Consider the following 144,179-nt stretch of genomic DNA (forward strand, 5'->3'; position numbering starts at 1 on the left):
CCTGCTGCAGATGCAGAATAACGCGAAGCACGTTTTCCCAATCGGGTGTGGTTTAAATAGTGTTGGAGTGATTGGGTGTCTTCTTCCTCAGCCTCGCCCAGGTAAAAGAGTTCCTGTGTTCCAGAGCTAAGGAGTGGCACCAGCCCTACCCAGGTAAGAAAGTAGTCCCAGTTCAGGGAATAGTTCCTCCCAGCAGAAGGCTGGGGACTTCATCCTGCCAGCATTTGCAAAGGTGAGTATGCAGCATGGTCTGCTACAGGTAGGTCCACCCAAGCACCTTTGCAAGAATTATGAGCCCGGCGCCCCTGGCGCCGGGACTGAGGTTCCTTATGAGCCTGGCGCCAGAGGCGCCAGGACATGGTCCAAAGGGCCCCAATAGGGGTTTGCTGGAGCCGGGGACGAGGGTCGTGAGCCTGCGTCCGGGGATGCTGGGCTTGACTTGGCTTCTCGGGAGCAGTGCTCGTGACAGCACCCCCCCCTCAAGGCCCCTCCCAAACTTGTCTTCCCGGAGGTTTTGGCCTATTGGGAAAAGTTTGGTGGAATTTTCTGACTAGACGAGGAGCATGGACGTGGTCAGAGGGTTCCCATGATCGTTCTTGAGGTCCGCAACCCTTCCAGTCGATCAGATAGTATAATTTTGACTTGATGATCTTGGAGTCCAGGATGTTTTTAACCTCAAATTCAGGTTCTCCATTTACTTGAATAGGCTCTGGAGGTTTATTCAGTCTGGTTCCAGGTTGCATAGGGTTTAGTAGAGATACGTGAAGCACCGGATGTATTTTCATGTGGGATGGCAAACCCAATTTGACAGCCACTGGGTTTATTATGGCTGTAATTGGATATGGTCCCAGATATTTTGAGTTGAAGGTGTGAGGTCCTTTAAGTGATAAATGTTTGGTGGATAACCAAACTTGATCTCCAACCTGGTATTGAGGGGCGTCTCTTCGGTGTTGGTCTACTCCCCTTTTGTACCGTTCTTTAGCCTGTTGTAGGTGGATTGTCGCTTCTTTGAAAGCTTGAGTGATAGCATTGTGAAGTTGATCCACGGCAGGCGTTCCAAGATCTTGGGGCGGGTCGAGATTGGAGGTTCGAGGATGAATCCCATATAAAATGTAAAAGGGACTTTTTCCGGTTCCTGAATGGATCGAGTTGTTGTAAGCATATTCGGCTATCCAAAGGATATCTTTCCAATTACTTTCCGACTGCTGTAGCATACAACGTAAATATTGTTCCAGAGTTTGGTTTGTCCTCTCAGTTTGTCCGTCGGTCTGGGGATGATGGCTAGTTGAAAGTCTCACATCGATTTGAGCTAAACGACAGCAACTTCGCCAAAAGTGAGAGATAAACTGGCTCCCCCTATCTGAGATCAAAACCGAAGGGAAGCCGTGCAATACAGGGTTTTACCCCAGGGGAAGAGGATTTAGGGGAAGAGGATGGCAGAGCAATCAGGGAGGTTTCTAAAATAATCAAGGAGGTTTTCAAAATATGCAAAATGGTAATCAAGATATGTCAAAAGGGCAAATGATCCGACCACCGCCAGTATATTGGTTGTGTGGTTGGTTGTGTGGAATGACAGGGCACTTAGCTCGCACATGCAGAAACCTAGGCATGATGCAGAACGGCCAAGGAACAGGAGCAGACATGGCAAATCCACCTGCAGTTTTACAGCAGGGTATTGCACAGAATCACACGGTGCAACAACAAGCGCCAGGAGCGCAACAAGACGTGCAACCTCAGAGCATGGGGAATTTTCCATAAGGACAATCCCAACAGGCACCGTTGTAACTATCGCAGACGATGAGCACAGGGCAGACCACGAACCCTGGAATGGGAAGTAACAATGGGAATGGGGGAAATCCACCAGCACACAGTGGCCCAAAATTGTATATGGACTAGGACAGCTCACTGGGAACCCTGATGTGTTCTATCCTATCCAAACTCCAGACCCTCACAGGGAAACTAGGGTGGATGTCGTTATAGGGGATAAAGAATATTCCTTCCTAGTTGACACGGGTGCAACACGCTCAAGCATACGTGAAGGCAAGTTTTCCTTGTCCGGCAAGGCCATAAATACTCAGAGTTTTACAGGAGCTACAAGTCGTGTTCCCTTCACAAATGCACTTCCAGTCTCTATAGGAGAATGTGAAATGAATGTGCCTTTACTATATTCGCATCAGATCCCAGTAAACATTTTGGGTCGAGATTTAATGACAAAGTTAAACATGACAATCTCGTTCACGGAGAAGGGCATAGTATGTTCAACTCCAGGAATCCACTATTTAAATGTATGCGAGATAATCAGAGCATACGCGGGACATAAAACCATGAGGGCTATACCATTAGAGCCAGAAATATTCGCCTATGGTATGCGTGTGCTTATGGGAGGATTGCCAAGCCTTGCAGACAGAATCACAGAATCATGAGAACCCCTGAAGATCGTCTTCATTGACGGGTCTTCGAGGATCGACCTGATGAGTTCCTATTCAGACCAAGAATAACGATGCACGAGGAAAAGGGACAAGTATTTCCCTTGATGATACACACAGCTGCAGTACGAGGGAGAATGGCCTTGATTGACGGTTATGATGACAAGGGCCGACAATGGTGCGCAGTGATTGCCATTGAAGAAGGATATCGATTGACTGACGTCACCGATGACGATCTGTTTGAAGAACAAGCAGATATGGGAGAGACAATGGTGGAAGTGAACCTCACCTTTTGGGTGAAAATGATTAAAAGAGAAGTACCTCAAAGAATGATTTTGGCACAACACCGTCCTGAATATTTTTATGATGACATGGCCCAGGTGCCTGTCTCAGTATGGACTACGGGACCCTATGACGTAGGCCTTTTGAAGGGGGTTGGAGAAGTGAAGATTAAATTGAACCAGGAGCAAGTCTACCAAAAGCCCGACAATATCACATGTCCAGAGAGGCAGATGAGAGGATTTTTAAGACAATTTCCACAATAATAGAACAGGGCATCTTAGTGACGTCAGAGTCATTATTCAATACTTCGGTTTATCCGATCAAGAAATCAAAGGGGGGGGTCTTGGAGGCTAAACCATGTTTTACGCCCAATAAATGATATTGTTGAGGTTGAGTTCCCTTTAGTCCCTAACCCGCCTACAATTATATGTAATATACCTGTTGAGGCAAAATATTTCATGGTGATTAACTTGAAAAATGCATTTTTCTCAATCCCGTTGCACCGTGACTCACAAGATCTGACGTCATTCACATTCAGACAGATGCGTCTGAAAAGCACGAGACTACCCCAGGGCTATTGTGAGTCTCCATCTATTTTCAACAGAGTCCTGCAGATGGACCTAAGCAATATTGCACTAAAAAGTTTTGTCCTGACATCTTAATTTGCAGCACAACAGAAGAGCAATGCAGGTACGATTCTGTTCAGCTATTGACTATACTGGCTAAGAAAGGTTATAAGGTTGACAAGGAAAAGTTACAATATTGTCAACAAGACGTGCTGTACATAGGCCAGCTAATCTCACATGAAGGAAAGAGAGTGACCCCAGAAAGGGCTGAAGCCATACTGAACACGGCTAAGCCACACACGATAAAACAGATGCAGAGCTTTCTAGGTCTATGCAACTACGTTAGGGCATGTGTCTTCGACTACAGCTCTTACACTAAGCCTTTACTTCAGGCCCTAAAGAAGCCCCAATTGGCAAAAGAAAGGATTGAATGGTCTGAGACCATGGAGAAAGGATTTGCTGAACTCAAAAAAGCCATTTGCACAGAACCAGTTCTAGGGATCCCCAATTATGCAGAGGAATTTTACCTGTTGTCACACACAAATGGCAGCGTTATGACGGCAGTGCTCACACAGAGAACCACACTGGGGTGCAAGCCCATGGCATACTACAGTGGGAATTTGGACCCAGTAATGAGAGGTCATTTTCCTTGCGAACAAAGTTTAGCTGTCGCAGCGTTCGCCATAGAGAAGGCTACAACCATTGTGATGGGATGTTCCATGATGTTGTACGTCGAGCACTCACTATTTGCCATTCTAGAGAAACCAAGGGGCACATTGACATCTCAGAGAGCTTCTGCCTATGAAGTGATCATATCAAATCCATTGATTAAGATAGTCTGATGCAAGATAGTGAACCCAGCTATGTTCATAGTCACTGAGGGAGAGCCAACGCATGACTGTGCAAACTATGAAGAATTCTATGATGAAATCCCCAGGGTGAAATAAAATACCTTGGCAGAAGGAGAGATCGTCTTCATTGACGGGTCTTCGAGGATCGATCAAAGTGACGGCCAAAGATATACTGGCGTTGCTGTGGTGAAACACACAGCAAATGGAGAATTTCAAGTACTTATTAGTGCGCGAATACCATCTCATTATTCAGCACAGGCTGCAGAATTATTGGCATTGATACTCGCCATTGAGAATCACGCAGACCAGGAAGTAACGGTGTACAGTGACTCTGCCTATATGACATCAACAGTGCACGCAGGTCTAGCACGCTGGAAAAGGAGGGGCTACCTCCGAGCAGATGGCATGCCAGTGCAGCACGCAGCCTCATTGGACAGGCTGATCAAGACAGTACAGCTGCCAGTGGGTATAGCGGTCGTGAAATGCTCCACCCACACGAAGGGGACAGATTTTATCTCACTAGAAAATCAAGCAGCAGACACGGATGCCAAGCGTATGGCATCCAAAAGTGAAACGATCATGGAAGTGGAAATTATCCATGCCAACGAGTGAATGATGGTTGCATGAACTGCACCTGAAAGTTACAGTAGTTTGGGACAAACACAGCTAATGGAACTCCAAGGGGAGGCACCACAGGAAGAAAAAAACCTTTGGAAATGTCAAGGGTGTTCTTTAAACCCCTCTGACAGCTTGTAGTGACAAGACAGTACTGGTAAAACAGTAATGCCTGTAGCCCTATTAAAAATAGCACTAGAGCAGTTATATTATCTGGTGCACATGACAAAAGAAAATTCTGCAGCAACACTCGCAGAAGACTGGTTCATACCGAATTTAACTGAGCACGTTGCATTCTTTATAGTGAACTGTACAATCTGCCAGCAATTCATGGCTGGACACACATTAAAAGTAATGAGAGGATTCATCCCAAGGCCAAATTGGCCTTTTCAGCACTTGCATGTCGATTACGTCGACATGATTCAAGTATGTAATGGGTACAGCTACTTAATTGTTGTGGTGTTTTCATTCTCTAGATGGATTGAGGCAGGTCCATGTACACACCCAGACTCTACCTGTGCGGCCAAATTTTTTGTGAGAGAGGTGTTCCTCCGGTGGTGGGTTTGCGAGGTCATGAGATCAGATAATGGCCCTCACTTTGTTAATGCGACATTTGAACAGATTAGCTTGCTGCTTGGTATAAGACACAAGTTCTCATCGGCGTATCATCCGCAAGGTAACGTGTATGTGAGAAGCTCAACGGCTTGTTAAAGGAAAGGATAGCCAAGTTGAAGCTGACTCTAAGAAAGGGATGGTTGTACTGTCTTCCTTTGGCACTTTATGGACTTCGGAACCAACCCGGTTCTGATCATCATCTTACGCCACACGAGATAGCCACAGGAAGAAGAATGAGAACTCCCTTGATACCCCAAGATAGAGCTAGGTGTGATGCCCAGTCAACAAGAGATATTTTAGGATCTGAAATTCAAAACTATCTAAACTGCATGACATCTTTCCTTACTGAGATTTCAGACCAGCTGCAGCAACGATGAAAAGGGTGCAGGGCAGCACGGAACACAGAGGGAGATACTACTACAGACACAGCTCATGGACTTTGTGTTCCATCCGTCCTCCATGGAGACACCGTCCTTGTGAGGAATCATACAAGGAAAAAGTGGGACGAGCCAAGATTTAACAGTCCCTTCGCGGTGGAGGACTGTACCCCATCCGCAGTGAAACTACAAGGCAGGAGAGCTTGGATTTTTCCCGGCGATATCAAACCATACATCGGAGAAGGCCCCCTGGCAGCACCCCAAAGAGAGGAGTCGACGAGCGATGGGGAAGAACCACAGCACGTGCAGACGAGATCCATGACGAGGAAAAAGGACGCATGACCATCCAAACAAAGACAAAGAACTTGTAACGCTCACCTGATTCCCACGGAGGCGCTGGTCCCGTCTGAACTGTTATAGTCTCTTCAATTGAGAAGCGTAGAGCTCGGATGACTCTCTGGACTGGGCTTCCTCTTATTGACTGTCTGGCTTGCAGGGTAAGGTTTCTGCAGCCGGAAGAAAAAAGGGTTAATGACCGTTTGGCTGGACTTCCTCCTCACTAATCGCCAACTCTCCGAAAGTCCAATGTCCTGGTGAGCTCTCACCTTAGGCGTATAAATGCTGGGCTCTCCATCCTGCGACTTATGCATGGGTGCGTGGGTTCCAGTTACGTCACTGGAGGTCCTCAAAGTCTTTTGTGGCCTTAGGAGTGGCACAGGTGCTGAGATGCCAAAAGGTGATGCCGCCGTTCCTGCACGAGCGGATGCCAGTAGGTATAAAGAGTTTATAGTCTTGAAGAGATGGGCACCTTTAATGAAGTCTTTGCATTGTCTTTTTCAGGTGCCTGGATGCTGAGGGCGTGGTCACTGAGAGCGCGACACGTGCGGTAGTACGTAGGTATGGGAATTTCAATGACACCTCAATAATGTCCCTTGTTTTCTGTTTTCAGGTCTTGAGATGTTGCGGGCGTTGTTCGTCCGTTGCCGTTGCATGTGCGAAGTACGTGAGTATAATGATCTGTGACCTTATTATAGGACCTCTAACAATGTTCTTTTCTTATTTGCAGGTGTCGGGACCTTGCGGGTGTTTTCCCAGTCGCGGATGCACGTGGGGAAACACGTAAGTGTTAGGCTTTCTTGCAGTCTTTAATGGCACTTAAATAATGTCTTTTCTTGTTTTCAGGTGCCGGGCTGCTGCGGTTGAAGAGATCGTAATACGCGCACAAAAGCAGGTAAGAAAAGTAAATGCGGCCGCCTTCACCCGATTCCTACTTAACAATGTTCTTTGTCTTTACAGGTGCCGTTAGGCTGCTGAAGAGAAGGCCGCGAAGAAAACGTGAAAGCACAGATGGATCAGGTAAGTGAGCGCGGCTGCGAACGTGTTGCAACTTGCTAACCTTATGTTTCTTTTGCTTGCAGGTTCTGCCGGTGTCTGGATTCCTGGATGGTAAGTATAGTTCTTGTGTCTTTCTTCCACAGGTTGCTGAGCTGAAGCTGGAGATATCACTGGAATGCTGGAGCAGACTCGGTGAGCGTCCTGCTGCAGATGCAGAATAACGCGAAGCACGTTTTCCCAATCGGGTGTGGTTTAAATAGTGTTGGAGTGATTGGGTGTCTTCTTCCTCAGCCTCGCCCAGGTAAAAGAGTTCCTGTGTTCCAGAGCTAAGGAGTGACACCAGACCCACCTAGGTAAGAAAGTAGTCCCAGTTCAGGGAATAGTTCCTCCCAGCAGAAGGCTGGGGACTTCATCCTGCCAGCATTTGCAAAGGTGAGTATGCAGCATGGTCTGCTACAGGTAGGTCCACCCAAGTACCTTTGCAAGAATTATGAGCCCGGCGCCCCTGGCGCCGGGACTGAGGTTCCTTATGAGCCTGGCGCCAGAGGCGCCACGACATGGTCCAAAGGGCCCCAATAGGGGTTTGCTGGAGCCGGGGACGAGGGTCGTGAGCCTGCTTCCGGGGATGCTGGGCTTGACTTGGCTTCTCGGGAGCAGTGCTCATGACAGAACTTTTTGCAAATTGCGCCTTAAATTGGACACTTCCTCTAAGAAAAAAAAGGGGATAAGGACATAAAAAACTAACACTCTGTGCATCCTAGTTGCAGGGTGAAGAAGAAAATTTCACGCATAAGCCACAACATAGCCTGTGAACTTTGAACTTTAGACTGAGGCACACTTGAGCCTTGACGAGAAAAGAATATGCCAAATTTTGAGCGAGGACACTTACATTGGAAGCAACTACAATATCCCGACTCATTTCACACCAAGACCCTATTCGGAATCACTTATGGTATCTCGCAGTAGCGACATCGCCAAGGATGTGATCACCTATTTTGATCTAGTGCTAAGGTCATACCCGTCATTGGTAGAGATGGTCACCAATGTCACTGACTTTCTTCAAGATCCTGAGAACGATAAGACAATAAGAAGACTGCTTACTGTCATTGCCGAACAATTTCTCTTACTTCCTGTGTACAGTGAGAAAAAACCAAATGTCCCAAACACAGATGGAAATAAATGAGCTTTTCAACACATTGTTCTTTCGTATAATCGAAGACTGTCCAACTCTTGTCGGAAGAACAACAGACACACTCACGTTTCTTCAAGACCCAGCAAATACAGAACATTTAAGCCAACCTCTAAATAAAATTGTGATCCTAGTCGCACTCTATGCGACCGGGCAGTGCAGACATTGTTTACATCAAGGAAAGAACCTATAATCCTGAACCTCAGCAAGACAGAACGGATGTCCCTGTCACCAGAGGACAGCAGGTTGGCTCACAACGTCCTATTTCGCCTAGTCACTGACTTTCCAGAACTAGTGGGAGACCGATCGATGTTGACGTCCTCATATTCATCAGAGAACCAGCTAATGTTGCACGGAACGGCATGCTCTCCATTGGAATTGTGCTCCATGTAGAACTCTCTAACCATCAGCAGAACTATCTGAGGAGATTCTAAAAGCCTTCCACCGAGGGACAGATCTTGGAAACAGTGTAAAGGACTTCACCTATTGCATTTGTTGTTATTTTTTCCTTATTTCTTCATACTGATCAGCATATAATATATTATCAGGACGAAGCAGATCCGAGGAGTGGACTGGGAGCTTACTTACTTTAAACATGCACAGTAAAAGGACTTACTGAAGTGTTAGTTGATTTGATGTTCCCCATAGTCTAGCAAAGGAACTGTGTCCTGAAATAAGAGACTATTCGTCACCCGCAAGAGGGGGGGACACTCGTGGAACACCTGAGACCCTTAACCACAGAGTCCTAAAGACAATATTGTGTAAAGGAATACAATAAAACATTTATATTTGGCGAATGATCGAGATGGGGGACCGGAGCAGCAATCTGGTCCTACCACAGGAGGAGAGACAACCACGCTTCTCTGGAAGTAAATGCTGCCGCCTGACATACAGGGGCATAATGTATTTATGTATCATATTTGCTGTCATTAACGATCAGAACTGCATTTTTTATTGGTGCACAAAGCGTTCCAATTCCAGTGCACCCACCTAATGATGCACGCATGAAACCCACAAAAGCACACAGAGATTACATAATCATTCCAGTCCCTAGAAAATCTTATGGTGGAGTGAATTAACTTGAAATGGATGTGATTAGCAATGATACACACACACTTGTGGTAACAAACAAACAGAAAAGCCGGAGACAGGGTCGGCAAAGAATGAATGAAGAAAGGTTACTGACAACCAAACGCATGCAAACACTGAGTGGACACAAAACAGGCCTAGTGTCAATGACTGCAGAACCACAAGCCAAAACAGTAGAAAAGAAGAGACGCTTGCCACAAGAAACTCCACAACAGACATTGTATATAGACAAGAGGAATCAGAAAAGAAACCAACAGAAATGATAATGATAAACACCCCTGAGACAACACTGAAGGAGACAAAGACAAACTCAAAGAACATCTCACAAGCACAACTAATAGTAGACGCAGTATGCCTGTCATTAGCCAGAGAAAGGAAAAGACTAGAGGAATTGAAGAATAAAAACCCAGAGACAGAAGTATCAAACATATATATTCCAACACAAGGGACAAGTACAAGTTCTACAACACAACCATACACCGGACCAGCGTCAGGGTGGTTGGAATGGGCATTTGTAATCAGCAGGAGAAGGATGTATGAAGAGAGGGAATGTGCTGCCAGATGTTTGTCCACTCAAATGGCGCAGATGAGGAAGCCTGCACCATGGACCAGGATACCTGAGAATCCTCCAGCAAGAAAGAGCCATACAGATGCATTTAGGGATGTAGTTATAGCAAACTACAGGAGAACACTAAGAATCAAGAGAAGCATGCATGGAGATGACAATGAACTAAACGATAACCTGGACAGCACAGCACATTTTGGGAAACAACATTTGGTACCAGCATATGAAAGAAGTTGGAAGACAAAGTTCAGAAGGGGAATGCTTTGTTTGTGCACTCCTACCATACAGCATGGAGAAATCCAAGATTTTCGTAGCTATAGAAATCGATGTCCAGACAGCACATTGTCTGTCACACGTAGCAATGTGCAAGACCAGAGGCCAGTTCATGGGTAGTGATGCCTCATTTATATGGGCAACTGAAACAGCCTATCCCGACGAAGATGATTATGTTCAAGACATTAAGACAAGAAACAGAGCTCATACTTGGAATCATGTGATCAGGTACGAGAAGCATGGAGTTACAGGAGCAGGAATAAGATGGGAAGTGAACCCGAGACTAAATGTCTAAGGAAAAACTCCAGAGGAAGCTCGAAAGTGGAAAAATAGAGCCCGATTGCAGATTTGGGGAACAGTGCTTTCACCAGATGGGTGGGAAAAGGGAGTGGTGATTTGCAGAGCCTGGGTGATCACTGGACTCTACAAAGAAACTGTTGACATCATGCAGAATGGCTGTAAGTCATTATGGCCAAAACTTGCAAAACTATTGACATGGGTCGAAGACAGAGAAGGACCCTTGCAGATAGTGCCACTAGATAGTCCCAAATTCTGCTTCAGGAATAATGGCACTAGAAAGATGGGAGAGAATAAGAACAGTGGATGAGTTTTTGACTGTCCAGGAATGGTGCATGGAATTGCAGTAATTATGGATCATTATTGGGCATGCAGATTCCAAGGCATACATCAGACTGCCAAGAGACTGGAGAGGTATATGCACAATAGTGAATGTCCACGTTCCAGCACTGGTGATCCCGAAAAGTGACCAGAATATTGACAGTTTCCCGAAAGCAGATGCTCACCTGAGGAAGAAGAGATCTGTTGAACGGATAACTCGGATGAAGAGAGAGAATTACTTCTCTGCTAAATCAGAAGAAGCTTTTCATGCAATCCCAAATGAACACAGGCTGTTCAGCCTCACCTCATCAGTGTTCACAACGATTTTTATGCCAAGTATCCAAATTGGAGTAAATTCTAAATGGTTACAGATAACCAGATGGGAGTTACTGCAGGCGATCAACATGACCATAAAAGGATGCAATGCGATCAAGGAAGAGCTGAGAGCCATCCAACTGATGACTCTTCAGAACAGATATGTCCTTGACATGATCACAGCCATGGATGGAGGAGTTTGTGCAAAAATCAGAGAATCGTGTTACACATTTATACCATCTCATGATGAGGAGAATGGAACCTTAACAGAGGCCATAGGTATGCTGACAACCCTGCAGAACCAGATGATCTATGAAACTGATGAAGTTGATGATGACAGCTGGTTTGGATTGCTGTTGTCATGGGTTCCACAATGGATGGCAGACACATTCCAGTTCTTGGGAGCCCTTTTAATGATGATATTGCTAGGATTTTGTGTCATCAAGATAATAAACTCGAAAAGCCAGAAGACTGCGTAGAAAGCCATTGGGATGAAGATCATGATTGATGTCAAGCCAGGATGGAAGCCCAAAGACCTGACTGATGAAGAAATAAGAGACATTGTGAAGACCAGTATTCACGCACCAGAAGGAACAAAGTTTCTCTATGCCAGTAAGCACAGAAATTATGTGGGAAGATGGGTTTACTGTAGCTCAAATGGACAATGTCAACTAATGACATGGAATAAAGACGAACATGTAAGGACAGCAGGAAGCTACTTCTTCAAACCATCATGTACAGACCCTGAAGATGAAGAAGGAATGAACCCAGGCGATGGAGTGAAACAAAATACAGAAGAATCGAGTAAGTTGAATCCAAAGATGGAGGTGAAAGTGCTTGATGAATTGCCCAGAGAGGGTAGTGTAGACGAGGCTCCAAATAAAACCTGCACTGCAGTCGCCCATTTTGAAGTACCAGGAACGTTCACACCAAAATATGTGACATATGATGAGCAGATAAATCAGCAGAGAGCCGCAGTATGGCTCTGCGCAGTAACTATCAGAAGAGCAACACCTATTGAAGTACCGATACCAAGAAAACCATGGACAGTAAGGTATCCATTAAGGAAACCTTACCAGCAAATGAGACGAAATGAAGATTTCCTAAGTACAGTTCCGGAAGAAACCAAAAAGGTCTTAATGGAAGACGAATGGTGACGTTACAAGGACCCAGACTGACGTACAAGTAGTAGAAATGACAACCCGAGAATGACACCCAGAGACAAAACGCCATGAATTAGATTATTGTGAACTTAAAAGGGGAGAATGATGTTGAAATACAAAGAAGCTTAAGCTGTAAACAGGATGAATATATTCAACCAGCTAACACCTGTACATATGCTTGGAAACACAGGAAGGCTAAGAAAACAATGCGGCTTGCAATGCTAAGTAGATGACTAGTGCAGCAAGCACCATTATACATAATCTGCCTCAAAACGATGCACAGTATTATAAGTGTAATTCCACTTTGCAAGCGAAATAGAATCAACCCAGGTTACTATAGGCCGAAGGAGCAGAGATTCAAATTCTAGCAAAATGAGAAGAGACGGCTGAATCGAAACTCGGCAGATGCAACTCGTGCAAGGAGAGCCAAGGTCATACTGATAAAAGGAACGAACAGTAGCTACATATAATTGAAATTTAAGAACAGAATATCCTGTCTCTGAAAGGTCAGGATAAGGAGGCGTAGGACAGTGGCAAGCTGAATAAAAATCAAATGCACAAATTAAGAGAAGCTAGACACATTCACAGTGTGGGAAACATGTGACCATCCGAGCGAGGAGAAGCACGAGTTCACACCTACGCTTGGCATCCGCCCAGGCAGAGATATCGGAACTTTCCCAGACAGAAGGTGCAGTTTCGAGGCCAACCACAGTAACATAGTTAACACATAGTTGTTGAAGTGATGACTGACTGTAGCCTTAATTGGAGAAAGGCCGGGTAACTATGGGGCACCCTGATCCTGGCTGACCATTCTGCGTGTTGCTAAGCAAAGTAGAAATGTATGCATGGGGTTAGTGCCAACCCAATCACAATGGATCAAATGATCTAGGGCCCTATAGTTAGTAGAGCCAATGGGACGTCGTACTTTTAGTGATGTCTACAGTAGTCATCTTTGAAGGAAGGGCTTAGACGCCCACCTGACAGTGTTGTCCCAATCCCCTCACTCCGTTACCATATACAGATATAGTACCTATATTAAAGTTACCTTTTCCTAACCAATAGAATTGCATATTAACTTTTGGTTGTTATACTTCAATTATGATGAGTTTTGAGTATAAATGCTATGATTTTGATGAAGTTCATTGGAGTTGCAGTGAGAAGTACGATCGCATCACTGCTGATTTCCATGACTCCCCGTTTTTTGTACTTGTCATTAAACGGACTGCCTTTGCCAAACCATTGAGTTGTACTTAATGATTGATGTTGGAGTGATAAATCTGCACCCCCATCCATCACAAGGGTGCAGCTATCTCGTCTTAAAGTACTTTCGGAGCAAACCTCGGCCGGCCGGGGGTCTCCGGAGTGCAAACCTACTACACAAGGACGTTGCAATTTTATCGTACACACTAGGAAATAGTTAAAGAAAGGGCGTAGCTCTGCTGCGGATGAAAGACGTATCCATGTGTCTAATTAACGGAGCATTGAAACATATACTGAAGACGATTGTTTTTTTTGGACAAATGTAAAAGTGTCCATGGAGTGTCAGTGAGGTCTGCAAGTCGGTACTGTTCCAGCGTTTCAGGTACTTATAAAATATAAGAAATTGGGCCTCATTACGAGTATGCCGGTAAAACCGTGTTCATTACCGGCATGCCGGAATGAGCGGGTCCATGCACGTATGAACCCGCTAATAGCGGGTCATTACGAGTGCGCAAGCACGCGCGTTCCCCCATGCCGGTAGTGGCAACACCGCCATGCCGGTAAAGGGCCTCCAAGCCCCCTATACCGGCATCGCGGGGCCCGCCCATTGCGATACCACCTCACACTAACCCGTAAATACCGGCACGGTAATACCACCATGGTATTACCGTGTTTGCAAAAAACAGACCCGGAAATTACGTCATCGCGCAGGAACGGGAAATGGGCCGGCGGCCATCTTTAAAAACACAATCTATTGCCATCCTCCATTACTACCACTACACCCGTGTTGTTGAGTGCCAAAACAGAACCAGGATGTCAAAGGCCACCGGAAAAAGCAAACAAAGCAAACAAAGGAAGAGGAAGCAGCGCTTCTCAGATGCAGAATTGACAATGCTAGCGGACACCCTACAACAGCATGCTGACATTATCCGAAGCACGGACCTGAAGCATGCGGCCCAAACGCATAAAAAACAGGTGTGGCAGGAGGTTGCGCAGAGGGTAACAGCAGTGGGGGTTACCCCAAGGAGTGTCCGGGATTGCAGAAAGCGCTGGGACGACCTCCGCCTCCGTGTGCGGAAGATCCTTGCGGAGAACCGGAGGGCCGCAATGGCGACAGGCGGTGGCACACACTCCCCTGTTAAGCTCACCACATGGGAGGAGATTGCAAGTGGATTCATCGATCCAGAATCCATCGAGGGGATTGGAGAGCAGGAGTACGGGGCAGCTACTACAACAGAGGAAGGTGAGTGAACCATCACATCCACCTATAACAAAACATGATGTGACACAAGTGAGGTGGGAGTCAGAATAGGCAAGGCAATTCCCATACCCAAGGCAACATCAACTCACCAACAGAATATTGATTGCCACCCCCTGCCCCACACGCATGCTGCGTGAAATCTGTAAACCCATCCATGCCCATGTCCCCCCCACACCTAGACAATCCATTGCCACCAGCCATGCAATCATTGCCAACATGTCCCCTCAGTACACCAAATGCCACACAACAGAAATGAAATCATGCCTGAATGTATCAAGATATAACACTGCCACAAATCACAGCTGCCATTTGGCAATCTCACTGATGACCTGCATCTCTTCTATCCCCCAGGCACCGATGAGGAAGGTGGAACCCAGGACAGGGGGCCAGGCACATCCAGTGCAAGCAAGGGGACCAGGGACACCGCAACCCCCTCCTCCAAAAAATTTCCTCTGACCACTCCCAGTGTGCCACGCAAGGCATCATCTCTGCAGGGGGCACCTGCTGCGACAGTGCCAGCTGTACCGCTGGCCACCACGGACGTCCTGTCCACAGAGGTGGTTGAAGAGGCCGAAGAATTTTCGGGATCGCCCAGCCCAACACCCATTGGCCCCGCCTTCCCCCCTGCGGAGACAGAGAGCCTGGATGACCCATGTCTCCATGACTCCGACCTAGGGGACTCGGACATCGGCATATTTGAGGACGACAGTGCCCAGGACGAGGGCCCCACGCAGGTGCCTGCCACCACCCAGCCCTCCGCCACCCAGCCCTCCACCACCCAGCCCTCCACCACCCAGCCCTCCACCACCCAGCCCTCCACCGGTACACCTGCGACAGAAACCCCCTTTGAGGTCCGTCTGGCAAGGGTGGAGGCCCGTCAAGACGAGATGCTGCAGATAATGCGGCAACAGGTCCTTGCCGGTAATGAGGCCATGAAGGCCATAGCCACGGCCATTGCCGCAAATACAGCAGCCGTGGAGGCGTCCACGTCTGCATTCAGGCAGTGCATGGGGTCACTGACCGAGGCCCTACTAGCCAACATCAGGCAAGTGCAGCAGCCACACCATGGGTCTGACAGAGGATTGACAATTGACACCTCGACCACGTCAACACCTTCCACCTCTGTCCAATCAAGCCCCGTGCACTTAACGCGCAGGAGTGCACGGTGCATGGCCATGGCACCCCCAGACCTGAAAGTCGCCAAAAAGTGACTTTTTGAAAAATGGAAGAAATGTGAGGAGTAGGATTGTTGAAGGCAACACTGTTTGTTGCACACATGGGGACATCTGGGGTCTGTGGGGTGGGTGAGGGAGTTTGTTGGGCTGTTCACTGGGGTCTGTGGGGTGGGTGAGGGAGTTTGTTGGGCTGTTCACTGGGGTCTGTGGGGTGGGTGAGGGAGTTTGTTGGGCTGTTCACTGGGGTCTGTGGGGTGGGTGAGGGAGTTTGTTGGGCTGTTCACTGGGGTCTGTGGGGTGGGTGAGGGAGTTTGTTGGGCTGTTCACTGGGGTCTGTGGGGTGGGTGAGGGAGTTTGTTGTGGGATCGTGGGAGGGGGGAGTGGGCACAGTTTTGCACTTTCATATAATACACAAGTTTTCTGGAGAACAATCCATGGCTGGACATTGTCATTTTTGGTGTGCATCCATTTAATGTGTTACGGTGTTCAGTCTCAAAATTACAACATTCCCTTTGTGCATTTTCACATTGGCCCAGTGTCTGACTGACAAAAGTCATTCATGGTCCCTGTGTTTTAAAAGTATTCGTCAATTAGTGCTTGGCGTACAGCATGGCCATCCCGTACATCACGTACTGGCAGGGGGGCTCCTTCGCCTCCTGTCTCCATCCCCTTCATCCTCACCCGGGCCATGCATGTCAATGTCAGGTGGCAGTGGTACATTCCTTCGGACGCACATGTTGTGCAGCATGACACAGGCCATGGTGATCTTTGCCACCTTCTCAGGCCTATATAGGAGTGCCCCACCAGACCTGCTTAGGCAGCGGAACCGCGCCTTCAACAGGCCAAAGGTCTGCTCAATCACGACACGGGTACGAGTGTGCACACAATTGTACTCCTCTTCATGGCTGTTCTGCGGGTTCCGCACAGGGGTAAGTAGCCACGGCCTCAAGGGATATCCTCCATCACCTGCAAGCAGATACAAATAGGTGTGTGTCACTCTGAACTGACACCTTCAGGGAGCACGGTCATGGCAGCAGCTATTAGGTGTGAGCATGCAAATGTCCCTGTACGTGTACCAAATAGTCACCTATATGGGATGTATACTGGAAAGAGGTGTGGAACACTGGATGGGGTTGAATAGATGATGCAGGGTGTAATCATGCATGCTGAGGCAGATGTGCTGTGGCAGTGCAACAATGTTTAGCCTCCAATTCATGCTCTGTACTCTTTACTTTGCATGGTCACACTGGCTGCATTGGCACAGTTGCCATCCTATTCAGTCATGCATTGCTTGCCATCACCATGGTGCCCCGGTTGTGCCTCTTACTTGTTGTCATCCATTTGCATTATTTGTGTTATGTGGCCCAGTGATGTGTCATTTTCCGTTTGGCTGTGTCAGGTGAGGAGTGTTTAGCTCTGCATTCATTCTCCACTCACTGGCTATTGCCACCCAGGTGTACTTTTAACCCCCCTTTCCCACCCTGGTAAACTACCCCCCCTTTCCCACCCTGGTGAACTACCCCCCCTTTCCCACCCAGGTGTATTATCCCCCCCTTCTGCATCCGCACACATGAGTACCCCACAGCATGGCCATGGGCCTGTTGTGCAACTCACCGAGCAGCCAGGCACGTGGTCCAGCATGTCGCTCCATGTGACGGGGTAGCGTGGAGTTGCGCAGTACCATGGCATCGTGTGTGGATCCAGGAAATCTGGCGCAGCAATGGGTGATGATTTTGCTGGAGTCACATACCATTTGCACATTGATGGAGTGGTATTGCTTGCGATTGCGGTACACCGCCTCTATGGCATGGGGGACTACCAATTCCACATGGGTGCAGTCGATGGCACCAACACAATTGGGCATGCCGGCCAGTGCATGGAAGCCTACTTTGGTTTCGGCTATCTCCTGGCCAGTCCGTGGTAGGGATATGTGGGTGCTTGTGTGCTTCAGGAGGGCATTCGAACACTTGGTTCAGCATGCGTGAGAATAGTGGTTGTGAAATGCCGTGCAGCTGGCCCACTGTGTGTTGGTAGGTGCCTGTGGCCAGGAAGTGTAGCACAGACACCACTTTCAGTAGTGGGGGGATGGCAGTGCGTATTTGTATGTGGCTGGCAATGTCGTTGTGTATCATGTCCACTATGGTGGTGATGGTGTCACGGTCCAACCGGTACAGGGTGTGGATCTGCTCAGGGGTTAGGTTGAATGGGCTGGGTCTGGTGCGAGGGATTGGTGGCTGCCTACGAGGCGCTGGTGGCTGCGCTGGTGGTAATTGCTGGGCCTGTCTCACCCTCCTTCTCCTCCTGCGTCTCCTCTGTGCTGCCTGTTCTTGCTGCTGTAGTTGTTGTTGTTGTTGCTGTTGTTGCTGTAGTTGTAGCAGTATAGGCATGTCCTCCTGCGCCATGATTGCAAATGCTAGTGGTAGCATTTTGGTGTAGGAAGGGGTGTGGTGTGTAGGTGTGCTCCTTTTGTACTGGGCCACTCTGCATTGCCTACACCTGTGGGGAGGGTTGTGGTGTGTGGGTGTGCTCAGTTCATACTGGCACAGCCTCCTTTGACTGCACCTGTGGGGATTGTGTGCACCTGTGGCAGCTGCCTTGTATCTTGGTTGCTGTTTGCGGGTGGTCCGCGATGCCTGTTTTTCCGGCATCATGCAGCCCATTATTACCGTGTTCGCGATGCCGGTATTTGCATGTTTGCGTGGGTTGTGATTGCCCCCTATTACCGGCATGCCGGTATTTACTACCTGAGGAGGCGCATGTACGCGCCTATGCCGCTATTAGCGGCACCGTAAATAACGATGCCGTTAATACCGGGTTTGTGGGTCATAATGCTACGGAACGTTAAATGATGCCGGTATTTACATACCAGCATCATTTTTCCCTTACCGGCATAACTCGTAATGAGGCCCATTGTGTTCCTCGTGAATGGATTACGCGATGAGAAAACCGGAGTTCAGCCATCACGTAGTGAGACTTGTGAACTTAAAGTGGTGGTTTTGAAAGGGACATAAGGAATTACAGATAATGTACACAATGCTACATTGGTGACTGACGGTTTATATATGAAAGTTTAGTAATGAGGAAACTGATTCGGTGCACATTGTGGTGAATAAATAATGATGGATATTGGCACAAAAGCATTTGCAATGTTGTTTAATAATATTTTTGATACCGGTATTGTACTGATGTTTTCTTACTTTAGGAGGACGTGGGGCTGCTTTTGGATGTTACATTTATTTATGGTACGCTGGCTCTGATCAAGCTGGCATGCATATGGAAAGAATTTTTTTTTTTGTGAATTGTGAATGCAGCGCTCTTAGTAACAATACGAACGAATCAAGTATTAATGTGAAAATATGGAAACTGAATAAGTTTGATTCAAAGATGGAATGTTTAAAACATAGGCATCATTTTTTATGTGAGTGGTTTTGTGATTAATCGGGTTTTCATTCGAGAATATATGTTAAAAGGCTACGTTAAAATTGGGAAATGCTTATGAATTTTGGTGCTGTATTAGGGTTATGGTAATACCCTATGTTCAAATGTATTGGTAAATGGACACTATTTGATACCCTGCAAGAGTGTGGGGCCATTCCGAGTATGGAGGTAGCCATGCCGCTTTTAGCGGCATGGCTACCGCCATACTGGGTACCGGGTCCGGGTTCCCTGAATGGGGAAATACTAGGCCATTCCGACCTTGGAGGGCCAGGTGTTTCCCCATTCAGGGAACCCAGACCCGGTACATCCCCATTCCCATGGGAATGGGGAGCATGCTAACAACGGGCCCGTTAATGACGGGCCCATTGTTAGCATGCTGGACCGTTCACGGGACCCGCTAAGGACGCCTGGTTTTACCAAGGTTAACGGGGCCGGCAGCTCTACCGGCACAGTTAACCCCCTACCGCCAGGGTTGTAATGACCCCATTGTCTTGTGATGTTTGTGGAGTGTTGTGGCCCTAAATGTTAATTGTGTCAGCCTGATCAGGACTCATGTGTTGATGTTCATGGTCGAAGTGCAGGGTGATCTAATATGTGATATATTTATGATGAGGAATCAGTTTTCGAGGTATTTGGAATAGGGATAAGGAATTCCAATTTACTGAAGGTGCCAATATGAATGTGGCGGAATGTACGCTCATTTATGAGGTACATATGTGATATGTACGCTCACACTTGAGGTACAGGGGTGGCCAACTGGAAGAAGGATTCCGCCAGACAGGAATAAATAAATATTAAATTTGGAGGAATTTTAGATAAAGTATATGGTCAACCATAAAAAAAAGTTACTATGGTGTGAGGTATAATGCATTTTCTTCTTAGGTGAAACTTTGGAAGTCAAGTTATTTCAACCAAAGAGGGTTGAGTTGGCCAATGGATGTTTAAAATGTAATTATAGCGCTCTCTAGTTAGTAGGTTTATAAGTTATAAATTTAGCTATGGATCCACAAGGTTTAGTTTATAGTTCATTCAATGTATTTAGTGCTACCAGGAGCACATTATTTGTTATATGTTGTTATATGTGCATGATTGCAGTAGTGTCTGGGTTGTATTGATATTGATATTGATATTTTATTTCTATTGCGCTCGCACATAAGTTTTTCAGAGCGCGACAAGGCAAGGGAGGTGAACAGGGGAGAACAAAACAGCGATCTTACTAGGCCACATTGACATTGAGAATACGCAAGTGCATGGGAAAGGGGGAGGGGAAAAGTGCATGGAAGAGGGGAGAAGTGGAAAGTGCGAAGCAGAGGAGAAACAGATAAATAACAATAAATAAATAATAAAGGCAACAAACAGTGGTTGTGCAGCCAGCAATTTGCAAGTGCTAGGTTTAAGGCAGCAGACAGGGTAAGTCTGATAAGTGCAGGAAGAAAAAGGGGGGCTGTATGGGCATAGATACAGACCCCAGTGCAAGGGGTGGCCTGGAGGCAGTGCGGGAGGGTGGCAGGATGAGCAGGTACCTGGGCCCGGAATACAAAGGGTGGCCAGGTGCACGGTGCCAAGAGAGAACAATTCAGCTGGGGAGAGGGGGAGCGAAGGCAGAAGAAAAGAGAAAGGTCTTGAGGTGCTTCCGGAACCGGAGATGGTTCTCCTCAAGTTTTAGAGTGGAAGGGAGGCTGTTTCACAGGGAGGCCCCAGCCGAACACAGAGATCTACCCCTCTCTTGTTTCTTTGAAAAACGACGGACCCTGAGGGAGTTGGAGGTAGAGGAGCGAAGAGCTCAAGAGGGGAGGTATTTGCGGAGGGATAGCTGAAGGTATTTTGGACCCAGGCCCCAGAAAGCCTTGTGGACAATGCAGAGGGTTTTGAATTTAATCCTTGAATCCACTAGGACCCAATGGAGAGATTTCAGAGCCGAGAGATACGATCCCAGGGCTTGATGCCAAGGACAAGTCCCACAGTCCTGTTCTGGATTAGTTGCAAAGGGCGGAGAGTAGAGGCAGGTAGATTTAGAAAGAGGCTGTTACAATAGTCCAACCTAGAGAGAACCAGAGCTTGGGATACCATGAGCTTCTGGGGGAAGGAGAGGAAAGGCAGAGTACCTCTGAGGAGGTGCAGTAGGAAGTTTTACTTTTTAGAGACCTCAGAGATATGGGCGGACAAGGAAAGGGTGGTGTCAAAGATGACCCTGAGGTTCTTAGCCTCACAGGTGGGGGTAGGAGGAGGGCCAAGGGAGGTCGGCCAGAGAGTGAGGGGAAAGGATGGTGAAGGTGTGCCGATGAGGAGGATCTCCGTCTTGCTGGCATTCAGACAAAGATCATTGGCGGCACACCAATCTTGAATGGCAGTTAGGCAATCAGAGATGAGACAGGCAGAGGAGATGGCAGGGGACAGCCTGAAAATGAGTTGAGTGTTGTCAGCGTAGCACTCAAACACAGCTGGTCTGTGTTTGAGTGCTGAGCTTACTTCAATGACAACAGTGAGACTTTAAAACAGTGTTTGCATTTCTCATATGTTGAGTTGGTCTGATAGAAACGGATCTCACCTACGTTTAATTATTTTAAAGATTAGAGATTTGCCAGCAGATCTGTTCGTTCAGTCCATGTATATTCGATTTTAATCTGAAGATCCACTGTTGTTCTGTACATTTGTACATTTGTAGCAATACAGAGTGTTTGACTTCAAAAACATTTGATTAAGAAATAAATCAGATTATGCACATGTCGTTAATCCGACTGAATTCAAGTCCTTGCTTAAGTATTTCGAAAACACGTTACAAGTAGTTCAATTTGTTTGGTGACGTGAATATACAACACCAAAGATTTTAAGGAGATAAGTGTTTCTATTCCAGAGGACAGGATTCAAAACCAAATAATCACATCCCTGCACGTCAGATGTTCTGAATTAAAGCCACCGCTGAGGGAGTCATCCAGGGCCCCACTGCCCTTAGGGCGGGAGGTATTACCTCTCACCCTTATATCAGACCGAAATATACCCATAAGTAAGGGGCATCAGAAGTGATTGCTGCTTTGACTAGGTAATCATCAGAATCTCCCCCCTCTGTGTCCTCATTTCAAGTATTCACTCCTCGATCATTGCCAGGTTTCTCAGATGAGAGGCAAGGTGCTACTCTCATCTGGCACTGGGAAGTTCAACTGGCAAGCTAGAGCTTCACTCGTGGTCAGAGCTGGTAAATCCCTTCCCCCACTCCCACCACCAGCATCAGGGTTCTCTCCTGCCACCAGATTTTCAATCTCCAGACCATTTTCAGCTTTAAAGGTTTCCTGGTGTTCTTTAGGTGGATTATGTAACCTCATAGCCCAGGCATCTATGCTCCCCTCACACCTCATCAATCACAGGGGCATCGCCCTGAGCTGTGATCTCTACCTGAGGACAAAGGTCTCCAAGTGTAGTACACTCGGTTTGCATGCACAAGACATCCTTCTCATCAACATAGCGCGTACAAGCATATCCACTCTTTCAGATGCTAGGCCTCATGTGCCGGCTCAAAGTCTGCTCCTGCTGCAGATGGCAACAGGTACAGGTCCAACCTGTCCAATATTCGCTTGCATATTGAACACAAGGCTCCCAGTCTTAGGGTCTTTACACTCAGGCTTAGCTTGAGCAATGACTGTGGACCAAGTCACCAGAGCACAGCTTTCTGAATCTGTCTGAAACATGTGAAATATGACTGATGACTCATGGCTGATGTTGCCAAACGTCAGCCTGGTTAGTCTCTCCTGCTGACTCTGGGATGTATGTAGTGCAGGCCTTGCCGCCAGGCCAGAAGATGAACCCTTGTGTGACAGCCTATGCTAGAAGGTGATCTTGATTTAACTGCGAGAAGCAACTCAGCTGCAAGCTTGCTCTGACCCTGCCTTCTGAACTCACCATTGTCCTGACAGCCAGGCCTCTCTTTTCGGGAGGGCCTCTCCAGCTTTGCTCTGGGCAGCTGTCTGTGATCCAGGCGTCACTGCTACAAACTCAGGGTCAGTCAAATCATTGCCTTGTAGGGATTCCATACAGTTGAATGTCTCAGGTTCGCAACGTTGAATGCCCCAAGCAACACTCTCATGCCTTAAGTCCCTGTCTATTCTATGATATAGTGATACCCAGTCATTTTACTGGAAGTAAGAAAGAGTGGTAAGTTTCATTGAAAGCCAAAATACCAAAAATAACAAAAATTGTAATTAAATACATATTTAAATAGTAGTGGCGTAAGGGCTTAACATGGGTGGGGATGGGGTTGCGGTTAAAGGGTAGAAAAAATGGAGGCTTGGGGTGGACCCCCCAATTTTAAAAAAACAGCTATTCAGTATTTTCGGTATTTTGGCCCCTCTGAAATGTGTCACTCTGATTTTACTTTCACCGATATAGTCTGACAAGGGATAAGCTACTGCTTACACCACCGCTGATATAAGAGGCGTGCCTGATAAGATACAGATCATGCTTCACTATCCAGGCATCTACAATGGTTCCACCTGCAGCATTGGCCACTGAGGGGCAACATAGGTGCTCGGTGGACCTCTACTTCTGACGGTACTAGGGACACCAGAGCTAACTCTGTAGCTCTCTGCCCACTGAGTCCACCTGCAGTGACACGCTCTCCAGCTCCCTACACTTGGGACAGGGTTCAGGTCCTTATGGGCCCCCTTAGTTCTAGCCCAGGAAATTGGCATCCAAACAAACATATCCATTGGGGTCTCTGAAATTTGGCCTGACAACAATTCCATTGTGAACTCTAACTGGAAACAGTAGACATCTCTGAAGGAACTCTACTGGGTCTCCTCGTTAGGGTTGTCATGCTGGCCAGTTGGTGTGGACTCTTCTTTTTGTGGGCCCGGTGCAGTATTTTTCTGAACCCTAGCATACCTACCAGCTGATGCAAGCATCTCCCTCGGGCATGTGAACTTTAAACCCCCCCCCCAATTAGGAGGGGGGGAAGGTGAGGGGAGCACTTACCTTGTTCTCCGCCGGGGAAGATGGTGGCCTTCAGCCCTGAGGAGGCTCAGGGCGGCAGAGTTACCATCCGGTAATGCCCCCGTTCTGTGCTGCCACCCTCTACTCCCCAACCGGGCACTAATAAATTCCTGATGAGAGCCTTGATCATGTGTATGTACTCTGGTAGTGCCATTTGTCGAGAATGGCATCTTTTCCCAGTGATGAATACCTCCTCATAAGTACTGCAGCGCCAATGCCACATGCATTGTATAGCTGAGTTCTAGAGCAAGGAGACTTTAAAGCTGCCTTACTATTTAGGAAAACAAAAGAGGAGATGGATGGAAGGTTTAGAAGTAGTGTTAAACCTCTGGCATTGCTCTGGGCAACCCTCCAGACCATTGTTCTTCGCATGCCATAAAAGAAGCGGAAAGACCACATGCAATTCAAGCTTGGTCCCACTCCACATGGGCAGTCCAGCCGGAACTGCTTGGCTACATCCTTTCTGCACAAGACCACAAGCATCCCCAGACATGTTTCGGCCTCGTTGGGCCTCATCAGTGAGGAGTAGCTTATGTCCCTAGGCGCAGCAGGCACGGGGCCCACGTCTGAGCATCCTCATCCCACTCAGTATGACTACAGCAAAACAGTAGAGGTGGCGGCTGGAAGGTTTACAATCAATCTTAACCTCTGGTATTGCTCTGGAAACCCTCCAGACTATCGTTCTTCACCTGCCAAGCCATCACAGAAGGGGAAAGACCATATGCAAATCAGGCTTGGTTCCACTTCAAAAGGGGTTAAGATTAATTCTAAACTTTCTAGCCATCACCTCTTTTGTTTTTTTTAACCTTTATATTTAGGGACAGCTCAGGATCTTATTAGACTGGCACATGCCAGGCAGCTGCCAGTCAAACAGATTCTACTATCCACTGGGACTTGGGTGCAAATCAACTTACCTGGTATGATAAGTCAGTTTGTTAAGCTATTGCCTCAGAGATCGGTGTGTAAATTGATGTGAGTAAAAACATGTATTAGGTGCAGAACATGGAATGTGGATGTCAATCCTAGGAAGACCTTTTGAAGTCAATGAATTCAGAATGATTAAGCAGAGCACAATAATTCCTAACATTGGAGAGCATAGAAGGGGTGGAATCTTGCATGAACCGCTACATTGAAATTACATATTATTGTTATTGTTACCTTCCTGAAACCAATGCATGTTTTCGCCTGGGGATGCATGTTTGATTGGTGCACTATTATTGTTGTCGTGGAAACATTGTTATTGTGGTCTTCTGTTTTGAAGGAATAGCACTACCGCGGAGTCGAGAAGTCTCTGGCCCGTCCTAGGTGATCCATCAGTCCTATGTCTGATCATATGTGCCTGACACGCAGGAGGTGATCCAGTGGACAGGAACAGAATAAATGAAGGAGCATGACCTTAGTATGGGGATGGGCAGATATTTATTTTGGGGTTGATATTGTTAACGGTGTCTGGCAGTTTTAGGCAGATGATGCATCTTCTCAGATATTCCAGGTGAAGTCATGGTCCCTTCTCACATTGGAAAGGTGTGGAGGGGTTTCCTGCTAGATGAACAAGTGGGTTTGGATTTGTGTATATATCCTGGGCCTGATTCATGGAACATTTTCCTATGGGATTGCGCCATTATAAAACACTTCCATGAATCCCTATGTGTGGATGAGAGCGTGCGCACACGCGCCTGCGTGCATCTTGAGATACGTGACACCTCTCACAATAGTGCCAACAGCACCCTGCAGGTTCCCTACCATCAGTGCCATTTGATGGTTGGTCAAAGCTTTTACTTATAGAATCCTATGGAGTAGCACAGCTATGTAATAAGCTAAACCGCAATATTATATACTGTCCTATAGATCTTAAGGGCTTGTCACCTATAGCTGGCTGGTGGGGACAAGAGCAGGCTTTCCTGCTGCTGCGCTGCATTTTGTGAACGCCCTCTCAACCGCAGGGTAGGCGAGCCCCCTCATCATCCAGGATTCCCACTGAGGTTCATGCACTATGCATGTAAGCATGCAAGCATCTGCGCAAGAATTGCTGTAGGCCATTCTATTTTAAAAAGGCTTTCTTGTCATTCCAGTTAATCATAGGAGTTAATGTAATAAGGACCGGAAACAACGAGCGCCCGCTGTGAATGATTCTCAGAAGCGACTGGAGTGTTTTAGAAGAAAGCCCCTTTAAGTGGCACGTGCCGCAGTAATCTCATTGGAGACAGAAAAAAACATGAAAATGATACTCCTGGAAGGAAAGGAAGCTGTGGCGGGGGTTGCATGGCGGAGGGGGCTAATTGAACAAAGGGCACTCGGGAGTAGAATCACCCAGGACGATGCTGGAGAGTGGAGAAGAGTTGGAATTACATGGAAGTCGTATACATTTGCTTGGCCTTTGTGAAATCGACAAAGAAAGGCGGACTGCGCGCTCATCAGATCCGGCGGAAGTTCTGAGTGCCTGTGTTATCTTGCAAATGGGCCCTTGAGCAAGTCAAACACTAAAACCTTCAAACCTCAGGCTTGCTAGGACTGGCCTACAAGGCAATAAGGCCGTACCTGAAGGACAGGCCCAACCTGCTAGTTTGGCCTGAAAAAAATTCAAAGTGTAAACGTTTTGGGCCAAATTTGGCCACATTAATGACATAATTATAGTAGGTTTGACCAGTGTTACTGAACAATTATTCTTTAAAATGCAAAACGCGTGGAACATTTGGCCGAACAACTCCCCCTGGGTTAATACTCAGTCTTATCACAAAAAGAGCAAATGTCCATTTGTGAGTGCGGCTACTTTTTAATTGGTGCCTGAGGCAATTTGATGGCCCATTCCGACCCTGACCTCAGGTGCATCCCATATTTGGACGCACCAGTTTCACCATGGGCAGTGCCAAATTCAAGTTAGAATGAACTTTATTGAAATGACAAAGTTAATAGAGGACAAATAAGCAATGAACAAAACAGCCGGATGTGCACACTAGACCTCTCAGCTGGGTAGAGATGCTTGGAATTGCATTTTGTGTCTAGCCTGATGACAAGGTGTAACATATCTGACAGTTGCTTCTGCCGTCTCTCTGCCTTTTGTTACAGTTTTCTTCTTTATTGTATCATGGTGTAGGCAGAGCACATTCGGTGGGCAGCTTTATAAAATGGTTTCACACAACACTTCACACACGGCGACAAATCATAAGCAGTTTGTGGCATGCCTGCTTCCATATTAGAGCACCGTTCGAGTCCCTCTTTGCCTCAACCCCTATCCAGTTTTATGGTCATTTTAGAAGCAAAAGACATTTTAACACAAACACAGCCTACCAAATGCCAACACTGTAGGACGTTATGCATAGGGAACTGACCGGTTACATTTCCCTTCAAGGCCTGCCTTGTTATTTTCAGGGCCCTATGCGACAAATGACAGCCAGATCCCGTGACTTGGATATGTATTGGCATCATCAGAAGTGACTTTATGGAAAATTACATTATAAGGCGTGTTATCAGTCTTTGATACTCGAGGCCCAAGGTCGTCAAAGAGTAGATTGCAAGCCGCTGGTAACTCGCCTGAGGCTTCCCAGTATCTCTTTACATCAGACATAAAATGGACCAGAGTATTTTGGTGTCTGACATCCCTGGACCTCTTCCTCTGCCACTTCCTCTCCTCTTTCGGCAAAGCAAACAGTCAAAAGTTGTGTTAATGGTGAGAAGAAGGGCCCAGGGCAGTGTCCCAACAAAGGGATAACTATCAATAACAAAGGTAAATGGGAAATGTGTGTTGTGGCCATTGTATTTTAGTAGTCATTCATATAATTCCTTTCCCCATTTGTATCACCCTCAAAGTTCTTTCCGGTAGAAACGCCCCTGGGGACCCAAGTCCAGGTATGGGGAAAGTTCTAAGAAGAGGCTTAAGATGCGTGTGTGCATTTGGAAAAGATTAGTACTTAGGAGGGCTGGCTAGGCTCCAGTAAGCAGCCCAAGAGGTCAAGCACGTGGGCAGGTGCCGAGGGAAGTCACGACAGAGCGCTTGTGGAGGAGACGCGATATGTACCCAGCTTGACTGAAATTTGTCGTAGGCTGTCGCTGTATTCAAATGGCAGAGGTGTTGAGGCAAGACTGGTGTTTCAGTGTGAAGTGGTTATGTGACCAGCTAGACTGAATTTGTCATAGTCGTAGCTGCATGCCAGAGTGCGTGGATGGATAGCGGTGCCTGCGGCAGATGTCCACCGACGTGGTGCGTTTATACATAGCTTAAGATCAGATGGACCTTATTGTTGATATTGCTATGCGATGCAGCCGATCTTATTTTTAAATATTTGTACCTAGAGATACAAATGATGGCTGAATGGCTGAAACAAGAGTATCCATGAAGTAATTGGGTGGGAAAAGTGAGCAGTGGTTTGTATGTATATTTTTTTATATGTATTGGATTAATATATCTTAAGCCTAGTTACTAAGTAACAGAGCACTGTATAAAACAGGGTGGTGAATACAGGGAGAGAACATTGAGGACAGCCATGTGGTGGGAGAACAATCTATATGGTTGATCCCCTTTGGCTATGTGCACAAACCAGAAAACTGCAAAGATCTGTGGATAACCTGTAAGCATATGTTCAAATTCTGGCAAGGGGTTTCCAGCCTTTCAATGCTGGGTTGAAATAGTGCAATTTATGAGTCTGCTTTAGCTAAATATTGGGCAAAACACCATGCAATTTACAAGTAGTTCTCTAACGCATGGAACATTCCAAAATGTCTGAGAGAGCAGTACATGCAAGCCAGGCATGGTCGACTAGTCATGCAGCAGAATGTCCTTCATGATTCGTGCAGAGGCAGCGATCCAGTGAGCTGTTCTCTGCGGTACTAGCTCCTTCATAAATGGGAGATTGGTGACTGGTTACCACCCATTATGAATAACTGACCCCTCACTAAAACCATATTCTTGTTGCTCAAAATGTGAACATAACTGATCATGTATTGTCTGGTTGGTTTGTCATATGATTTGTGCACGTTTCAAGTCATCACTATAAAACTGGATGTTATTTTAGCCCTGTGATTTACACTTTTTTTTACATACAACTTGATCACATGGTTTCCACATGTTCATTTTTTCAATCTTACTAATTATTTTTACATAAAAACATTTAAGGCTAGTCAACAAAGTAGGCTTTGGCTTATTTTCCATTGCCTGAATTCTACGGTCTGGCACATGCTAAACTTGTAGTAGGTTTTATTTTTTGACAAAGCAGAACATAGTATATGCTAAATTATTTTTTAAACTGTATAGTACATTGATTGAAATACTTCTCAGATTGATTTGGCACATGAAGCTCCAAAAGCAATAAACTATCCTTGTTCAAATACTGGATTCCAGCGCAGACACATGCAACAAAAAGCATTTCCATATAGAGTGGGAAATCAATGTGTTTTCTTCCAGCATAAAATGAAAATATGCATCTTTAATCTACAGTGCTCAAGATACATGGGAAAAAATAGCAACCTTGATAGGCATTTTGCAATAATACACACAAATGATCAAATTAATGTTCCCAATGGAAGCAGTCTGCGATCCTAAAAAGTAGGTAAACTAAATGCTGCAGTCAATGATGTTACAGGGCATTCAAAGTTGCTGACTATCTGACGAAAAACAAATGTCCTTTTACAGATGGTGCAATTGTAACGGCTGAGTCAGTTGTAAGAGATTTATGCCTGCCATGTTAAGGTGCAGTTAGGTGCATGCACGATGGCAAGGGGGGTATCTGCACTATCAGCCAATCTGGTTGCTTATCCCTGCGAATCTGCCCTTTTCAGACGAACCTTCTGAAATCAGAACTTTGATCCTGTCAGACAGCATCTGAGTGCTCGCGGTTGCTGTTTCATGTTACACAGCAGGTTACAGAGCACTGGTGGATAGCAAGTAGCGTCAGCCTTCTCATTGAATGTCCTGAATGGTTTCCTACATTCTGACATGCTTGACAATTTTTAAGATCCAGCTACTAATAGGACATAATGACATAAAGCTGTTTTTGAAGTTATCATTATGGTCAATTCATATGTTATTCCTTTTTATATAAAGAGCACACAAAGCACCCAAAGTAATCTTGGTACAAATTCTCATAATCATGGACATCACTGCCCCAGCCGCTCCAGCCAGTAGATCCCGCCTGTTGGCCATTCACTACAAGTAGCTCTTGCCAACATAAAGGTTGGAGACCCCTGCTCTAGGGCATCATTGAACATGACATCATTTGATGTGTAAGCCAAGAGACACATATTTTTGTGTTGTGCACTATATGGATGCCGACTATTAAAGATTTTTAAGAACTCTATTGTAAACCAGCCGGGAGGATTTTTTCATATGGAAAACTGCATACTGATTTGTTTCTAGGGATTTCCATTTTGACAGATCAGGCACAGTGAGATGATATTAGTTGCCCAGGATCACACATGTTGCTTAAGTGATGAAACCAGCATTTATGCCCAGTCTGCAATTTCAGTACCACATATCTTCTCAGTTATAGTTCTTTTAAGTATTTGTTCAGGTTTGGGTTTCAAAAGATTAAATAATAAATAGGTTTTATAGCAATGCCTTGGCAAGCACACATTCACATAAGAAACTAAACTGAGCTGCTGATGCATAGTTATAGAAACATGGCCAGCAGAAATAATGATTATAGCTTTATTTCTTCTATCCTGAATGCATGATTACAGTAACAGCCTGTAAAGGTGTGCAAGCTTAAATAAATCTCATTTGGGTTTTCAAACTGTGTTTGCAGTGAAAGAGCAGGCCCAGCAATATGGAGTCACCAGCCTGAGTCATTATTTCAAGCAAAATGCAGTGTTATGCTCCCCTCAAATATGTATTCACCCACCATGCACACCTTTAAGGCGACAACACATCTTCCCCATGCGCCCCTGTACCATGAACCTTTTATCTCTCTTAATGTGGTGCAAGCACCTCAGGGGAAGTACATCGGGACAGTCCCGCAAGATACAGGATGGTTGGCCCCCCTAGCTACACAGGAAGTTACTGAAGTGCATGTCTGAACAACAGTTGGAGAATGCATTTAAAATGACTGTGATTTTACCAGAGTTCGAAGTGGGCAGGAACTAAAGGGTACGATGTTCCTCTACTTTTCCGTAGAATTTGACCATTGTTCCCTTCTTTTGTCTTTAGTACTGTTCTGAGATGGCAGACGAAGGATATCAGATTTTTTTGAAGCCCCCCCCCCTCCTATCCCTTAGGAATTTACCTCGTCCCTGGGAGGCGAAGTACCGGTGACATAGCTCTCTGAGCTATCTTGCAGGCACAGCATTTCTTCCATTTGTTTCACTTTCCTGCTTGGGACGTAGTGTAAATCCCATTCCTGAGCAGTCGCACACTGCACTCTTAGTCTCCAGGTGCCCCCAAGCTGGAAGATGAACTTCCCAGCTCAGAGGTGCTCTTCTCCGGTTTGACAATTGCTAAACGATGTGTGACCAATGGGGATGGTTTGCTCGTTTGCTTGTCTCTTCAGTGGTGGAAATGGTGGGTGATTGGAAAAGGGATGGGGCAAATAAAACGGCATGCTATGGGGAACAATGACTGGTAATGGTGCTCTCAAGATGCATTTTCTTTCAGTTCTGGCAGTACAGCTGTAAAAAGGAGTCAGAGGTGAAGTCTAAGAGTGGAAGGACACGCGGTAGTGGGGAGTTTATTCTGAGGAAGGGGTGGGTGGATTGGATGACAGTTGTGGGTGGAGTGCAGGAGGGCCATAGTTCCAATACTTTTTTACACACTTGGACTGTTGGGTTTTACCTGCTCCTTGGGTTCTGGCTTCCCCTAGGGAGGTTACAGTCGCCTGACACTGATGTAGGACCTCCCACATGATCATCATCATTTGTCATTTGTAAGCGCATTTCACCATTGGTATGGTCCCAATGCGCTGTAAGTTGAACACCCTCGGGGGACCGATGTCCAGGTACGGGAGATTCGTCAGAAGAGTTTAGAATGCGTGTGAGCATTTTAGCTGATTCGAAAGTCATTTGGGGGGACCAAGTCCCTGCTAGCGACCCATGTGGACCTTGCATGTGGATGGCTGCTGAGAGGTAGTATGGAGCGTATGCGAGAGCTGGAGAATCATTGTGTGTGCAGCTAGACCACATTTATATCATGGGGGATAGCTGCATTCTTATGGAAGAGGTGTTGTGTAAAGTGTCTTACAGTATTTTATGATAGTAGTGCAAGTGGGTGGCTGCCCGGGAAAGGCTACCCTGGGACTCACTACTGAGACTTCTACCTGGGTGATGGACCAATCATGGCTGGGGTGGGCGGAAGTGGGAAGGGCAGTTGGGCAGGGGAAGGGAAGTGGGAGAGGGAGGCCAAGAGAACAAGCGTGGAACATAGATCCAACACTTTTTTTGTACACTTTGACTTGTAGGTTTTACCCGTTCCTTGGGTTCTGGTTTCCCATAGGGTGGTTACAGTCGACCAACACCTATGTATCCCCCACCACATGTAAACGTACAAAGTCATAATACACATATGAAATGTAGACATGCTTTCATAAAACGTGTTCACTTCCCCCTTGCTCAGGACTATATTGATTAAAGTGCAGATTGATGCAATCCAGCAAAAGCTGGTTAAAGACCAGGAAACCTATGTGGGACTGCAATATGCCTCTTCTGGTCTGGCCAATGGGATCAAAGGAGATTGCTGCTGGGTTCTCGCTTTCGTGACTGTACCTGCTTTTAGAGAAAATGATGCAGATGTGGGGGAGAGACACTTGCCCGAGTCCCAGCGGTACCAGCCCTCTGCCACAAAGCATATCCATGGAACCTTATGCCAGATCCCTGTTGCAGGGACTGTCAGGCACTGGGGATGGAGATAATGGGGTCCAGGAGGAGACAGCCAGGCAGAGATTCTGCATGTACAGAGAGTTTGAGAAGCCGAGCTGCTGCTCTACTGACTGTCAGGGGAAAAGCATGCCTGTGTGTTGAGAAGGACGAAGAGAACGGAGGAAAACAAGTTATAAAGAAATGGCTTTTGACTGCCTGCCGGTTGAAGCTGTTCAAGTACTGAAGTACTGAAGTCAAATAGTGGGAAAATCAAGGCGCCATAAACAAACTAAACTTTATGGAGGAATGTAGTACGCCTGTCCTTCCCTCGCTACATTTTTCTCTGCCAACTGGTGGTTAACAAATCGCTCACAAACTGTTGGAGTGAAGTGCTCCACGGCTTCATTCTTGGCTCTCGTGGTTGGGTGCTTGGCTTTTGTAGAGGTTGTCAGGGTGTTGTCCTCTATGGATGTGGAGCCGGAACTGCCAGCCCTCACCATCTCTCATGCTCTAGGACTTCTGGACGTTGGGCAGACTTTGTAAACCGTTAGATCTTAGGTTGTGCTGGACACAGGGCTTTTCATTCTTATTAGTGCTAGGAGTAGACTGCCGCTGGGTCTTTCACCACCTAGGTCTCAATCACCCTGGTAGTTCCTTGCCCCTTGACACCTCCTCCTTCTGTCCTGATGAAGAAATCACCCTCTTGCAAATGGGCCCTTGAGCAAGTCAAACACTAAAACCTTCAAACCTCAGGCTTGCTAGGACTGGCCTACAAGGCAATAGGACAGGCCCAACGTGCTAGCTTGGCCTGAAAAAAATTCAAAGTGTAAACGTTTTGGGCCAAATTGGGCCACATTAATGACATAATAGTAGGTTTGACCAGTGTTACTGAACAATTATTCTTTAAAATGCAAAACGCGTGGAACATTTGACCGAACAACTCCCCCTGGGTTAATACTCAGTCTTATCACAAAAAGAGCAAATGTCCATTTGTGAGTGCAGCTACTTTTTAATTGGTGCCTGAGCCAATTTGATGGCCCATTCCGACCCTGACCTCAGGTGCATCCCATATTTGGACGCACCAGTTTCACCATGGGCAGTGCCAAATTCAAGTTAGAATGAACTTTATTGAAATGACAAAGTTAATAGAGGACAAATAAGCAATGAACAAAACAGCCGGATGTGCACACTAGACCTCTCAGCTGGGTAGAGATGCTTGGAATTGCATTTTGTGTCTAGCCTGATGACAAGGTGTAACATATCTGACAGTTGCTTCTGCCGTCTCTCTGCCTTTTGTTACAGTTTTCTTCTTTATTGTATCATGGTGTAGGCAGAGCACATTCGGTGGGCAGCTTTATAAAATGGTTTCACACAACACTTCACACACGGCGACAAATCATAAGCAGTTTGTGGCATGCCTGCTTCCATATTAGAGCACCGTTCGAGTCCCTCTTTGCCTCAACCCCTATCCAGTTTTATGGTCATTTTAGAAGCAAAAGACATTTTAACACAAACACAGCCTACCAAATGCCAACACTGTAGGACGTTATGCATAGGGAACTGACCGGTTGCATTTCCCTTCAAGGCCTGCCTTGTTATTTTCAGGGCCCTATGCGACAAATGACAGCCAGATCCCCTGACTTGGATATGTATTGGCATCATCAGAAGTGACTTTATGGAAAATTACATTATAAGGCGTGTTATCAGTCTTTGATACTCGAGGCCCAAGGTCGTCAAAGAGTAGATTGCGAGCCGCTGGTAACTCGCCTGAGGCTTCCCAGTATCTCTTTACATCAGACATAAAATGGACCAGAGTATTTTGGTGTCTGACATCCCTGGACCTCTTCCTCTGCCACTTCCTCTCCTCTTTCGGCAAAGCAAACAGTCAAAAGTTGTGTCAACGGTGAGAAGAAGGGCCCAGGGCAGTGTCCCAACAAAGGGATAACTATCAATAACAAAGGTAAATGGGAAATGTGTGTTGTGGCCATTGTATTTTAGTAGTCATTCATATAATTCCTTTCCCCATTTGTATCACCCTCAAAGTTCTTTCCGGTAGGAACGCCCCTGGGGACCCAAGTCCAGGTATGGGGAAAGTTCTAAGAAGAGGCTTAAGATGCGCGTGTGCATTTGGCAAAGATTAGTACTTAGGAGGGCTGGCTAGGCTCCAGTAAGCAGCCCAAGAGGTCAAGCACGTGGGCGGGTGCCGAGGGAAATCACGACAGAGCGCTAGTGGAGGAGACGCGATATGTACCCAGCTTGACTGAAATTTGTCGTAGGCTGTCGCTGTATTCAAATGGCAGAGGTGTTGAGGCAAGACTGGTGTTTCAGTGTGAAGTGGTTATGTGACCAGCTAGACTGAATTTGTCATAGTCATAGCTGCATGCTAGAGTGCGTGGATGGATAGCGGTGCCTGCGGCAGATGTCCACCGACGTGGTGCGTTTATACATAGCTTAAGATCAGATGGACCTTATTGTTGATATTGCTATGCGATGCAGCCGATCTTATTTTTAAATATTTGTACCTAGAGATACAAATGATGGCTGAATGGCTGAAACAAGAGTATCCATGAAGTAATTGGGTGGGAAAAAGTGGTTTGTATGTATATTTTTTTATATGTATTGGATTAATATATCTTAAGCCTAGTTACTAAGTAACAGAGCACTGTATAAAACAGGGTGGTGAATACAGGGAGAGAACATTGAGGACAGCCATGTGGTGGGAGAACAATCTATATGGTTGATCCCCTTTGGCTATGTGCACAAACCAGAAAACTGCAAAGATCTGTGGATAACCTGTAAGCATATGTTCAAATTCTGGCAAGGGGTTTCCAGCCTTTCAATGCTGGGTTGAAATAGTGCAATTTATGAGTCTGCTTTAGCTAAATATTGGGCAAAACACCATGCAATTTACAAGTAGTTCTCTAACGCATGGAACATTCCAAAATGTCTGAGAGAGCAGTACATGCAAGCCAGGCATGGTCGACTAGTCATGCAGCAGAATGTCCTTCATGATTCGTGCAGAGGCAGCGATCCAGTGAGCTGTTCTCTGCGGTACTAGCTCCTTCATAATTGGGAGATTGGTGACTGGTTACCACCCATTATGAATAACTGACCCCTCATGAAAACCATATTCTTGTTGCTCAAAATGTGAACATAACTAATCATATATTGTCTGGTTGGTTTGTCATATGATTTGTGCACGTTTCAAGTCATCACTATAAAACTGGATGTTATTTTAGCCCTGTGATTTACACTTTTTTTTACATACAACTTGATCACATGGTTTCCACATGTTCATTTTTTCAATCTTACTAATTATTTTTACATAAAAACATTTAAGGCTAGTCAACAAAGTAGGCTTTGGCTTATTTTCCATTGCCTGAATTCTACGGTCTGGCACATGCTAAACTTGTAGTAGGTTTTATTTTTTGACAAAGCAGAACATAGTATATGCTAAATTATTTTTTAAACTGTATAGTACATTGATTGAAATACTTCTCAGATTGATTTGGCACATGAAGCTCCAAAAGCAATAAACTATCCTTGTTGAAATACTGGATTCCAGCGCAGACACATGCAACAAAAAGCATTTCCATATAGAGTGGGAAATCAATGTGTTTTCTTCCAGCATAAAATGAAAATATGCATCTTTAATCTACAGTGCTCAAGATACATGGGAAAAAATAGCAACCTTGATAGGCATTTTGCAATAATACACACAAATTATCAAATTAATGTTCCCAATGGAAGCAGTCTGCGATCCTAAAAAGTAGGTAAACTAAATGCTGCAGTCAATGATGTTACAGGGCATTCAAAGTTGCTGACTATCTGACGAAAAACAAATGTCCTTTTACAGATGGTGCAATTGTAACGGCTGAGTCAGTTGTAAGAGATTTATGCCTGCCATGTTAAGGTGCAGTTAGGTGCATGCACGATGGCAAGGGGGGTATCTGCACTATCAGCCAATCTGGTTGCTTATCCCTGCGAATCTGCCCTTTTCAGACGAACCTTCTGAAATCAGAACTTTGATCCTGTCAGACAGCATCTGAGTGCTCGCGGTTGCTGTTTCATGTTACACACCAGGTTACAGAGCACTGGTGGATAGCAAGTAGCGTCAGCCTTCTCATTGAATGTCCTGAATGGTTTCCTACATTCTGACATGCTTGACAATTTTTAAGATCCAGCTATGATTATATTATTTTGATGAAATAATCCAATATACCCATTCCCCCCCATCCTCTTCCCTCCTTATCCTTATATGTCTCTAGTCTGTCTCCCTGTACGTCTCCCCCCAAATCTCTATTTTCACTACATATAAATCACTCGTTGCAGACCTGTGATATAATTAATTCTAAACTACATGTTATATTAATGCGGTTTATATCTATTATAGTTCATATTACATTCGCAAGTGAATTTAACAAATGACTTAGCCTTATAGAAATACTATTACAAAGGATCAAAATCACTTACTATGTCATTTCTCTGTGGTTCTTGTTTTATTCAAAGTCTGTAACCTGTTGATATCTGTATCAAAATCAATATTTTAACAATAAAAATCATTAAAATAAAAAAAAAAAGATCCAGCTACTAATAGAACATAATGACATAAAGCTGTTTTTGAAGTTATCATTATGGTCAATTCATATGTTATTCCTTTTTATATAAAGAGCACACAAAGCACCCAAAGTAATCTTGGTACAAATTCTCATAATAATGGACATCACTGCCCCAGCAGCTCCAGCCAGTAGATCCCGCCTGTTGGCCATTCACTACAAGTAGCTCTTGCCAACATAAAGGTTGGAGACCCCTGCTCTAGGGCATCATTGAACATGACATCATTTGATGTGTAAGCCAAGAGACACATATTTTTGTGGTGTGCACTATATGGATGCCGACTATTAAAGATATTTAAGAACTCTATTGTAAACCAGCCGGGAGGATTTTTTCATATGGAAAACTGCATACTGATTTGTTTCTAGGGATTTCCATTTTGACAGATCAGGCACAGTGAGATGATATTATTTGCCCAGGATCACACATGTTGCTTAAGTGATGAAACCAGCATTTATGCCCAGTCTGCAATTTCAGTACCACATATCTTCTCAGTTATAGTTCTTTTAAGTATTTGTTCAGGTTTGGGTTTCAAAAGATTAAATAATAAATAGGTTTTATAGCAATGCCTTGGCAAGCACACATTCACATAAGAAACTAAACTGAGCTGCTGATGCATAGTTATAGAAACATGGCCAGCAGAAATAATGATTATAGCTTTATTTCTTCTATCCTGAATGCATGATTACAGTAACAGCCTGTAAAGGTGTGCAAGCTTAAATAAATCTCATTTGGGTTTTCAAACTGTGTTTGCAAGAGCAGGCCCAGCAATATGGAGTCACCAGCCTGAGTCATTATTTCAAGCAAAATGCAGTGTTATGCTCCCCTCAAATATGTATTCACCCACCATGCACACCATTAAGGCGACAACACATCTTCCCCATGCGCCCCTGTACCATGAACCTTTTATCTCTCTTAATGTGGTGCAAGCACCTCAGGGGAAGTACATCGGGACAGTCCCGCAAGATACAGGATGGTTGGCCCCCCTAGCTACACAGGAAGTTACTGAAGTGCATGTCTGAACAACAGTTGGAGAATGCATTTAAAATGACTGTGATTTTACCAGAGTTCGAAGTGGGCAGGAACTAAAGGGTACGATGTTCCTCTACTTTTCCGTATAATTTGACCATTGTTCCCTTCTTTTGTCTTTAGTACTGTTCTGAGATGGCAGACGAAGGATATCAGATTTTTTTGAAGCCCCCCCCCCTCCTATCCCTTAGGAATTTACCTCGTCCCTGGGAGGCGAAGTACCGGTGACATAGCTCTCTGAGCTATCTTGCAGGCACAGCATTTCTTCCATTTGTTTCACTTTCCTGCTTGGGACGTAGTGTAAATCCCATTCCTGAGCAGTCGCACACTGCACTCTTAGTCTCCAGGTGCCCCCAAGCTGGAAGATGAACTTCCCAGCTCAGAGGTGCTCTTCTCCGGTTTGACAATTGCTAAACGATGTGTGACCAATGGGGATGGTTTGCTCGTTTGCTTGTCTCTTCAGTGGTGGAAATGGTGGGTGATTGGAAAAGGGATGGGGCAAATAAAACGGCATGCTATGGGGAACAATGACTGGTAATGGTGCTCTCAAGATGCATTTTCTTTCAGTTCTGGCAGTACAGCTGTAAAAAGGAGTCAGAGGTGAAGTCTAAGAGTGGAAGGACACGCGGTAGTGGGGAGTTTATTCTGAGGAAGGGGTGGGTGGATTGGATGACAGTTGTGGGTGGAGTGCAGGAAGCCATAGTTCCAATACTTTTTTACACACTTGGACTGTTGGGTTTTACCTGCTCCTTGGGTTCTGGCTTCCCCTAGGGAGGTTACAGTCGCCTGACACTGATGTAGGACCTCCCACATGATCATCATCATTTGTCATTTGTAAGCGCATTTCACCATTGGTATGGTCCCAATGCGCTGTAAGTTGAACACCCTCGGGGGACCGATGTCCAGGTACGGGAGATTCGTCAGAAGAGTTTAGAATGCGTGTGTGCATTTTAGCTGATTCGAAAGTCATTTGGGGGGACCAAGTCCCTGCTAGCGACCCATGTGGACCTTGCATGTGGATGGCTGCTGAGAGGTAGTATGGAGCGTATGCGAGAGCTGGAGAATCATTGTGTGTGCAGCTAGACCACATTTATATCATGGGGGATAGCTGCATTCTTATGGAAGAGGTGTTGTGTAAAGTGTCTTACAGTATTTTATGATAGTAGTGCAAGTGGGTGGCTGCCCGGGAAAGGCTACCCTGGGACTCACTACTGAGACTTCTACCTGGGTGATGGACCAATCATGGCTGGGGTGGGCGGAAGTGGGGAGGGCAGTTGGGCAGGGGAAGGGAAGTGGGAGAGGGAGGCCAAGAGAACAAGCGTGGAACATAGATCCAACACTTTTTTTGTACACTTTGACTTCTAGGTTTTACCCGTTCCTTGGGTTCTGGTTTCCCATATGGAGGTTACAGTCGACCAACACCTATGTAGCCCCCACCACATGTAAATGTACAAAGTCATAATATACATATGAAATGTAGACATGCTTTCATAAAACGTGTTCACTTCCCCCTTGCTCAGGACTATATTGATTAAAGTGCAGGTTGATGCAATCCAGCAAAAGCTGGTTAAAGACCAGGAAACCTATGTGGGACTGCAATATGCCTCTGCTGGTCTGGCCAATGGGATCAAAGGAGATTGCTGCTGGGTTCTCGCTTTCGTGACTGTACCTGCTTTTAGAGAAAATGATGCAGATGTGGGGGAGAGACACTTGCCCGAGTCCCAGCGGTACCAGCCCTCTGCCACAAAGCATATCCATGGAACCTTATGCCAGATCCCTGTTGCAGGGACTGTCAGGCACTGGGGATGGAGATAATGGGGTCCAGGAGGAGACAACCAGCCAGATATTTGCATGTACAGAGAGTTTGAGAAGCCGAGCTGCTGCTCTACTGACTGTCAGGGGAAAAGCATGCCTGTGTGTTGAGAAGGACGAAGAGAACGGAGGAAAACAAGTTATAAAGAAATGGCTTTTGACTGCCTGCCGGTTGAAGCTGTTCAAGTACTGAAGTACTGAAGTCAAATAGTGGGAAAATCAAGGCGCCATAAACAAACGAAACTTTATGGAGGAATGTAGTACGCCTGTCCTTCCCTCGCTACATTTTTCTCTGCCAACTGGTGGTTAACAAATCACTCACAAACTGTTGGAGTGAAGTGCTCCACGTCTTCATTCTTGGCTATCGTGGTTGGGTGCTTGGCTTTTGTAGAGGTTGTCAGGATGTTGTCCTCTATGGATGTGGAGCCGGAACTGCCAGCCCTCATCATCTCTCATGCTCTAGGACTTCTGGACGTTGGGCAGACATTGTATACCGTTAGTTCTTAGGTTGTGCTGGACACAGGGCTTTTCATTCTTATTAGTGCTAGGAGCAGACTGCCGCTGGGTCTTTCACCACCTAGGTCTCAATCACCCTGGTAGTTCCTTGCCCCTTGACACCTCCTCCTTCTGTCCTGATGAAGAAATCACCTCTCATTATACTAGCTTTCTTGTGTTTGGGGAGCAGTCAGTTGCGATGATCGATTCCTGGGAGAAAGACACATTGTACACCTCCTGGTTTCTATATAAAGGCTTTATTGGGTACAAAGTAAGATACGTCTTATCAAGCAGCGAACCGCAGCTCATACCCATACCAACTGAAACTGTATAGAATCTGGAACCCACCTAAACTGTGAGCAGGCTGGTTCCAGGTTCCTTGTAACTCCTAAACCAGTATGTAAGTTGAACGCTCCAAAGTGAATGGAGCACTCCTAACACCTCGCTTCCTTGTACTAACCAACCAACACCTTCCCCTTGAGTATGATAGCCACCCTCTCCTTATTCTATATCCCCCACCTCTGACCAAGATGGACACTTCTGCCACTGCGAGGTGCCCCATCCCTCCTCATCTCCACGTTGGCTTCAGGAGAAGCACAACCTATCCACACGCATCCACCTTACTGTGTGTAAGCGCATACTCATCTGATCCTGCACCCCGAATCCAGTGCTTTGCTTCTCTGATTGAAAGGGGCTGTGTTTACTGCACCTCCCGTTTGGCGATCGGAGCTTTGCAATCCTTTCACCCGATCCTGTTTATGAGTCAGAACACGAGCTGACCATCTCAAAATGGCCGCAACATCCTTGTGTGCACGTTGCTAAGCAATGTCTCGTCATTCGTTCTGCGCACCATGATAGGCCGCCTCCGCCTACTTTACTGAACAAGCGTGACCGGAAGGCGCTAGCCGGCCCCACACAAGAAGGCCACCATAAAAAGACCAGAAACCTGTCTGTGCCTTTCTTCTGCCACTGCAATGCTGGGAGGGCAGGAGCCCCATCACTCCTCATCTCCACATTGGCTTCAGGAGAAGCACAACCTACCAGCATGCACCCAACTCATTGCAGCTAAACACGTGCCTCATCCGAACCTGCACTCCGAATCCAGTGCTTTGCTTCTCTGATTGAACGGGGCTGTGTTTACAGCACCTCCTGTTTGGCGATCAAAGCTTAGCAATCCTTTCACCTGATCCTGTTTGTGAGTCAGAACACGAGCTGACCAGATCCTGTTTGTGAGTCAGAACACGAGCTGACCATCTCAAAATGGCTGCAACAGCCTTGTGTACACGTTGCTATGCAACGCCTCGTCATTCGTTCTGCGCGCCATGATAGGCTGCATGACCGGAAGGCGCTCCCACACTAGAAGGCCAATATAAAAAGGCCAGAAACCTGTCTGTGCCTTTCTTCTGCCACTGCGACGCTGGGAGGGCAGGAGCCCCATCCCTCCTCATCTCCATGTTGGCTTCAGGAGAATCACAACCTACCAGCACGCTCCCACCTCACTGCGGTTAAGCGCGTGCCTCATCCGATCCTACACCCTGAATCCAGTGCTTTCCTTCTCTGATTGAACGTGGCTGTGTTTACAGCACCACCCGTTTGGCGATCGGAGCTTTGCAATTCTTTCACCCAACCCTGTTTGTGAGTCTGAACACGAGCTGACCATCTCAAAATGGCTCCAACAGCCTTGTGTACAGGTTGCTAAGCAACGCCTCGTCATTCGTTCTGTGCGCCACGATAGGCCGCCTCCGCATACTTTACCGAACAAGCATGGCCGGAAGGTGCTAGCTGCCCCACACAAGAAGACCACCATAAAAAGGCCAGAAACCTGTCTTTGCCTTTCTTCTGCCACTGCGATGCCAGGAGGGCAGGAGCCCCATCCCTCCTCATCGCCATGTTGGCTTTAGGAGAATCACAACCTACCAGCACGCACCCACCTCACTACGGGTAAGCGCGTGCCTCATCTGATCCTGCACCCTGAATCCAGTGCTTTGCTTCTCTGATTGAATGGGGCTGTTTTTACAGCACCTCCCATTTGGTGATCAGAGCTTTGCAATCCTTTCACCCGATCCTGATTGTGAGTCAGAACACAAGCTGACCATGTCAAAATGGCTGCAACAGCATTGTGTACACATTACTAAGCAATGCCTCGTCATTCGTTCTGCGCGCCACGATAGGCCGCCTCCGCCTACTTTATCAAATGAGCATGACCGGAAGGCGCTAGCCAGCCCCACACAAGAAGGCCACCATAAAAAGGCCAGAAACTTGTCTGTGCCTGTCCGTGCCGCAGGGACGCGGGACCCATTACTCTACCCAACAGACCATTTCCTCATCATAAGTGTAACAGCCTGAGCGGCGTAAGACTGATTCCAAATCATTCACTGATCCCCTGCTAACCATGACCACACTCCAGAACTTGATGCCGCTTGGACTTCCTCTTCCAGTGGTAAGAACAGCCTACGGCACTGTCCTAGGCACTGATCGCTACACTCCTTAATCTGTCCTCTACATCTGATGAACACACTCCGCCCTTACTGCATGCGAGACAATTGTGCGCCCACATATACTCTGTGTGCACGCTAGTCCACCGTGCACCTGCAATGGCGCTTACGGTATGTTAGCCAATTGTGAAACCTTTTGCCACACCTCTTTGTATGCTAGCTTAGTGCTCAATCACAACATCGCCTCATCTGCACATTAGCCATCTGCGCACTCATAATCTCGCCTATTAGCCAATTGTGTACTTACAACCTCGCTTGTTAGCTATCTGTGTACTCATAATTTAGCTTGCTAGCCATTTATGCACTCATAATTTCGCCTTTTAGCCAACTGTGTACTTACAACCTCGCTTGTTAACTAACTATGTAATCAGAATCTCGCAACTAAGGACGCCACAACTACACATCAGTCTTATCACACTTAGCACCCTCAAATATACTGCTAGAGACCGTCAGTAGCAACAGCATTTCAATCTGATGCCAGTCACATACTCTGACACTACAACCTACCCTGCATAGCCATGAACTTGCAGGCCCTAACTCACACGACCATCCTCAATATTTTCAGCCATCTCCTACTACTAGTATTGGCACTAAACGCCTGTCTCACCATGACTAATTGCAATACTACTCATACTAAGACACCGACAATCGGCCTTCAGTCCCTATGCAGCATTCGCCATTTCTCATTATCTATGGCCTCAAGACTACCATCATCTGACAGTATGACCCCTACATCATTCCTATCACCACTCCTCCAAGAGGAATTAAGGCCCAAAACCCAATTAGCTCAAAATACCTCTGAAATGGTCTCCTGCCTAATGGATCAAACATTTTGCCACCAGACCTCCTCCCAACCAGCCGTGCCCTACCAAAATAAGGAACATCAGACTATGGTCCATATTCCCACAAACTAGCCACTCATCCAACATCTGTAAAAGCAAACATCTCAACAAACTTGTGCCCATTATCTTGAATTAAACGGTCTGCAGTAAAGCCGCTAATCCACCTTCTCCACCAGTTATTGCCCCTACTAAAGCTGACAGCAACACACGGCTCATTAAGGGAGCACTCATTAACGCCAGGTCCCTGCCTGCCCATGCCCTTGATATTTCAGACCTTGTAACCAACAATGACCTTGACTTTCTAGCCATTACGGAGTCCTGGCTGCATACAGCTGCAGTGCCTCTACTCTCTCTTGCCATACCAGATAAATACACGATCTTCAGACATGATAGACAATCCTCCAAAGGTGACGGCATTGCCTTTATTGATAAACATCATTAAATCTCAGATCCCTTCCTAACCTGACATTCCCGTCATGTGAACTTCTGACAATCAAGCTAGCTAGCACTCCATCTCGAACCACAACCATCCATCTTATATACAGACCACCAGGTCCTATATCTTCCTTTGAGGAAGACATCTCCCTACTTCTCACAACTAATACTAACCCTGGGTCGCAAATTATCCTGCTATGTGACCTCAACCAAGGACTGCACGACCTGAACGATGCTAATGCATCTACCATCTCCAATACCATCTCAGAATTAGGTTTCACACAACATATCCCTCAACCTACCCACAACAAAAAGGGATAACCTTAGATTGGATCCTGGACCTCAACTGCGACATCAGTATACTCTCTAACACACTCATCATATTCAATATTCAGGACAGCAGCAACCTTAACCATTCCAACCCTATTGCACCTCCTTCATTCTCTAGGAATAACCGCAATATAACAGTGGCAAAACTACTCCCTTTGCTACAACACATTAATTACCACCCCCACAACAACGCTGACCCATCTACTCTAGTCGATATTTACAATGTCACCCTCCTTAATGCTATTAACACAAAAGCACCCCTGAAGTTGCAAAAACCTAAAGCATGCTCTCATATAAATTCCTGGTTTACCCCCCACCTTAGAACTCTGCGTAAAAGCAAAAGAAACGCTGAAACGCTGTGGAAAAGTCTCCCGTCAGCACCCACCAAAGACAACTTCCTAAAAACCTCCCTCAGCTACAAAGCAGCAATCCATCAAGCCAAAAACGATTCTTACAACGAAAGAATTACCAAGGCTGACTCAAGCTCGAAAATAATTATTCAGTATCCTTAGAGAGTTGGAATCCCTCATTCCACCACCAGAGACTGCCATTAAAGACAAAGCTTGGTGCACCAAAATACAGAAAGCCCTCTCAGACAAAATTGAACTCCTCCAAGCAAAAATGTAGTCTAACAACTCACTACTGACCCCACTGAACCCCTGCCCCCACTTTCCTCACCTAACCCACTCAATGTATTCAATTTTCTCCCATCTCTACCAAGGATGTTGAGAATATGATTTCGAACCTAAAACCCTCAAGATGGCAGATGGATATCTGCCCGGCAAATATCATTAAGGAGGCAGCTAGTGAGCTAGCACCCTTTATCACCTCACTAATTAATTGCTCATTTGAAACAGGCACAGTCCTCACCAGTCTCAAAGTTGCTTGGGTTTTTCCATTATTAAAAAAAAAAAAAAACACTCGACCACAACATCCCCACTAACTTCAGACCAACTACTACAGTACCGTTCCTCTTAAAAATTCTTGACAGGGCAGCATACCTCCAGATTCAGGAACAGCTAGAAATCAATAACCTATTAGGCCTTAGACAATCAGGCTTCAGACCCAGACACGGTACAGAAACTGCCCTACTACACCTAAAGACACAAATGGGTAACATAAAAGACAATGGCAACCTTGCCCTACTACTGCTATTAGACCTAGTAAATCACAAAGTCTTATGCAACCACCTCCTATCTGCAGCTCACTTCTCTGACAAAGCGACCGCCTGGATCCAGTCATTCCTGGACAATAGAATGACAAGAGTATTTGCACCCACAGCGTCAGCTGACCCTGCTCCATTGACCTGCAGAGTCCCCCAGGGATCTTGCATCTCCCAGCGCTTTATAACATTTTTACAAAGCCCCTCTTTGATGACTTGGACCATTTGGGTGTCTCCTATACCAATTATGCGGATGACACCCAAATACTTACCCCCATCACAGGCGACTACTTTATCGACTCTAAACTTCTTAACAACATATACGCATTGATACAAGCCTGGATGGCTAAATATGGACTCTGCCACAACGACGAGAAGACAGAGTTACTCCTTGAAGGGTCACCAACCAGACTCAATGGGCTAGACAAACAATTCAACTAATTTAACTTTGATGGCAACAAGATCAATATCTTCAAGGAAGTCAAAACATTATACATTTATCTCGACCCAGCACTAACATTGACCAGACAAATCAAAGCCCTAGCCTCAGCCACTGCAAACACGTGCAAACTCATCACTGCTTGCAGACCTTTTTTGTCTACAACTTACTGCATAACAATAACCAGGGCTCTCATCCTATCTAAGCTAGATTATTGTAGCGCACTATACCTAGGAACCTCACAAGCCAATACAAAAAGCTCAAAATCCTTCAAAACAACACGCTCAGAGCTGCAATGAACATTCCCAGATCGCACCATATCTCTGAGATGTGACGCAAGGTTTATAGTGACATTTGCGAACGTCACATATTCGAAATGCCATTTTTTCGTCAACAAAACAATGTTTTTTTTTATTTCACCTCAACCCTGTTCTTTTTTTATTGACACTTTTTTTTACTAACAAAACAAAAATAAAACATAAAATAAAGAAAAATCCAAATTTAACTGGATACCACGACACAATGTGCACTGGCTTTCAATCAGTCAGAGAATAACATTCAAACCTTTATTGCTCACCCATAAATGCCTGGCCAACCTAGCAACTAAATACCGGAGTGACAAATTATCCTTACACACTTCAGTCCGGCTAACAAGATCATCTCAACGTCAATGCCTAAAGATTCCCAGAAATAAGCTACAGAGAGCAAGGGGCAGTAGCTTCCCTGTCCTTGCAGCTAAAACCTGGAACACACTACCATCAGCTTTTAGAACAGGACCATTCTCTAGCAACTTAAGGAAAAACACCAAAAACTGGATCATCGCTCAGGAAACACAATAACCTACTCTACTATCAACAATTGGAACTCGCCCCTTTTCTCCTGCACTATATCAAACTTATATTCTGCGATGTAAACTGTATGTAAATATGTAACTATGTTACTCCAAGAAATGCGCCCAGATACCCGAAGGTTTGGTGTGTTATATAAATAAAAATAAATAAAAAAATACAAAATACAAAACCAGATCTTTGACAACCTCATTGAGCTCAGAGAATACTGATTTTCCCTTTCTCACCTTCAAAGGTATCTTCACTTTAATGACATGGCCTGGGACTACCGAAAAACTTCTGCAGCAATTCTTCTCATCAAACATCCTCTTGGACTTGTATCCCCTAACCAACAGTTTCTCTCTTACACCTTCCACATCCACACTCTCATACCTTCACCTCCCCATCAACCAGGACACAAATGGGTGTTGGGGTTCCTTCTGTGCAACAACTCAATCGGGGCAACTCTGTACTGAAATATCCTCTACATGACAGCTCTTACCCAGTCCCCTCCAGTGGTTACAGCAACACTAATGACCTCCATTAAGGTGTGGTTGAATCTCTACACACAACCGTTCCCCTGGGGATGATAAAGTGCTGTCGTAATATGTTCAATGCCATATATTACCAAACATGACCTGAATTCCCTTGATACCATCTGAGTCTCATTGTCGGATAAACATCGGCGGGAAAAACCCTCCCTCCAAAACACTGGCTCCAAAAATCATATCAAACTGCTACTAGATACATCCTTCAACACACAGATTTCTGGGCACTTTGATAAGAGATCCATCACCATTGATTGATTGATTGATTGATTGATTGATTTATAGAGCGTTTTACACCAAAGTGGCAGGTAGGTATCTTTGGATCCTCTAATATTATATTAAAAGGTGCCAACAAGTCTTGGGCATTTCATCCCATGGTTCTCTGGGGCTATCCCATACCTGCATTGGAGGCTTGTGTACCCTGAGACTTTATCTCCATCTACACAATCAGGACATTCTCTAAACATCTTTGTCAAGTCCAGTCCACCAGAAATTACAACTCATCAAACCTCCAGTCCTAACTTAGCCTAAATGACCACAATATCCTAGTTCCATCACCGCCTAACTGATCTTCTCGGGTACCACCAGTTTGCGCCCCCTGCATAAGTAATTCTCCCTCACACAGAGTTTATCCCTCACCTTCCTGCAATCTTTACCTGGCTCTTCCCCGGTATCACTGGAATTAATGCTTACCAAGTGAAGCACCAACTGATAAACGTTATCCTCAGTACAGGCTGCATCCCAATCCACTGCCTTGATGCACTCCTGTACTCAAAAAATGTCAGCAACTTCCTCCTCATCTTTCTCAACAGGCTCCTCTCCCGCAAGGTCAATAAATGCAGACCTAGACAGGACATCTGCCACAACATTGCTCTTCCCTTGGATATGTTCCATTTGATACTGTAACCCCTTGTAAGCTACTGACCCACTTAATTATCCTCCTGGATACCCCTTCCATACCAGCGCTTGTAAAAATACTGACCAAAGGCTGGTGATCCACACTTATTGTAAACTCACAACCCCACAAGCACATGGAAGCAAACGCCATGGTCAAAAGCTCCTCACCACACTCTTGCATCACCACGGCACCGAGACAATAGTTACTGGCATCAACATAGATTATGGTCCTTTGACCTTCTACAAAGCTGGACAGGATAGGAGCAGCTATAATGGCCCGTTTGATAGCCCCAAATTCTTTGGAACATACTCTATCCCAGTAAAACAGAACTCCCTTCTTCGTAAGCTTCCTCATATTCCTCATCTTATCTGATCTTTTCTCAATGAATTCACTGTAGAATTCCACCAACACAAGAAATGAGGCCACATCATTCTTACTCTTGGGACATTCCATCCTTCTGATGGCTTCAACAGTGTCATGTTTCAGTCAAACATCCTCTGCTGAGATTTCATGCCCCAAATAGTTCACCTTCCGTGCCCTGAAAGTGCACTTCTCTTTTGTAATTTTCAGCCTAGCCTCATGCAGAATCACTAACACTCTCCTCAAACATATGTCATGCTCTTTCTACATTCACACCACAAATTAACACATCATCTTGATAAAACAAAACCCCTCTCTCGCTACCCAACAAGCAATGTATAACATTGTGGATCACACTGTCTGCCAACACCAACCTAAAAGGCATCCTTCGACATCTGAACAAGCCAATGGGTGTTATAAAGTCAGTCAAATCCATTGAGTCTTGATGGAGTACAATTTGGTGTTAGGCTGCTCTAAGGTCCAATATGGAAAATATTTGAGCACCTGCAATCCCTGTTAGCAGATTATCAATTCTTGGTAATGGGAACTTTTCTGCCACCACTTCGCCGTTCAAGTTTCTCAGGTCTATGCAGAGCCTTACATATCCATTAGGTTTTCTCACTACCACAATGGGACTGATCTACTCTGAGGTTTCAATTTTCTCAATGATGTCTTCTCTCTCCATTCTGGTAATCTCCACCTCAACCTCTTTGCGCAATGCCAACAGTACCATCCGCAACTTGAAAAGGATGGGTACAGCTCCTTATTTAAGCCTGATGTGATGCACAAAACTCTTGAGACACCCTAGTCTTTTCTCAAATACACCTGAACACTCTTCTACCATGACAGTCGATTTGATTTCTTGTTCAGTCCTTTGCTTTGCACATACTTGTTCAGGATGTCATGAAAGACAGCAACTCTCCTCCTCTTCTTGCCGCCTACACCATCTCTTTGGCAATCCTCCCTTTGAATTTGAATTCTCAGCGGAACTAACTCACTATATCAATGGGTATGTTGCCATAAGCATTGGCTTTTATCTCAGGTTCCTGCAAAGTGCAGCAATCAAATGTGTAGTCTGCACCACTATTTATTAACATGGATATGGACACATGGAATAGGGTTTGCTTCTTCTCACCCTTCCTGATACGGCTTGTATAGAACTGATCACTTCCTTACCTACATTTCCATACTCATCCACTTCATCATTGTCGGTCACTTCCCTCACTTCACCAAAAGACCTGAAGTTCTTGCAGCAGTGAGCTACATGACATTTGTGTCTGCACTCTTGACAAATTATGTGAATGGCCATACACTCCTTGTCACTGGCCAGATGCAAACTGTTGCCACACCTGTAGCATCCTCTTCACAAAGTGAATCTAGACTCCTTCAAAGGATCCCACAAACGTGTTGCATTTCTGCTGTTGTGAAACACTATGTCACTTTGTCTTCTCATCTGCTTTCCTTCTGGCATTTTACCATTGTTTCTGTGAGGGTTTTGAGTTCCTGTTCACATATCCTTCATCTAACGTCACTTTGTGACTTTCAGTATTCTTCTCAGATTAGTGAGCTTTGATGTAATTGTCTGTATGTGTTATACATTTTGCGATTTCAATTGCTGTTCCCAATGTAGGGTTCCGCTTTTTCCACATTTCTTCTTGTATTTTATCAGTGTTGCACTTGATCATCAGTTGATCTCGTAGATGTTCTTCCGGACAGTGTGTAAATTGCACTTGACTGCTAGTCCTCTAAAAGCCGTAGTGAATTCCTTCATGCTCTCCTCCACTTTCTGTTTCCTGACGGAAAAGTGATAACGAGCCAGTATGATATTCTCTTGAACTTCATAGTGCTTGTCAAGTTTTGCTATAGTTCTCTTATATAGGGCTACACCCCCTCGACCAACCAACCCTGGCAACTATTTTAGAATGTCCTGGCCTGCGGAACCAAGACAATGAAATAATGTATTTATTTATTTATTTGTATTGATTCATTATGAACCTTTACGAAACATATAAAACATATAGATCTATAAGACATTTAAAACATATCAAAAAGGTGAGACTTATAAAACATACCCTTTCTAAAACATACATTTTCTAAAAACACATCTATCAACGCCTAAAAATCTCTAAAATGTCTTGGTATCAGAACAATTAAACTATTAAAATGATTACATTTTCAAGAACTTATAAAAAATGACATGACATGCTCATGGACATGGCGTCTGGTCATATACGTTTTGAATTTTAACGTATGATATTTCAGTGCCCAAACTAACATGCCTTTAGCCGAAGGACACAGCCATTTAGTATGACATTTTATAAAGTCGTATTGCATAGTGGCCTCAACTCTTTTCTTTTACATGTCACATCAATAAGACATCAGCCTTTTAAAAATCGTCTCAAGAGCGCTTAAAACAACATAATTGGTTTAAAATATCTTACATTACATTTAATTCCATCTAGTAATACTCTTAGGTATAACCAAACCTATAATATAGCAGCATTGTTCAACTGTGTGAGCTTGCAGCAGACAAGTGTTTTAATATTTCGCTCCAAATCTTATAAAGCGCTATATGTCCGATTGGAGATGAGAATTTAAGCAAAGGTCCCAGCATCGGAATTGCTCACAAAACGGCCCAGAGTAGTCATGTAGAGTGTTCCCATTTTAGGGCATAGTGTCAAGACCTGTCTTGGAGACTCTATGTTAGCCTGTCAATTACAACTCGACACATTCTTTGATCAAGTGGAATGTTGATGTGACTACCATGCAATGAAAGTACTGGGAGTTGATTCACTCGAAAATCTCATCACAAAGTTTCAAACAGCTGGGCAAGGACATTTCAATAAGTATTGTTGTGTTTTGTGATATTGATGATTGATAGTAGATATGTATTTAAAATTATTCAATGTTTGTAGATATGATTAGTTATTAATCCAGTCCCACTGTTCGTTTGTGTTTAAAGATGGCTTTCAATATTACAAAATTTGTACCATGTGTATAGTCAGGACCTGGGACGTCATTTCACCAACAGGCCAGGGGTAGCGAAAGTGACATCACACGACCCTTGACCTATGATGACATCACAGGAAGGTATGTCATTTGACCCCACCGTGAAATCATATCACAGGAAGCGATGGAACATGACCTTTCACCCCTTGACAAAACAGGAATTGGCATCACATAGCATTTTTCCAAAGTACACTACGAAAAATATGTTTACGATATAACTATAATGTGATAAGCATTTCATACAAGAATGGATCACCATATGTATCATTAATATCAGTGTGCATAGGCCCATATTATCAAATTACTGGGAATGCAAGCAGACGTCCATGGCCAAATGATAATGATGTGCTATTATATAGCACTTACGCCCAGCACTTTATATAGAACAAGTACAATATTACCCAACCTGTGTTGGTACTCATTTATCGACCTCAGAAGGATAAAAAGCTGAGTTGAGGTGTTTAAGAACAGACTAAATCAGTGACTCACCCCCTGAAATGTGCCTGAAATAAACCTTTAATGAGTCTAGCAATTATTGTATAGAATTCCAAAAAGACCAATTATTTGGTATTCCTATTCTTTCTTATTTAGGGTCACTGCTGAAAGTGTTACGCTTGTGGAACCCCTGTTCCAGCCACTCCAGCAGCAAAGAGCAACTTGGCGCTGGCCACAGCCCAGGAGCCTGCATAAAAAAAAGACATCTTTTTTTTTTTAGGGGTAGCGAAGGATACCCCTAATTGACGTCCCTGGTCAGGACTCCAGCATATGTCCTTGAAACATTCGTCATTTTGCTTTACAAAGTTAATAAACGGGTTTGAAAAATAATTTATGCCCATAAACTGTAACAGTGGGCATTGGCAAGAGCAGCGCGATTTAATTTAAAGAGATCCTCTGCAAATCAAGGCCTGACTTTGCAATGAGACCAGTCCCAACTCCAGGCGGAGATAGGCCACTGAAGTAGAGAGGGACAGATGCAACAGCTTTCTCCAAAAGGTACCTTCTACTACATTAAGCCGTGCAAGATCTTTTATGGCCGAGGCTTCAAGACCATCTAATATAGCAGGTGTGAAACATTGCTTGTATAATTTAATAATGCCCTCAATCGAATACAGAGCAGTTTGATTTGCAAATTTGCTGATCAGGCACGTTAACTGTCTAGTTTTCCTTTTTATGTTCTCTTGAATTAATTTATAGTCACCAGCCACACTCAACTCAATTCTCAAATAGGGATAGCTATCATCATACTTGACAGTGTGGGAATTGATCTGAAACTCTACTCTGGCAGGCTTAATACCTGCTATCAACATGATTTCTGTCTTCTTCATGTTGATCGTCAGATCATTTTGTGCTTCAAATTCAATGAGGACCTTGAATTTATTTTTAGCGTGTTTTATTGTCCGATCTACCAATAGAAGCTCATCAGCATATAGTAGGCTCACAATATATCTAGGGCCGAGCTTGACAGTACATCCCTCTACATATAGCAATTTAGCTGGTAAATCAACCAGATACAGACTGAACAAAAGTGCGGCTAAAATACAGCCTTGTCTAACCCCTCTGTTCACATCTATACAAGGTGTTACTGTACCAGTGATGTTGAGCCGGACTCCTACGTTATTACCAGTGTATAAATGTATAATAATACACAATAGACTCTCTGGTCAGCCCCATGATGTTCAAGGCATAATCTATTGCCTTTTTTGTACATAGATAAAGTTTGGCTGACTTCCACGATGGTGGAATAACCTTTTCAGAGCAGACCTTAGGGAACATGGCTTGTAACGCCCTTGCCCATGCCTCTGGGTCAGATTTAAGAACAACGTTAGATAATCCATTCGGTCCAGGTGCTTGCTTTATTATTGATGTATACATTTCACTAATACTAGGGGCTAATAGTCAAGTTCATTTATAATTGTTTTCAAAACCAGACTCTTGTGTGGACACAAAGTTAAACAAGACATATTCTTTCCACTTGTATTCTGGTATTGGGTTGACAATTGTACCTCAGGAGTATCCCTGGGCTTTGGCTAGTGTTTGCCATATAGATCTAATGTTCCCACTGCAAAGTAACGAGAACATAGATTGCCATTGTCCATTAAGGTCAGAGTATCGTCGCCTTTTTAGCCAGTTTTTAAACACTTTTTTTATACACTTAATGTTTACTTCAGACTGCCAGTTATGATCGAATTTTGCTTTGACACTTCATTAGGCGTTTTGCATCATATACTTCGATGTCAAAAGCATATTTGTGTTGTTTATCACTAATTGCAAATTGTTGGACGCTAACCTTCCCTGTTTCTTGCGCAAGAGTCTCCCACTATACCCGGCCCAGGAGTCAGCTTCCTCTAGAACAAGAGCATGAATATATTTGGTAGCCCTGCTAAGGTTTTTAGAAGACCAAAATATTCTGTGATCTCCATGTTAACTTTTAATACTGTAGGAGCTATCATTTTGTCTGATTTAGTGTTCATGCTTATGGTAAGTATCACGATTTTATGGTCGCTAAACGTGGTAGCACGAGATACCATTTGTACTACTCTTTCCGAACAATAATTATAACCGAAGAAATAATCTAGAGTTGAAGAACTGGTACCAGACGACCATGTACACTGGCCTGGACAGTCACCAGTAGTATTTCCATTATACATCGAGAGCCCCCATTCTCTGAGGGTATCAATCCACATCTTACCTTTTTTATTTCCTCTGGGTTTTACCACAGTGCTCCTGGATTTGACGTTATCTTAACCAGGACCAAGGTGATGATCTCTACATGCTGCAATGAGATCACCACCCATTAATACAAATTCATGGTTTTGGGAGGTTATCCAGTTTGAACAAAGTATATCAATTGCCTAGCTTCTGAGGGGATTTAAATATTAGCTCAGACAATATTCTTGCAATTGAAATCTTGGTGAAACCAGAAGGTATTATTGTCCCAATACTGCTTATTAACGTATATGTTTCACCAGAGGTTGACAGCCCAGTTGACATACTAGAGTATGCCTAGAGTATGTCATCTGGGCTGTCAACCTCTGGTGAAACATATACATTAATAAGCAGTATTGGGGCAATAATACCTTCTGTTTTCACCAAGATTTCAATTGCAAGAATATTGTCTGAGCTAATATTTAAATTCATGTTGGTTAGTGGAACAGTGTGTTTCATCCCAATAATCAGGCTGCCAAATGGGTGACCATGAGTGCCTTTTGTCGCTAGGCGTTGAACTAATGCATAGCCTTCAATTTGGATCTTAGAGCAGAGCCAAGATTCTTGCAAAAAAATACATCAAATGTATACATACGGAATAATGATCTTTTTGGATCGAGTGCATGAAAAAAAAAAAAACTTGCATTCCAACTTGCGATCTTTAAAGATCATTTTGCCTCGACCAATTGGCGAGCCAAACACATTTTGAACCAATCCCACCCCTTAGCATCATCAACAACAAGGGCAACCATATTGGCAATATCTGTTGATTTTCCCCCTACTTCAGTCCTTGGTGATGGATTCACTATTGCGGGCGTGTTAGCTACTGGAGATATTGGGACATGGGAGGAACAGTCAATAACATATCCAACATTCGGAATCGAAGACTTATGGTAACGAATAAGCGAGGTCACTTCAGAAGATGAACAGTGCACACAAACATAGTTACCACAGGCAACCTTAACAGGTTCAAAAAAGCTGAAATCTGCTGAAGACAATATACATAATGCAGGTATTTTACTACACACACTAAGGAGAACAGACCTATTAGTATGGGCATCAATAAATGTTGTCGGACCACTACTAAATGTAAAGGATTTTGTTTCCCTTATTACTGGAGGGAGCAATGATGGGTGACTGTGACGGTATTGGGATGGCTTGACAAGTATCTCCAGAGGCCATAAGAGCATGCTCTTCCAACAGACATGTCAATTAGCTTTGCCAAGTAATGGGTTTGGGAACTAATATTACATACGTGTTCATCCCAGCAGTACGGTCATCTAACAACAACCAACTGGTCAAGGTGCCAGGAGCACCCAACCTTTTGGGTGTTGTTTCCTAGGAATCACTGTTTTTTTCCGCAGGGACCTGTTCGGGCAGAATAGAGGTAGAGTTAAGAGGAGCAGCAGACTTCTTTTGGTTGACAGCTATGGTTTCCTCTTAATGGCTTGTTTACGTAATTTGGCACGTTTTGAAAGGCGCCATTCTTTACGAGCTGTATACATCGATAGGTCTGCTGCTTCTACATCCCAAGTTTCCAAGATTGTAGGAACTGATCTTGATTCACAATCAACATTTTCAGATACAAGGTCAATGGGTATCTCTAAATCATCATGGGTTGGGCTTTTAGCGTTGGCCAATACATTTTGCAATCTCTGCTTTATCACATTGAGAGTTGCTCCATGTGTTTTAAGGTGGTCAGTCAAAATCTCGAAAACAAAATATCGAAAAAAAAAATCTCGAATGCAAAAGGCCGAAAAAAAAAATATCGAATTTTTTATTTATTTATTTATATATGTTTTTGGGGTCAGGTAAGTAAAAAAAAGGGGTAAAATAAAAAAAAAATGAAAAAAGGGAGGTTGGGGGGAACCTCCCCATTTTGGAAAAAAACACATTGAAAAAAAAATTCGATATTTTTTTTTTCGGCCTTTTGTATTCGAGATTTTTTTTTTCGAGATTTTGTTTTCGAGATTTTGACTATAAACCGTGTTTTAACTTCCTCAAGTATGACACCACATATTTGAACAGAATTTTAACTGCGAATTGTAAAACATCTTCGGAGGTGTTGGCGTTATTAATCGTTGGGTCTAGTAGTAGAACTTTAGCATTGGTAGAACTCCTATTGGTATTTGCGCACATGTCGGGTGACATCGACAATCGTTGTTGGGTAGGTAGTCTGTTTTGTAGAGTAACATCCACACTAACGTGTGCGGTGTCAATTTCTGTCACTGGTCTTGCAAGAGTATTCATTGAGTATTCATTGAGGCCTTGATATGTAGATTTAAATCAGCCCTTGTTACATGCAATGAACTGGTAGGTTTAGTCTGTACATTAGATACAGGTGTAGCGCATCTAGCGGCGGTGCCTGACAACATATAACACATTGCTTGGAGAGAGTTGTTATCAATATCTCTGGAATCCGTGTCAGAGACTTCATGTGGTGTTATAGTTATTTGGGCGGCGTCTTGTGTTTCTTCATTGTTCATACAAGTATTTGTCAGTTGGTAAAATCGGTGATTAACCCGGCCTCAGTTGCATTGTTGTAAGCATAATTTCTGCGTGATGTATCGGAGCGAGTATACATTTGGTTAGGGACAACGTGGTTTCCTGCTTTATAATTGCCTCCTCTTTTTGGAGGAAGTTTTTTGCAAATTTCGTTATTCCAAGATTTGTGGAACCTAGTTTTCATAATGTCTTTGCTCAGCATATCTTGGAAATATTATGGATTTTTACAGAAGTCTGTAAAGTGCACGCTGCTTGTAGTTAGTTGACAGCGTTCAAATAAGCAGATTTTCCACAGAAACTAGAGGAGAGCACTTGGGATTTGTCATTGTTTTTCAAGTATGTAATTGTTCACCCAGCACTTGAACTGTAGAGTACAAAATGGAAGGGCTATGTTCTACTAGACGAAGGACACACTCTCCACCAATCAGTGTTTCAGGTGGTGGAAGATCCAATTGAATGGGCTATGAGGCAATATTATAGCGCTCACACTCCCAATTCAAATATGAACATAGAACATTTGACAGGGTGCAGTCAGGCAAGTCTGTTTATATTCAGAGTTCACACTTTAGGAGAAATGGTTGAAAAAAGGAGGAGGGGCGTGAGTGGTGAACAGTAAGACACAAGGTATAAAAGCTCTAGCACAAATGCTTATGGAAGAAGAAGCGATCACTGTCGGCCATGCATTGTGTTTCCTGCTCCGTGCTCCAAGCCCCACACTGTCCACACAATGCACCGTGCTCCGCGCATGCCAGTTTATTTATTGCAGATCAACATTGTAGATGGAAAGAGAAAGTAGACTGTAGGCTTCTGAGGGGTTCCCAGGAGAAAAAAGTATAACACTGTGCTGCATCTTGACACAACACACACTGTCCACACACTGCACCACGCTCCGTACATGCGCAGTGTATTTATTGCAGATCTGCCTTGTAGATGGAAAGAGAAAGTAGACTGTTGGCTTCTGAGGGAATCCCAGGAGAGAAAAAGAATAACACCTTGCCGCACCTTATCACGAAACACACTGTCCACACACCACGCATGCCCAGTGTATTTATTGCAGATCCGCCTTGTAGATGGAAAGAGAAAGTAGACTGTTGGCTTCTGAGGGAATCCCAGGCGAGAAAAAGAATAACACCTTGCCGCACCTTATCACGAAACACACTGTCCACACACCACGCTTGCGCAGTGTATTTATTGCAGATCCGCCTTGTAGATGGAAAGAGAAAGTAGACTGTAGGCTTTTGAGGGGTTCCCAGGAGAAAATGTATAACACCTTGTTGCACCTTGTTACGAAACACAATGTCCACCTACCGGAAATTATAAGGCCTTCTTCCTGTCATTCGAGTAATTCGCAACAAATACTGCTAATACATATTTTGTGAACCCATCCCTCCAATCTTTCCAACGTACTTTGGGTTCACCTGGTGTGGGTACGCTATGTAGCTCCAATTGACACTTGATTGTTAATGTTCTTGTGCCGTTTGCTATTTGGGCTGATTCTTTAGCACTTTGTAGTGTTCCTCTAAACGTTACCTTTCATAAGATCTTCAAACTCTTGCATTCAACTGTCTGGATACTGTGTGGCACATGCCTTTGCTTGTGCTGGGTATGAGCGCTAGTCAGGCACTTGACCTGTTTGTTTCATGTCCTCCCTCTAATGCATGGGCTTTTGCACGGCTTGCAGTGGCTTTCGTTGCCTGGGGAATCCTGTAAACACAATGTCGTTGTCAAGATGATCCTGTAAATACACAAGATGCTGGCACGTTGTGGCACACCTTTTAATCCTTTACTCTGAAGCCGATGCACGATGCCGACAACGTTGATAACGCCAGGCTGTTCTGTGGCGTGCACGCTCTAATGGGTGGCCAAAATGTGACTTTAATGTCCTTTGCGCTTAATGCTGGGCAGCCCTCACCTGCATCTGGTCGGCAGCCTGGTTTGCTTTCATTCCTCGTTAGGGGCCAGGCTCGCGAAGACCTCTTCCTTTGTTTCTCAGATGCTGGAGGTCGCTTTGATCCTCATTGCCAGTTGTTAGGATCGGTTCCTGGGAGAAAGACACGTTGTACACCTCCTGGATTCTATATAAGGGCTTTATTGGGTACAAGGTAAGATAAGTCTTGTCAAGCAGCGACCCCCAAGCTCATACCCACACAAACTGACTTTCCATAGAACCTGGAACCCAAGCAAGCTGTGAGCAGGCTAGTTCCAGGTTCCATGCGATGATGTATGCAACGAAGGGTGCACAGATGTAGAGGTACCCTCAACCCAAAACGATTTTTAGAAACGGAGGCACAGATGCAAACTAAGAGGCTCTTGCTTTGTATCTATTCTTCAATCGTAGTGAAATAAAAATGTGTTAACCAAGTGTGCTTTCAGCTACGTGATATATACACAATTGGTATGTCCTTTCATCTGCTTACTGCACTGAATTCTGGTGAATAGAGTTTAATTTTAGGAAGTAAAAGAGATAATGAGGGCACACGTGATGACACAAAAGATGAGAACAATGTTTAAAATCTTATGATTCAAATGAGGTGAATGTGGAAGTGTAAAAGGAAGTGAGTATTGGGTTGCACATGTGGGCATAGTAAATAACACATGGCAGAAATGTATGTCACAAATGTGCAGCATGTCCGACTGCAAATATTGGGCATAGAGGTCAAATGCTGGGCATAAGGTATTCAAGTGAGGAATATGGTGTGAAATAGAGGGGTAATGGGATTTACACGATCTAAGAGGGCCAGTAATGGTGAAAACTAGCATTATATTTGCAAAACTCCTTTCAGTTAGGGTTTTGGGAATGGTCATCTTACTAGCTGTGATAAATGTATTATGGAACAAGGTGTATTCCGTTTTATCAAGCATGGAATATGATGTCCGATTATTGATACACTTTTATGACCCCGAACATATAGTGCAATTGTAACTGTCACGTTGACGTCTCCATAATGTTGGGGGCGGGCGGAGGGAAGAGAAGGGAAGTGACGCATAGGGGGGCGGGATCGGGGGTTGGAGGAAGAAGAAAAATAAAGAGGACGTTCATTACAGAGCTCCGTGTCTGCCTTTTATTCCTGCAACATCGCAGGCCTGCTGCGCGCCAAGGGTCACTACACTGGCGACGAAGGTGGGATCGGTGGCATGACAGCACCCAATGAAGCTGCTGTAACCTGCCCACGGACCCCACGAGCGAGAGCGTGCGCAGCGCGAGAAGGCCCAAAGAACGCTGGACCAATACGCGGCTCGGGTCGCGGCGGTGAAAACACGTGGGGAGCAAGAAGACCTCGCAGGACAACCCACAGGTGAGCCCACAGAGCATGTGCTTTCCCGGCTGCAGCTACAGGCGCCGGCAGCACGAGCGCACGTGCGCTGAGCACGCAGCTGTGGCACACATCGCCTGCGTGCCTCAGAGGCCCTCGCATCCCACGGCAAGGGACACGGCGAGGGAGGCACTCAGTGCACGCGCCCTGCAGGGCCAGGGAACATCACAGTCCAGCAGCCCAGGCCAACAGGCCCACCAAGACCCCAATAGCGGGGGGCACTAGAACCCGGGGAGGGGCAAGACCAACGGATGGTGCTCGTGCCAAATTGGCGGCCATCCCCCACAGACCAGTGAAGAGATAGCCACAGGAGGAGGCGAGTAACCGCCACCAGAGACCCGCAAGGAAACCTATCAGCACGCAACACCTTCAACGCCATGTCAGGCCAAGATGGTGGGCAAGGAGGACAACCGCAGGCAAATGCGCAGCCGGTTCCAGGCGTGCCAGAGACGGACCACATACCCTACCAGCTGCCGGACACGCTGGCCGCCCAGATGCCGGGGGCATTTGACGTGACGGACACCAGCAACATGGGTCCGAGATGGACCAAATGGATCAGAGACTTTGACCTATACATGGGGGCTACAGGACCTGTTGCCGATGCAAGACAGGTATGCCTACTCAAACTAGCTGTAGGATCTGCCACCCGAGACATAATTGATGAAATGCCCTAAGACTCGATTGACTCAATTCAAGACCTTAAAGAGGCGCTTGCTGCGTTCTTCGCACCACACACTAATGTGGATTACGAAAGACATTTATTCCATAGCACCAAGCAGGCCAAAGGGGAAACCATGGACGCATATGTGATGCATTTGCGCACCAAATTGAAACATTGTGACTTTGCGAACTATTCGAATACGGAGGCCTTAAGATCACAAGTTATCTCCGGATGCGAATCCCAGGCCTTCCGCCGGAATTTGTTGCAAAAATCGCGCACGCTGGAGGAAATCCTAGCACTGGCCAGAGTCGAGAGAGCCATAGACTCCCAGGTAGAGAGTTTTGGAAGCACAAACGCCGGGGAAAGTGTAAACAAACTACAACTAGAGAAAAGATCAGAGGAACTCTTCTGCTATAAATGTGGGTTTCAATATCCACATGAAGGAACCTGCCCTGCGATAGGACAACGATGCACGTCCTGCAGTGAAGAGGGACACTTCAAAGCCGTATGCAGGATGTTCCGTGACCGGGGGAGAGACCGACCCAGGGACAGCACGGCTCGCCCGAAAAGCCGATATGGGGGAATACTCAGCAACAACCCAACCCCCAACACGTCAATCACCCTGAACCAGCCAGCAGGTGATCAGCGAGAGCGCGACTCGGGAGAAGATCGGCAGAAGAGGAAGGACAGAAGGAGGTTCGTAATGCGTGCAAAACCAGAGCGCAGGTCCCGACGCCATGTACGATACCTGGTGGAACAATCCCCCACAGACTCCGACCCCAGCTCATCCAGAAGCGACCAAAAAAAGAAGGCCTACGTATATGGGCTGTGAAGGTACGCATACATATGTAATGTTGTGCTCACACTTGGAGTTTGTACTAATCACCATATGTGTTAAAAGAATGTACCTTTTGTTAAAAGAAGAGGCATTCTCTTTATACAGCGGCGTTTAAGACCTGCTGACCTGGCAAGAACTTGTTTTTAACAGAAGAATTGTGTTTGGTCACTGTATGTCGAAGCATGCTGAGCCTGCTAAAACTATCTGCAGATTACGGGTGGGGAAGGAATGAGTAAGCACAGCCTCGTGCACAGAGATAAGGACACAGAGGGGCACGAGAGAGAGCGAATAACAGATAACAGGAAACCACAATAGCAGATGTTGAACTGTTGACCGTTGATGCAAAGTCATGACTGGGAGGAACCGCCTTGTGGTGGACATAATCTATGTGCAGCAATGTATGACAATGTAAAACAGATGAGTATAAAAGGACCACGATGTGCAGGGGAAAGGGCGGCACTTTGACGACTTGCTTTGCGAGACGGTTGAACTTGTGGCCCATTCGCGAATGCTTGTGTGTTAATAAAGCAATGTTTACTCAACTCTTTTCTGTTTGAGTTTTTATAGGGTCCCTTTTGTACTGATTATGGTGACGGCGAGAAATCGCACCCACAATTTTGGTGTCAGAAGTGGGACGCGAAGGAGCGACAGTCCGTCACTGGGTGAGGAACGCCGCGGCGGAACCGGAGAAGGAATTGATCACGGGGCCCCAACAACTGAATCTGCACCTTTGATTGCAACCAACGCGTCATCCTTGTTTTTCCGGCTCCGTCGGCGGTGGAACAGCAGGCTGTCGCCCTTCGGGTCCGGAACACTCTGGCGGGACCCTTAAGATAAGTGGTATGGACGGATGCATGATGGAATAAGGAAATAATGATTCAGGGTTTGTGAAGAGGACGGTGGTAAGTCCGTCTATGAAGAAGTAATGTTGAAATGATGATATGATATGTTAGATACGCCAGGAGGATGTATTATTATTGTTAGCCAATAGGTGCATATTTGGGAAAGGTGAGTGTTTTAGGCAATTGTGGTATACCAACAAAATGGGTCAAGCGGCTTCCAGCAAGAGTGGTATAGGCAAGAGACACTATGCCCCTCTTGAAGGAACCCCTGCATTTGATATGTTGATTAAACATGGATTGAATTCAACATTGTTCTTAAAAGAATGGTCCGAATACACAAAAGATTTGATTGAGCATAAATGGCCAGACACCGGGTCCTTTGATGTGGACCGCATATCCAAAGTAGAAATAGAATTAGTAAAAAGACGGGTCAGACCCGCACAGTTTGAGGCTATACGACTATGGAGGGTAGAAGCAATGCGCAGGCGCAATGCTCAGAATAAACAAAAAGCAAAGGAGCAGAAGAGAACGGTAAATCAAAAATTACATGATCTAGAGATAAAAGAGAAGGGTGAGAGGCTAGATCAGTTGGATAGACATATGATGATTAAGAACAGTGGGGGTATGTATCCTGCCGTGCCGGTGCCTCGATATGAAGATGTGATAGGGCTAGAAGCAGAACAAACAACGACTGAATTATTGTTTCCAGGAGCTACAGCTCCACCGGCAGACAGTGAGGGTGAAAGGGTGGAATTCCCAATGAAGTATGGAGACCCAGATAGGTTGATAGACCATAGGAGAACGACTACTGTAGAAAAGGATAGAGATGGAGACTTGCAAATCCTTATGACCGGGCTGTATGGCACACCCCTCAATGACAGCCTACGGGACCAATTGGGGCGTTTGACACCTTTGGAATTTAGGACAGTGGCCACTAAACTATATACCTTTCATGAGGGTAACTGTAAATTGAGAGGACAGAGTACTGCGGATCTGCCCTCAGCATATCAGGACGCTGTCGCGTTACTACCAGTGACTGCGTCCAGTGTTCAGTTATGGGGATGTATGTCCGACATAATAGCGGAAGTCATAAGGGGCGGTGTTGAATGGGAGAAGGAAAAGAGGGCATGGGAAAGAGAGGTGAGGGAAAGAGAGGCTAAACTCAAAGATGCAGACCAGGCGGGCCAAAACGTAGCTTAATGCATATCACCAAGTCCATCCCCGACCCCCGTATAGACCCGGCAGGATTCTACAAAGAAGTAGGAAAGTTATTCAGACCAGGGTTATTTACCGTAGAGGATGTAGATAACATATTGTTAGCCATTGTCCCAGAAGAAATATGGACCCCCTTTCGTGCCAAAGACAATGAAACAATAAAAGGGAAAGATGTAATGGATGCGAGCAAAAATAGAAAACTGCATTAGGAATATCCTGAACCCCAAAGGGGGCATGGCATGGCAGTCCTGAGGGCTCTAGAAAAGGTGTTACCCCCATTTGATGTGAATGTGGAGAAACTGTCCGCTGTGATACAGGGTGCAAGTGAGGAAGTAGCACAGTACTTTCTGCGTTATGAAGCAGCATTCAAAGCGCACAGTGGGCTAGAGATAGGGTCTGAAACGGGCCAACGGTACTTTGCCACAAACTTTGTAGAGGGGCTCCACGGGCCAATTCAGGAGAACATTAGGAGGGCAGAAAGTACATGGATGACTAGGAACCCCCGGGATCTCCTCGAAATGGCTAGGTATTACGAAAGAGGGGAAAGAGTGAAGGGACAACAAAAGGCACGACAAGAGAAGGATTTAAAAACCAAAGTGTTGATGCAACAGTTGCATCAAGGGCCCCAAGGCAGGTATAACTACAATTATAACGGCCCGTCACAGGGCTATAGTAGCAACATGATAGGGGGCCAAGGGACAGGAAGAGGTACAGTGCAAGGAGGTGCGCTATATGGGAGGAGGGATGGGCTACCCCAAGATGTATGTGCCTTCTGCAAGAGACCCGGACACTGGAAATCCCAGTGTCCCCAGAGTGGTGGGAGAGGAAGGGGCGTACGGCCCCCTTCACAGACAACATTTGCCCCAGGAAATAGGACTGGTGGGTACGGCAACCAAGACAATAGAATGTTTAAACCCCCTCAACCCAATGCCTTTGACGGACAAGCAAGAGGGGATGTTCCCTGGCCGGCCCCGCCTCCCCCCAATCTACTGTATCAGCCACGACAAACGACACAAGTGCAAGGTGTATGCCAGGGTGAAGAATGTGGAGAAGGGGTATACTATAACGATGACTTTCAGGATAACACAAGCGATATGTCCTGAGGATGCCGGAATGAGATAGCGGGAGTGGTGCAGGTTCCTATAGACCAAAGGGGGCCTTATGCCTCTATTAGGATCGGCCCCCACTGAAACTTGAGATGTCTGGTAGACACGGGAGCTGGAAACAGTTCCGTGAATATCAGAGCCGTCCCCGCTGTCCCATTATCGGATAAAAGCAAGGTATCAGTTGGATTTGGGGGAAATCCAATAAGGACTCCTGTAAGTGAAATAGTAGAAGCGGAACTTCATGGGGTAAAATGGGAGAATGGGTGGCTGTTGACCAATCACTGCCCAGAAAACTTGTTAGGTATTGATGCATTAAAAACGCTAGGGGCCACAATATATTGCTCCCCCCAGGGAGTGAGAATGACCATAAGCAAACCTATGACTATGATAGGAGTAATGCAAACCCTGCCCCCGGAACTCCAAGACATCCCGAATGAACTATGGGCCACTCATGGGAATGATGTAGGAGTGTTGGATGTTTCCCCAGTAGTAATCAAACTAAAGCCCGGTGCCAGGTTGCCCAGGATAAAACAATATCGCATATCACACGAGGGAGAGCAGGCACTATATCAAATAGTACAGGACATGATACGATTAGGGGTGGTAGAGCCAACAAATGATAGCCCTTGTAACTCTCCGATCCTTCCAGTACACAAGAAAGGTGATGAAGCGGTACCCTATCGTTTCATTATTGATTTGAGGGAGATAAACAAAATAGTAGAACCTAGATATCCAGTTGTCCCTAATATTGCAAGTGTACTCACTTTAATTCCCAAAACAGCGAAATGGTTTACGGTAATTGATTTGAAAAATGCCTTCTTCAGCATTCCTATTGCCGAAGAAAGCAGGTACCTGTTTAGTTTCACTCTTCGAGATAGACAGTATCGATTTACTAGAGCCCCGCAGGGATATACAGAAAGTCCCGCCATATTCAGCCAAGCACTAAAAACACAGATGGATAACCTAGCCCTACCCGCTAACACTGCTTTGATACAATATGTTGATGATTTGCTATTATGTGCAGCCACCGAAGAGGAATGCCATTATGTGACCAGATTGGTGCTAATGCACTTAGCAGAGAATAAGCACAAGGTAGCCCTAGCCAAAATGCAGTATGTAAAACAAAAGGTCCATTATTTAGGCTTTGAGCTGTCCGAAGAGGGGCGAACCCTGTCTACTGATCGCATTGCTTTGATACAGTCCATAAAAGGTCCAGACACGGCAAAGGGTCTTCGAAGGATAATTGGTGTTTTATCCTACTGTAGGCACTGGATTCCTGAATTCTCTGTATTGATCCAGCCCATGCTAAAAGCCTTAAAAGAAGTACAAGAAAACGGCCCATTAGAATGGACACCTGAGATGGAAAAAGCCCTGACAGCTATGAAAGATGTTCTATGCCACGCACCGGCCTTAGGCACACCTGATTATACTAAGAGATTTTGCCTTTTTGTTGATGAACAGGAAGGTTGCGCTGTGTCAGTCTTGACACAGGAACAAGGGGGTAAACAGAGACCATGTGCATATTTTTCTGGCACTCTGGACTCAGTAGCTCGAGGCCTACCCCCATGCATGAGAGCAGTAGCTGCAGCAGCGACAGCCCTAAAACAAAGTGCAGGTATCATCCTAGGGAGTGAAGTAACAGTAAAGGTTCCACATACGGTAGATGTTCTTCTGAATAGAGTGCATACACAGCATTTGACTACAGCTAGACTCACACAGTATGAGATGATCCTGTTTGCCAGTAATGTAAAAATTGAACGGTGTAACACTTTGAATCCAGCGACACTGCTTCCTTTGCCCACCTCACCTGATGACATTAGGCATGATTGTGTGATCCAAATGGAAGAACACACTAAGGGTAGAGCAGACCTGCAAGACACCCCGCTGGTTGATAATGAGGGTATATTATTCTGTGATGGTTCCTGTTTCAAACTGCCAAATGGGGAGACAACAGCAGGGTATGCAGTAACTACAGGGGAACGGTTGATTGAGAGTGGGAAAGTGTGTGAAAAATCGGCCCAGGCAGCAGAATTAATTGCGCTAACGAGAGCATTAGTGTTAAGCAGCGGTATGAAAGTGACAATTTATACTGATTCAGCCTACGCTCCTGGGGTGGTTTCCAGTTTTGGTAAACTCTGGGGAGAGCGTGGGTTTTTAACCTCCCAAGGTGATACTATTAAACATGCCCGATTGATTGCTGAATTATTCCAAGCCCTTACGCTGCCCAAAATGGTGGCCGTAGTGAAGTGCTCAGCGCATAAAAAAACACTGGATTATGTCACGCAGGGAAATTCTTTGGCTGACCAGATGGCTAAACTAGCTGCCACAAGGGACACTCGGTGGGAAGCCCGACAGCTCATAGTGGGGAGGGATGTGACTATGGAAGGGACGAAGGAGCGCGTAAAGGAAATCCAAGCAGATGCAACCATTGAAGAAAGACTATCTTGGCACAAGGATGATCAATATGAGGAGACGGTAGATGGGCTATGGGCACATACCAAAACGAACACCTGGGTACTACCTGACGCATACTTACCTGTGATACTGAGCGTGGCTCATGGTCCAACCCACGTTAACGCAAGAACTATGGAAGAAGTTTTAAGTACTGTGTGGTACAACAAAAGATTGGGAATGTATTGTCGCCAATGGGCAAAACAATGTGAAATATGTGTTTTATATAATGTGGGGAAAGGTGTACCGGCCCCGGCGGGCCACAGTAAGTTACCCACCTGCCCTTTTGAGGTGGTGTATATGGACTTTATACAGCTGGAGCCTGTAAATAAACATTCCTACTGTTTGGTGATGAAATGTGGGTTCTCAGGATGGGTGGAAGCATATCCCCTGCGGGACAATAGTGCCACCTCCACAGCACAATGCATATTGAAACACTGGATGCCCTTGACTGAAATGGCCGGATGCATTGCCTATTGCATTATTGAGTATGCGTACTATGCCTAAGCGTACACATGGTTTATCTCCTTTCGAAATTGTTATGGGGCGCCCACCAAGTATTGGGACCCCCATATCACCTAAGAGATTGTCTGAGCAAGCATGGCCTGCATTACAACAGTACTGTATTGGGTTAACTAATAGACTGATTTCTATTAATGCACAGGTGAACGCAGTAGCTCCATCTCCTCTGATAGGAGAAGGTCACGACGTGCAGCCCGGTGACTGGGTTGTTATAAAAGCCTTCGATCGCACCAGCGGACTGCAACCCAGATGGAGGGGCCCGTTTCAGGTGCTCCTCGCAACACAAACTGCGGTAAAAGTTGATGGCAAACCGCACTGGTACCACGTGAATCACGTCAAGAAGACGCTTCCATTACTGATTCCTCCGGAAAAGGGAACCAACCAACCTCAGGTTGCAACAGTACTGCCAGACGCCATTAGTAGGTGTGCCCATCGTCTCCGATCCCGTGACGTGTATGTGCCAAGCAACGTGTAAGGACACTGTTTTGAACTTTGATCATTAGGGAGATGAACATTTGGACTCTCTTGTTGGTTTTAGCAGAATTGTGCCTTACTGAAGACGACGGGCTTGTAGCCTGAAGGGCCTTCGGCGTTCCCCTCCTGGGACAGGCACTACGAGACGTGGGACAGATCGGATGAAGGTTTTCAGTGAGACCTACCACTATTAGAGTAATAAGGACACTGGTGCTTTAAATAGGGGATATTGCTATATCGCTAGGTTGCAACTGATATACGCTGTATACTGAGCCATATACTGAACTATGTCTACACCCGTGTATGCTGGTTTAGTCCCTGAACGGATAAGTGTATGCTCCTCAAACACAGAAGGTAAGAGGAAAATACCAGTTTGTACCACAAGAGGCAAAATTTTGTTTTCTGTATGCACGATAGTAGTACTAATAGCATTTGCCATAATATTCTGGTATCTGGAACATCCATCTAGATATGAATTAAAGAACCTGTTGCCCGAGTCAAATGAAACAGGGAGAACAGATTGGGTCAAGAGCAGGAATCGAGATGCCTATGACCAACACGACCCGGAAGACTATGCTAAAAATGAATACGTGAAGATAATAAACACAACATATGGGGTAGTGAATAAAACTGATTGCTGGATCTGCACCCACATGCCCCGACATAGCAGTGAAGGCATCCCAGTGTACGCATCGCCAGTTACTGAGGATGCCGGGTGTACATTAATTTACATGAGAATAGTGTCAGCACAGCAATACATGATACCGAATACCGCTTGTTATGTTAGAGGAGAGAACAAAACCCTTCTAAAGGAAAAGATACGCTATAAAATCAAAACTGAGGGAATCGGGCTTGCACCTGCTATGGTACAGATAGTAAGAGAACCTCCTCCCCCTATCACCATCACACAAGAGTTTAGGCCAAAGAATATATGTTTTAAGAGGAGCGCAAGAGGTAATCAAAGAATGATCTCGGGGTGCAGTCAAATGGTGAATCTAAATAACTACACGAAGGGATTGTTACAGATTGAAGGACATGCCTACGTCTGTAACAAGAGGGCTTATTTGTGGTTAGCCAAAGATTTTGTTGGGGTATGTTACATAGCCAGAATAATGCCGGCTGTGATGGTATATGCCCCGTCTACTCTGCATAAAGAAATACACAGCAGAAATAAACGAGCAGTAAACCCAAAAATTCCTACGTATCAACCTACAGGATGGGAAACGTTTATAGATCTGATGGGGGTCCTGGTTCCTCCAGCGGGCATCTTTATGAACAGTCAAGAAATCCAAAAGCTAAACAGGGCCCTTGAGTTCGTAATCGAAGAATCTGCAGACCTAATGGAAAACATCACTTATGAAATGAAAGCAATTCGGCTAGTGGCTCTCCAAAATAGGTATGTCTTAGACATACTCACTGCAGAAAGGGGCGGAGTCTGTTTTTTGGTGGGATCCCAATGCTGTGTTTACATACCAGAAGGGAGTACAGGAATCCTGGATGGAGTAAACAAACTGCATAAAGTGGCGGATAGCATCCACCAGGAGGAAGGGTCAGGAGATAGCTGGTGGATGAAGCTCCTGAAAGAAATTGGATGGCAACTTCTTACGCCTATACTGGTTCTAGCGGCAATAGTTGTAGGAATTTGTCTCTGCATCCAATGCTTCCCGGTATGTGTGTCGTGCTGTGTTTCCATGTGTTCTTCCAGCATAACGCGCCTAAATCCAATGGATAAAAGCCATGTACAACAGGAATTTTTTGACATGGGAGGCCTGGAGAAGATTATGGTACATACAGTATGTGATGATGTTGCTTTCCTGCCATCTGCTTATGCTAGGACTGTTTAGATTGATGCTCAAGTGTGAGCAAAGGGTGGATTGAAGGTACGCATACATATGTAATGTTGTGCTCACACTTGGAGTTTGTACTAATCACCATATGTGTTAAAAGAATGTACCTTTTGTTAAAAGAAGAGGCATTCTCTTTATACAGCGGCGTTTAAGACCTGCTGACCTGGCAAGAACTTGTTTTTAACAGAAGAATTGTGTTTGGTCACTGTATGTCGAAGCATGCTGAGCCTGCTAAAACTATCTGCAGATTACGGGTGGGGAAGGAATGAGTAAGCACAGCCTCGTGCACAGAGATAAGGACACAGAGGGGCACGAGAGAGAGCGAATAACAGATAACAGGAAACCACAATAGCAGATGTTGAACTGTTGACCGTTGATGCAAAGTCATGACTGGGAGGAACCGCCTTGTGGTGGACATAATCTATGTGCAGCAATGTATGACAATGTAAAACAGATGAGTATAAAAGGACCACGATGTGCAGGGGAAAGGGCGGCACTTTGACGACTTGCTTTGCGAGACGGTTGAACTTGTGGCCCATTCGCGAATGCTTGTGTGTTAATAAAGCAATGTTTACTCAACTCTTTTCTGTTTGAGTTTTTATAGGGTCCCTTTTGTACTGATTATGGTGACGGCGAGAAATCGCACCCACAGCTGGGAAACCCCACTGCGACAGCACACAGCCCCACGTTAATAATCAAGCTACAAGAAAGGCAGACAGAATTTCTCATTGACACAGGAGCCACGGTCAACGTTGTGAGCGAAAAAGTCTACACTGACCTAATGCAAAAACCAAAGCTGATCCCAGCGACGGTGGACATATATGCATACGGAGCCAAAACACCGCTCAAGTGTATGGGACAATTCAGTTTATGCATAAGAAGTAAGCATGTGTGTGTTGACTACGGGAGAAGCAAACCTTGAAAAGGCCAACAATATTTTTTCTTTTGTGTAGGCACTAGAGAGGCATTTCACAGGCCCTCTGGTACTTGCTCTATTTGCCAGCTGTCTCCAAATTATGACCAAGTAGCAGAGTTCCATCATTGGCTGTGTTGTCAGGAAATGCTCAAGTATCCTAATATTGCAGGCATTTCTATTCTATTCCATTACATCTCACTGATAGTCCAGCTACCATTATCATCACTCTATGAAACTATGAAGCCGTCCCATGCCACCCACTCCTTGTGTTGCGGAGGGGACCCTCCCTACAATGCTCCAGGACCTCCATCATGAAGTGGGTGGTGGGACCCAACCCCCTGAGGTACCCTCACACATGCACCAGGGCCCTGACAGGGGACTTCAATACAGGCCTCACCAGCTTTTGGAGCGACCTTTCGAAATGGGTGTTTCCCGAGTGAACAACCCTCTTGATAGCTTTATGAGAGTCTACAGATGCCCACACTGCCCTTAGAAGTAGTCCTTTTAGATTAGGGTACAGTGTTTTAAATCTCCATCAGTGTAACTGTAGTGGACAGCGCTAGGTGACCTCTTTCGCGTACCCGAGAACTGTGTAAACATTAGAACAACCATCAACCAAGGAGTACCCTTTAACTATGAGTTTATTTGTGCTTCATCATTCACACTTCCCACAAGCTATTATCTAATGGTAATTTGCTATTGCTGAGTAAGAAATGGTGTGTGGGTATATGTGGGTGGGAGTGGCTTTTTATGCCTGGCTAGTAACTTGCAACTTGAAGTTCTTTCCCCTGGTTTATTAATACAATAATCTTCATCTGGGTGAGGGAAAGCCATGTTTTAGCCTATGCAAAAATGCAGATGGTAAATATACATTTGTTTTTAAGTCCACTCCTTCACATAGAAAAACCTTTATGCACACAACTATCTGGAGGTGATGCATTGATCCATTTAGTTATTTTGTTTATTTTCTTCTGAGACCAATATCCATACCTAACTTCATTAGAGAGCTTTGAGATGATATTGTATTGTATTTTCGATTTATAAAGCCTAAAACCAAGGCTCAAAGACATCTGGGCGCTGAGGAGAAGGACTGATGAAGATCCCCTAACTGAGAGATTTAAACATCAAGGAATGTCTTTAAGGTCTTAGGAACATGGAGGTGGTCAGACAGCTCTCGAAGTTGAGGTGGGAGAGCATTCCACGTTCACCAATCTGGGTGTGCCCCTGTCTGTATCTCAAACTGGAAACAAGCTGTGTAGCGACTATCCACACTCTTTTGGATGTCTAATTTATTATACCATTGTCCAGACTCCTTATTTATGACAATTTATGGAAAATTCATCTGAAGGAAGAAACTCACATAACTCATGGATATTCAACATTGATAGGTGAAAATGAAAAACTCAATGAAAGGCCATATCATTTTAAATTTTTCATGGAATAGAAAAACATATTTTTGTTTTAAAGAATAAGACAAACAAAATACATAAGTTGTTCTAAATACAATATCAATAGTAAGGTAAAAGAAATAAATCAAGATCAAATATGAATCAATTGTTAATGCTTAACACAACATAAATCAATATCCAAGTGTCCCATCAATTAAGATTAATTGATGTTCATAGTGCATATAAAAGAAGAAATAATCAAAAATTGATAAGTAATGTGTAACTGGGCAATTGATTTCTATAATTTTATTTGATTCTTGCATCCCATGATAGATCAATGCAATACTTACGGCCTCATTACACGTTAGGTGGTAGGGGATTACCGGTAAGGGCACCGGTGCCGGTAATCCCCTACTGCCCTACTACGAGGTCCCTCAGCAGGTCCCGTCCTTAACGTGTGGTCTGCCCAGGTGTTATGGACGGTTCCCGCTGAGGGACCTCAGAGCTAATAACGGTACCGCAAATTGCAGTACCGTTATTAGCACCTTCCCCATTCCCATTGAGCCCTATAGGGGCTCAAATGGGAATGGGGAATGGATCCCGGAATAGGGACTTACTGGTCCCGCAAAGGTCGGAATAGACCGGTAAGTCCCTATTCCGGGAACCCGAACTCCGACGGTGGTAGGGGGTAGCCATGGCGCTAATAGTGCCATGGCTACCGCCTCCCGTGTAATGAGGCCTTTAGAAATTACATCGGGCCACATTACGAGGTAGGAGGTAAGGGATTACCGGCACCGGTAAGGGTGCCGGTAATCCCTTATCTCCATATTCCGAGGTCCCTTAGTGGGTCACATCAGAGCCAATAACGGTACCGCAAATTGCAGTACCGTTATTAGCTACTTCCCCATTCCCATTGAGCCCTTTGGGGGCTCAAATGGGAATGGGGAATGGTTCTCAGAATGGGGATTTACCGGGTCCTCCAAGGTTGGAAAGACCCGGTAAGTACCCATTCCGAGAACCCGGACCCGGTATGTGGTAAGGGGGTAGCCATGGTGCTAATAGCACCATGGCTACCTCCTGCCTCGTAATGAGGCCTTAGACTCGATATTTGAACAGTTAATGGAACCATTTCAATGTATGGAATACTTATTAATGATTAGAGGATTTCCAAGTTGTCCTACTAGTCCTGTGGCTGTATGAGTCCTATGTCGGGGTCTTTAAGGTAAAAGATATCTTTGCCTATGTGAAAATTTATGACCAACACAATTTTGGAGAGTGCAGGGGGCCCAAATGCTGAATACTGGTTCCCTGCTCTCTTCACGTTTCAGCGGTCGCTGTAATCATTAAAGCCACCTTCATCAGGGCATCAAATGGAAGACCCTGTGTGTAAATACATGAAAGCAATGCGCGTAAAACCTCTAAATCAGTGCTTGTGACTACTAAGCATTGATAATATTAATTAGCACTGTAGTCACCGGCTATTAATTTACCTGCAGGGACTTGAATCCCAAGTTTCGTCTCGTGCCTACAGCGGAGAGCTGATCAGTCCCTGGAGACAAGTATGATGAACCAAAAATGCAGGCCAAAGTGGTGTAAAAATTAATGTGCACAATGAATATCAATAATATATTCGTTCACCTCAAAATGTGGGTGCCCCAGTCTTCTGGCGATATGTCCAATAAATGTAGAGGGTCAGATCATTGGAAGTCCTTTCCCTGGTCTGGACATCCGCACCTATAAAGAATAAACCAAGTGGGTCCATATATGTGTGTTGAAAAATATACCCTCTTGTTCAATTAGTCTAAGCAGTTCACCCTATGGAGAGGGTCCCATTCCCTACCTATTTTAATGGTTCAATGATTCTCAGGTCTGGAGCAGAATGTGATGGGATCCAATTGATCTGGAGTCTCACTGTCTCTACTCCTAAAGGGGAAAAGAAAAGCAGAGACTGGGGCTCACTGGATCATCTTGCCAATATTCAAAATTCAAAATGCCACAAGCCAGTTTCATTCGGGCAATCAAAAATTATAATACCTATGTGATTCAACTGCAGGCAACCGCTCTAATTCTGATTCACCAGATCTCGTGCAAAAATATAACAACATACAAATCCTATGTTTTCCTGGCTGTAAATATACTTTTTTGTGTTACAAAATAGCCTGGTCTCATGGGGACTGATTGCTGCTGATAAGACTGAATGGTAAGTCTGGAAAGCAATCGTGCTCGTAAAAAACCCCCCTTCCTCTTGCCTTAGATACGGAGAACGACAAGAGAAAGTGTCATTCACACCGGCCGCGCTCACCAGGAAAATGCGTTTGAGCGTGGCTTCCTTCCTGAAACTTAAGCCGTTGCCATGGACACGATGTCCAGGACGTGCTTCCCCTGTTGGTGTGTCCGCGGATGACGTGATGCAAAGTGGGACGTCTCCCTAGCTGGAGTAGCTCACGCGGCCACAACAACAACCATCATCACATCCGCCGAGCATGCGCAATGGTGGGCACAAACGTAAAGACGAGCCGCGTCTCCCACGTGATGCAAACTGTGCCTGAACCTCAAGGCAGCAAGGACACAGCGACCAACCACTCGGTCACCCCCAAAAAAGGGGAGTGCCATTGGGCCCGAAGTCCCCACTCCGTGACCAACCCGGGAGGTCAGCACACCCTTCGGCTGTGTATGCCGCTGAGAAAAGGAAGCCATGCAACTTGCAATATGCGTTCAGGTCCGTCTATGAGTGAGGTAAAGATGTGCTCTCTTACCTAAACTTTTGTCTGGTTATGAGGTGCCGTGTCCTCTATCAAATTGTTAATATGTTCATATATTCATATGTAGAGGGGCACCATCCTGTCCAGACTGTTGCCGGATTATATCCTGTGGTAATAAAAAGTGCTCCCACTCCGTCGGGGAGCTCCCGGGTACTGTACGTAAATATCAGTGCTTGAAAGCCCTATCTCGACATTCAACTGAACATGAATAGTACATTAACTTTTGTTGTGGGCTAGTGGTTGCCAAGTGACATATCTGTCACTGGCACCTCATTGTTACTATTTGTTTTCCGTGGACTACTTCAAAGTGTCGGTAAGTACACATGGTGCCCAAGATTTCAAAATGAGAGCATTCCACAACTTCACAGTCAAAACAGGATGGCATGGTTGGTCATATCGAAAGCGGTGGAGAGGTCAAGTGAAATGAGAACTCTGACCTCACCGCGGTACTGGAGCATAGCCATGACATCAACAACAGAAATCATCACAGATTCCATTCATCTAAGATGTCGAAAGCCTGCCTGGAATGCGTGGAGAAGAGAGTTTGACTCAGGGTAACATGAAAGTTGTGGATTAAGAATGGATTCCATAAGCTTAATCAACTATTAAACACGCACTCAGTTAGAAATAGGGTCCTGTTTCAAAGAAATTGGCTAATTTCTGGAGTCCCAAAAGCATTAGACTTACATGCAGAGTGTACCCCAACTAGCAATGCCAGAGTTGCCTGTCGAGGGATGTTGAGCTATCCTTTGGAATCCAAAGACCAAGGAAAAAGCAGCGCCATCATAGCGGCATGTTTTCATGCCTGATCCTCTCACAGACCCTAAATGGTCTCCAGCTTCATGCTTGCTTTGCCATTGTGATACATGTTTTGTTTGCCTATATGCTTTTTCGTGTATTCATTTTCTTCTAGCCCATCCGTGGTTGGTTTGTTATGCAAGTATGCCAGAAATATCTCAAACAGTGCTGAGTAAGAAATGGTGTGTGGGTATGTGTGGGGGCGAGTGGCTTTTTATGCTTGGCTAGTAACTTGCAACTTGAAGTTCCCCTGGTTTATTAATACAATCATCTTCATCCTGGTGAAGGAAAGCCATTTTTTAGCCTAAGCAAAAACACAGATGGTAAATACACATTCGTTTTCAGGTCCACTCCTTCACATAGAAAAACCTGTATGCACACAACTATCTGTAGTACTGCTACTTTTCTTTCTACCCAGATGCATTGTTTTTTCACTGTATTAGAACAGTAGTATGCATGTTGTTTTCAGGTAATGATAACAAGAATCAAACATCATAAAACCATTCAATTTCAATAACATTTTAATTTCAACGGCCAAAAGGCACCACTACTATAGGTTTCCTAGTGCTCAAGTAACCAAAAAGGGAAAGAATGAAAATAAGAACTGGCAAAGCGGGATAACTCTACTGATACTGATCAAACAACAACGTTTTTACACTCCTTATGGACTGTAAAGGATTTGGAAGAGTGTTCCAAAGTTCAGATCTCAACACAGTGTGTAGTGTTTTTATGACCTCTAGGCACAAGGAGCTGTGGTGAATCCAGCAAATTCGTCCCCTCTCCCTAAGGTAGAGCCACCCCTCCTCACCATTGGGAATAGGGCGGTGAGCCTGCTATGCCTTACATCCCCTAGGGGACAAGGAAAGTGGGATCCCCTGGGGGGGACCCCTCCTTAGAGGACAGTACATCCCTTAAAGGGATATGTGTTGAGCTACATTGTCCCAGATACTAACATTTTTAATGGCCTTTTGGGAGTTGCAGACAAATATAGAAATAGACATGAGGTGGCACCACATCTTGCTTGGTAGTTTAAATAGTTTCCAAGAAAATAGAAGAGTAGGATGCTGGGTATCTACTTGCTAATATTAGCAAAAAGTGAACTGTGCATTTAACTATACCATTCTTGATGCTCATGCATTATCTGTACAAGTTAACAAATATACATAAATACTAAACAAAAGTGTGAGCATTTTTAATGTGTTTCTATTTGAGTATAAAAACGACTTCAATGCAAGTGGTTTATCTGAAACTGTAGCGCAGATATACCGATGGAATCTAATATTAATCAAAAACAGGACAAATGGGTAAAATTCATAATAAAGATATTCACACCGAAGGTGGACCCAAAACAACAATGCTGTCCAATAGTAAGTCTGCCCGGTTCTCAGGGTTAGTAGTGTCTCTCGCACTACAGTGACCAACTTCCAGAGGGTGCTACTGGTACAGCAATTCGGTCGGAAAAGCCGCCATAGCTTCAGGTGGGCAGTTAGACCACCTTTGGAGTGATGGTCATGCTGCGGTATGAAGAGTATGATGTAGATGGTGGTACTCCACCTTGCAGCTGTACCTTCTGTTTAGCGAGCATTTCGTTCTCCCTGCCTAGTTTTGGCTCTCTGCCTTTTGAGGGCTACTACAACCTGGATGATTATAGAGGGGTGGAGTAGGGGCAGTGATGGCCTACTGGAATGCAACTGGAAGGCTTGAACCTCCTTCTTATTTGACTTTAGTATACGCAGTACATGCTAGCCAATGTTTCCACTGTTCTGCACCCCCCACGCCCCTTTGCATCAAGTTGGCGCCTACGTGTAAATGCGGCCATAACTGCCAGTGATGTCACTTCCTATATATGGGCACCCCACGGGAAATTCATAAGTCGGCTCCCCTGTCTATGGCAGCTGCAATGTGAGAAGAAGGTAAGCTGGTACGACAGCAGATTCAGCCACCACAATCAGGTAAGTGGGGATGGGGGTGCGGGGTGGGCTCATTTAAAAAAAAAAGTAATGGGGATGGGTGAGGAGAAGATAGTGACCCGCGGCAGGGGAGGCAGCCTGGAGGTTCCATGGAAAGTGTGCTGAGATCAGAGATTGCCGCCTGCGATCCGCAGAACCTGATTGGCTGCGCCCCCCACCCCGGATGCTAATGCCTATTTAGAGCCTTGGAATTTCGGCAGCTCACTCGAAACAAAGGGTCAGCCGAAGACTTCAACCATGTTATGAGGCCTGGCCTTTCCCTTCCAACAAGCTCTCTCTCCAACAGTTTTTTAATTATTTTTAAACCGTTTTTGTGATTTATTTCCATATTATAAAGGTGTTAAACCCCAATAGGTTTAGAGCTGCAACATGGGTTATCGTCCCCTGCCGTAGTTATGTGACGACACATTTTCCCCACAAATCGAGTGTGGGCCACTAATACCTGTCAAGGCTCCCCCATGGATGTAAGGCCAGATGATAAGTAAGCTATCCCTGAGTGATCTGATATTCATAATTATAGACGGGTTTGGGATCACCATGGAGACTTGTCGACTACTTACAAAAAAGCAAGACAGAGAGTCACACTTTTAGGTTTTGGGAAAGGCTCTCACACTGTACGAAGCAGATCAAAAGGTTGGAGTCAAAGCTAGCCCATAGGAGAGGAGACTCAGAATCAGTCCTTCTCCTGCCCCTCCCCGACCATCAGAGGCTTGAAATGCCCCCACCATCCTCCAGTTTTGCAAGCGACTTTCAACAATACCTGCCAGACGAATGAAAATCCATCATTCACTCCATCAACAGTACTACGCTGCTGTGTAACATGCCTAGCCCAATTCGGCACACTCCTGTTGCAGATGCGTCGCTATGGAGCGGTGGGTGGGGGGCGATAGCCCCGGGATTTTTGGTTACAGCATCTGACAAAAGCTCATGGACTGCGGCCAAAAGGCTAGCTAGCCCCCAGTCCTGACATTCCCGACATTAGCGTAGCCGCGGATCCTTTAGAAACCTCGCAACACCCCTGTCCTGTTGCAAAGCGCTCCACTGCTCTTGAGCTAAGTTGAGGCAATAAACGATCAAGTAATACAATCATCGTACCAGCATTTCTTAGGAATCCACTCTAGGGCCAGGCTGCAGAGATGGGAATAAAGTCAATGCCCGACACCTTCTATATGCGAGAAGATTTTAGAACGAGGGCATGAGGCAAAGTGAGTACATGCCGATCATGTGAAATGCCCCCGGGGAAAATATATCCACAGCAGTCATGCATGAAGAAGAGTACTTATCTAACAAGCGGGGGTATTATCGCAGAACGGTTGAAGCATACACCTGGATGGCCACCCTACAGGTGATGTATGCCGTGTTACATGGACCCCAAAGGCTGCTTCAGGCCGTGGGACCTACAACTCTGGAGAAAGAGTGGAATAGTCTCGGTCAGTGCTGCCCTCAATCAGGGCCATCCTCATAGGAATCACAAATCTCTGGAAAAGTGCAGTTTTGAAGAGTTTTCTGTAGTTTACAACATTTCCCCTCCAGCCTCATCAGTGTGTGTTTGTGCGGGTCAACCAGCTAGCATCTGATTGGATAGGCATGACCTGAGGGTATGAGTGGTTCCATACCTGACACATGTTCGATGCTGATAAACAGGCTTTTGAGCCAGGTGTGTGATCCAAGCTCAGGTGTCAGGTTACCTTCTTGGTCCTGCTAACCTTTCACTGCTTTGCCACCACTGTAAGGTTAGGCCTTGGTGTTCCACTGATCCACTTCAGTACCCGTAGAGTGGATTTGTGGATCAGGGTTGATAGCCCGAGATCCAAATATTCGAGGGAGAAAAGACTGAAGATTATTTTTCTGAAATAACCTTCAGTCTTTCCTCCCTGAACATTTTTGACTTGGGCCCCGCCGCCAACCAACCTCCAACCAAACCCTTACCCCCTACTTACCTTGCGACCGCCCACTGACTCGCAGTGTCACTGCAACATCTGTTCCCTTTCACTTCCGTGATCGGGAACCGGCGCCAGAGGGTCCTTTCCTTTATTTTTTATTTTGGGGGGCTTTTTGAGATGGCACCCCCGCAGCCTCCAGCACCGAGTGCGTGATTTGGTGGAACCTTTTGGCTGCTCGGAATTTCGGAACGGCCGTAATTCGGCCAAACCACGCATTCAGGCTTTTAAACTCAGTCTTTTTGGATGTTTCCGGATTTTTGAGGCCTTGAATATGGTATTGCCTACCTGATGGTGATTCCAAAAAAGCAGGTGCCGATTGGCTGATTATTAAAGCATAGCTAATACGGCTACCCTGGGCCATCAGTCATGTCCTCCTACACCTGCTTTGGTTTTGTTTGTAAGCAATACACATCAGAAGACGCATGGATCAGCAGCATGCTCTGAATGCTCCACCATGATTACTCATTGCCTGATCCTTCACATATCTTGGACTTCAACTCCCATGAAACATAGCCAGCATAGTCAAGGGCGAATGATAATGGGATTTGTAGTACAAATATCTGGATGGCCACAAAATGAGCACCCATGCAGCCAAGGCAAAGAAAACATCTGCTTGTATGATGAATCGTTCTGCCACGTTCCGAATGCTACCAGTGAAAATGCTTCCACCAGCATTTTAATGCTCACTTATACCCCACCATCAGGATTATAGGGGGCATGTGCTAAGACTATCTGATCAAGGAGGAGTAAGTGAAATGGAAGGGAGGGAGTGAAATATAAAAAGGGAAAAAGGAATGCAGCCCCCTGTAATATTATAGATGGCACCCAGAACGCGGAAGAATGCATAGAAACGATGACAGCGGAATCCAATATATTGTGCAAAAAAGTACTGGAAGTAGCTTCACGTTCCAGATAATCCCAGCATTGACCTAAAATCAGATGGAAGATGGAACCCAGGAGTCCAGGCATCCCAGCAATGACCTAACATCAAACGGAACTAAGGGGTCCAGGCATCCCAGCATTCATCTTACATCAGATGGGACTCAGGAGTCCAGGCATCCCAGCATTGGCCTAACATCAGATGGGACTCAGGAGTCCAGGCATCCCAGCATTGACCTAACATCAGATGGGACTCAGGAGTCCAGGCATCCCAGCATTGACCTAACATCAGATGGGACTCAGGAGTCCAGGCATCCCAGCATTGACCTAACATCAGATGGGACTCAGGAGTCCAGGCATCCCAGCATTGACCTAACATCAGATGGGACTCAGGAGTCCAGGCATCCCAGCATTGACCTAACATCAGATGGGACTCAGGAGTCCAGGCATCCCAGCATTGACCTAACATCAAGCGGAACTGAGGAGTCCAGGCATCCCAGCATTGACCTAACATCAGATGGGACTCAGGTGTCCAGGCATCCCAGCATCCATCTTACATCAGATGGGACTCAGGAGTCCAGGCATCCCTGCATTGACCTGACATCAGATGGGGATCAGGAGTCCAGGCATCACAGCATTGTCCTAACATCAGATGGGACTCAGGATTCCAAGTATCCCATCATTGACCTAACATTGGATGGAACTCAGAGGTCCGGGCATCCCAGCATTGACCTTACATCAGATGGCACTCAGGAGTCCAGGCATCCCAACATTGACCTACCATCAGATGAAATTTAGGAGTCCAGGCATCCCAGCATTGTCCTAACATCAGATGGGACTCAGGAGTCCAGGGCAGGCACCCCAACTTTGACCTAACATCGGATGGAACTCAGGAGTTCAGGAATCCTAGTATTGACCTAACATCAGATGGAACTCAGGATTCAAGCACCCCAGCATTGACCTAACATCAGATGGAACTCAGGATTCAAGCATCCCAGCATTGACATAACAACAGATGAAACTCAGAAGTTCAGGCATCCCAGCATGGACCTAACATCAGATGGAACTCAGGAGCCCAGGCATTGCAGCATTGACCTAACATCAGATGGGTCTCAGGAGTTCAGGCACCCCAACATTGACCTAACAACAGATGAAACTCAGATGTTCAGGCATCCCAGCATGGACCTAACATCAGATGGAACTCAGGAGTCCAGGCATCCCAGCATTGACCTACCATCAGATGGGGCTCATGAGTCCAGATATTTCAGCTTTGACCTAGCATCAGATGGAACTCACAAGTCCAGGCATCCCACCATTGATCTAACATCAGATGGCACTCAGGAGCTCTGGCATCCCAGCATTGACCTAACATCAGATGGGACTCGGGAGTTCAGGCATCCCAGCATTGACCTACCATCAGATGGAACTCAGGAGTCCAGGCATCACAGCATTGTCCTAACATCAGATGGAATTTAGGAGTCCAAGCATCCCAGCATTGGCCTAACATCAGATGGAACTCAGGAGCTCAGGCATTGCAGCATTGACCTAACATCAGATGGGTCTCAGGAGTTCAGACACCCCAGCATTGACCTAACAACAGATGATACTCAGGATTCCAAGCATCCTACATTGACCTAACATCAGATGGGACTCAGGAGTCCAGGCATCCCAGCATTGACCTAAAATCAGTTGTAACTCAGGTGTTTAGGCATCCCAGCATTGATCTTACATTAGATGAGACTCAGGAGTCCAGGAATCCCAGCACTGACCTAACATCAGACAGCTCTCAGGAGTTCAGCCACCCCAGCATTGACCTAACATCAGATGGAACTTAGGAATCCAGGCATCCCAGCATTGTCCTAACATCAGATGGGACTCAGGAGTCCAGGGCAGGCACCCCAACTTTGACCTAACATCGGACGGAACTCAGGAGTTCAGGAATCCTAGTATTGACCTAACATCAGATGGAACTCAGGATTCAAGCACCCCAGCATTGACCTAACATCAGATGGAACTCAGGATTCAAGCATCCCAGCATTGACATAACAACAGATGAAACTCAGAAGTTCAGGCATCCCAGCATGGACCTAACATCAGATGGAACTCAGGAGCCCAGGCATTGCAGCATTGACCTAACATCAGATGGGTCTCAGGAGTTCAGGCACCCCAACATTGACCTAACAACAGATGAAACTCAGATGTTCAGGCATCCGAGCATGGACCTAACATCAGATGGAACTCAGGAGTCCAGGCATCCCAGCATTGACCTACCATCAGATGGGGCTCATGAGTCCAGATATTTCAGCTTTGACCTAGCATCAGATGGAACTCACAAGTCCAGGCATCCCACCATTGACCTAACATCAGATGGCACTCAGGAGCTCTGGCATCCCAGCATTGACCTAACATCAGATGGGACTCGGGAGTTCAGGCATCCCAGCATTGACCTACCATCAGATGGAACTCAGGAGTCCAAGCATCCCAGCATTGACCTAACATCAGATGGAACTCAGGAGCTCAGGCATTGCAGCATTGACCTAACATCAGATCGGACTCAGGAGTCCAGGTATCCCAGAATTGACCTAAAATCAGTTGGAACTCAGGTGTTTAGGCATCCCAGCATTGATCTTACATTAGATGAGACTCAGGAGTCCAGGAATCCCAGCACTGACCTAACATCAGACAGTTCTCTGGAGTTCAGCCACCCCACCATTGACCTAACATCAGATGGAACTTAGGAATCCAGGCATCCCAGCATTGACCTAACATCAGATGGGACTCAGGAGTCCAGGCATCCCAGCATTGACCGAACATCAGATGAAATTTAGGAGTCCAAGCATCCCAGCATTGACCTAACATCAGATAGGACTCAGGAGTCCAGGCATCCCAGCATTGACCTAACATCAGATGGGACTCAGGAGTTCAGGCATCCAAGCATTTATCAATCATCAGATGGAACCCAGGAGTCCAGGCATCACAGCATTGTCCTAGCATCAGATGGGACTCAGGAGGTCAGGCATCCCAGCATTGACCTAACATCAGATGGGACTCAGGAGGTCAGGCATCCCAGCATTGACCTAACATCAGATGGGACTCGGGAGTTCAGGCATCCCAGCATTGACATAACATCAGATGGTACTCGGGAGTTCAGGCATCCCAGCATTGACCTAACATCAGATGGGACTCGGGAGTTCAGGCATCCCAGCATTTACCTATCATCAGATGGAACTCAGGAGTCCAGGATTCACAGCATTGTCCTAACATCAGATGATACTCAGGATTCTAAACATCCCAGCATTGACCTAACATCAGATGGGACTCAGGAGTCCAGGCATCCCAGCATTGACCTAAAATCAGATGGAACTCAGGTGTTCAGGCATCCCAGCATTGATCTCACATTAGATGGGACTCAGGAGTCCAGGCATACCAGCATTGACATAACATCAGATGGGACTCAGGAGTTCAGGTATCCCAGCATTGACCTAACATCAGATGGATTATAGAGTTGTGGATTCGATAAAATTATGCTGTGCGCTCTTGACCACTTCTTAAATAAATAGACAGTATTAGTGAATTCTGTATAACTGGCAGTGTTATCTCTAAACCCTCCAGCTCATCCACCAGGAGCTGGCAAAATTAAACAAGCAGGATTATGGATGGTGGGTATGGACCACGCGGTCACGTTTACACAATACGTTATGCAGTAATCAAATATGTCTTGATTAAGACATTTCTACAAATCGCATATATTCGCTTTTGATAAATGAGTTTATTCGAAGTTTTGACAGCCGACACGTGTTTCGACCTACGGGTCGTCCTAAAGGCTGTATAGGTCCCACATTTTACATATTAACACATCAGGAAATGCCACGGTTTGAAATACAAAATAAAATAAAAGAGTTATCCAATAGGAGATTAGATAACACACATTAACAAAATAATACATTTAGTGAGCATCCGTATTCATTAACGAAACACATACCACATTCCAGTTGCAGATGGGAGGGTTCAAGTGAATGAAGGTCACATACAAAAAGATTTGAAAAAGAAATAACATGAGGCGAAAGTAGAGACACAATTCAACATTCGCCAATTTAACCAACCCTAAGTGGACAAATCTTTCACTACAGATATACTTAACATAGTGAATAATTCGATTAAATTGAGGCATAGAGTTGGGCATAACTCTATACAATGGATCAAGTGGATTAAGCCCTGTGCTTAGTAAAATTAACCCAGTAGGATTAGCCGCCATGAGTGCCGTGCTCAATTGACCCATTATGGGTATCACATTGTGCGTTATTTAGCGTGTCACAATATACGTAATGGTACCAATACTGACCAATTACCAATGCGTGACTTCCCAAGTCACATAAATTAAGAGAGAGGCACTCTTACCAAATTGGCCAATTCCAGTTCAAATACTTGCTGTAAATAAAATGGATAGCAATAAAGCGTTACATCATAACGTGTCCAAATACTAGTAGTTGCATAAAGGAAAATAAAAATAAATATAAAATGCAGCAGCATACCTGCAAATATATTGCCGTTCCCTCATTCAGAGAAATACATTACGTGCATTGTATTGCCAGCGAATATTGTGTTTCCTTCAATAGGATCAGTCAGAAATCAGTAGCTCGATCTAATAAATAAACCTGAAATTGAAATAATAACAAACCAGTGTTGGTCTCCAACAATCCAACTGCTCTATATACAAGTAGCATTGTAACTGCGTTTAAACGTTCCTAACCGTATTCTAGTATAGCAGTGACAACCTCAATCCAGTGTCCAACTCACCCGTAAATCGGCGAGACGTCAGTATAAATGGGCCAGCTCCCAGCGAGAAGTGTCAAAGTACCTGGACCGCCATTCCGTGTCGCAATAAAGGGCTGATGCGTCACAGAAGTGACGTAGATAACATGATGACAACACGTGTTTCCCGCGTCTGACTTCACAATGTAAACAAAGCGGTATAATTCAGATGTCGATAAGTATCCAGTGCGTAATGCGTTTATGAATACAGAGTCAGCTAATTTTAGTTTTAAATAGCCACGTGCAGGGAATGCAAGGGAGAGGGCCCACTTTCCCATTATGCATAATATTAAAACCAGGACCGGCAAAACAATTTGCCCATTTGCCCATTATCCATCTGAAACTAAAGTGTATTCTTGACTTGTGCATAACGGATGACTGGCAAGGAGCACTCAGAAATCATAACAGTGATAATGTGAAAAAATTATCCCACAATTGTTATAAGAGTGTAGTATAACATTTGTCATTGTATTTTGGATCCATTTGTCCACACATTTTTGTCAATCACATTCTAATAGTCAATATGGTTATGATCAACATTACACTAATATAATTGTTACAAAAGGGCGTCCTACCAAGACAGCATGAAACATTCACTACATAGTGTTGTATGCTAATACAATGTGTACTTCAATAATACAGATTTAATAATGTGCCAAATCAACTGAAACAAATGCTAGTTAAATATAGCTGTTCATCCAAGGTAAATTATAGAAACACATGCATTTCATGATCAGTATTGAGGCCCCTTTCAGTACATCTCAGAAAACAAATTTGTCTGGATTCCATCGGTCTAAGTCGGAGTCAAATATTAAGGAAAGAATTAAGGGAGGCCTCTAGGCAGATGGCCAAGGTTTTCACCTTGCTAAGGAACGGGAGACTACTTACACCAATTTGAAAGCTGGAGTAGGATGGGCTTAAATTGGCCTGTGCTGCCTCGGAGCCAAAAATCAGTAATTCAGACTTATTACAATTTAGGCAGTGCCAGCTGGATGGCATCCAGTCATCGATATGGTGATAGATTTTTTAGAAGGGTACAAAGAGGCCGGATGTGCAGATTGAACAGAATAGGTGACAGGCTAGCTCCCTGCGGTACTCCACACCAGATAGATTTGTTTGGTGAGCTTGCCTGGACCCACTGAATGCGAGAATCACAGTCTGATAAGAAGGAGAGAATCCAGTCAACTGCGATGTCTGAGAATTGCCCAAGGTGGCGTAGAGTCTGTTTCAGGGTGCCATGGTCCACCAGATTGAGGCTGTGGATACGTCCAACAAGACCAGAATGCCCATTCTGCCATCTTCTAACATGTGGAGCATGTTTGCTTGAAGTTCCACTAGGGCCGTCATGTGCTATAGTTTGGTCTAAAGTCAGATTGTCTGGGGAGTAGAATACTATTGGCTTAAATAAAGATTTGAAACTGCTTATAGGCAGCCTTGCCCAAGACCTTGAACAAGAAATTGCAATTAGTGATACGTCTAACGTTACTTGGGACCTTTGGATCGAGGTTGGGCTTTTTTGGTAGCGGGGTGACAGTGAAAGTTTTTATGGATGCAACCACTTTTCCTTCATGGAAGGAGGCATTATCAAACCTCGTGAGAAAAGGGGCAAAGAGCTTGGCAAGGTAAGAAAAATAGTAAGGTGACAGGGGGCTGCATAGGGCATGCTACTCTTGCACAAGGTCCCTAAACTGGCCCCAAACCACTTTGAAACTAGTGAAGCACTCATAAAAAAATGTACCCACTAGTTCTGTGCTATATGTGGTTGTTTATCTGTAATCCGTGAGGCCATTTTGAACTGCACCAGATTGTACTAATAGGGGAAGGTGCTTTTGACTCCTTACGGATTGAATTCTGGGAGCAGAGAGTGGCCAATGTCTTATTGGTCATTGATGTGAGATGCCACCCCCCCCCACCAAACAGCACGAGAGAAGTCAGAGCCCACCGACCGCATAATGTTGATTATCCTTCTGAAAGTAGGCCACATTGCCCTGTGCTTTCCGGCACAAACCCAGTGCCACTGTGGAAAAGGATATTGGGCAACCCCATTTGAATTGATGAAGTTGTATCTTTTGCTTTACTTGTAGGGACCTCAACTTGGAACTGAATTTGTTCGGTAGCAGCTGGGTTCTAGGGTTACAATGATTGGTTTAACTGGTTTAACTGGAGACTGAGTGAAGGGGATATTGTGGGAAGTCAAATTGGTGAAACAGATGTCTGTCTGCAGGAAAGGAAGAGAGCCATTGCTGAACCTCATCAGTGGTGCCCATGAGGTTGGATCACATGGAGTGGAGAGAATTGTGGTCCACAGTGTAGGTAGAATATGCCATTTGAGCTAAGTCACACATGTCCACGAGGTCAATGGTAGCAGGCAGGTCAAGAGCACCGATAAATTGACTGGATGGTTGCTTCCTCAGCGCCACTTTGTATGCAAACGCCTGACTGATAACTGAGAAGTAGGTCACGGTTGGCCATTGGGACCCTGCGGTTGAATAGTCACAGATCTGCTGGAGAGGCAAGATCTGGCCTACTGATAGTAAGGATGGGAAAGTTTGGGATGGGAAAGTTCGGGAGGTGCTGGTTTTGAGAGATGGATACAGTATTAAGGGTGGAGATAATGTTTTATTTCAGATGTGAGTGATGATATCAGCCTCGTAAGATGCAGCCTTGAATGAGGAGATGATAGTGCAGCCATATAGGACCAGTGGCTTGGGGGTGTGGAAGGAGTATCGAGAGGCTAATAGCAGCAACCTTTGTGAAGTTGATGCTGGCTCTTTTGAAGTTTATTTTATTATTTATTTTATTTTATTGTTTAAAGCGCAGACCAAGCTTAAGCAGAGCGCTGTACAGGGTGTGGGCAGCCATCGTCTGGGCTAGCATATTTTAACAGTAGAGCAGTGCTGTGAGTTTGCGTTCTGTGCATCCATTGGGATTAGTCCTCGGTCATGTGTTGTTGAAAAGGCCACATTTTGTGAACTATGCAAAATTGGAGAATTGTAGGGGTATTCTGAGCCGATACCAGGATCGTGTTCCAGGGGGTGGGTACATGACAAGAGAAAGATTGTTTGCAGGTCTTCTCTTTGCAGGCGAGTTGTGATTCGAGCCGGTTGGTCGATTTCTTGCACAGGGAGCGTGTGTCACTAGATATGTGGAGCTTAGCTGTCGGGTACACTGGTGTGCTGCTCGTGACTACTTTGTAGATGATACATGCAGTCTTAAACATTATCCTGGCCTGAAGAGGAAGCCAACGTAATTTGTGTAGGAATGGATGGAATTAATGGATGGATAGATTGATGGAATGGATGGATGGACTAATGGAATGGATGGATGGGTTGATGGAATGGATGGAAGGGGTGTATGGAATGGATGGAAGGGATGGATGGAATGAAAGGATGGATGGATGGAGTGGATGGAATTAACCTACCCTCTAGTTCCTGTGTGTGGCCACCGTGCACGTGTCTCTGTGTACCCTGCTTTCTTGGTTCCCATGCCGTTGATGTATATCCCTATGCCCCCCTACTGTCGCTGTAAACCCAACACCCTGTCACTGTGGGTCCGTGTCTCGCTGTGTTCCATACCATCCTGTTCACATGCCTGGTCTTGCGCGCTTCAAAGATGAACCATCATATCATATCACTATGCTTACTCTCTACTATACACCATCACACAACTAGAACACAGCTATACCCCTGATAAATTCGGCCTAGCTGTTCACATACGAACATTACCCCATGAACACCTCATCACCCTAATAAAACGCAGCTATCCCTTGACATTCCGGTCTAGTTGCTCACATAAGCGTCTTTCAGGCCTAACGCAGCCAGAGCCCAGTCTGGGGCTCCACCCACCAGACTGCACACATCCAACTGATATCTTCGGCACCACCCCTAATGCTAGGATGCAGCTACCACCCCGCAATTACACCAGCTGCACACATAACTGGTGCACCCACGCACCCTACGACACTATCTCTCTCTACTGACCAGAACTGCGGTTCCCGAGGTCTTTGAGATCATACCAATGATATATAGAGCGCTATAGAAATGCCAAGTAACATAACATAACATAACATAGGACGCGGGGGAATCAGTCAAATGCCCACGCATCAACAAAAGATATGCTACAGGGTTGTGGACTGCTTTTAGAGTATGGATACAAGTGAGCAGCTGGGAGTCTTGGCAGGAGGGCATTTCCCTCATCAATGTGCAAGACCACAAGAGCCTGCACTACGGTCCAGAAGTCCAGCGGCAGGATGAGGAGTTTGATTTTGCAACGGGTGGAGATTTGCGCTTTCTTGTCTGTGTGTGCCTGGAAGGACAGACTGCTGTCAATGGTGAAGCCTACGGATTTTGCTGAATCCAACAGTTACAGATCAAATCCTCCTAAGTGCGGTTGATTTTTGTGCCAAAGTCCTGACCAATGTCTGATGATATCTTTACTGAGTGTGGGATTTGTACTTATGGGAGGAGTCTAATGCAGCTTTGCACTGCCTGCAAGAGTGATTTGCTCTGATTCGTAGCTTGTTTGATAGAACAAAGATGAGATACGAGTCAGGTTTGCATTTTGCGATGCATTGTTTGTGAGTTGGGCGGCTGATGGTGGCGACATTTACTCCGGAAATTAGATTTGCATCTGGTGTCCTGAAGTTGACGTTGTTTTCGTTGTTCTTATTGCGCGTCTCTGTGTACCAGTGGGCTGAAAGGTTGAAGTATATGTTCTTTGTATGCGGGGGGACTTTGCCCATCCGCCCACTGTTGTGGGGTGGTTTCGAGAGTGTGTTGGTAAATGCTGAGGGAACAGAGGAGTGTGAGTATCCACAGTGTGTATGGGGCTGGAGGTCAGGGTGCGCTGTGGTGCGCCAGTGACTACCGATGGCGGATAGGGAATGGAGATAGGTGCCTGAAGGTTGGAGACGTTTTTGAACTATCGGATTTTGATCTTTGTTGTTTAGGTCAGGATGGGTATATTGGTTTGGTAGGTGTTAAAATGTATGGCAAGGTGAGGTGGGGTTGTCTGCATGCATATGAGTGTAGGTACGGCGCGATGAGGGTGCTCAGATGTTGGCCTTTGCTGTCGATAGGTGTGAGTTTGGGGAATTGAAGTTCCTGCAAAGTGAGTAGTTCTGCAGATGTTTCGTTTACAGTTTTGGTGTTTGCAGAGACAGGAAACAAACATCTCTGTGGTAGGTGCCGTTGGGGTTAAATATTACGGTATGGATATAAATTCTCCAAAATATGGGTAGATGTCAGAGGCGTTGCTGGGGGGTGGGGAGGATAATGAGGGGGCTATATCCCCGGGTCTTTTGGTTGTAGCCCCAGATAGAAGCTCAGGGATTACAACCAAAAAGGCTAGCTAGACCCCAGTCCCGACAGTCACAAAATTAGCATAGCCCTGGATCTTTTCCAGACCTAGCAGCACCCCTGGTAGGTGTCTTTATTATAGCTGAGTGACTTGCACGTGAAGTGGAGGCTGATGGAGTGCATGGGTTCAGCATGCAGGGAGCACAGGGCTTTTGAATGTGGTGGTGGTGGATGGGAGTACGCCAGTGACTCGACATGGCGTCTTGTTATTGATGCAGAAGCCATAACCTGATTTGTGTGTGAGGTGGAGTGATGCAGGATTCTGCTGCCTTTTGAGATGATTACATTTGAGATGGCGGGGGAGGTGGGTGTGAGCCATGCCCCTGTGATAGGCATGTCTATGTTTCAGATGATGGGATCAGCTGTGTCTGCTGCATGTTGCAGTGCTGCGCAGACGTTGTCCGGTGTGCGGGTGATGCTGATACTGTGGGTGGAGCTCTGGGGGCAGTTGTGTGTGTGTGTGTGTTTATGTGGATAAGGTGGCCTGTGTTGCTGGTAGGCTTGTGGATTGTGGGTCCAGGATAGGGATGGGGAAGGCTCTGTTGCATGATGAGGCAAATAATAACTCACCCTGTGTGAGTGGAGCACAGGCTCTGGCTGCAGATCCTTTTCAGCCCTAACAGACCCAAACAGGGAGCCAGGGGTGTTGCTAGGTCTGGCAAAGATCAGGGGCTAAGCTAATCTCGGGACTGGCGGGACTCAGTGCTAGCTAGCCTTTTGGTTGTAGCCCTTGAGCCAAAAGACCTGGGCTATAGTCCCCTAAACCCCACCCCCCTAGCAATTCCTCTGTAAGGAGCCCCTGCTGGAGTTGTTCTTTGCTGTTGCTGCCCTTTGCCGTGGACACCTGTGCTGGACACCCTGAAAGTGTTCCTGACCTAAGGAAGAGTGTCACGTGACCAGATCGTGTGACTTCTCTTTGTCGAGCTGACGGCTGCAAGTTGGCCGGCTAGTGCGGGGATGTTTCTGGAGGCTGATGCCTTCTGGGTGGATGTAAGATGCTTTGTTCACATGGCCTCAGAGAGGTCAGCTGGGTTCCTGCCAAAGCTGTATTGTGAAAAATGTGATTTTGGGGTTAACTTGTTTAGGCCCTTTTGCATTCCGGTGTATCTTCTTGCCCAAAAAGGATAGCCGGGGATCGGTGGGCACAGTGGTGAAGCAGGGAGGTGAGGAGGCTGCTGAGTGTGTATTTTATTCCATCTCCACATGCTACAGCAAACAGGGCATCTTAGTTATTGTTGCTCATTGGTTTCACTGCACTTATAGGTGTGAGAATGTGGGATCCAGGCACTGTCAGCCATTTTAGTTCTTTTGGTCTTCACAGTTAATGTTCCCTGAGATGTCCGTTTTTAGGAGCAGAAAGGTAAAGGAAGCCTTGCGTTATTGGAAGCGGGAACAAAAGCCTTCTTTTGAAGGGCATGAGTGTAGGTTTTCAGGTTCTGGGAAATGAGCGGTTTCTCACTACCACGGCCTTTCGATACCGCCATCCATCGATGCGCCACCAGTTCTGAGAGCGGCCATATTTTGTGGCTGCAGGCGGGTGGGTGACGTTGATTTATGTCTGGTTTGTCTGCGAACTACTGTAATCTGGTGAAACGATACGGGTATTGATTCCTGGGAAGGGTTTTGCTTTACTGAAACTATCAGGGAAAGGAAACCAAATGGGGCCTGGGAGTGAAAAATATATCCTTCCACTTTGTCAATTTCACATGCCTCGCTTCCTGCGCTTTCAGTTTGCAGGCAACTCTAAGCCCTTTGCCTTCTGCCTTCCTGCCTGACGAAGACGATCCGGCTCCATGACCCTGCAGCCGTCCAGGCTTCCTATCTGGGAAATGTGAGGGCGCACTTTCAGGCCGCTCCATGCATCTGTCCATATTTATCATGCAAGCACGGAAGAAGGATTCGCTCAAGGCCAGGGAGCTTTCCATCGCCTACCTGGCTTCTCCTCCACCTATAATGACCACTTGCAGACCAAAGCTCGCTCATCTTTCTTGCAGAGCCGGGAGCTGGGAACTGCTAGGACATTAGGACTAGAGGTGGGCGAATCCTCATGAACTTGCTCAATGGATATTTCACCGGAATTGGCAGGAAATTGACCACTTTGGTGAATTTGATTCTGCCCAAAATGCTGGATTCCCGGGCAGAATATATACGATTTTGGGGCTGAAATTACAGTCAAATCAAGGAACCATGAATAATTTGGGGTTTCACAGGCTATAGTTTTGATGCAGGGGATCTCTTTTTTTTTCACAGAATGGGTGAGATGAATTTGAAAGTAAAATTTGCCAGTCTCACTTATTTTGCCCACCTCTTCCATGGCGATCACATGCTGCTCTTTCGCTGCAGTCTGTTGAGAGGCCTCAAGCAGCAGACAGAAGCCTCAAGCAGCAGACAGCGTAGCTCCTGTTTAAAATTGGGGAGCCACAAGTAGGCAAAATGTTGGCCCTCAATTTACTTCACACCCTGGTAGTTCACTGTCCCACCTCCTCCCCTTCTCGTTTCCTGCTTCTGACCATATACAAAGATATGTATAGTGGCAGAACCCTGACACATGGGGCAGGCTGGGAAGTGATAGAATAAGCAGTGGAACAATTATTTCTTCTTCATTTAAGACTCGACCTCAGTGTCTTCGCTGCATTGAGATAAAAATTAATATTGACAAAGAACTGGTAGGCAATATTATGGCGAGCTATTCCTTCAAAAAGAGTCAATCCAATAGTCATCACTGATAAACAGAGGCTTCAACAAATGTGTGTAATATAACTGGATTTATTGATACATATTTCTGTCATATCTATGTCTTGCCAACACACTTGTCATGCTTACTTTTTAAGCGACCTTCGGGCCTTTTTTACACATAGCGATTGCTCAGGGCATGTGGGATAGTATCCTGAAGTTGTAAGCCTGGGTGGTGGGCAGTAACATGACCAGGTTTTGGGGGGGGAGTATAGGGACCATGTGTTAGTAAAAGAAGCTCCCTAGCACCACACTAAGCAAAAGGAAATGCTACGTGTTCGCATGCTCCCACCACATGTAACACTCAGCGTGTGAAATCGCAAAAACATGACCACCATTCGGAATGCAGGCTTTTAAATGGCTAGCTGGGTGTACAAAGTACAGGTTTGAAATCTAAAAGTTGCGATTTCAAGAGTTACTGTCCTAACACAATGACAGCTGGTGGCCCTTGGCCTGCGCCTAGGGAATTACTGGCACCGATGGGGCAGAATGTGGTGGCAGCATGTGGTGAATGCAGCACTCTGCATGTTGTGCTGCAAACCCACACGCGCCAGAAGGCTTTTTTTCTAAAGTAAATTCTATTCTTTTGGGAGTTATTGACCCCATACCATTTGTCCTTAGCCTATAAAATTACATCCTCTGCCCCTGAGAAATACAAGTCGAGACATGCAGCGAAGTACCTTTGCCGGCATTGACCTTATACTCTTAGTCCTGCTAGGACTGTCAGCCTGTACTGCTGCCAGCTACCTTGCAAGCACCACTAAGACCGCCCATAATAGTCAACCCATTCTCCCTTCAACCATGCGCTTCCATCCTGACCCTCCATCGAATCCCTACCTCAATGACCCAGCCCTTTGGCTCAAGCACTTTGCTACCAAACCCACTCCAAACATTCCATGTACTCTACAACAAAGGAATACTAGACTTAGAACCAGACTGCCCAGACCACCTTGTACTCTGCGCAATCGCTCTGCCCTTCCACTGCCCAACTCAACCACAACGCCTAGTCCTCCACTCTCCACCTCACCCATCTCAGCCCTAAAGGGAGCCCTTATCAATGCAAGATCCCTCACAGCTCATGCCCTTGACATCGTAGACCTCATCACTGTCCAGAACCTTGCCTTCCTAGCCATCACCGAGACCTGGTTACATGATGCCTCTGGCCCACTCCTCGCTCTATCCCTACCCAAGGGTTACACCATTACAAGAAATGACCGCCAATCCAACTTGTCGAAAGGAGGAGGAGTCGCTTTTATACATAGCAACAAAATCGTTATGAGAGCTGCTCCCACACACAACTTAGTTCTGCAGAATCTCTTTCAGTGAAACTATCGCTCTCTCCCACCAACACAGCAACACACCTCCTTATATACAGACCGCCAGGCCCACTGGGCTCATTCATAGATGATGTTGCCTCCACCTTGTCAACTAACACTAAACCCAACTCTCAGATACTATTACTAGGTGACCTCAACCTAGGCCTCTCAGATCCTAAGGACCACATGGCCGCGGAAGTAGACACCACCCTCTCCAACCTTGGCTTCCAACAGCGCATTCGTGACCCTACACACATCAAAGGCAGAACGCTCGACTGGCTAGCTGACCTTAATTGTAACACCAATGTCATCTCTAACGAGGCCTGCGCATGGTCCGACCATCATGTCATTACCTTCCTCCTGCCAGTCACAAACCCCCAGCCCTCACCTACCATAGCCCCCGCTATACCTACCAGAAACAAAAAAGATATCACCAGGGAGAAACTGCTTCCTCTTATCCTCCCTTGCTTTAACACTCTCGCATCACAGCACACGGATAAGGACCCCACTATCCTAGTAGACACCTTTAACAGCCTAATGTCCAATGCCATTGAGAGTATAGCCCCACTAAAGATCCGCAAAGCTAAACAACAGTTCCACCTGAACTCTTGGTTCACCCCGCAGCTCCACGCTCTGCGCAAAGAAAAACTTAAGGCCGAAGGCCTGTGGAAAAGTCACCCCAGCGCAGCTAATAAAGCCTCCCTTCTGATCACCTCTCTTAATTATAAGGAGGCCATGTTACAAGCCAAAAAGGAGACCTACAATACACGCATATCCCTGGCAAGATCTAACACTAGAGAATTATTCAAAATCCTCAAAGAGCTAGAATCTCCCTCACCTGCCCCGGATACGTGCACCAAGGACAGCACCTGGTGTAACAATATACAAAATGCACTTCTTACAAAAATATCCACCTTGCAATCTAAAATCAATGCCAAACAAAACACCCTCCACACCCCTATATTTAGCGTCACCAGGCCACCTAAAATAATTACCTCAGACTCACCGGTGCCATTCAGCTTCTCACCGCTCACCGTTCCTGAGATTGAAAAAATTATCTGTAATCTAAAACCTTCGAACTGCCAAGGGGACGCTTGTCCAGCCCAGATCATTAAGGATTCGGCTCATGACCTCGCTCCTTTTATCACCACTTTTATTAACGCCTTCTTTCAATCGGGAGTGGTCCCCCAATAACTTGAAGGATGCTTGGGTTATCCCTCTCCTAAAAAAAACACCTTAGACCCAGAGGTTCCAACCAATTACAGGCCCATCACAACGGTCCCATTTCTGCTAAAAATCCTAGATAGAGCAGCTTATCTCCAGATACAGAACTACCTGGAATCAAACAACCTATTAGGCACGAGACAATCTGGCTTCAGACCTAAGCACGGTACGGAGACAGCCCTCCTCGATCTCAAAACCCAAATTGAGGATCTCAAAGACAAAGGTAAACTAGCCCTGTTACTACTATTAGATTTATCTGCTGCCTTTGATCTGGTTAATCACCAAATCCTCTGTCACCACCTGAAATCCGCAGCTCATTTCTCCGACATGGCCACAAACTGGATTCAATCCTTCCTGGATAACAGACAGATGAGGGTATTTTCGCCCACCTCCTCTGCTGACCCTGCACCAGTCCCCTGCGGAGTCCCCCAAGGTTCGTGTGTATCCCCTACCCTCTATAATGTATTTACTAAACCCTTATTTGATGTGCTTGACTATCTGGGTGTCACTTACACGAATTATGCTGATGACAGCCAGATACTCATCCCCATCACGGGTGATTACACAGTAGATTCAAAAGCCCTAAATGACGTTTACCATGTCATTCAAACATGGATGGCCCAACATGAGCTCTGTCTCAATGATGATAAGACAGAGCTCCTCATCCTAGGTACCCAGCAAAGACTAAACAAGTTGAACCCTTTGTTTAGTTCCTTTAACATCGATGGAAATCTTATAAAAGTCTCCAAAGATACCAAAACGCTTGGAATCTACCTCGATTCCACCCTCTCCCTTCACAGACAAACAAATGCAGTTGCGGCCGCCGCCGCCTATACCTGCAAGCTGATCACAGCCTGTCGACCTTTTCTTTCCACGCACAACTGCAATACCCTCGCCAGGACCCTGGTCATGTCCAAACTGGACTACTGCAATGCATTGTACCAGGGCACTAATCAGGGTAACCTAGACAAGCTCCAGATCATACAAAATAACGCCATCAGGGCAGCCCTCAACATCCCCAGCTCTGCACACATTGCGGATACCAGGAAGAACCTCCATTGGTTGTCAGTCACCCAAAGGATCTCACTAAAATCGCTTGCACTAACCTACAAATGCATGAACAACCAGGCCCCCATTTATCTCTCCTCACGATTCACGCTGTACACCCCAGCTCGCTCACTTAGATCTACCCTGAACCAGAGCTTACGGATACCTAGATACAAGCTCCAAACAGCTGGCGGATCCAGCTTCCCAGTCCTGGCAGCCAAATTGTGGAACGCTGTCCCTTTGACTATCAGAAACCTCCCTTCCCTCAACCTATTCAAACACAAAGCCAAAGGTTGGTTAGTCACCTCCAATGCCCAAACTACACTCTGAAAACATGATGTGATAACCTTTGTTTGGATGTTCTATTCGACAAACCTTGTATCGTGGTACTTACCCATGCCTATTCCTATGCTATAATAATTGATTGATATATAATCACTTTATGCAACTTATGTAACCTTTGCTTTCAAGATATGCGCCCGGTAGCCTCCGGGACTGGTTTGCCCTATACAAATAAAATATATACAAATACAAATACAAAATTAAATCCCCCCTTCCTCCAACTCTGTTCTGCTTGTCTTGCAGCCTCTCAATTGCACAGGAAAGGCAAGACGAATGTCGTAAAATGAAACAGAGAGGGAATGCTTTGCTTTCTTACAAATGTTTTGACTCTCTTTCAAATATTCTGTAAAATGTGCTTTCCAACCCTCCTCCTCGACAGCCCAGATATCATAGATTATTAGCCAGTAAGATAGCTCAGCGGGTTGAGCGCTTGCTGCTGCGATCTCTGTGTGATCTGCAGGTCGTAGGTTCGAATCCGGGCAAGGCCAACTCAGTCTTTCATCCTTCTGAGGTCGATACATGAGTACCAACTTCGGTTGGGATGATAAATGTATGTAAATATGTTCGCTGTAAAGCGCTTTGGTTAAAGGCGCTATATGAATAACAAATCTTAATCATTATCATTATTGCCAATTGAACCCGAATAATAGCCCTTCAAGAAGAAAGAATGAAGGTGTGGTGTGGCATGGGGCGAGATTGAGACCACACGGCAGGCACTATTAGTGAAGGGTAGCGCAGATAAGAGGAATTTGATGGCAGCCACTAGTGGGAGGCCCAGTAGGGGGTTGGCCTCCATGGAGGTGGCAGCTGCAGTAATGAACAGCCCTACTCCACAAGAGATTGTGGAATGTTGGGGCAGGAGGGAAAAGGATCCATATATTTGTGCCTCACAGAAAGTGGGATGGCTCAGCAGAGAAGGGTCAGCCGGTGAGGGCCCATACAGGGGGCTAGGAGTGAGTACTTTGAATGAGAGTGAGAGGTTGGAAAAAAGGGTGGCCTCATAGGAAAGGAGACAGACAGAAGAGAGAGTACCAGATGTGGAAAGGGAGAACAAAGCTAGTAGGGAAAAATCGAAAGAGCAGGAAAGGGGTAAGAAACAGTATGCGGTTGAAATTGACATAGCAAGGGGCATGGAAACATATTGGCTGTAGGGAAAGAGAGACAATAAAGAATATGTGAACGTGAGGGAAAACTTTCAAGTGTGCGTAAAGAGAAGAGAGGCTCAAATTGAAAGGTATGCTGGTTAGATGGGTAGATGGGGTGGTTGTGGTTGTGGTTGGGGTGGAAAGAAGAATGCAGAGAAAATGGGCAATGGCTGAGGGTGTCCAACCCTGGTGTTAGTGAAAGAGTTGAAATGAAAACACTCCCGCCATGGACAAAAATATTGCCTGATTACAATATTTCCAGCAACCCTGTATTACCGTTACTGCCGCCTGACATCCCGGCGCTACCGGGATATCACAGGTGTCAAGTTCCCGTTCCCATGGAGTCGCGTGGAACCCCTGAAGCACCGGCACCATTGTTAACAGGGCTGGTGCTTCAGTGAAAAACCTGAGGGAAGGGGCCTGAACTCCCGGCCGGTCAGACCTACCGCTAGTACAGTACAGTGCCCCTACGGGCAGATGTGCAGCTACTTGTTACTGCCATCTTTATTACCGGACCGGGTCACTTATAATGAGGCCCATTGTCTGCCTGGCCGTTTGAGAGGAGAATGTCAGATGAAGGAACAGATGATGATGGGCAGAAAGGGCCTTGGTCGGTCCACCCCGGAGCGATGATTTAGGGCCTCATTACACGGTAGGCGGTGGACCAAGGTGCTATTAGAATATATTTAACCTTGGTGGAAAGGGGAATTACCGCCCTATTTCAAGGTTGGCGGGGCGGTAATTCCCCCTTCCCCCATTGCCCTTCCCCATTCCCATTTTTGCCCCATAGGGACATGGGAATGGGGAAGGTGCTAATTACGGTACCGCAAATTGCGGTACCGTAATTAGCGCCCTGGTCCCTTTGTGGGTTGGTTTTTAACGCCTGCTAAACAGCAGGCGTTAAAGTACCTACCCGCAAAGGGGCCTCGTAGTAAGGCAGTAAGGGTTAACGGTCACCGGTACCATTACCGGTCACCGTTAACCCTTACCGCCTTCCGTGTAATGAGGCCCTTAGGCTCTTGCAAACAATGCCTATGAAGCCTTTGGAGATAGTGTGGTGGCTTTGCAGAAGAGGAAAGTAGGGGTGGGGTGAGGAAGGAAGAGGTGTAGAGTGGTCCCCTGTGCAGGATGAGGTGGAAGGGGATGAGGACATAGTGGGGTGCCATGGGGGATGGAATGGAGAGTTGACGGAGAGGAAGCAAAGGGGCGGTACAGATGGGTCACAGCAGAAACCCAATCAGAGGTGGACGGGAGATGAGGAGGTTACAGAACACGCAAAGAGTTGTGAGGGCCTTGAGAGTGAGTGGACTCAGGATGGAGGATGATATGAGGTGGGGTGAAGAGCTGAACAGGGAAACTGGAAGTGGAGCTGCTGAGGATTGCAGCAGGGCACATGGCCCAGGACCGGTATGGAGAAGGTGACCGCCTGAGGAGAGGTATTGGGAAAAGCAGATAGATTGGTAGAAAGCATGGAGTAGGGAGATGAAGTTGGAAGAGGTTGAATTAAGTTTGCAGAGGGCGTGACAGGTGAGGTCCAGTGATAGCTGGGGCTTTTAATAAAGGGATGACTGCACTGAAGGGGAATGTTGGGTGACACATTAGGCGGGATGGTGCTGTAGGTATCCATGGCGAAACAGACTGAGATGATGATGCCAAAATTGCCTAAGAGGTTGAATACATGTTTAGAGATTGGAACGATGAAAGAATTCTTGCATGGGGAAGGCTAAGCCTTTGTGATTGGCCACACAGGGTGCCAGGAAAGTGGAAAATGGGACTTCTGTATTTCTGATACATGCTAGCATTTATTTGAAGAAGTTTGTAGTGCACTGCCTGACTCTGGGTGCGTTACGATTATGAGGCTCATGGCATGGGGCAAGTTGGCAGGGGGCCCACAGCCAGGTAGGTGTCAGTGCCACATATGATGTTTCAATTGTGGCAACATGCTCTTTAACGGGTGACGGGACAGGGTCGAGCAACCATCCAGGGCATGGGCTCTTGTTGGGCCTTTAACCAATGGATGAGTACTTCTTCTAGTTGCCAATATAAGCATGATTGCTCCAAATGTAACAGAAGACACCCATGAGTGCAACGCTAGCTATGGGGGATCAGTAGTGGTGGTCCATGGCCAGTGCGGAGAGGACGCAGAGGTAGAAGGCTGCAGGAAAGTAGCAAAGGTAGAGGATGCTGTGGGAGAGCTTATACTCTTGTTAAATTGAATAGATTGTAGGTGTTCATGGCCCATTCCCCAGGCAGGGACAATGAAATATTGCTGAAGAAGGATTCTGGGAGGGATTTCAGAATTGGTTATAAGGGTCTGAGAGAGGGTACATGGGTGGAACAACTGAGGCCCACTTAAGGTCCGGGTCATAGAGATGTTAGGTTATGTTAAAGGTTCTTATACTGTGCACAGTCACAACTTGCGTGGTTCCTTGGCGCTCAGCGGATTTGTAAAGTAAGAGGGTAGGGGTAAGTTAGCAGGACTATGTGGGAAAAGAAGCAAGTGAGCTGTGATGTGGTGTTGGCAGCTTCTGTTCGGTTGACACTGTTCGCTAAGAGTAGGCGTGTTCTTTCGGTTGGTAGCCATCATGTGCTGTTGTGGGTGGCTATGCATGGCTTGTTTCGTTGTTGTGATGTACGGAAGTGCGCGCAATTTGTTGTGCTGTAGAGGTATTGTATTGTGTTTAGTTTGGAGTTTGAGAGGTGCATGCATAAGGATGAGTTTTTTAGTAGGGTTGGCTAGTGGCGGTGCTTCATCCAACACCGTCTGTATTGCTTGAATGTTGCACATATCCCATCTCCTGTCGTGTATTATGATGTGCCACACTTTCCCCTCCTACATTGTGTGCAGAAGAGAGGGTCCTTCCCCTCAATTATATTTTGGTGCGCAGCAATTACCACCCGCTCGAGGTTGGGAGGTGTTCCCCGTGCTCTGTGGTCCATCAGTTCCAATCTGGCTGATTCTCCTTTTTTTATCTAAAGCTCTCTATCCGTGTTCCCATTAAGTCGGACCCATCTCTTTCCCCTGTTTCTTGTTTGACCTTCTATAGGGCAGGGTATTCCTAGGTCTCCTTCCCCGGACTCCTCTCTTCTTCCATGCAGTTCATTCTGGTTCGACATAATCTCCACTCTTTCTCCATTGTGTGTACATTTCATGATGAGTAGAAGTTCATTCATTTTCGTCCCGCTCAGAGTTGAAGAGCTAGGTTTTCAGAGGTTTTCTTAATTTTTTTAAGTGGTCATTCATAGTTCGTATTTCTCTAGGGAGGGAATTCCAAAGTTTTACTGCTAAGCAGGAGAATGCTGGTACACCTAGTTATTTTCTTGTGTACGGTTTAGCTTCTATGCGGATGTCGTCGCTGGATCTGAGTGTTCTAATCAGCTTGTAGATAGTGATTTTCTTTTGTATGAATTCCAATCCTAGGCCATGGATTGCTCTGTGTGATATGCAAATAGTTTTAAAAGTGAATCGTTTTTTGACTGGGAGCCAATGTAGCATCCTTAGTGCTGGAGTGATGAGGTCCCTTCCTGAGTGTTTGAGGAGATATCTAGCAGCTGCGTTCTGTATACGTTACAGTTTCTTCAGTAAATAGTCCAACATTCCTAGGTATAAGCTGCTGGCGTATTCTGTCCTGGACATGATGAGGGAGATGATGGTGTTTTGTGCATGAAGGAGAAAAATGGTAGAGTCTTGTTGATCGTGTGTAGATGGAAGAAGCATTTCGTAACTATCGCATTTACTTGCAGTTCTAAGGTTAGCTTGTTGTCCATCAGGATTCCAAGGCTGTCAACAATTTTGGATGGTGTGGGTGTTGTTCCCAGTCCTGTGGGCCATGGGATGTACTGGTCCTTGGTTGTTGGATGTAATCATGATGTCCATCTTGTCTGAGTTGAGTTTGAGGTTGTTATTGTTCATCCATTGATAGAGTTCTTTGAGACAGTCTATTAGCGTTGTGTTCACCCCTAGTTCATTGCCAATTTTGTAGATAATTTGGGTATCATCTGCATAGTTGTAGCAGGTGAAGTCGTATCTTTTGATGCGGTTGATTAGGGGTGTCATTTATATGTTTAAGATGAGCAGGGATAAAGAGGATCCTTGTGGTATTCCACAGGTGGTGTTCCGCAGTGGGGTTACTAGTCTTTCCATCTAAGTTTTTCAATCGAGGGTTTGTTCCATCGAATCTTTTCCATTGAAAGATGTTTCATCAAATTGCCATACATAAAGTGCAAAGTGTTTATGCATTGAAACCCTTTCATCAAATAGTGTTTCGTTATATAAACAATTTACATTTTTTGCATGAAAAGTCAAAGAAACATGCACAACATTATAACTTGAATCTATTTCAGCACTGAACAGCTCCCTCTAACTTGTGCAGTGTGCACTTATATTTTATTTTTTAATGGGGGATCTCGTCCACCCCTCAATAAAATAAAATAAAGAAATAAAGGTCCCCAGTCCTAGAAAATAAAATGAAAGTGCACACTACACAAGTCAGAGGGAGCTGTCCAGTGCTGAAATATATAACGTATTTCAGCACTGGGCTGCTTCCTCTAACTTGTGGTGTTTATTGTTTATTGGGGGGATCCACCCCATGCCATCCCCCCCATGGATCTCCTCAAACCCAGACAAACCCAATTATACAAATGTAACCCTTGTCCCGTGCTGAAATCCATAAAGTATTTCAGCACTGGACAGCTCCCCCTAACTTGTGGTGTTTATTGTTTATTGGGGGACCTCTCCTCCCAAAACCCCTCCCAAACCCCAGTGGTCCTCCCAAACAACCCCCCAACTCCCATTTTCAAAATGTAACCCTTTCCCGACCCACTGAAATTCCAACCCAAACATCCATACATCTATTTTACAGGTATGTTTGAATTGGAAATCCATCAAAATTAATGAAATTAATGTTTTTTGATGGAAAAACATTTCAATTAATGAATTTCAATGGATAATGATCCGATGGAAATTGATTCGATGAAAGGTCTTCATATTTGAATGAATGTATCCATAGTGTTTCTGTTCTTTCAGACAAGAAAGATTGAATCTAGTGCAACGCTGTGTCAGTTATCCCTGTTTGTTCCAGTCTCTTGATGAGGATTTGATGGTCGACTAGGTCAAATGGTGCGGAGTGGCCGTGTAGTATCAGTGCGAATTTGTGTTGGAGTCTGCGACATAGGTCTCTAGTACTTTTGCTGGATAGGGAATGTTTGAGATCGTCTGTAGATTGAGAGGTCTTCCACATCTGCAGTTGTGTCCTTGAGGAGTGGGTTGATGTAGGCAGATTTGAATGCTTGCGGTACTCTCCCCATTGATAGTGATAAGTTGAAGAGTTTTAGGTAGCATTCCAATGGTGTACCCTGTGTAAGGATTGATTTATAGATGTCTGGTGGACAGAAGCCCTTGGAGAGGCCGCCCTGTTGTTTTTTTCACCAGTTTGTGGAGTTTTTCTCTTGACTTTTGGGCAAAACTGTTCAGTCTGTTCTCTGGTGCTGGGGTAGGTAGTGGATAGTGCAGGGTCTGGTTGTTTGGGCTACTTTGTTTGATCTGGTGTATGATGTTGATTTTATTCTTAAAGTGATCTGCAAGATCATTGCATAGTTTTTGTGAAGGCACCGGTGTGTTGTTGCATCCGGTGGGGTTTCTTATCTCATTTATGATGTTGAATAGTTCTTTCTGAGTGTTGGTGGCTTTTGTGTTCTGGTCATCGTAGTATTTAATTTTTGCTTTAAGTATTTCCTTTTTGTATGCTCGGATTGGTTTTTGATAAATTATTCTTTTGGCTTGGTCGTCCTTTTTCCTCCATTCTTGTTCTAGTTTCTGGTTTGGTTTTTTAATTGTGTTGAGGTGGGGAGTGAACCATTCCCCCACTGCTTTCTTTTGTGATGGGTGAGCGTTTTTGTTGAAATCCCTGAGGATGATCAGGTAATCATGTTTGATGGCCAGGTTCATGGCGGCTTCTATGAAGGTGTCTCTAACGTTTGCGTCATAGGTCGGTGGTGTATAGATAAGTATGAATGTGAGGTTTGTTTGTAGGTCTGATGTCAGGTAAAGGATGAGGGATACGCAGTTCGGGATGTTCAGCGGGTCCATTGTTTTTTATTTTTAGGTGTTGTTTGTAGGCGACTGCAAGTTCTCCTCTTCTTTTTCCTTTTCTGTTTCCCTGTATATATTTGAAGTTGTCGGGTAAACCTCTGTGCAGTGTGACTTTGTAGCTTTCATCTAGAAAGGTTTATTTGATGAATAGGATGTCAATTCCACCATTGTTGAGTTGATCGTAGATCTCTGTGGCATGTTTTGGACATCGATCTTGCATTGATTAGGTTGCAGTGTACTTTTTTCTTAATAGGGTGCTGCTTTGTTCTTGCATTCGTCTGTGTGTGGCCTTGCTGGGGAATTTCCTCATTATTAGCGCCATGACTACCTCCAATACCGGTACCAAGTCCGCTCTCGTTCAATGGGGACTTACTAGTCTATTCCGACCTTTGCGGGACCGGTAAGTCCCCATTGAAAAAGCCATTCCCCATTCCCATTTGAACCCCCATAGGGTCTGGATTGGGGAGGAGAAGAAAGATGGCGCAGCAGTTGGTAATTCACCTTGGTGAGAATGACTTAACACAGATGATGGGGTTGGGTATGATTAAAGTGATGAAGAAAGATCAGGCAACTATTTGCAAGATGCGGCCAGCAATGCGAGTGGTTTTTACGCAGCCTCTGTCCAGGATGCTTTGGAGGGAGTGCAAAGACCAGTAGCAGTTAACAAGGCTGATAATGAAATAAACCAAGAGAGATCTGGTTTTGATAGGAGCGGGTGCCCGTAGAGTAAAACATCAGAAAATAGATGGTGAGTGGTCGCTTATTTCCATCAAGATGGGGCACACCTGTCTTCCTAGGGACAGAGATGTATCTTGTGAAATGTGTATTGGAAGAATTCGTGGAATGGGGGATCTTGGTAGGTGAAGAGGGGCAGATGAACACCATCTGGGGAGGATTCCTCAAGTGCCACTGAAACAAATAAGTAAGTTAAATTAGCAGGTAAGCCAAGGGTGTGTGGGGGGGTGGGTTGGGGGAGGGCAACGTGGGAAAGACACAAAGAAATAAAAGGTGAAAGGGTCAGAAATGAATGGTTTCATGTGGAAGGATGTTTGGAATACTGGAGACGAATTTCGGAAACAAAATGTAATCGTTTTGTTTGATACTGGTGGGAAAGGAGAATACATGTTTTTATTTTTTTATTTATGAGTTTAGTTTATTGCAAACGTTTTCATTTTGAGATCATCCTCCGTCAGAGAAAAAAAGAAAAAGCAAAAAAGAAAGAAAAGATAAAAAAAAGAATCTGAGCACACACAAATAAAAGGAATATTAGCACAGTAGTCCAGTGAATCCTAAAAGCCCTTGGATTTCGAAAGTTCAATCCTAAAACTGTGGGACTGCAAAAATCACTGTTTTTTCTTCACCGAACAGTATGGCGTTCCATCTTTCGTCTGGGGTGAGTGTAAAGATGATTTGAGATAGGCGCTCATTGTATTTGCGTCTTATCTCTACCAAGGCTTAACATTTCATCAAAACATGATGTAGTGTTTCTACCTGTTGGTTATTATGACAGAAATGACAGGTGTTTTATAGGTCTCCTAGTTGCTTCATTTGACCCAGAACTTCGCGTGTAGGGAGTAGATTAAGCCTGAATCGCAGGAAGTGATCACGGAATCTTTAGGACGGAAAGAGTTGAAGATATGGGGGGAGTTGGTTCAGCTTTCGGTCTTCAAACGGGCAGTTAATGGACATTGAGTAGAGTGGTTTCAGGTTCTGGGTCTGTATCCAATCTTCAGTTTGAATGTTCTTCTTAATTACAAAAGGGTTTTACTTCAATGTGTCCAATGAGGTGTACAGTGCATGGATCCAGCCTACGCATGTGGTCTTCCATTTGTTCAACATAAAGTTGTTTGAAGTGAGTAGGTGTGTTCTCAGGATTTCAATGGCAGGAGTATCGTCATCAACTATGGGTTTGCAGTATAAGTCTAATGACTTCCATAGGACTTGCGAGTGTATGGATTGTAGACTTATTTCAAACTGTATTCTGCGTACCGGAAACAAGCTGGGTAAGGCCAGCACTTTTCACCAGAAAAGACCTTCCAGCTTATTCCAGATGAGATAAGATAAGTTTAGAATGGATTCTGCTCCATAATATAGAATGGGAATCACTTTTTGTCGATCAAAAATCTGTAATGGTCACATTGAAAATATGCCGTATTTTTTGTGTAGTATTAGTCCTTGGCAAGCTAACAATAGCGTTTTAGCTCACAAAATGTCCTCCCAGTCTCGTTCATGGATACTAGAATTGAGGCAGATTCCTAAATATTTTTACTTCTACACCTTGGTGAGACGTGTTGATTGAAGGAACACTGAAAGCGATTTCCATTTGCGGCCCTGCATAGCTGAAAATGTCATACCTGTGACTCATCGATGTTGATCGTCAAGTTGTTAATTTCCACATAAGCGGCAAATCCGCCCAGCCGTCTCTGTAGACCGATTTGGGTTTTGTCCAGCAGGTCCAAATTGGCCGCATAGAGCAGCCATGGCAGTGTGGTGCCATTCAAGATGGGTGGAAAGGCACAGACCTCTTCTTGTGAGATTGCGATATCTGATATGTAAAGAGTGAATAGTATTGCTGCAAGATGGCAGCCCTGTTTCAAACCTCTCACAGAATCGAGTTTCCTTGTTACCATTCCTTTTGCATATAGACGCCCTCTCACTGACGTATAGTGCTCTAATGGCGGCCAAAGTGACTTCTGGGCAATCCCTTTGCTTTCGTTAATCCAACAGGATGTCTCGGTCAACAGAGTCAAAGGCCTCTTTAAGGTCTACGAATATCATATGAAGGTTGGTCTTTGTCCTTATTGCCTCAAGCTTGAGGAAGTTGAGGATTTGTAAATTGACAAATCCTGTTTGTCTGGAGTCTCCTCTCTGCAACAGTTTCATCCAGCTAGTTAGGTTGTTAAGCAACATTGTTGCAAAGAGCTTCCCCAAAGGATCTAATAAGGTGATAGGCCTGTATTTCGAAGGCAGTGATCTATTACCTTGTTTGAAAATACGGATTAGGATGGCCGTTTTCCATGTTTCTGGCACTTGTTTTGAATCGCAAATCATTTCGGAGATGGCTTGACAAAAACTCAGCCCATGCTTCTGGGTTAGCTTTAAGATGGTAGTTGGATAGGTCTCTCGGGACCAGGGGAGCAGGAGGCATTCAGCTGTTTTATTTACATAACCATCGTTTCGCGGTACCACGTGAGTTTCCATCTTTGGCTGGTAAGGAATTCCCCAGACGGTTTAATAGGTGCCTGTTTTAAGGAAGTAGTATGTTGCCCCAATTTACTAGGGGCAGGTTTTGCAAAGAGTAATAAAAAGTATGTCTCCCACGTTAGTTCAGGGACCTCTGAGATTAGAAACATTGCGTGATTTGCTTTTCTATTCAACAAGGACCATAATGCAGACAATGTGCGATTTGCCCGGGCTAATAACAAACTCTCTGCGTCATGTTGGCAGCAAGCAGCCTTGGACATCAGTAGCCAGTTTTTATATTTTAGTTTGATCTTTTTTTGCAAATTCACTCGCTGGTCTAAAGGTAAGAGATGCGTTTTCTTTAACTCATTATGTTTCTGTTTTCTTTTTTTGACCAGATTGCGATGGTTTTTATGGTTGTAATTGGCATCCATAGTTGAGGAGATCCTCTTCACCCATCTAAAAGGAGCAAGAATCCAGTCGTAATCCAATCGTGCTAGGCCAGTACCTGGACTATTGAGAAATGATGACAAGATAGATTGAGCATCCTGAGGGTCAATCCGTAGTCTGGTAAGTCCATTGTCTAGTCGTAAGGCAGGTAGATTGATCAGTGATCTTCTCTCTTGAGGAGAGTTCCAGGAGAGGGTTAAGATCTTATGGTCGTTTTTTGTGGTGTTGTTGATTTGCAACAAGCCTAAGTCTGGTAATAGTGCTGCCGAGATGAATATATAGTCTCCTTCTAACGGACGTTTTCATGACGCCAGCAAAATCAAGTGCGAAAAATACAAGTACCAGAATCCTCAGAGCTAATTAATTTGTTACACCTGAAACAGAAATGCAGAGCCGCCCGAAAAAACACAGAAACTCAGCCTCCCTGAAGATTGATGAAGTCATGAAAACATTGTAACAGAGCGCCTGCCTTCACATCTTTATGCACTATCCTAATGTCCTTGGAGCTGATTGATTGTAACATAGGGACGGCATGGAGAAGTTTCATTACATTTGACCGGTTTAAAATCAATCCATCCGCTGCTTTGGTGAGTCGTTCTATCATCGCTGTAATTTGGCACGTGAAGTGTACTCACATTGCAGCATCTCATAACGAGTTCTGTATTCTCAGACACTGTAATCAGTAGCCTTCATTTTACTGCCATGAGAGTTTAGTGTACAAGCTCGTTTCTGTGCCACTGTTGAAAAAGGTTCACCTTGGGACGCAGCTAGGATGTCTTGAGATGGATTGCTTGTTTCTGGGATATCAACCTCAAGCATGGATCTCGTAAAATCTGTGTCATAAATGTCTTCGCATGACAGCTCATCCTGGTGGTGTAGTTCCTGGATCTTCAGCGATTTCTCATCTATCGTATAGATAGATAGTTCCATTCATGCCTTTGTGTTATTAGCCTTGTCTACCAGGGCTGTCTCCGTGGCAGAGCAGTCCAATTCTGACTGGGCAGCAATTGCCACTTCAGATGAGATTCTCGGTTTGAGGGTAGGCAATGTTTTTTGTGGTGTAGCTGTCTGAAGTTTCAGGTTTCTAAGAAAAGATCTTGATCCGTTTGATCTTGATATGGTGGTGTTTGTTAAAACATTTGTTTTCTTCACACTTCGCATTTTAGGGGCTGCAACCGAGGTTTGCTGTGCCAACTGATGCTCTTGAAATATGGCAAACAAGTCTTTCACTGTAAGATCAGCTGTTCGGGTCAAACCTTGTGTAAAGGAAGTAGCATTTAACGCTTACATTTCTTCATTTGGCAGTGACAGCCTATCATCATTAATCTGTTCAAGAGAAGAAGTATTTGGGTGGCTAGGGCCCGTGGGGTTGGTATGTTTCCATTCTTGCTTGAAAGTATTGCCATAGATTGAGTTGTAATTGTTGCCAAGGGGTTGACTGGCTTCGCTTCAGGATGTGCAGTTTGTGTTAGAGTGTGGCAGGTATTGGGGTGAGAGGACATCGAACAGTTAGAGGTGGTCAGCTTTGGTCTGTCATTCATTTGTATTCCGGTTGGCTGGGAGATGTCAGTATCTACATTCGTCTGGGGTTGATTGTTTTGCCAGCCTTTTGCCGGTATCTCTCTGTACACATCAAGAAATACCATAGTGGGGATCATATTACATCTCAAGCGAGATTGGTCTTGTCGCAATAATTTTGCAGCTTCCAAGAGGGCCGTCATCAAAATGGATTTGTCTATTTGCTCACCTCTGGCTAGGTTGAAAATCTTTGCTTGCCAGATTGAGGACTGCTCCACCTCTATATCTAGTTGAGATTGGACCTTAGTTATGAATGCTTCCAAATGGATTTGTTTGGTATGTATTAAAGCTAAAAGGGTCACTTGGTCTTTCGTGGCGTCACTATAGGTCTCATAAAGTTTGAGAAACGACGTTAGGGAGACTGTCAACATAGCCATGAGGGTATTTTGTAGTTCCATCATTGTTGTCGGCAAGTGCATGGGGATTGAGCTTTCATGATCAGTCACTGAGCTCATATTGCACATCTCCCTTATCGTTTCTTCAATTTTGTTAGGCATCATCAATAGAGGTGATGCAATGGAGATTACAGAAACGACTGGTGTCTGTCTGAAGGCCCTTTCAAGTGACGCTGTGTGCCTGAATGTCCTCCCAGTGAAAGGCACCTCTGCATAGCTGGCTGTGCTGGCAGAAGCTGTATGAAACAGCTTGTGGGAAGCCACATTTGTAGGGGAGGGTTTCACAAAAACAAAAAGACCATATCCAGGCCGGCCCCGTCAGAAGATTGGTCTTGATGAAGCTGGCCAGTCGCCATTGCCCGTATTGGAGTTTTTATTGAACTTTTGTGAATTGGACTGCAAAAGACAGATTTCCTTTTTTCCATGTTTTGCATCAGCGATTTAATCTCGATGATGTCTAACGAGATTCGGGCAGCTTTCTGTCTAGATATATTCAAACCTCCAAGTGACTGCTGTGTTGTTAAAAATGCATCCATGGTCAGGGGGATTGAAAGAGACAGGGGAGGCAAGGTGGATAAAACCGGAGTTGGTTGCCAGGCTCACTCCAGGTGTTTGTAGAAAAAGCTTCCACCTCGCCATGTGTTAAAGTTAGATTCTCAATGAGTGTGATGCTGGGGCTTGTGTGTACCGGCAGAGTAACTAGTTTCTTGTCCAGCCCTTTGTTAACAATGGTGGGCCTTTCAGCTTTGGCCTCTACTGGGAGAGATCGGTAAGAAGAGTTGTTCAGCCAGATACGGCTGGTGTGGAGGGAAGCACTTTGACATATTGGGTGGGAGGGACGACCAACCCTGTACCAACCGATGTGGGGCAACGGGTATATCCCGGAGGTGGTCACTATGGGCCAATTTCCTGCTTGGGAGGACTGGGGCATATGAACCCTCACGGAGGTCCTACAGGACGGACACCGCAAACTGCTCACAACATTACAAGAGGAGTTCGATCTACCACCCGGTGACATATATAGACACACGCAACTGGCACACGCCCTACGCACACAGTTCCCCACCTTCTCAGACATTCCTGCAAGCTCACCCCTCGAGGTCAATGTACTACACGCAAAGATCCTAGCAAAACCCACTTCGACACTATATCAAATGATTACTGCATTCGGGGCTCAGGACCTAACCCGCCCGCGAGAGAGACGGGAACGCCTAGTGGGTCCCCTGCAGTCAGAGGAGTGGGTGGAGGCCCTGAGGTTCCCCCGCGAAATAGGCGTAGATGCCAAATTAAGGTTAATACAGTACAAAATACGCCATCAGGCCTACCATTCCTGGGCAGCGCTCGCTAAGTGGGGACTGTGAGAGGACGCCCACTGCCCCAAGTGCCGTAGGGTGCCTGGAACATTTTACCATATGCTCTGGTAATGTGATGTTATTCATAAATTCTGGAGGGAATACATGCACGAAATCAACAAGGTCTTGGATAACCCGGCTCCATTTAAACCCAAGGCCGCACTACTGGGCATCCGGGGAGAAATGGATCATACAAAGGGAGAAAAAACATTTGTGACCATAGCATTCAGCCTTACTAAAAGACTGGTGGCCACCACATGGGGGCACCTGATGGGCCAACCATTAACAGATGGACCAATGAGATGGACAGGTGTGCATCCATGAAAAAACGCATATACGCCGCCAGGGGTTGCCCTGGCAAATTCCTGAAAGTATGGGGAAGATGGTCCGGCATAATATGACTAAGATGGTCTCACAGCCTACCCTAATTCTATTGACTGTGTCCCTCGCCCCACTGCCCAGTGGAGCTGCCCTCTAGCCAGCCCACCTCTCCCCAACGAACTGGCCCATGCCCATCGATTCCATGGTGACCTAACCCACTTGACCACTGTCTAATACATGCGCAATGTTTTGCTGGTTAGCTTTGGCCGATCTACCTCTTGTCTGAATGTGTCAATCCCGTATTTGGTTGTTTGTTGGATGGCGGGTAAGCCCGCCTTGTTGTTGTAAACTAATAAAAATAATTTATCAAAAAGAAGAGTTGTCCCCACCAAAGCTGTGGGAACAGCAGAGGCTAATCAGTGATTCTGGGTCTTGTTGTATATTCAAATTATAGCCCCATGAAGAGTCATTCAGAGTACTTGAGTCATGAGCTAAGGAGTGGGCAGATGTAGCGGGCAGTGCAGGGGGACTGTATGAGGGCACACTCACACTCACCTGACAACTGGTCACAGCTGGTCCTTCACTGGCGCCATCGTCGAAATCCTTGGGTTTTCACAGACGAGTTGCAGACTCGGGTGATGACAGGTCCACGGTAGCCTCTTCAGAGAGTAGCCACTTCCGGTGTTAATTTTACATCCTGGGGCTGGAATTAGGCATCGCCCCGTCACCTCCTTCACAACTCCTTTCAACTCCTTCTAACTCTCGCACCTAATTCTCGCACTGGCGCTTCACACCCGGCGTGTGTTTTGAAGTACAGCAAGGAGGAGCACAGTTAAAGGAACACGGTCCAGCAGCACCAGCAAGCGGGAAGGCAGCACATAATCACCCTCGAGCAACTCCTTCTAACTCCACGCCTAACTCTTTCGACGGTATTACCGCCCGGCAGGAGCTCAGTTAAAGGAACACAGTCCAGCAGCACCAGCAAGCAGGAAGGCAGCACGCACAGAATCACCTCCAACTCCTCTTAAATCTACACCTAACTCTCTTGCACCTACCTTAAATAAAGCAAATAAAGCAGCCTTTTGCTAAATGTTAACCCCTTAAGTGCCAGGCTATTCTGCAAGTCTATTAAAAAAGGACGAGCATATTCGTCCTTAGCATTGTTATTTTGTGCCTTGCTTCTACAAGAAAGAAAGCAGGTACACTCTGGCATGAGCATTTGCTCCATTTGTCTGATGGCCATTGTTGCCTCATTGGTTGGCTGGCTTGTCAGTCAGCAGCTGAAAGGGACATCAGGCCATGCTTCCACAGATCAAGGGCAGTTTAGAGCAAAGAGACAGTATATGTTCCTTCACAGGTCTCCCCTCCAGGTAACAGTGAATGGAGGTGACAGTTGGATATAAGCAGTGCCAATGAAGTGCTGCCTTCTCTTTTAGCTGGTGCTGCTTGTGCAGGCTGACCAGACCTAGCTGTGGGGTTACAAGTGGCCATACGCATGACTGTAAAAACATTGTACTTTTCTACAAGGACCTGTGAGAAACCTAACCTGACAATATTCTCCCACCCACTCCCTCTGGATCTTCCATTGGTTACATGTGATTTTAATAAATCACAAAACAACAAATTAAACAACAAATTCATTTTTTACGAACCAAAAACATCAACAACAAAAAATCTCCTCCCAAACCCCCTGTTTTTTTGTATTCATACTTTTCCCCCACCCCCAAAAATACTATTCCCATTCCCAACTACATATATAGTTTTAAATTTGTTATTTTTCTTAGATGTTTTCGGTTCATTAAAAATTCAATTTGTTGTTTTGTATTTGTTAAAATCACTGCATACCCTTCCATTCAGGTGACCATCGAAGGGCCATCACTTTTGTCTCCCGACCCTTGGGATGGACAACCGAGGGAGGATCACCTGAGTGGAGGGTCACAAGGGATTGGAAGGAGGATACCCAAGAATGAGATATGGTATTTCCCCAGTCCCAATAACACCTCAACCTTGTCTCCCTCAGCCTTATGGGGTATTTCCAGTATCACCCCATTCCCCTCTACCCATTTCCACCAAATACTGAGACGAGGAAGAGTCAACTAAGATCCATAAGATTACCCATAGGAATAGCATGGGAAAGTAAGGGAAACATACTATAGAAAGAACTCCAGTTGTCCCACTAATAGTCAGGCAAGGTCAAGCATTCAATAGTAACCATTCACACCTGACTCCACTTGACTGGTCTTTTCACTATAAAAGATGTGGTCTGACACAAGTGTATGAGCGAGTAGGAGAGCAAGTAGGAGAGCCAGCAGGATAGCAAGTCGGGAGGAGAACAGAGATGCCAGTGTTGCCCAGGACCAGATGCCAGAGACCAGGACTCTGAGACCCTGAGGAACGGACGTGCAAAAGGGCAGCTGCATGGCGAGAGAGCCGTGTCTCCAGGGAGCCAAGAAGGGTTTGTGTGTGGGATTTGAGAGCCGTGCTGGTGCCGCGCAAAACCTATATATGTGGATGCTTGTTTCCCTGGGACGGTGAGACAGTCCAGGAGTGTCGGAGGGGCAGGTGGTGAGACCCTGTCCTCGGAACGAAGCGCCAGTGTAAAGCGGTGGCACAGAAGTCAGCCTGGTGAGTCTGAAAGCCTTGCAGAGCCGGGTTGTGAAGAGCGCGATACGGATACAAGGTTACGTCAGAAATTCAGAAGAAAGTGGACCGCGCTTGAATGAGGGCTAGTTTGAAGCTGACGGGAAGCCTTCAAAGATGCAAGTAACAGTTCAAGAGCGATGTGCGCATGTGTATTGGACTATGAAACGATATGAATGAAAGAGGACCAGAAGGCCATGTAGGTGCAAGAGGCACGGAAGAGAAAGGACAGTATTGAAAAGGGTGCGAGCGACCTGAAGAGGGCCAGAAGGCTGTGGGAAAGGCGCAAGAGCCACAGAAGGAAAGGACAGTATAAACAGGGTGAGTGAACCGAAAAGAAAGAAACCAGTGCAAGAGTGCACAAAAGCATTAAAGAAGTGTGCAAGTGGCACAACCAAGATAATGAATAAAAGACAGTGCAAGTGTTCACGGAAAAGAGGACGGAATAAAGAAAAATCGTGCATGAAGCACCTGAAGATAAAAAGGGCAACAGGAAGCGAAAGTAAAGAATCAAGAGAGGGGAAAAAGGACAGAGTGGTCATGCTGAGGAACAGTAAAAAAGCCTAGCATTTTCAAAAGCCTCTGATTCTACCCCACAAGAGGATGATATTCGGGAAAAATTGTTCACAAGAAAAGGCACATCCTGAACAGCAGACATTGTGTTTTGTGTTTTGAAAGCTGAAAGAGGCCTGAGATTTGGGAAGGGAACACTGAGAGGCCTATTGAGAAAAGTAGACTTTGTGTTTCTTATTGAAAGCTGAAAGTGAACAAGTTAAAGCTTGGGGAAGGGAACCCAAAGGAACTCAAGGACATTGAAGGTATTTGAATTCACTATAAGCGCCCTGTGGAGAAGGTCATACAAACAGCCCTATTGAGTGTACTCCTCTTTGTGACATTGACCGAATTGCACCTGGTGATAAGACCACACGAAACCAACTTTGAATTTGCCATTTTTGTTTACCTACTATTTTTCCTTTTCAAAAGACTCCCTATAACATTTTTGTCCAGCGTGAGGTCAAGCATATGTCTAGCCACAGACAGACTTTTATTTTGGACTATTAAACGATAACGACCATTAGATACATCAGTTAAGGGAACCGTCCTTTTAGAGTTAGGACCAGTCAGGCATTCCACCCCTCCAGGAACCTTAGTAAATAAAGGTTTTAAAATTAATGCTTTTGAGTCTGTGGGCTTCATTACAAATGTGTCGGTCCGGAAACAACTACCGGCACTGTTGTTTCCGGACTGGCAAACTACAACTCTGTGGTTAGGTGCCTTTCCACCCGCCAAGGTCAGACCTGCAGGGCTAGAAGGCTCCCGCCTGCAGAGTTTTCACTGGAGCACCGGCATCAGTGTTTTCCTGTGTCCCCATTCCCATGGAGTCGTACTGGACTCCATGGGAATGGGGTCTAACAAAATTACCGGCGCCTGACTTCTTGGCCACCGGACCTGGAATAGCCCAGTGGCACCGGGAATATAGGCGCTGATAATTGTTTACTGGTCTGGCAGCAACCTGTCGGTAGCACCGGAAGGGTTACCGTAGGACCTGCAATGAGGCCCTGTGTCTCTCCTGATACCGTGACTGTCTCACAACCCCTAGAGAGGTCTCCAGGAGGAATCCAGAGATAAAACCAACATCAACTAGCAGCCAAAGCAACTTCAGCAGGAGCGAGTGAGTCAACTCATGGAGGGATCTACTGCAGTGAACTTCAACCTGTAAAGAGTGGGATAAGTCAGTGACTTACAGTTAAATCTCTGAACTGCTGCTTCAGATAAGTACTTGTGATATGTGTATTCTCTGGGAAAGTCCAGCAGTCCATATTTGAACCATGCCCATTAAGAGTGTTGATTTCCTGAGGGCCATCACAGCTTCTACCATCCTCCCTTCACTGTGTGCACCCGCGCATGTGGGTGTGTGTGTGTGTGTTCTGAATTAGAGGACCACAGCAAGCAACATGCCCTCACTCTGGAACTAAGAGTGCACTTCAGGCCTAATAGACCGTTAGTAAAGGAAGTTCTCATGTGTAGATCCCCTCAACACCTCATACAGAATGGTGATCGATATGGATAGATCTTTCTAAAGTGGAAGTATGCTAGAACGCAGCTTGGATTTGACCAATGCATTTACGTGAGAGCAGAGAGTTGGCTCCTGAACAGCCATGTCTTAATGATTGTCCTAAAAAAGAGAATTCCCAATGTGATGTAGTCACGGGAGAGGATGTTCCAGAGTGTGGTGTACAGAGGTGGTGACTAATACTGATGTTTGTGACAAGATGTGGTTAATTGAAGGTCTGACTAATTGACTTCTGCCCTGCAGAAGCACACAGATGAGCAGTGGCTAAAGCATTTACTTAGCCCTCACACTTCTACAAACCAAGAGCCAACACAATCATAAATATAAAACTGATACAGTGAAGAGATATACCCCCTTTGCCTTTTGTAGCAAATTACAACAGTCCAAAATAAAGGAATGTCCAATAAAGTTTCTATAACAATATATGTGCATTAATTAAACACACCATTTACAATAACCACTAACTTGAAAAACACTACACAAATCCCAATCTTGAGGAACAAAATACAGTATAAACAAAGATAGAAAAATGCAGCACTCTGAGTAATGAATTAGGGGTGTAAGGCAGTAATGACCACAAAAAATCCCCGGAGGTGCAGCGAGCCTGGGGTGTTTACCCTCGGATTTCCGTGTCATAGGCTGAGGCAGGCGTGGTCTCTGAGGAGAACCCAGTGGGACACACTCGCGTTACGGTTTTCCCTTGTCAGTGCTGCCTGTGATGTAGCCAGGATTGGTTTGTGTCGACCCTCTCTCACCAGGAGGCCATTTAAAAGCACCTGTCTGTTTCCACGCTGTCTGTCAAACATCCTTCCCATGCAGACAGATGAGGGAGGGACGCTGGAGGAAAGCGACCCCAGATCCCTTCAGGACGCACAAGTGACCAGTAAGACTGCATAGACCAGTGTGGCAGGATTTTTGTAATATTTTGGTGCCCATGCTAATACTATTCTGAACAACCTGTCCACAGAATAAGAGCGACTCATACTTGGCGATCTTTCATCCACCACCAACCCCATGATTAATAGTCACAACTATTGCTGCAGTCTGAGGCAGCTACTGGCTGGAGTCTCTCTACAGGTTGCTCTGTTCTACTGGGCGGATCCTTGAAAAGCACCAGCTCTCCACGGAGCGGATGCAGAGCTGACTGTGGATACGACTGCAGTCTGAGGCAGTTACTGGCTGGAGTCTCTCTACAGTTTCCTCTGTTCTACTGGGTGGACCCTTGAAAAGCACCAGCTCTCCGCAGAGCGGACGCAGAGCTGACTGCGGATACAAGTGCAGTCTGAGGCAGTTACTGGTTGGAGTCTCTACAGTTTCCTCTGTTCTACTGGGCGGACCCTTAAAAAGCACCAGCTCTCTGCGGAGCGGACGCGGAGCTGACTGTGGATACGACTGCAGTCTGAGGCAGTCTATGGCAGCGTCGGCAGAGGTGGTGGGGAGAGACTCTAAAACTGGAGCAGATAAAACTTCTGGACCACACTTAAGAAGTGGCAATATACGGCGACCCCGCGCATGTGAAATGGACACTTGCGACAAGAACAAAAAGGGCAGCCTGCAAAACCAACCAGCGGATTCACCGATTGCATATAGGAAAAGTCGCCTAAACTCACACACAGCGCTCACAGTTGGGAAAATAGCATCTAGTCCATTGGAATACCCACAAACTGGAGACACAAATGGCAGTCTGTCTCCCCTAAGTAAGACAGATGATATACTAGAAAATCCACTTGTGTCCATGACATTCACCCCCATTAAGGACTCCTTACCGCCTCAGCAACATCCTGAAATCAATGATTCATCGAAATCTCGGTTTAATGCGGAGCAACAACAACCCGCAGCCCATGTTCATATGGCTCTCTTACCGCGTGCCCCTGGAGGGGAGCTCTAGGAGGATGAGCTAGGGACAGAGGTTACTGCGGCAAGAAATCAAGGAATAGCAGAGCAGGCGAAGGTGGACTGCAGCACGGAGGAGCGTACGTCCTGCCTGCCCGACAGGGCTGTAAGTGACTTGTGCCCGAAGAATGCTGCAGGGGGCTGGAATCACCCGAATGGGGAACTGGAGTCCCGGGGGGCATCGCGGTTGGACAGCCAGGTGGTCACCTCAATGGTGACGAAGCGCGGAGCCAGGGGTGCCCTCTCTTGCTGTCGGGGGCGGACTTGGAGCCGCAGGCGCCACAGGTGCTGCCCGCCCCTTCACGGAACCAGAAAGCGAGAGGAGGAGGGCTGGAGCCGGTGGGAGTGTCGGCTCGTGGTTGCCGGCTACAGAAGACGCTGGAGACGGCTTCTGATAAACAAACCCCAGATCATTTAAAAACAAATCAGGAAACCAACTTTAAGAAACGCCCAGTCAGATTAATGCTGGCTTGATGAGTCAAAAGTTAAGAAGAGGACGGAGAGCACAAGTGCATCACAATGTGCCTACAAATATTTCTACAAAGAGACTTATAGCTACAAAGAGTACACCATATGACATATTGTCTAAATTCTTCACACGTAAACCCAAACAACGTGTGGACATCAGAACAGGATTCAAAGATTCAGAGATTCTGGAAGTTGTACTAGAATGTCAACCGTTGTACAATAGTCAAAGGCTTGAAGTCAAAGCTGACGCGCAATCAAACAAAGCTGCAAGATCACCCATCGGGGAGGCCCAGGTTTCCTTAAAAGATAACAAAGATGGCCAATCGAAAGGATCTGCAATATGTGACCGTTTGAACCAAGAAATGCCCAGGCACGTGGAGGAGGAGGATTTTCCCCTTCGGTCCACAGGAAAACAGATAGTGCCACCAGAAGACAACGCAATATTAGATCATGCAGCAAAAAGTTTTGCTGAAGATCCTATATTACCAACACAGGTAACTCCGGTCCATCGAACGGTAATACAGATCCAAGACAGTCCGATATCACCACAACCTCCACAGGCTTGATCCAAGCAGAATGATTCTTTCACTACTACGAGCTTCAACACTAAAGATCCACTTGCACATTTACAAAATAACCGAGCCAATTTAGTAGACAGTCTGGAAGAGTCTAAAGATCGAAACGTGGACAACTGGGAAGACCGAAGGTTAAGGAAAAGAAATGCTGACCGAGTGGGAAAGAATCTACCTAACGTCAACATGCACTGAAAACAAGAACAGAGACAGTTTGACGAACAAAGAGGTTCTAAAGCCAACAGAAAGGACATCGGCATAAACAGAAGACTGTCTTTGGACATAACAACCAAGAGGAATCCGCGAAGATCGCAGTCAAGTCGACAACTAAAATCAACATCTCCAACTAAAACTCAAGCCCAGAGTACACATACGCCTAAAGACTCTCCAACAAAAAAGCCTGACATCTTCTTGATTATGTCTGCCATTACCATCGCGCTGACCCCATTCACAAAACTATATGAGTCGATCCATGAGACTTTGAAGGACCATACATCTATTCAGGCTATGATCCATACAAAACTATTTAGAAGGCTACGTCACAGCGATGGATGAGAGATCCAAAAATTACCAGGACATTCCACATCAATTAATAATGAAACACCAAAGTACAGATGTTGGAACAAATACATCTATAAGTCTGCAGGGAAAAGACGAATCCTTTGGGGATCCCCCAGCTCAATGTCTAAACAAACAAACCGATTCTTATCAAATCAACCGGTCCACCATGAACATAGTGAAAGGAAATGACAAAAACATAAGTGCCAGTAATGAATCAGCAATAAACTCGAAAGAGGTGGTACTGGTTATTGACGACGAAACAAAAGATGGTGAAGAACACAAAGGCGAAAGTCACAAAACTAATCAAACTAATCAAACATACTCCCTATTTACGCCCCCCCAACATAGCGGGGTAAAATTGACAAATACTGGACAAACAAAAGTACCTCTGGGATTAGTACAAAAAAACGGATCCAAAATATCCCAGAAAACAACGGTCGTGAAAGAGCAGCTGTCAGGATCACCAAAAACCAAGGAAGACTTTTTAAAGGATGAGGATTTAATAAATCCGACCCAACATCTAAATGAAGAGTCCCCTACTCTGGACTCTTCGGAGTGTAGCAAATCATCACAACGACAAACTAAAGCAATCCTACCTCGGCCTAACACTGCAATAAATTTAACAGATGACGAAAACAAAGTTTCTCCAGCGTCCCTCACAATAAAAGAACGTTGAAATAAAATAATCCAGAGGAACAGTAACTCACAGAGAATGGACAAGCGCCCTCAGAAACAAGGAATTCGTTGAGAATGAAAGGTGACCCAGCGAAACCGCCAAACCCAGGCCAAAGTTCTGAATCAAAAGATAGACCCAAAGCGAGCAAACGACCCAAAGAGAGTGAAAGACATTCCATAAAAGAACAAAGAAATCGAGGAAGACATAGTACCATGAGACAAGTCGAGAATCGAGACCAAATAAAATTCACTACAAAACAAAGACAGAGATATACTGGCGACTCTCATCAGTAAAAGAAAAATCTCAATGGCTTTTTAAGCTAGAACAGATCTTTGAGAATAAAGACAAAGTGATTCTTAATAGATGATCAGTGTTGTCCCTATTTCAGCTAGTCTCGAGATTACGAAAAATTTCAACAGGGGACTTATTAATCGTAGATCCAAGCCATAAAAATGGCAAAGCCCTTTGTCTCCTTCACATAACTTCGCCAACGGTCAAGGACCTCTTAAAATAAGAAATTAAGGCCCTGTGAAAATTGGGATATGAGCTAACGGAACCTAGGAGAAAAGACCCTGACATGCAGGCCCAAAAACAAAAGCTCTACAGAAAAAAGTCCCCACAAAAGGACCAGGTAGAATGGAGAAATTCATATCAAGATCAAGCAGCTCCATCCCGAAGACCAGCTACAAGGATAGAGAGTGCCAAAGCTGAAGACATACTCAAAAACCAAAAAACCATGAAATAAATAGACTAAAAGGAAAGGGAAAATGACAAGATTCGGACTAGAAATTCACCAGAAAAATCACACCAACAGAAATATAGAAGAGGCTCCAATAATTCTGTTACAAAAAGGACAATCACGCAGGACATAACATCCAGCAAAGTGAGGAACCAGCTAATACTTTGAAATCGATGACTCAAGGTTTATGATCATGGCTGCCAAAAGCCTTATCAACAAAGCGTGAAAAATAGCAATTCAAGCTCGTCAACAACACCATCCCGACGAGCTACAAGACCGATAAAGAGAATACCACCTTGATCCTAGGCTCATGGAACACAAGAGGTTTCTTACATCTGACAAGTCCAGGAGATGTAAAGCTGGGAGAATACGATATTCTGTGTCTGTAGGAGACGTGGCTCACGAAAAAATCTACTCTTGACGGCTACGAAATCATCTTGGCCCCAGCAAGAAAAGGTAGTATGGGCCGTCCTTTATCAGGCCTCTTCACTGCTTGTCGCAGTGAAATCAGACTTTTGATTGATAAAGTGTTAACATCCAATCAGTCAATACTAACAGTACTTATTCTTTGGGAACAAAAGACAAATCCTGATAAGTCACCAACAACAACACGGATAGCAGTGATAAACACTTACTGATATCCGGCAAAAATGGATCCCCTCCATTACTTGACAGAAATGGAAAGAGTAATAGATGAAGTCATGGCTGAATACCTAGTTCCCAACATCATAGTGTGTGGTGACATAAATGCAATTTGCCAAAGTCAAAAACCTAAACACCCAGTCACCCCTTGCAGAACAAAGGGGGAATCTTTGGTTAAAATTGATGAACTCACGACAACTACTGAATCTCGATACAACATTAGGTAAACAGGAGTCTTTGCCTACTTGGAGAAACAGAGAATTGCACTCAACAATAGATATATATTTGTTACCAGACCTTTGCTACAACAACTAGTTTCCTTTGAAGTTATTCAAACCAAAGCAAGTGATCATAACCTCTTACTCGCAACTCTGAAAAAGACTACTCAAACCTCCAAAGAATTGCATCTCAAGTTGGAAGTAAACAACCAAGGCAATAGATTAAAGTTGACTGAAAAAGCTATCAAAGAGTTAACCAGCAAATATAATGAGAACCATGCAACAGCCATCGTATAAACAGTGGATTATGGCCCTCTGTTAACGGCCTATAAAATACCAGGGAAGAAAAAAATGTATTGTGAACCCCGAAACATAGCTATGATAAGATCTTAGTTGTTAAACGGAGAGAGTATCGCAACCAGAAAAGGAAAGCAAGCCAACTTGAACCTAATTCTGCAAAAACAAAGCTACAAAAATTGAAAAAAAATCAATTTGCTCAAACAATGCAAGATAATTTTGGACACTTCTAAACTCTACAACTCCACAAAACAAAGATGCAATTCTAAATGGAGTCAGAGAAGCGGCATGGATATCACACTTCAAAAGCCTTTTCGCTTTACCGCTCTGAACAACAGCGATATGCTCAATGGGTAGCAGCGCGAACTGGGTACATCTTGATGACATAGAAGATCTAACTTATCTTATAAAGAAATTGACCAACACAAGAGCGCCGGGACCAGAGGTAATAACCAACCTGGATTTAAAAACTCATCCAGAAGAGTGGGCAAACTTCATCAGCATGGTTTTCAGGCGATGTGTGGAACTGAAATCTATCCCGCCATCGTGGACAATGGCCATAGTAGTTCTAATCTATAAGAGAGGCAACAGCAGCGAACCATCCAACTACAGGCCAATAGCGTTGCTGGACCCTATTGGTAAGGTTTTCGGATCACTACTCCTCAAGAAATTCCAACAATGGTCAGGAGAAGCCCCCTGTAATGACGACTACCAGACAGGTTTCAGAAAAGGCCTAGGAACTACAGTCAACATGTTTACTCTTAACATCTTAAAAAACAAAATGTTGGAAGGCGGGCCTAAACTTTACATAGCGGCACTAGATCTAACACAAGCATTTGACCGGGTGGACAGGGCTCGCCTATGGACCAAGTTGATCAATTGGGAGTGCCCAAAGGAAATCTTAGAGCCCATAATGGCACGCTATACAAATACAGAGATGAAAGTGCGACTCAACCAACAAGACTCGGTATCGGAACCGATTCCCACACTCATGGGAGTACAAATGGGGTGTCCCCTAGCTCTAGCACTATTCTTGGCCTATTTAGGCGACTACCAATCAACATAAGTCGACATCCATTTGTTTCCACCAGAGCTTGGCAAGAATAAGATTAGTGGACTACTGTACGCAGATGACTTGATACTCCTGGGCCACACGCCCATAGGATTACAATGGCAACTGGACAACTTATTGCAATATATAGCAATAAACAATTTCGAAATTAACCAGGATAAAACTAAAACAATGGTGCTAGAGAATTCTATGAAAAGAACACAACCATTCAAATGGCATCTGTATACAACTGAGAATGAGAGGGTCAAAACCTTCAAATATCTCGGCATGAATCTGGACATTTCGAAACAAGAGTCAGCCACTTAAGCTGCACTTCAATTCAAAATCAGAAAACTGGCAGCCCAAAAAAAGGCAATTGAATACAAATTGAAAGTGGTCCCTTCAGTCATCTACGGAGCGGAAGCGATGCCAAATGTACCCAGAGAACTTTGGCCAAAGTTAGCTTATTTCTGGAGAGCGGTCCTAGGCTTGCCCAAATCAACACCAGTAGCATCAATAAGACGGGAACTGTGCCTCCTCTCCCTTGAGGGTTTCTTAAACTGCAGTTCGTTGATGCTATTCAGAAAATGTCTACTCACCAAGAGCCCACTGCTATACCAGCTGATAAACAGTGAAATGCAAATTTCAACCTGTAAAATGCTTCAATCTTGGAAAGTCGAAAATTGCCAACGCCTTTGACTCTTGGAAAGTGATGAAGAAGAACTAGAAAAAAATCCAACCAGAGTCATAAAGAAAATTGAAGGAGCTAGACTGGATTAACACTCTTGAAAAAGCATCAGTTAACAAACTGACCAATCATCTTCCTCCTAATATAAAAAAAACTGAATGAACATCAAAATTTCATTAAAAGATTTCCAAACAGAATGGCACGAAACTTCCTCTTGAGAGCATGTTTGAATCTCCTGCCAACCAATGAAATACATGAAATAAGAGGCCAGTCGTTGACCAACAATTGAAGACTCTGCCATCATGAAAACAAAAAGGAAAACAAAAAAGAAACAATACATCATCTACTTATAAATTGTACTGGAACAAGAAAGATCAGGATGTGATACATGAAACATTTTTTGCTAACTCCTCTGCTAGAACATGAAGAAGTCTGGTGGTATAGAAAGATGAGCGGAGATAAGACAACTTGGTTATTGGCAACCTTCAAAATTTTACATCAAATAACGACATTGAATAGCTTAAATGTACCGCCGCCCTTGGTACCTTCGCTTCAAGATTCGAACTGACAGAAATAACAAAGAGCTTCTCTTGTCATCCAACTAAAGCCTGAAAACTGAAACTAGGGTGACGGATTGAGGGTATACAAAGGGACTAAGCAAGATTTTCAGATACAAAAAGACCAAAAAAGACTTTCAATGGACAAAATTGATGATGACTACTTTTGTAAAAATCATTTTCTTTTGATTATATACAAATAAAATCAACAAAATAACCACAATGTTCTTTGAAAGGATATGTTCTTGCATTCAAAATGGATAAAAGGGACCTAACTACTCTCTAGGACCCATAAATGGGCCGAGGGAAGCATTTAGCACAGTGTGAGCAATTTGAAGATTGGGAGAGTGTAAAAGGTAGCACCGGTGGGTCCTGTTTTTTTTCGAATGTGTCGAACGGTTCTTGAAAACAGCTCCAAGCAGTTCAACTGCAAAAACAATAGGATCCCAGCTGTCTTGGCTATCAGGGTGCTGTGAGTCCCAATCCAGGGACTCAGGGACAAGATGGGTCCTTGTTGGGTCCCTGTATTCGGGCTCGCTAACACATGGGAGGGTGACACACAACTGCAGGGGTCCTTCAACATGGTGTAGTTCTGGGTACCACTATGTTCCATCAGCAAGTTCGCACCCAATGGCTCCTGGATATGGTTAGGGGACAGGGCTGATGTCTGTCTTGGAACACCTGCCATCACATCACAACTGGAGGACCTTTGAAAGGACTGCTCTTCCAACAAGGTCCAATGAAATCTTCTTGAAGTTGTGAAGTCCTGAAATGAATCAAAGAAGTGGTGTGAGACTCCTTATTTTAAAGGTAAAAGTCAATATGCGTTTTGACTAAAGCTAGCCTGCTTTAGAAGTCTAATCCCTTTTCTTGAAAGAAGTGCACTTTGCCCTTCAGACATCACACCCAAAGTGCTTTGCTTTCTGCTAGAGGTATGTGGAGGGCACAGGAAGGAGAGGCAGAAACAAGATGGTGGAAGCCTCCCTCACCTGTGCTGAGCACTGTGTCTACACTAATCCTGCCCCATATTTTCTCAATAGGATCAAATGCCTTTAGATATGCAGCACCCTGGTGTGAGGCCAAGATTGTTTTTTGTTTTTTGTGAATGAGTGTGCACTTTTATTCCTGTTCCCAGCCCAGATTCCAGTGGACTAGCTGTGCCTGGGAATTGGTGTTATCTGCCCTTATAAAGAAACGAAGAGAGGCAATCCCTCATGATGCATTCCTACCAGTAGGCTAAGGTCAAGCCTGTTTGGGGAGAATACACATATCCCTTCCACAGCTGAAGTGGGCCTACAGTGCTGATCCATGTGTGATATTAAGTTGATGTGGTTGCAATGATTATGAGCAGTGCCATGCACCCTGCTGTCAGAATGTTCACCCTCACCACCCTTCTCCTCACCTGATGCTTCCTCTTGCTTGTCCTTGGAGTGTTTGGAGGATCTTCGGGGGGTTCTAGTATCTTCCTTGGTAGACTTGTCTCTGGACCTCCTGTCATGCAAGTAGGGTCTGGCTCCCTCGGAGGCCACCTCGACAGGAGGTGGAACCTGTCTTGGGGGGCCCCGAGGAGCCAAAGCCCCGCGACAGGGAAAAAACCGATGGGCGGTAAAAAAAAACCCTGTGCAGTCTTCCGGAGATGGTATGAAATGGGAGACTCCAATGGTGGATGTGGTAGCAAGGGATCCGGAGCGAAATCAGGAAACAAGAGGATCCAGCGAGTTCGTTCGGTCCACCAATGTGATGATGACTCGGGAAAAAGAAGGCGGAGACCGATACGAAGAGGCTTGGCCGAATACAAGGTAGCAGCTACGAGAAGCAATGAAGGAGGAAAGAAAAGAAGGAAACGGGGAAAACGGACCGAGCAGAGTGGAAAAGGAAGGGAAAGAGGGAGAAGCAGTAAAGTCCCTACTTACCAGAAACGGTTGGATCCACGAAAGGCACAGAGAGGAACACGAAGATACGTGAGGATGGCGGCGGACCGCTAGCGCGATTGGCAAGATGCCTAAAGCAAAAGGAAAGTCTGAAAAGGAGTGAAGGGCAAAGTGCTGAGAACGGACAAGGGAGCACGGAGAGGCAGAAGAAAAGACAGAGGTAAGGCAAGCGGGAAGGAATAAGCACTACTGGACGGGCACTGGAGGGGCACGGAAGGAGTTGAACAGAGTATAAAGCTGAGCGCTGGTATCAACTAGGAGTAACAACACAGATACAACGCGCCGGGAGGTGGGCGGGGCTTGCTTAAATAACAAAGGCCGCCATGTTGGATGAGGACTGGACTGCTAAGTGAAGGTTCTCCGCTGCGAAAACTTCCACTTCTGCCATAGCCTCCAAGGATGGATCCTGACACCTGCCTTTACTCAGGAATAGCTTATTTATTATAGCTGACTCTGCCACCGGCATGGGCTACTTACAATCATTGTAGTTTTGGTAAGGGGTGCATTTCTTAAATGCAGCACCTGTGATGCAGAGACTTGACCGTCACTGCAACTGCCAAATGGGCACCTGTGACCTCTGAACCTGCTCTGTGCCACTGATAGAGCAGTTGCTGCAGATCAGGATACTGATGCAGCAAGGCACAGGTACACACTTGCCTTTGGAATGGAGATTGTGAAAGGGGAATCTGATTACCATATTTCCCTTTCAGGGATGATACTACCTGCATCATCTTATTAATTAATACAAATCCAAAAAGCCAGGACTCCCGCAACTTTGCCAGATGGAAATTCATCACGTAAGGATATTTAGCAGGAGTATGAAGACGTAGGATATGTGTCTAGCACTGAAAAGGAAAGGAAGGCTATTGATGGCACAACAGATATTACAGACGGCCTTACAAGCAACACAATATCCTACAGGGAGCCAATGTACAGAGCGTAGGATGAAGAGGTATGAACATACCTGCCTGTGTTAGTAAAGAACACATCTACTGAGTTCTGTACTACCCGTGGGTGCAGAATCAAATATTCTGGGAGCCACACGTAAGGTTTCATTGTTGAGATGCGATGAGATGGTGGTGTCTAGAACTGGGGATTAAAGGTCCACAGGTAGAAAGGGAAGGATATGCTGTGGCGTCCTCAGGTGGAAAAGGCAAGAGATTCTTGGGGGTCATGAAGTAATCGGTTGCAAGGAATGAAAAATGGTTGAGAAAATAACCCGCGGGGAACATCTTCTATATCATGCATCTGCAACCTTTGGAATTTCAGATTATTTGGACTACATCTCCCATCAGCCCCAAGCAGCACAGTCAACTGTGAGGGATTTGACTCGGGAGCATAGCTCAGTAGGCAACGTGCTCGCCTGGGAAGCAAGACCATACGGAGCACCACAGGTTCAATCCCTGGGTCCGCACTTAGAAACCTCTGGGTATTAAGCGAGTTATAAATAACCTATCATATCATATCATATCATATTGGGAGTTGTAGCCCCAAACATTTGGCGATCTGTAGGTTGCTGAACCCTTTTCTACGTAGACAGAGCTCCACACTGCTTCACTGCTACCAAATACTACCTCGGTCTTGTGTAACCAACTTGATATAACTTCCCCACCCGAGGTTGCTGACTTTGGCTTTATCGGAAGACTCAGTAATAATTGTCAGTTCTCTGTTTCCCAAGTTGGTGATTGGAGAAGGTGGTCCTGCAGATGGTTTCTGTCACACAGAGGTACTGGTATGCATGGGTTAAAAGTTCAAGTTGCAAGCTACTAGCCAGGCATGAAAGGTGACTTGCCACCCTGAACTCTCTACAAGCACATAGCGCGCCATTTTCTGCTTGCCAAAAGTCAATTATCACTCGAAATGAACTCATGGGAAGTAGCCAAAAGGCACCATCATGCTCCACCTCATTACACAGATGAAGAACCTAGGGTAGCCGCATGGGTAGGAGATCTGCTACAGGCCATCCTGTCAGGCCCCAGCTACTCATAAAAAGCCGCAAGCGAATGGACAGCGGCAATGCCTTACACAAGCAAAGTCTCACCTTTAATCTTGGCGGAGATGCAAAAACCTCCCAATTGAACAGTGTTCTTAGACCTTTCCAGATCCCACTCACCATGTACGCTGAAAAAGGCAGTTTTTAAAACATCTCTTTCGAACCTTACCGTATCCTTGTGAAGGAAAACCGAATCCATACAATGGATTTGGAAGTGCAGCAACAGACAGGGTCAGTTTATTACATTGCAATGCGCTACAATAACCTGTGGCATGTCCCTTGCCAAACCTTAAAGCAGCCATAAACTTTTATGCCCAAAGCAGAGACTTTTATACACTTTTCTGCAACAGGGTTCACCTGTTATTAGAAACTACTTCACTTGGCCTTGAGGAGTTTATATGGTTGTTGTGAAGATCCATTACCTCACTCCAGGGAGCTAACTCCTCTGTGTCCATTGTCCATGTTTACTACACCTGTCTCTTCCTTCGATCACATGGTTGTGCTCCTTTCGCCAATGCCCCAACTCAGCTGTATGTTTTTGAGACTCTATTCATCACTTTTCAAGGGTATGTGGCCTTCATCCCACTAGACCTCCCTACTGGAAAGTCTAACTATCCCTCAGTGTATCTGTTGGCTGCCCCTAGTCGGCGCTGATGTTCCGCCTATCCAGGAAAGGGGATAGAGAGAGGGCTGGCCCTAGACTGACTCACTACTTTCCCTGTATTGCAAAAATTAAAACCCACAACACTAGTGGGGGTGTAATCTACTTTAATTCTCCCTCTTTGATGTGTTAAAAATGCAGATTCTTTTACTATATGTTAATAAAATATATTTTGTGGTCTTAGATACTCAGGTTCTCAAAACATCTGATTTTCCTGGGGGGTCAAGGGTTTAGCCTGAACTCACCAGCAGTCTACCGGTTTCAGCAGTCTATGTTTTTGTCTGGCTGCTTTGTCAATGTCAAATACAGAACAGGAGATTTTACAAATTGCGAGCAAGTAATTTTTTTAATTGAGGCCTATTATCTGAGGCATGAAATTGGGAAATTGAGAGCAAAAGCTACCCCATGTTATAGAAAGAAAGTTATAAATACATAGCAACTAAAAAAACAGAGAAAGGTCACCGGGAAGAATAATCTAAATGTTCTGTATTTTCCCGACAGGAGAAAGAGCGATTTCTATGAACAAGATACCTCCGAGTGTCTATCTGACAACCTAGAGGTAAGGTACCTAGAGGTAAGGTACCTAGAGGTAAGATTTGATATTGAAAAAGACACTTAAACTAAATATAGATTTTGAACTTAGAGTGTGTACACAACCGAATCCAGAATATACCATACACTATGTGTGTTTCTCTCGTTACAGGGAGAATATGGAGAAAATAACCCCAGATACATCGAGACAATCACCATAATGGTCGTTTTCGGTAAGAAAATTTACCAAAATAAAATGCTCTGAAAGATTTAAGAGGCGGGTAGGTAGAATGATGTCCCTTCCACTTCTTTATGTCTCCCACTGCAGGTTGGGAATAAAAGAGACACGTTCCGTTACCCATATACAGGAGATGACTCATCGCCCTTCTGCTCTTATAGAGAACACATCCGGGAGGCTGTGCTCTGGCCCTGAAGAAAGCAGCCAGACAAAAGCCTAGTCTGCTGAAACCGGTCGACCACTAGTGAGCTCAGGCTAAACCCCTGAACCCCCAGGAAACTCAGATGGTTTGAGACCACAAAATACATTTTGTTTTAAACACATAGCAGAATAATCTGCATGTTTAACACATCAAAGAGGGAGAACTAAAGTAGATTGCACTCCCATTAGTGTTTTGGGTTTTCATTTTTTTCAATAGAGGGAAAGTAGTGAGTCAGTCTAGGGCTAGCCATCTTTCTATCCCCTTTCCTAGATAGGTGGTATGCCGGTGCCGACTAGGGACAGACAATAGATACACTGAGGTATAGTTAGACTTTACTGTAAGGAAGATTTAGTGGGCTGAAGCTTGGCCACTTGCCCTTGAAAAGTGATGAGAAAAGTCTCAGAAAACATCCGTCTGGGTTTTGTGAAAAGATTGTGAGCATCAGGTGGAGGTCGTTGCTCTTGGTCTTCCCCCATGGTGTAGAATTGTTATTCCAACTCAGATGTAACCTGCAGGGCCTACCTGTCGCCTTGTCATAAAGCAAAGTATTCTGGCAAGTTCCTTTTAGAATTCTAGCAATGCTGCTCCAGCCTTTGTCCATGCACTGTGTGGCAAATGCCTGTGCAGTAGCAGCCGCCGGTGGCAGGACCCATCTAGTAGAGTCAGCATCTTCTTCATTGTGGCGACAGGCCTAATGGCAGAGGCCTCATGGTATGGACTGTCTTTTGGGTTCATTGTCCATAACTGCAAGACATGGGTTATAGGTGAAAGTATCTAAAACAAAAGGATCAAAGGCCTTTTTTTCGACACCATAAGTGCCGAAAAAAAATGCTTTTTTTTCTTTTTCTTTTATGGGGGGGGTTCCCCCACCAACCCCCCGTTTTCCTTTGTAAAAAAAACTTTGTTTTGCACAATTAACTAAAAAATATATAAATAAATAAATATTAAAGCATTCGAAACTTTATTTTTCGGTCCTTTTGGTTTCGAAAAAAATTGCATTCGATCCTTTTTTTTCGATCCTTTGACAGGACACCCAGGACATGTAGGAAGTTAGATGCTATCATCCCATAGTTCCCCTTTTGTGCGTTTAGTGCAAGAATTTTTAATACAAAACACAAACGTTGAATTCATGCATTTTATGGCCCGTTTCATTAATGGCATCCACGCCAATGCAGAAGGACCTTTAGTAATTCCTTAGTATACTAACTGGAGATGCATGTTCATCAGGCATCAATGTTCACATATTGGCACATTTTATTCTGAGGAGCGTTGGGTGATTTAGCAACAGTATATACATGGGCTGATCTTTAATTAGTACATCGCCTGCAGCAGCAACAAACAGTGATAGTCATTATAAAGCGCATATTCACCAGGACAGTGCTTAAGGGGGTGCTGTTGAGGGATGTCATCAGGACAGCGCTTAAGGGGTGAAATCGTTTTCTCTTTATTTCTTTTACTGTAATACATATTATATCAGAAACAGTGCACAGTTTGGCTGTCCTTTGTGCAGCTTTAAAGGTATCCCTTTTGGTATCTAATGGATGTGTGCCCATCTATATCAGAGATCTGGAAAACTGTTGAGCAGGCTCAAGAAAGGAAGTGGCACTAGGGATGAACGAGACATACCAACTTCTTCTCGGCTGGCGGATAGACAGCATGTCTTCCACTGAATGTGCCCCTTACCCAAATGCAGTTATTATTTGCACTTCATAGCTCTGTTCCATCTCAGGTAAAGCTGTGAAATCATCCTTCTCAACCTATTCTATCACCTGCTGCTACTATCTGACCTGGCTTCATCTTTCTGAGACCTTGCTGTTGTGAAGGCTCTGAGGGCCGGAGATGCCAATCAGTTCCTAGACCTATCTCGACCTTCAGCATTAGTTCTGGGGTGATGTGTACCAACCTGGTAGGGCTCTTGGACCGTCTTTATCTACCAGGCATCCCTGTGGAGGATCCCAGTTCCACAGACAGCCTGCCCACAGTCCGGGCAGTATCCGGTTGGTGGGGGCCCAGTTCCCTTTGATCTGCGCAGATGCTTGAAAGGAACACTGCACATGTTTGCCGATCTATCTCCAGAACCAATGCCTTTGCGACGGTTCAGAAGCCATTCCTGGCCCTTGTGTGATATCTTTGGGCAAGACCTGCCGGCTGTTCCACATCATCGTGGATTCTCAACAATTGGTCTTTGAGAAAGTCTTGAGTTTCAGAGCAGGCTATTTCCTGGTCCATTTCTTCGTCTGCCTTCGTGACATTCCAGACAAACCTGTCGGCAGGTCCTTAGTGGTAGTGCGCGGTGCAGAAATTAGTCCCTTCTTTACAGCGTTGGCATACATTTTTGTCAGCTGCGTCCTCGTTATAAAGCTGGTTGCTTTTTCTTGGTGACCCAGCGGCCGTCAAATGATTGACCTTTGCCCTATTGCACACCCGATTACCTACAGCCTGTTTACCTCTAGTGATGAACATGGACAACGCCCTCTGGTGGGCTGGAGAAAATTAGAGTGCACCACTCTTTGGGACAGTTCAGGAACTCTGAAGTCACCTGTAGGACAGACAAGCATTATGAGAAACTGTCAGTTCCTAGGGTGATATTTAAAAGCGTCCATCTATAACCTATGACATCTCACTTAGTTGGCATTTCATACCACAACCAGGGTCGGATTGGCCCCTTGGCCTTTCGGCCCGTGGCCGTGCCGAAATCATCCTTGGGGAGTGGGGGCCGGTTTCTGACCATGCCTGGGCCGGTTTGGAAGAAAGAAAAATTGCAAAACATTTTTTCTTTTTTTCCAATTTTTTTTTCTTTTCAGAAAAGCCTTTCATCCTTCTTAGGTGGATAAATGAGTACCAACACAGGTTGGGTGATATTGTATGCATATTTGCTCTATAAAAAAGAGCTTAAGCGTAAGTGCTATACAATAACATATTATCATTTGGACTTGGACGTCTGGTTGGATTCACAGTAATTTAGTGTACTTAGGAACAATGCTATTTGATGCCCCTTCCTGTTTTGTCAAGGGGTGAAAGGTCGTGTTTCATCACTTCCCGGGATGTCACTTTGGGGTGGGGTCAAATGACATCACTTCCGGTGATGTCATCAGAGCTCAAGGGTCGTGAGGCGAGGGTTGGGCCATTTTTGTTTGGGTGACCAGGCCTATTTCTTATCCCAGTCCGACCCTGACCACAACTGTTGGCTTGCTACTGTAGTGAGGTTGTGAAATGCAGTGGACATGGGAGAAGGAATATTAAATCCAGTGCAAGATACATCATGTGTGATGCACTTATGCAAGCACAATAGGCAAGGTCTGTGAACACACCCTTTTAGTCACTGTGTAATTTGGTACAGACACATGAATTACCAAAAAACAAAAGGAACTTTCTCATAATCTATTTTGTTGTCTATTTTACAGAAGCCGGGGCAGCCATCATCCAGAACTTCAGAAAGAGGGGCTTTGAGATGGCCAGCTCATCCATGGATAGTAGACTGCAAATGTTCCCTAACAGATCCATGCACCTTACTATCTGCATGCCAAGTATGTTGCCTTACATAGTGTCTGTCATGATCTTAAAAAATAGAAAGTAGTGGCATAATACCAAGCAAGATCACTCATATACGATGGTCTGGGCCACATGGATTCAACTGATTTGATCTGGTCGATTTGGGTGGTGGCATTAACCGGAACAATAAGGGCAATCTGTGGGGGTGTTTGTTGCCTAATGGTAGTGGGGGAAATTGCCTTTTGAAAGTCTTCATCTGAACTTCAATTGGGAAGGGCTATACCTGGTTAGGCAACCTGTCCTACTGTGTATTCAACAGCAGAAGGGATAAAATGTAGGTTGGAAATTACTAAATTGTTGGGCGGATCATATTTTAGGGACCAACAGACACTGAATCCTCCAGTAAAATTCATGAGTTACTTAAAATCACCTGATTGTCTTTAAGTGTTAACAAGAGATAGAGAAAGAAAAGTAAAAGACTAACTTGGGGCGAGCAGAGATGTGTTCTTTTGAGCATCACCTCTCTTGCACTGATATGCACCCAGATAGGCAGTCTCTTTAAATGCATACAGCATTGGTAGGTCAAAGTACCTGGTAGGTTCCCCTCCAATATGGACCCAATGATGATTTCTGCTGGTGTGCCCTCACAGAAACCTACTCTCCTGGCTCCAGTAAGCGGCACGCTTGATATGGCTCCTTCTGATCTGTTTTAAATGGGGTGGAGTGTTAAATTAGGGCGTAAAAGCAAGGCATGTGGCTTGCATGCCCTGATTTAACTCTCTTCCCCACTTTCAAGCAGTGACAAGACGGAGGAGGGGTACAGAGACGATATAAGGCGGCTGCCATGCACACCCTGGTCGCCTTGATAAAGCAAGCAGGCAAGAACACCTTGCTTTTACTCTTGCATATCTGCATCCCCTCCTCCTCTGGAAACTTTAACATTGCATGCAGGGGAGGGACCACACATCCAATGAACATTAAAAAAATACACTGAGGCCGAGTGACTGAATAGACCTAATGCATTTGCTGCTGAGCGTCTTGCAGTACTCCAGCATCATGTCATCAGTGAGATGTAGGTTCGTGTAGGATGCAGTTACTTGTGGTGATGAGGAAATGTGCACTGGAAGGCTCATTGAGGGAGGTCATTTGGGGGTCAACAGGGGTCGCAGCTGCAACCCCTGTGGCCTCCCTTGCTACCCCTAAAATAAAAAGCCTTTTTAAAAAACCAAAACAGAATCTCCTGGATCTCGCCAGCACCATGTGGCTCTTTATTTCTGGAGTGGCTGGCTTTCTTGTTCAGGCCCCTTAAAAAACAGGGGTACCACAAGTGTAACACTTTGAGCAGTGACCCTAAATAAGAAAGAATAGGAATAACAAACCATTTGTCTTTCTGGAATTCTATACAATAACTGCTAGACTCATTAAAAGTTTATTGCAGGCACACTTCAGGGGGTGAGTCCCTGATTTAGTCTGTTCTTAAACACCTCAAATTCACAATGCAGACAAACATTTCCAAAAAGCAGTTACTAGAATAAGCATCCTTTTCGGACTATGTATTTTGCTTTCCGCAAGTTGCAGTCATAGCATGTTTTTTTCTGCCCTTGTCTCTGTGAGGGTCATCACAAAACATTCCATCTCGGTGACCGTGGTCACTTGACAAAAGCCTTGTGCAGGGCTGGACTGGGAACTAAAAGAGGCCCTGGAAATAATTACTGGGGACCAAAAGAGGCCCTGGAAATAAAGTTCAAAGTGGCCCCATATGACACATTTTCAGCAAGCCCAATGCTTTTCCTATGAGAAAATTTGGAAATACCACAGAAAAGAGGCCCAGGGTGCAGAGGCCCACCGGGAAATCTCCAGAGTTCCCTAAAGGCCAGTCCACCCCTGGCCTTGTACTAAACGCTTGTGCACAGAGTATAATGTTTGACCATAGCACATAAAGTGGACCTTGATTTCAATTGTGCCACAATTAATGCTTTGTTGTAATGTGTCTATCTTTCCTATCTCCCTGGCATGCTGTTCAGGATGTTGGTTTGCATGTATAAGGTAACGAGTGTCAAGAGTACGGGATGCCATGTGAGTGCGCTGCTTTCTATGTGCTACTCTAAATGCTTTAATACAAAGTTATGAACGCTCCCACTGTATGTATTTTGTCAACCTCTGAAGCCTGAAAAGTAGATCCACACAGGCTTGACATGTGGCCGACTTTGCACCAGACCTGAAGATGAACTGGACTGCTGTTACCTCTCAGTTACCAGTTTAATGGTATCCCACACAGTGTAATTTGCTTTCTGACTTTGAGAACATTCAGACTTGTAATTGCTAATTTTACTATAGCCAGTAAGATAGCTATAGCCGGTGTGATAGCTCAGTGGGTTGAGCGCTCGCTGCTGCAATGTGTGTGTGATCTGCAGTTCGCAGGTTCGAATCCTGGCATGACCAACTCAACCTTTCATCCTTCGGAGCTTGATAAATGAGTACCATCACAGGTTGGGTGATATTGTATGTATATTTGTTCTATATAAAGCACTTAAGCATAAGTGCTATATAACACATCATTATCATTTGGCCTTGGACGTCTGCTTGCATTCACAGCTATTTGGTAATATGCGCATATACACACTGATATTAATGATACATATGGTGATCCATTCTTGTATGAAATGTATATCTGCTGAGGCTGGTTAACACCGGTTTCCGTCTGGGTAAGGAAGGGGGTCGAACAGATGTGGGGCTCCGCGTCGTTAATCATTACATGCTTCCATCTTGTCCCCTTCCCTCTTAAGAGCTAGCATTATTCAAATCTATTCTGTCATGGCATTGCTTTCTCTCCCTCTGCCCAACGGCATAGGAAACAACGACCAACTTGCAGAAACAAAACCTGACCAGTTGTCTACAGCCATTCCGAGATCTCCCGCTCCATCCCTCCCTGGTGTGTCAAGCAAGTCAAGCAGGTCAGTAACACTTTTGAGCTGGCACCAGAAGCTAACAATGAGCTCACGGAGAAGCACCCCTCTGCTGACTTAGCCTCCTCGGTGGCAGCTTTTTTCACCCCCGCCTCTACCCTCCAGGCTGAAGCCAGCTCCACAAACCTAGATGCCCGAAACAATCAGCGCCTTTCGGTATGAGAAACCAACTCCCTCTTCATGTGTTACGCTGAACACCCGCTCTCTTGTTAGACATGCAACAGAAGTGGCAGACTATATCAAGGATCTTAACATTGATCTTTGTGTGCTTACAGATGCAGCCATCTTGCAAGCCATCCCTCCTGGGTACAGGAGCTTCCATGCCAACCGCCAACAGGGAGGGGTGGGAGTGGGAGTCGCACTGATCTACCAAGCCTCACTCTAAGTCCATCAAGTGCTCGGAGTTGTCCTGATTGAATGTGATATCCTATGGGTCAAGCTCTCCACAGAACCCAATACCACCATTGATATAATTATTCTTTATCGTCCTCCTGAAGAAATCTCTGATGTTCTCGCTCATTTTGGTGATGTGATCCTGCCCCTCCTCAAACCCTATCCAAGATGATTGCTCCAGGAGATTTGAGCCTGGGATTTCTTGATCCCACAGATCAGATGGCTAAGTCTGTCAGTGGCACACTAACGGTGTTGGAGCTTCACCAACCCGTGAAGGTTGCCACCCATGTTAAAGGCAGAACGCTGGACCATTGAAAGTGACACCCTGTCCTTGGTCCGATCACTTCTTCATCCACTTCTCTATGCCCCTGTCCTCTAAGCCTATTAAAACCCCCTTCGCCAGGAACTGGATAAAATATAGGAACTTATGTAAACTGTCTGTGGCAGCATTGGAACCACATTTTGCAGCCACACTTCAGACCGTATCTGTTCTGAACAGTGCAAACAATTTGACCAAGGCATACCAGACGATGCTTCCGTCAGTAGTCAACCACTGCCCCTGAAAAAACACGCCTAGATAAAATCATAACCTCTAAAGATTGGTTCTCAGTGGAAATCCAAAGACCCAGGGCACATACGAAAAATGCGTTTAAATACTGGACTGCCAGGCATCTGAGAATAAAAATATGTACATGCGCAGCCAAACTTTACATAACTGCCGTATGCGAGGCAAAAAAACAGTCGTATGACACTAGAATTAAGGAGGCATCCTCTAATACTAGAGGGGGAGTTAAAATCCAGAGAGAACTTGAATCGTTCTGTCCTGCCTCTGTCAATATCATCAAAGACGCCGAATGGTGCACCCATATGGAGGAAACCCTGTTTAGCAAGGTTGTCGCGTTCAGAGGTGTTGCTAGGGGGGGGCCAAGGGGGCTATAGCCCCAGATCTTTTGGTTGTAGCCCCGGACAGAAAAGCAGGAGCTACATCCAAAAGGCTAGCTAGCCCCCAGTCCCGCCAGTTCCGACATTAGCGTAGCCACAGATCTTTTCCAGACCAAGCAACACCCCTGGTCGCGTTCGAGAAAAGGTGCGCACCAAAGGCACAGCTCCTGCTTCCAGAGGGGCTATGGTCAAAAAGAAGCATCTGCCATCACCCACGTTCCTACCCTTCTCATTTCGTGAAGTGTCTGAAATAGAGATATCAGGAGTACTGTCCTGTCTTAAGGGGACTCAGCGGTGGCTGTTTAGGCTTGTGCAGCACATCTTACTCCCCTGACCATCAAGTTTATCAACTCTTCTTTTGAGGAAAACAGCGTTCCAAACCTCCTTAAGCAGGCCTGGATCTCTCCCTTACTGAAGAAACCATCCCTAGACCTGGCACTGCCAGAGCATTATCGTCCCATCACCAACATTACATTTCTGTTGAAGATTCTAGACAAGGTGGCACACTTGCACATCCAGGAGTTCTTTCAATCTCATAACCGTTTGGGCCACAAACAGTCCGGCTTTAGGAAGGCTCACAGCACAGAATCTCCTCTGCTTGACCTTATGTCCAATATCCTACATCACTTCGACGAAAGGAACACAGTGTTACCAGGGTCAGACTGGGCCATACAATTGTCTCGGGCACCAATTAAAAAGTGGCCCGCAATTGCACATGGCTATTCGTTCTTTTTGTGAAACTGTTGGAATCGTAAGCAAGGGGGAGTGTTTTATAAAGTGTGAAGCAAGTTGTGCATATTAAAGAATATTCTTCCAGCAACACTGGTCAAAACAGTTTGATGAGTGAATTAACTCATCAAACTGGCTCACTTTAACCAAAAATACTGGCCGACACCAGCATTTTGTGTTTCAGCCATGAGCCTATTGTCCTATAGGCCAGTCCGAGCCTGAGTGCTACTGATGCTTTTTGACCTGTCCCCAGCTTTTGATGTAGTAGATCATAAAATGCTGGTACAGAGGTTATGTGAGTCTTTTTTCCCCAGAAGCAGCAGCCTGGGTCAACTCCTTTCTATCAGGCCGAGTAGCAGAGGTCGTTCATAATAATGCCATGGCCAATAACTATCCGGTCCCATGTGGGGTACCACAGGGAGCATGCATCTCACCCACGCTCTTCAACATCTATACCATTCCACTTTTTGAAATGCTGGGAGGAGAAGGTACCCTGCATGCAAACTACACAGAGGACACTTAGTGTCTCCTCACCCTTTCTGGCGACCATTCCAAAGACAGACTTATGATCAATAACATCTACGATAAGATTGAATACTGGATAGTGGACAATGGCATGGCCATTAACGCGCGCAAAACAGAACTGATGATTGCAGGCACAGCTGCCCAGTTAAGGAAACTCGGGAAGGAATATAAGACTTTTAATATCGCAGGCCACACTACAGAGACCCTTCCGAAAGTTAAAACCCTAGGCGTAGTTCTGGATCAGGAATTATCCAAGTCTACACACATCAACAGCTTGGTTGCCAGCTCGGCCTACCATTTTGAACTATTAGCACAAATCAGGCCTTTTCTGAATTGGTCAAACTGTGTTGCCATTGCCAGGACAATTATTGGCACTCGTATTGCCTATTGCGCCAGCCTTCTCCAGGGAACCTGTAAAGGTGAGCTAGCCCGCCTCCAGGTTATCCAGAACAACACTGTGAGAGTGGGAGAAAGCCTAAAAAGATCAAACCACATTATAAAAGCAAGGAGAGCCCTGCATTGGCTCCCGGTGGAAAGACACTTGACCTACCGGACCCTTTGCCTTACACACAAATGCTTTTATGGGAAAAGTCTGAGTTACTTGGTAAACAGACTCGAATGGTTACCAGCAAGGAGAACCCTTCGCTCCAACAACTCCCATCTGCTGTCTATTCCCAGAACCAAGTGTTCCTCAGTGGCCCAGAGATCATTTCCACACGCAACACCCAGACAATGGAACGATCTTCCCCCTGATTTAAGAGCATGCGCAAGCTTTGAGAAATTCAAACGTGGGCTCCAGACCTTTTTATTTATATATCCCGACTAACGTGCAAGCTTCCCGCGCCCTGACTTGATTTTCGTTTTGTGTATTGAATGTCTGTCTCTACGCTATCATGCTTCCGACTTGTCTATGCGCATTACAAATAAATTAAATAAATAAATATCACATTGCAGTGATATCGTGACCATATTGTTCATAGTGTACTTAGGAACAATGCTATGTGATGCCACTTCTTGTTTTGTCAAGGGGTGAAAGGTCGTGTTCCATCGCTTCCTGTGATGTCACTTTGGGGTGGGGTCAAATGACATCACTTCCTGTGATGTCATCAGAGGTCAATGTTTGTGTGATGCAACTTCTGCTATCCCTGGCATTTTGGAGAAACGATGTCCCTAGGCTCATCTGGTATGTGTGCAAGCTCTCCTGCTTATTAAACTCTGCACACTAAAAAGTACCACTGGAAGTGCATCTGGTCATATCAGACCTGTCTCAGTTCACATTTTGGCCAACCAATTCTTCATTACACCATTTTGTCACTCAATTTTCCCTGTAGACTGTGGGTGATGTGGACAGTGTAGACTCTGTTGTAGTTGTAGTTGTAGTGCAGTGCAGTGTTCTTCACTGTCTGTCCAGCAAGACCCATGGTCACTGTTGATGATCACAGGTCTCCATACAAAGGTTCGCAATCCCTTATTAAAGGTTTTACTACGGCCCTGATGTCAGCCTTTCATCAGGGATATGATTCGAGGCATCTTGAAAGGGAGTCCACAGGACATGTATGTACTCTTAGCAATAGCACCTCTGCAGTGGAATGAACTGAGGCGATCGTGTGATCCTGGAACACGCTTTCACGGTCTTGCTCACTTTATGCCGCTGGCATATGATAACTGTATGAATGTGCTTGGACTACTGAGGAAGAAATATGGCCCAAACCAGTCCTTATTGAGGGAAGAGATCATGCCTGCCTATCCCTTTTCCAACATGGGTGTATTTGTGTTCAAATGTGAGCCAAGCAGGACATTAACAAATTCTTTTAACCGGCCTAAGGTAATCAGGGTGCAGATGACATCCTTTCATAGACCAAGAGCTTTCCTCTGACTTTGAGGTAGAGTGTTGTGTTCTTGTTAGCTCTTGTATTGAAGAGAATGTTTAGGTAGGCACCTGGTATGGTTGGATTAACACATATTCAGCCTGAGAGCCGGAAACAGACGCCTCTTTAGCAGCAACAGCTTCTGATAAATCATTGATCTTTCACAATTTGTCAGAAAACTGTTGGTGGAAAAACACATGCAATCGCTATTTGTTTCGCTAACATGTTGGCATTTAAAAGGGCAGAAATATAGGTAATATGTTTTATTGGGGAGCCTGATTATGAAAGACACTCTCTGAAGGCTTTTCAAAAGTCATTGTATATTCTGACACTTTGATAATCAGCAATAACACATGCTCTTGGTAGAGGGAACAACTCAGCAACCTGTGCAGAATAAACCTTGACCAATTGGCAACATTTGACCACAAACTAATGGGAACAGACTCCAGTAACATGCCCATCTACTAAAGGAATCAAATCAGTATTTTGAAATGAAACATGAAGGAGGTATTTATTGTTTGTGCCAGTTCATTTGCAATGGCCACACAATCAAGGTGCTCACCATCTACTAGACTAGGTAGTAGAGCAATGTAACATGAGAGGGATTCTATAATAGCATTTCATACGCAAGGTGAGAACCTGAAAGGTGTTGTGTTTCTGTTTCCAAAAACAGTGCAGTTATAGCAAGTTGTACTGCAACCTCAAATGGAGAATCTAATACAATACATTCCAACCAAGACAGAGACCATCCGAACAAGACCGGTGGAGGCCTTGCAGTCATCCACAAGAGAACTTGGCCCTGCATCTGACTTGATGTCGACAACATTGGCTCCTTTGAAGTCCTCTTTTGCCACTTCCCACTCTCCCCAGCGGACAGAGTCACCTTCCATCTCATCTACAGACCACCCAAACACAAAGCCGCCTTCATAAGAGACTTCACAGACCCGATCACCACCGTGTTCTCACGCACGCTAACATCATCTTTCGAGGCAGCTTCAACCTCCCAGACAACAAGGCCACCAAACCGATAAAGGAAGCACTCCTCGGCCTTCTCGACATCCTCAGCCGCACACAGCACCCAACGAGAAAGGCTACGTCCTCAACCTACTCATCACCACACTGCCTTCCCTCCACTACAGTTCTCCTCTCCTGCTTGACTGGTCTGACCACCTAGCTGTGTCTTTCAACTTCCTGCACATCACCCAAGTCAAGCACTCCCAGCAGGAACCCATCATTCGAATCTTCTGGTCATTCAAGACCTTCCTGGTGGAAGCCCTCATGGAGGAACTCGCCAACCTCCACCTTACATTAACCGAACACCCCCAACAGAACTGCAACTCTCTACTGGAAGCACTCAACACCTCTCTTTCAGCCTCCTTCGACTGACACACAACTCTAAAACAATGCACCCGCAAACCAAAACCATCTGCACCCTGATACACTCAAGAACTCAATGTCAGCAAAGGAGTCATGAAACAAGAGAAAACCTGGCATCGCTTCAGGCTCCTTAAGGAACTCCGAGCAACCCGCTGACAACTCAACAACACAGCCAAGGTCTCCAACTATCAGAACACCATGGCAGTGGCCGACAACAAAAGCAGAGCTCTCTTCAAAGTGGTCAAGCACTGCATCAACCCGCTTTCCGCTCCTGCCATACCACACTGCATCGAAAAATCCAGCACCATCAACACTGCAAGATTTGCCAGAACATAGACACCAGCTCTGCATCCACAGACCCTC

The sequence above is a fragment of the Ambystoma mexicanum genome, chromosome 2q (assembly GCF_040938575.1).
Source record: "Ambystoma mexicanum isolate Mex_15411 chromosome 2q, UKY_AmexF1_1, whole genome shotgun sequence".
Taxonomy (NCBI): domain Eukaryota; kingdom Metazoa; phylum Chordata; class Amphibia; order Caudata; family Ambystomatidae; genus Ambystoma; species Ambystoma mexicanum.